The following is a 143,767-nucleotide window of genomic DNA, read 5'->3' as shown; positions in this document are numbered from 1 at the left end:
TGCTTTCTTCTGGAAAATGTGAGGTCCGAAATGGACAAAGGGGGCGTTGTTGGGGCTGTGTTCTAGACCTAAGGAAAGCCTTTGATACTGTTAACCATGAGATTCTCATTACAAAACTGTCGAAGTTCAACTTTTCCCCCGATGCCTTGAGATGGATGAAATCATACCTTGAAGGCAAAACCCTGTGTGTCAGAGTGAGCAATGAGATGTCTCCCACTCTTAGCTAAGATGTGGGCATGCCCCAAGGGTCAATACTGGGGCCCCTCCTGTTCAGCCTGTACATTAATGATCTGCCCTCTGTCTCTGTCTGTACTGGGTCTGAAGTTCAAATGTCTGTAGATGATTCAGTGATATATGTGCATGCAAAGAGCAAACAACAAGCTGCACAAGAACTCTACTGCATTGGTCCATGTTACAAAGTGGCTCAGTGACTCATGTTTGCGTCTCAATGTGTTCGTTATTCACTGTGTATTTATTCCCTGTGTCACTATTTCAAATGTATTTTTATGTTTTAATCTTTATCTTTAACTCTGCATTGTTGGAAAGGACCCGTAAGTAAGCATTTCACTGTTGGCCTACCATCTGTTGTTTACGAAGTGTGACAAATACAATTTGATTTGATTTGACTTCCTGTGACTCACTTCCTCTCTGCATGTTGGGCTCTGCTGAGATTAACACACGCATGCACACACACACGCACACAATGGGGAAAAACCCAACCCACACCTGGTATGAAGAGAAATCTTTATGACAGGAAATCTAATTTAATAACTGACTATTGCAAAATTAAAGTGAAGGCCACTGTGGCATTTCCACACACTATTCGACATATGCTGTGTAACCAGAAAGTATTCAATGCAATTTGGTCAAAGGTTAGAAATGTAGTAACATTTCATGTTAGTACTGCCAAAATCTCCAGTGTTCCACTCCTAATAAATACTGTACTCCCGACTCCCTCCCGCGTATAGCATGTAGAACAAGTTGTTCTTCGGTTTTATCAGGACAGGTTTTAATAAGTTGTCTTTCGGATGCCACACACACACACAATCATCTATCCCGCAGCGACCACAGAAACCAAGGCTACTGTCTTTGCCAAGGCTATTCAACATGTTGAAATCAACCTCTCCTGTCTTTATGACCTATATTTTATATGACCCTTCTCTCTCTCTAAATATCTCCTCTGCTTCGATACAGGCCTATGACATACAACCATACGAACTGTGGTATCTGACCACCTCCCATAACGTCCGTCCACCTGCTGGGAAGTTAACTAACATATACACACTAAAAACAAATGGTTATATATAGCGCCAAATTAGGGTTATTCGGCTTGTAACCATAGCGGAACCCTTTTTGGTGTTATATGGAACCTTTTTTTGAAGGTAAGATAAATGGAACCTGTATGGTGCTATAAAGAACCCTTAAAAAAAGGTTCTACATAGCACCTAAAAAGGGTTACGCTATCGTTACAACGCATTTTGGGGCTATATAGAACCCTTTTTTATGGTTCTTTATGTAACCTTAATGGAAAGTGGTTCTATAAAGAACCTTTCTCAATCTCAAAGGTTATTTATAGAATGGAAAGGGGGATACCTAGTCAGTTGAACACAATCAACTGAAATGTCTTCCACATTTAACTCAACCCCTCTGAATCAGAGGTGCGGGGGGCTGCCTTAATCAACATCCACGTCTTCAGCGCCCAGGGAACAGTGGGTTAACTGCCTTACTCAAGGGCAGAATTTCAGATTTTTACCTTGTCAGCTCAGGGATTCAATCCAGCAACCTTTCGGTTACTGGTCCAATGCTCTAACCACTAGGCTAGAAGGATACAGTTTGTTTTTATCCTGGTTTAATAGCCATATTATATTGTTAAAATTCCATAGGTGTTATTATTGTATTTATTAACAAGTTGAATTAGCTCTGGAACAGCTGGGGGTCCCTGAGGAGAGACTTGAAAACTATAGACTTAGTCAATCTTTCTCAATTGATGAAAGGCCATATGTGAGTCTTTCACAAGACACCGTCATTGACCACAGTCATATATAACATGACAACACAACAGATTAGACCAACTGGAATGACACTCTTACTCACGGTTGCACAAAAAGAGCTGTGCGCAAACCACGCCCCTAAATATTTGAATGAACTGCCGCCACTGTATTTGAATTTTCACTAAAAGAGGAAAGAACCCTTTTTTTGGACTGTAAATAACCATTGAAGGGCTCAAAGGGTTCTTTGGGTAAGTATGGTTCCACATAGAACCATCACCCTTGCCAATGAACCCTTGAGGAACCCAAATGTTTTAGCGTATGTTATGTATATTAGAACGTATCTTATGTTAACTGCCTGTGGTCTGAGCAAGAGGCTAAGTCATATACCCTATAGTCAGGTGTGTGTGCGTGTGGTAAGTGTGTGTGCGTGTTTTGTATGTTTGTATCTGGGGAGGTGGAGCCCTGAACACTTAAAGAACTATAAAAGGAGAGACAAAGGGGAGCATTGAAAGGCAGAGAGGTAGCACGGGGGGCAGAGATGGAGAGAAAAGGATAAGTACAGTGGGACGTTTATAGAGAAGGAAAGAGAGAGAGAGAGAGAGAGAGAGAGAGAGAAGGAGTGAAAAGAGTCATGAACAACAACAGAATCATGTGGGAGAAGGAGAAAGGGAGCAGAGTGGGGGGGCGATCAGAGAATTGAGGGAGAGAGACGGAGGGGGATGGTAAAAGAGAATGAGAGGAGGTAGAGAGTAAAGAATAGAGCAAGGGAATGGAGAGATGAAGAGAGTGGATGGGAGTAACAAGTGGACATCACTGATGCCTTCCAATCTTAGAACTAACCTGGACAGACCCTGCTTGGCTTCAGATGAGATCGGGTGGCCAAACTGTTGCCTAACCTCAAACACTGACCTTCATCATTTTAATCTATTGAATGTCCCTACTGGGACAATAAAGATTGAATTTAATTGATTTGCGTCACATGTAGCTCACATCGGAAAGTTAGCTATAACAGCGGTATTATAATTGCGTTACATTAGAAAAACTGTCCATTGGCCCCCTTCTCTCCGGACGACACGATAGGACGGCTGCCAGTCAGCACAAAGTCATTATCCAATCACAGCATGGAGTCTGGAGAGGGAGGAATAATCATAACAATAATCCAGCAGACACGTTTATTTCATTATAAAAGACAAATTAAAGTGTTTAAATGCAGAGCAGGCCACAGAGGAGTGCTGGTGGGAGGTATGTGTGTGTGTGTGTGTGTTTGTGTGTGTGTGACATGTGACTGAAGCACCGTTCTGGATCTTTCCCTCCGCTGTTTCTTCATTAACAGGAAGTCAGGGAGGACGCAGGCAGGCAATTAATGCAACATCACAGCACTGACGTTTAACCCAAGAACACGCGAACGAACACACACACACACGAACGAACACACACACACACGAACGAACACACACACACGAACGAAAACACACAAACACATACACACAACCACATGCACGCACACACACACACATTAAGGAGTGCACATATTTCCAGGTAGACACAACAGAGCACTGCTCATTACGTCTGTTTAGGGCTATGTTCTGATCTGGGTGCTGCTCATATTAAACACATCAATGGATCCTATTTTGATAATTCTGCTTTCTGGTCTGGTTTGTGGTCTGGTTTCTCTCTCTCTCTGTCTGTCTCTTTCTATAGAGTCGACATACAAAGCCCAACCCAAAAGTCTGGAGATATCACATACCAGTGGTGTCCTTGTAGCCTACCTCAGAGCCAAACCCGCGCGAACACACTATTCTCTCTTTCCTCTTATTCTTCCTTTCCGTTCAGCTGTAATTGTCAGTTACTGACCTTTGACGTGGATACTGTTTGTTAAAGACACACACACACATACATACACATACTCACAATTGAGGCTTTTCGGCAGTTGCAATAGATGGTAAAATAAGTGCTGAATTGTCTAATCTCCAGAATATGCAAAATGCTTCAGTCTTCAGTTAAACAGATGCTCAAACAGCCATGACAACAAACATGTTATGGAACTTCCATGGCAGTTGGAAAGAGGGTAAATATCCACTCAGTGTTTGCTGCTTCCAAATATGACACCAGTGATAGTTCCTATGAAATATGGACATGTGATATATTGCTTCAGTAACCGATCATATTTGTGCGAAAACAGTGATCTCTTTTTTTTGTGTCCACCTGGTGTGTGTCCATGGTAATTGGAACAGATAGTAAAATAGTTTAACTACACTGAACAAAAATATAAATGCAACATGCAAAAATGTCAAAGATTTTACTGAGTTACAGTTCATATATGGAAATCATATATGGCTCGTGAGTTGCGCAGCGGCCTAAGGCACTGCATCTCAGTGCAAGAGGTGTCACTACAGTCCCTGGTTCAAATCCAGGCTGTATCACATCCGGCAGTGATTGGGAGTCCTATAGGGCGGTGCACAATTGGCCCAGCGTCGTCCGGGTTTGGCTGGAGTAGGCCGTCATTGTAAATAAGAATTTGTTCTTAACTGACTTGCCTAGTTAAATAAAGGTTACATCAGTCAATTGAAATAAATTCATTAGGCCCTAATCTATGGATTTCACATGACTGGGAATATAGATATGCATCTGTTGGTCACAGATACTTAAAAAATTGTAGGATCACAAAATCAATCAGTATCTGGTGTTACCACCATTTGCCTCATGTGGTGTGACTCATCTCTATTGCATAGAGTTGATCAGGCTGTTGATTGTGGCCTGTGGAATGTTGTCCCACTCCTCTTCAAATGGCTATGTGAAGTTGCTGGATATTGGCGAGAACTGGAAAACACTGTCATACACATCAATCCAGAGCATCCCAAACATGCTCAATGGATGACATGTCTGGTGAGTATGTAGGCCATGGAAGAACTGGGACATTTTCAGCTTCCAGGAATTGTGTATAGATCCTTGTGACATGGGGCTGTGCATTATCATGCTGAAACATGAGGTGATGGTGGCAGATGAATGGCACGACAATGGGCCTCAGGATCTTGTCACGGTTTCTCTTTCCAATAAAATGCAATTGTGTTCGTTGTCGTAGCTTATATCTGCCCATACCATAACCACACCGCCACCATGGGGCACTCTGTTCACAATGTTGACATCAGCAAACCACTCGCCCACACGACGCCAACTGCCCGGTACAGTTGTAACCGGGATTCATCCGTGAAGAGCACACTTCTCCAACATGCCAGTGGCCATCGAAGGTGAGTATTTGCCCACTGAAGTTAATACGACACCGAACTGCAGTCAGGTCAAGACCCTGGTGAGGACGACGAGCAAGTAGATGAGCTTCCCTGAGACGGTTTCTGACAGTTTGTGTAGAAATTCTTTGGTTGTGCAATCCTACAGTTCAATCAGCTGTCCGGGTGGCTGGTCTCAGACGATCCCGCAGGTGAAGAAGCTGGAGGAGGAGGTCCTGGGCTGGAGTGGTTACACGTGTTCTGCGGTTGTGAGGCCGTTGGACTTCTCTAAAACGACCTTGGAGGCGGCTTATGGTAGAGAAATGAACATTAAATTCTCTGGCAACAGCTTCGGTGGACATTCCTGCAGTCAGATTGCCAATTGCACGCTCCCTCAAAACTTGAGACATCTGTGGCATTGTGCTCTGTGACAAAACTGCACATTTTAGAGTGGCCTTTTATTGTCCCCAGCACAAGGTGCACCTGTATAATGATAATGCTGTTTAATAAGCTTCTTGATATGCCACACCTGTCAGATGGATGGATTATCTTGGCAAAGAAGAAATGCTCACTAACAAATTTGTGCACATGTGTTTTCAGTTCATGAAACATGGGACCAGCACTTTACATGACAAGTTTATATTTTTATTCAGTATAATTTTATTGGCCTTCGCAATTGATAGTGAAATTGTATGGCTTGCTGCAAGAATGTTGCACACAGTCAAGCTAGTGTGTGAAAAAAGTGTGTGTGTGTGCATGACTATTGGCTCCGTCTATGAGGTGAGGACAGACAGGAGACAGTCAGGGACGTTACTCTGATCTGGTTGAGTGAGTTATGTTCAGCACATTTTTATTTTCTTACTCTTGTAACATTGTCTCATGCTCTGGGGCCTGGTGAGAGTGTGGGGAGAAGAGTTACGAAACATTTACAGAGTTCACCATTTCAGAGCGACAGTAAAACACTGATGTGATCCAATCTGAGATAGGAGCCACGGTGTTGCAAACTTGTTTCAAAATGAGAGTCCACAAATGGCTTTTTTTACTTGCAAAACACTCCTCTCTCAACCTAGAAAACACACACACACCAGTAGAAAAACATGCAATCTCTCAACAATCTCTCAACAATCTCTCAATGGAAGCGTGACTATGAATAATCCTAACTCAGTCCTGCTTAAACTAGCTATGCATGCTTGTTTCATCTTTCAGGCACCACGCACTTACATACACACTGTCTGCTTGTGTGTGTGTGTGTGTGTGTGTGTGTGTGTGTGTGTGTGTGTGTGTGTGTGTGCGTGCGTGCGTGCGTGCGTGCGTGCGTGTGTGTATGCATATGTGCATGTCTGTGCGTGCATGAGCATTTGTGTGTGTATCGGTTAAGACCTGGGTTTTCAATGGGGCAAGTGATTAATCTGTCTCGCGTGACTTCTGATTCCCCGCCTTAGCAACTGTCGCCGGGTCGGAATCTCCTGATTTTGATTTATCTATCGGCCAGCACTTAGGTTCTGTTTTGTTAACAGGATTGCAGCCATTTATAACAGTGTTTCATTACTGTACTAAGAGCCGATAAGATGATCACTCTCACACACACGTGCACGCAGTGACAAGCGCACGCACGCACACATACAAAGAGACACGCACACTGACACACAGAGACACACATGCACACACAAACACACATACATACAAAGAGACACGCACACTCACACACACACATACATACAAAGAGACACACACACTCACACACACAGGGACACACATGCACACACAGACAAGCTAGCGCTAATTCACTGTGCTGACAGGAAAGCACGGCAAACAACATCCATTATGGACACCCGGCTAATTGGTAGTGGGGAGGGGAGGAGGGGAGGAGGGAGGAGAGAGGGAGAAAAAGAGGGGTATAAGGAAGGAGAAGAAGGAGGAGGAGAAGAAATAACAATGTAAACACAGTAAGGGGAGAACAAGCCTCTGTTTTCTGATGTTTTAGAGCAGGAATGTACTTATTGTCCTCCTTGCTTCCTTTGTCCATCTCCCCCCCATTTCTCTCGCTCTTCCCCTTCTTTCTTGACAGGTGAGCAGATACCTTGAGGACTCTGTCCCTCGGCCCCCCCTCTCTTCTTCTCCCCCCACTCTCTCTGTGACAAAAAAAACCTTAGTTACAGTAACAGCGATCTCCAATACTTGAAATGTCACATGAATCAGAGCACAGAGACTAATAAACAGCTTCTATCTCCAGGCCATCAGACTGTTAAACAGTCACCACTAGCCAGCCTCTGCCCAGTACCCTGCCCTGAGCCTCATACACTGTTACTAGGCGAGTCCCACCTGGTACTCAACCCTGCACCTTAGAGACTGCTGCCCTATGTACATAGTCATCAATCACTGGTTACAATTATCATGTTTACATACTGTTTTACCCACTTTATATGTATACACTGTATTGTAGTCATGGATCATCCTATATAACTACTGCTGAACACACCATTCCCATATATACAGTATATATTTATACGTTTTGTACACTGCTGCTACTCGCTGTTTATTATCTATGCATAGTCACTTCACCCCCACCTACATGTACAAATTACCTCAACTAACCTGTACCCCCCACACTGACTCGGTACTGGTACCCCCTGTATATAGCCTTGTTATTGTTATGTTATTGTGTTACTTTTAATGATTTTTTTATTTTATTTTTTACATTAGTTTATTTGGTAAATATTTTCTTAACTCTTCTTGAACTGCATTGTTGGTTAAGGGCTTGTAAGTAAGCATTTCACGGTTAGTTCTACACTTGTTGTATTCGGCGCATGTGACAAATAAAGTTTGATTTGATTTGATTGGATTTATATTCCAGACTCTGGTCCGGAAGTTAATTTACATAGCTCATTCTAAGATTTCTACTACTGTACACTGCATGTTAGTGTATGTTGTGTAAGTTCATCTGGTGTAAATATGTATAGATTGCATTTGGATTACTGTTACAGTACTATTTGGGTTGTTAATTGGATTCATTCCGACATTTCTTGATTTGTTCTTGAATATTTTTTTTGTGTACTGTTTAACACTGCACTGCATTGTTAGGAGCTAGTAACATGAGCAATTTGCTGCACCCACTGTAACATCTGCTAAACTGTGTATGCAACCACTAAGCTTTGATTTGACACCCCCAATGAAGTGATAAACGGTGTACGACCATCTTACTGGCAGTGAACATTAAGGCCAAAGCCAAATAAAGATGGCGGCTGGGTTAGTGGCATTAAAAAAAACAGCTTTTCCCCTAGGTAGTCAGTTACACCTGGGAATAAATCTACTGGGTACTGATGAATGAAGCAGTGAGTGTATTGGAAAAATAAATATGTGTGTGTCGTGTGAGAAAATAAAACAAATGCGCTTGTTTGTGGATTGTGTTTAGGGTTCTCTGGAACTTGAAGGTTTTATAAATATGAGAAATGGGGAGCGAGAGAGAACAAGAACATGCTAAGGGAGAGCGAGAAAAGGTACCAGACAGAGACAGACAGACAGACAGACAGACAGACAGACAGACAGACAGACAGACAGACAGACAGACAGACAGACAGACAGACAGACAGACAGACAGACAGACAGACAGACAGACAGACAGACAGACAGACAGACAGACAGACAGACAGAGTTGAGATGGATGTGCAGAATTAGAGTGTGAGATAATAGGAGAGATAAAGAAGAAGAAAACAAAGTGAGGGAGGGGTGGAGAGGGCACAGCAGACATTGTTTACATTCTCTGATACATCATCCAACATGATGATGCTTATTTATGTCATTATCTCCAGCTACTGAGCAGACACAGATGGGCTACACACTCTCTCACACACACACACATTTTACCACATCAAAAGCACAGCAAAATATCCAGTGTTAAATCAACACTGAGAGTGTTAGATTTAACAATGAAAGTGTGGACCCATATAGACACTGAACAGTGTTGAATTAATACAATGCTTAGTGTAATGCTTCATTTGCATTTCCCAGAGTGCCTTGCCTTTCGAGTAAATTGTATTTGTTGTATTTGACTGTATTTGTTAGTGACAGAGACATGCCTGTTGCATTCATCCATTTTCAGTCCTGTGGACTTCACCAAGTGAGCGCCTAAGCAAATAATTAGCACAATACAATACATACAGTACCAGTCAAAAGTTTGGACACACCTACTCATTCAAGGGTTTTTGTTTATTTTAACTATTTTCTACATTGTAGAATAATAGTGAAGACATCAAAACTATATAAGAACACGTATGGAATCATGACGTAACCAAAAAAAGTGTTAAACAAATCAAAATATATTTTGGATTTTTGATTCTTCAAAGTAGCCACCCTTTGCCTTGACGACAGCTTTGCACACTCTTGTCATGCTCTCAACCAGCTTCATGAGGTAGTCACCTGGAATGCATATATTTCAATTTTTGTATCACTTTTTTGGTTACTACATGATTCCATGTGTTATTTCATAGTTTTGAAGTCTTCACTATTATGCTACAATGTAGAAAAAAGTAAAAATAAAGAAAAACCCTTGACTTGCATTTCATAAGGCCTTATTTTGAGGACCTAGTTTCACCCCAATACAGTGGCCAATATGCTGGCTTGCAAAGTTATGTGTAATTCCTATTGGAATCAAACCAGAGTGGGGAAATCCAAACTTTGGAATTTTTTATCACCCACAACTTGCATTTAGAATGACTGCCAGGGATTGGAGGTTTAAATGATGAGACTACCGAAAGTATCTAAACTGGAACAACCATTTCAGTAATGGGTTCAATAAGTCCAAGTAACATATTGCATTAGTTTAGAAAATGTATGTAACTTATATTTGAGTAGCAAAAGATGAATTGATCAATGTACATGCAAAAACATAGATATTGAAACAAACAATTAAAAAAATCGACCTGCAATAGAGCATGGTGGGAAATATGATAATGATGGGCGTGGTTTAGGTTAAACTATGGTATTAAAACCAACACTGTGGTTATTTTTACACCAATGAGTGTTAATTTAACACTGACAGTGTTAATTGTTATGTTATACTGAAAAATCAACACTGGATAACACTGGCCAATTTGCTGTGTGAGTGAAAAATCATTCAATTCATTCCCATTAGAAGCTCAGAAAGGTGCATTAGGTAATCCAAAATCTGCCATGGTAAATGAAAGAAATATATTTACCATTTTCCATAAGATAGAATATACATTAATAATCACATTTAATGTTAAAAATAAACAACAACAAAAAGTATTTAGTAATAATTAGCAATAGTAATTTCTATATACTTCAAGGCATATAATCTAAACCGCTTCAGCACATTGGATAAACAAAATCAATATAACATATAGATAAAAAGCAGAGCTGTTAGGTACATAGCTTTGGTTTGGTGCCATTACTGCTGTTCCCAATGGCCAGTCCATTTCTGTCCAAAAGTCCTCAGTCCAAGCTCTGTCGTGATTCTCTTCCCTGGATGGTCTCATACTCTGGGGACTCAGTGTCTCTCTCAGAGGCTAAGTCCCTCACACCTGCAACTGTGTCACACTCAGAGGACCAGGTCTTAATGTTCAGAGCTGTGTACATGTCACTGTTCTGGTCAGGACTGTTTGGGTCAGGTGTGTCCGCTGTGACATTACTTCCTGTGGATCTTCTCTTCAGTATAAGGACTAGAAGGCCTCCAAAAGCCAGGACAGCCACAACCCCCACAACAGGAGCCCAGAGATACACTGCTTCTCCGCTCGGTGTTGGTGGTGAGTCATTTACTTCTATGTTGAGGAACAAGAAAGTGGAGTTCTGAGCTCCCATCTCATTCCTTGGCTCACAGAAGTACCGGTCTTCAAGATTAATGCTGGGGATAGTGTAATTTTCTGTTCCAAGAGTGGTTGCCTCTTTTCACTGGGTCTAGGTTCAAGTGGTTGGTTAGAAACTTTGGGTTGGTTATTTGATATCCATTCTTGTACCAGATGCAGTATGGCGCCGACAGAGATGGTCGCCTCGCTTCGAGTTCTTAGGAAACTATGCAGTATTTTGTTTTTTATGTATTATTTCTTACATTGTTACTATAGGAAATCTTAAGTCTTATTATATACAGCCGGGAAGAACTATTGGATATAAGAGCAACGTCAACTTACCAACATTATGACCAGGAATACAACTTTCCCGGATCCTCTGTTCAGACCACCACCCAGGACAATGGAGCTAATTCCAGTAGGTGCTCCCGAGTATACTACTAGCCAATGTCCAGTCTCTTGACAACAAGGTAGCCGAAATTCGAGCAAGGGTTGCCTTCCAGAGAGACATCAGAGATTGTAACATTTTCTGTTTCATGGAAATATGTCTCTCTCGGGAAATGTTGTCGGAATCGGTTCAGCCACCGAGCTTCTCTATGCATTGCACCGACAGAGATAAACCTCTGGAAAAAGGAAGGGTGGGAGTGTATGCTTTATGATTAATGACTCATGGTGTAATCATAGCAACATACAGGAACTCAAGTCCTTCTGCTCACCCGATCTATAATTCCTTACAATCAAGTGCCGGACATTTAACCTACCAAGAGAATTCTCGTCAGTTATAGTCACAGCTGTGTACAGTCATGGCCAAAAGTTTTGAGAATGACACAAATATGAATTTTCACAAAGTCTGCTGCCTCAGTTTGTATGATGGCAATTTGCATATACTCCAGAATGTTATGAAGAGTGATCAGATGAATTGCAATTAATTGCAAAGTCCCTCTTTGCCATGCAAATGAACTGAATCCCCCAAAAACATTTCCACTGCATTTCAGCCCTGCCACAAAAGGACCAGCTGGCATCATGTCAGTGATTCTCTCGTTAACACTGGTGTGAGTGTTGACGAGGACAAGACTGGAGATCACTCTGTCATGCTGATGGAGTTCGAATAACAGACTGGAAGCTTCAAAAGGAGGGTGGTGCTTGGAATCATTGTTCTTCCTCTGTCATCCATGGTTACCTGCAAGGAAACACGTGCCGTCATCATTGCTTTGCACAAAAAGGGCTTCACAGGCAAGGATATTGCTGCCAGTAAGATTGCACCTAAATCAACCATTTATCGGATCATCAAGAACTTCAAGGAGAGCAGTTCAATTGTTGTGAAGAAGGATTCAGGGCGCCCAAGAAAGTCCAGCAAGCTCCAGGACCATCTCCTAAAGTTGATTCAGCTGCAGGATCGGGGCACCACCAGTACAGAGCTTGCTCAGGAATGGCAGCAGGCAGGTGTGAGTGCATCTGCACGCACAGTGAGGTGAAGACTTTTGGAGGATGACCTAGTGTCAAGAAGGGCAGCAAAGAAGCCACTTCTCTCCAGGAAAAACATCAGGGACAGACTGATATTCTGCAAAAGGTACAGGGATTGGACTGCTGAGGACTGGGGTAAAGTCATTTTCTCTGATGAATCCCCTTTCCGATTGTTTGGGGCATCCGGAAAAAAGCTTGTCCGGAGAAGACAAGGTGAGCGCTACCATCAGTCCTGTGTCATGCCAACAGTAAAGCATCCTGAGACCATTCATGTGTGGGGTTGCTTCTCAGCCAAGGGAGTGGGCTCACTCACAATTTTGCCTAAGAACACAGCCATGAATAAAGAATGGTACCAACACATCCCCCGTGAGCAACTTCTCCCAAACATCCAGGAACAGTTTGGTGACAAACAATGCCTTTTCCAGCATGTTGGAGCACCTTGCCATAAGGCAAAAGTGATAACTAAGTTGCTCGGTTAACAAAACATCGATATTTTGGGTCCATGGCCAGGAAACTCCCCAGACCTTAATCCCATTGAGAACTTGTGGTCAATCCTCAAGAGGCGGGTGGACAAACGAAAACCCACACATTCTGACAAACTCCAAGCATTGATTATGCAAGAATGGCCTGCCATCAGTCAGGATGTGGCCACGACTGTACATTCACCCTCAAGCAGACATCAAGACGGCCATCAAGGAACTTCACTGGACTATATGCAAACTGGAAACCATACATCCTGAGGCTGCATTTATTGTAGCTGGGGATTTTAACAAAGCAAATTTGAGAACAAGTGTACCTAAATTCTTCCAGCATATTGATTGTGCTAACACCCTCAACCACTGCTACTCTAACTTCCGCGATGCATACAAAGCCCTCCCCGCCCTCCCTTCGGCAAATCCGACCACGACGCCATCTTGCTTCTACAGGAAATCACGAACTACAAAAAGAAATCCAGCCACGACACGGACACCGACATCAAGCTTCCAGAAGAACTAAACACCTTCTTTGCCTGCTTTGAGGATAATACAGTGCCACCGTTGTGGCCCGCTAACAAGGACTGTGCCCCCCCCCCTTCTCCGTGGCTGACGTGAGTAAAACATTTAAATGTGTTAACCCTCGCAAGGCTGCTGGCCCAGACGGCATCTCTAGCCGCGTCCTCAAAGCATGCACAGACCAGCTGGCTGGTGTGTTAATGTACATATTCAATCGCTCTCTATCCCAGTCTGTTGTCCCCACATGCTTCAAGATGGCCACCATTGTACCTGTACCCAAGAAGGCAAAGATAACTGAACTAAATGACTACCGCCTCATAGCACTCACTTCTGTCATCATGAAGTGATTCGAAAGACTAGTCAAGGATCATATTACATCCACCTTACCGGCCACCCTAGACCCACTTCAGTTTGCATACCGCCCCAACAGGTCCACAGACGACGCAATCGCCAGCACACTGCACACTGCCCTATCCCATCTGGACAAAAGGAATACCTATGTAAGAATGCTGTTCATTGACTACAGCTCAGCATTCAACACCATAGTACCCTCCAAGTTCATCATCAAGCTGGAGGCCCTGGGTCTCAACCCCACCCTGTGCAATTGGGTCCTGGAATTTCTGACGGGCCGGCCCCAGGTGATGAGGTAGGAAACAACATCTCCACTTCGCTGACCCTCAACACTGGGGCCCCACAAGGGTGCGTGCTCAGCCCCTTCCTGTATTCCCTGTTCACCCACGACTGCGTGGCCATGCACGCCTCCAACTCAATCATCAAGTTTGCAGACGACACAACAGTAGTGGGCTTGATTAGCAACAACGACGAGACAGCCTACAGGGAGGAGGTGAGGGCACTTGGAGTTTGTTGTCAGGAAAACAACCTCTCACTCAACGTCAACAAAACAAAGGAGATGATCGTGGACTTCCGGTGTGTTCACATGTATATATACTGTATTTTATACCATCTATTGCATCTTGCCTATGCCGCTCGGCCATCGCTCATCCATATACTTACATGTACATATTCTCATTCACCCCTTTAGATTTGTGTGTATTAGGTAGTTGTTGGGGAATTGTTAGATTACTTGTTAGCTATTACTGCACTGTCGGAACTAAAAGCACAAGCATTTCGCTACACTCGCATTAACATCTGCTAACCATGTTTGTGTGACAAATACAATTTGATTTGATTTGATTTGAGGTGGGGCTTCCAGTCAGAATGCAGGTGGTGCTATAGGTCAGTGTTACTTTCTGTCCTCTTATTACTGTGGCAGGATTCACCTTCACCTGCAGACCTGTCACAGACAGGGAAGCTATGACCCCATTCTGTGGTATGTCTTAAATAGGAAGCGGTACTAGGGCTGTGGCAGTCACAAAATTTCTTCAGCCGGTGATTGTCAATCAACTAACTGTCGGCCTCACGGGTAATTGACTGTTAATTAACATGAACACATTTAGCATCTCCTGGCTTCCACACATAGCCTACAAGCCACTGATGGGAAAGGGAAAGGGGGATACCTCGTAAGTTGTACAACTGAATGCCTTCAACTGAAATATGTCTTCCGCATTTAACCCAACCCCTCTGAATCAGAAAGGTGCGGGGGGCTGCCTTAATCAACATCCACGTCTTCGGCGCCCAGGGAACAATGGGTTAACTGCCTTGCTCAGGGCAGAACGACAGATTTTTACAGTTTGAGGGTCTGTGCACATGTTGAGCAGTTAACAAAAAAATAGGTATTCCTATATGCTTAATTTAGAGTTATTAATGTAAGTTATTAATGAATGTTCTACAAAGGTTAGGCTATATGATTAGATGTTTAATACATTGTAAGGCTGCATGATGCGACTCTAATGATAATTTGAAAAAAGTAGCTTGAAAGGCATGAGCTCTGCTTAGTTTTTTTGCGCAGGCTGTACACACTACATCAGTCTTTCATTCACAATTTGACAAGCACTTGATAATGCCTAGGCATCCCCTTTGTGTGACCGTAATGCACCCAAAAAAATGTCTTTTGCAGCCAGTGGCCATTGTGCTCTTCTCGCTGAGTGCTGTGCGCTCCATCACATGATCAGGTCTTTCTCACAGGCTACAAGTGAAGACAGACACATCGGTGACGCAACTGTGCACTTCCTTATCCATTTATGAGGTGCATTTTGAAGATATTGGAAGAACAGTCCACATTTACTTTTCGTCAGCCAACAAAATGAGTAGGCCTAACAAACAGCGAAAGCAATAGCCTATGTCAATCTTCTATCCCCCATAGTACAAAGGTCAACCTATTCTATTCTGTGCGAGAAATAAATATTCCAAACATAGTCTGGGACAGTTGTGGGATGCGATAGATCCCAAGTGAATACAACCACTAGCATCAAAAAAACAGATCAGAACTTTTAGCTTAAAATGCTGATAAACTATTAGGCTATTTCTTCACATTATAAGTGCAGCAATGTGCACATGGTAGTAGGCTATAAGCGCGAATGTTCCATTAACGGAAAACAGAATTATCAAAAGAGACCGCAAATGCAATTATGCATGTAATGCTTTTATTTTAAAGGTGCATTTTTATGGTCAGAATATTCCTCCCCAAACTTGAAACTCATGCGCTGCTTATGTATGCCAGTTACGCTCTACACTCCTTGTAGAGCGGATTAATGTGCTTAATTTTAAGAAGTTATTTGGCCACTTTAGTTGTGATACAAACCTTATTAAAACATATAGACCTATGGGCTAGGCTACATGAGGTGTGTGACTATGATTAGAAAAAGTTGCAAACAAATGACATTGCTTCTTATGCTGGGCATTATTCACAAGTGATAACATATCATTTGCAAGTGATAGGCTAATATTGTCACCCATCAGACTATTCTTGATTTAATCTTGTCTTTACATCTACTAAATAAGTGAAATTTGTTTGGATTTAGAATGGACCATTATCATGCACCTGTATTGAAACAGGGGCAGTGGGAAAAAATACATGTCATCTATGCACTTAAATAGCGAATGGAGGATGCTTTCCCCCCGTGTTTAATTTTCATGCCAGCCAGGTAGGCTATACTCATTTTGTAAATATTACCAATGTGCTTAATATTAGGAAAGTTGTAAAATAAATACAGTAGGCCTAGCCTATAGAAAGCTGGTCCTCCTCTTTTCAGTAGAGGCCATCACTCTGGTTTCTCAAGCAATTGCATAGCCTATTGAAATGTTGCTCAACATGAGCTCATGGGTTCTCATGAAGTGTTTGATTAGATTTTTGAATACATTTGCATTGATGTCAGAATGATTAGAGGGCCAATAGAGTGCTGAGTACCAGGCAGTTAGCAAGTTTGGTAGACTACTAATGAGCATCAGCAGCATCAAAGTTTGGAAAAGCCGAATTACTGTGACTAAACGGTCACGTAGACTTTGACTGCTTTCATGACTCGTGACCGCCGGTGTGGCAGTGATACGGTCACCGCAACAGTCCTAATTCTCAGCTCTGTGATTCTTAGGGTGGAGTGACAGCTCTCTTTTTCAGGGTACTCCACATGACCTGCATATCCTGGGCCTCTGTTTAGTTCCTCAGGGATCGATTTATCTTTCCACATATAATTTTAAAAAATGTATTTCACCTTTATTTAACCAGGTAGGCCAGTTGAGAACAAGTTCTCATTTACAACTGTGACCTGGCCAAGAAAAAGCAAAGCAGTGCGACACAAACAACAACACAGAGTTACACATGGAATAAACAAATGTACAGTCAATAACACAATAGAAAACATCTATATACAGTGTGTGCAAATTAAGTAAGATTAGGGAGGTAAGGCAATAAATAGGCCGTAGCAGTGAAGTAATTACAATTTAGCTATTAAACACTGGAGTGATAGATGTGGAGAAGATGAATGTGCAAGTAGAGATACTAGGGTGCAAAGGAGCAAAAAATAAATAAAAAATATGGGGATGAGGTAGTTGGACGAGCTATTTACAGATGGGCTATGTACAGGTGCAATGATCTGTGAGCTGCTCTGACAGCTGATGCTTAAGTTAGTGAGGGAGATAAGAGTCTCCAGCTTCAGTGATTTTTGCAATTTGTTCCAGTCATTGGCAGCAGAGAACTGGAAGGAAAGGTGGCCAAATGAGGAATTGGCTTTGGGGGTGACTAGTGAAATATACCTGCTGGAGCGCGTGCTACAGGTGGGTGCTGCTATGGTGACCAGTGAGCTGAGATGAGGTGGGGCTTTACCTAGCAAAGACTTATAGATGACCTGGAGCAAGTGGGTGTGGCAACAAATATGAAGCGAGGGCCAGCCAACGAGAGCATACAGGTCGCAGTGGTGGGTAGTATATGGGGCTTTGGTGACAAAACGAATGGCACTGTGATCAATACATGTAGGACTAAACCAGAGAGTTGATGTGACAATATTAGAACCACTGCTATAAGTGCAGGATATGTCCACTGATGAGCGCTTTAAAGCACACATGTTGGCGTATGCCACTCTGTTACAGTTCTGACCCACGACACAAAATGCAGGAGAGCGAAGATCTTCATAGCTTTTTCACAGCACAGCAGTAGCTTTATACAGTATTAGACCAAACAGAGTATTCTCATGCAGTAGGCCACAGTTGAGTGTCTCTTATTGTACCAGATGGAGATGGAGTTGTCACTCAGAGTACAGGTGGTGCAGCAAGTCAGTACATCTCTCTGTCCTTCTGTCATTGTAGTACCTGTAGGTATCACCTTCACCTGAACACTTCAAGTAAAAGCTGTGACAGAGACTCTGGGAATTCCATTATATTTCCCTCCATTTAGATTTGTCCTGAATCTGAACCAGCACATAGCCAAGTCCCTCTCTCTCTCAGGTCTGTGATCCTCAGGGTGCAGTCCCTCTCTCTCTCAGGTCTGTGATCCTCAGGGTGCAGTCCCTCTCTCTCTCAGGTCTGTGATTCTCAGGGTGCAGTCCCTCTCTCTCTCAGGTCTGTGATTCTCAGGGTGCAGTCCCTCTCTCTCTCAGGTCTGTGATTCTCAGGGTGCAGTCCCTCTCTCTCTCAGGTCTGTGATTCTCAGGGTGCAGTCCCTCTCTCTCTCAGGTCTGTGATTCTCAGGGTGCAGTCCCTCTCTCTCTCAGGTCTGTGATCCTCAGGGTGCAGTCCCTCTCTCTCTCAGGTCTGTGATCCTCAGGGTGCAGTCCCTCTCTCTCTCAGGTCTGTGATTCTCAGGGTGCAGTCCCTCTCTCTCTCAGGTCTGTGATTCTCAGGGTGCAGTCCCTCTCTCGGGTCTGTGATTCTCAGGGTGCAGTCCCTCTCTCTCTTAGGTCTGTGATTCTCAGGGTGCAGTCCCTCTCTCTCTCAGGTCTGTGATTCTCAGGGTGCAGTCCCTCTCTCTCTCAGGTCTGTGATTCTCAGGGTGCAGTCCCTCTCTCGGGTCTGTGATTCTCAGGGTGCAGTCCTTCTCTCTCTCAGGTCTGTGATTCTCAGGGTGCAGTCACTCTCTCGGGTCTGTGATTCTCAGGGTGCAGTCCCTCTCTCTCTCAGGTCTGTGATTCTCAGGGTGCAGTCACTCTCTCTCTCAGGTCTGTGATTCTCAGGGTGCAGTCCCTCTCTCTCTCAGGTCTGTGATTCTCAGGGTGCAGTCCCTCTCTCTCTCAGGTCTGTGATTCTCAGGGTGCAGTCACTCTCTCTCTCAGGTCTGTGATTCTCAGGGTGCAGTCACTCTCTCTCTCAGGTCTGTGATTCTCAGGGTGCAGTCACTCTCTCTCTCAGGTCTGTGATTCTCAGGGTGCAGTCACTCTCTCTCTCTCAGGTCTGTGATTCTCAGGGTGCAGTCCCTCTCTCTCTCAGGTCTGTGATTCTCAGGGTGCAGTCACTCTCTCTCTCTCTCTCAGGTCTGTGATTCTCAGGGTGCAGTCACTCTCTCTCTCAGGTCTGTGATTCTCAGGGTGCAGTCACTCTCTCTCTCAGGTCTGTGATTCTCAGGGTGCAGTCACTCTCTCTCTCTCAGGTCTGTGATTCTCAGGGTGCAGTCACTCTCTCTCTCGGGTCTGTGATTCTCAGGGTGCAGTCACTCTCTCTCTCGGGTCTGTGATTCTCAGGGTGCAGTCACTCTCTCTCTCGGGTCTGTGATTCTCAGGGTGCAGTCACTCTCTCTCTCGGGTCTGCGATTCTCAGGGTGCAGTCACTCTCTCAGGTCTGTGATTCTCAGGGTGCAGTCACTCTCTCTCACAGGTCTGTGATTCTCAGGGTGCAGTCACTCTCTCTCTCGGGTCTGTGATTCTCAGGGTACAGTCACTCTCTCTCTCAGGTCTGTGATTCTCAGGGTGCAGTCACTCTCTCTCTCAGGTCTGTGATTCTCAGGGTGCAGTCACTCTCTCTCTCGGGTCTGTGATTCTCAGGGTGCAGTCACTCTCTCTCTCAGGTCTGTGATTCTCAGGGTGCAGTCACTCTCTCTCTCAGGTCTGTGATTCTCAGGGTGCAGTCACTCTCTCTCTCGGGTCTGTGATTCTCAGGGTGCAGTCACTCTCCTTATCACCATGGTCTCCCAACCCGCAGGCTTAGAAACATACAGATAGTCAACTAAACACAGTTTATAGCTGCTGAATAACTCAACCTGATCCTTACAAGAAAGGGTTAACAATCGCTACTTGAACAATATGTAGCACTCTATGAAATATGTTTCCCCATTGAGAATAACCAGTTTTATTCTAAGAACTAGCATTTCAAGTATACTTACAGAGTGAGGGGAGAAGTGGATCTGGTCAGTGTGCATACTGGCAGTGCATGACAACATAGCCCATAGTAAATGAGGTGTCTGTGGTTGGCACAAGCAGTCAGTGGACGACCTAGTAATGCAGACATAGCTTCCTTCTGACCTTCTGACCTTAATAATAGTTCCACACTTTGAATCTCTCTGGCCCTGTACGCATTTGACAGAATGGTTGTGATACAACGGACACTTTGTCCAAGATGTTTACACCACCATTCTGTGGTGTCTCCACAATACTTACTGTATTTTTGTACAAAGAAAACTCTCTGCTGTATCACAACCGCTGTGCCAAATGCATTGTACATTAGTTGTACAACCTGAATGTGTACAGGCCTGAGTCTCTCTCTTTCTCTCTGTCTTGCATTTTAACACACATTGACAATGATCTCCTTCCTCGGCGGTAGGAGTGTTATAGATTAATTCTCCGAGAATCCCAAAGATAAACTCATAAACAAACAGACAAGCCCAGAATGAACCGCTCAGTCTGGAAACACGGCTGGAAAACTCCCATGAAAACTAACCAAAACACAAACCATAATTCACAGAGCAGGATGCTCCATCTGTAGCTGGTTTATTCCTCAATAAGCATGTCATTTGTCCTCCACTAGATGCAGGAACAGTGTAAACACATTTGCATACGCCAATACGCATTTCAATAAGAATGAGAGATGACTTGAAGGTGTTGAGAAAGAAAAGAAAGAAAGAACATATCCTTCATCTTTCTATCTCTCTCTCCTCCGTTGTAGGACAGAGGCTGTGTGGTGGTGAGTGTCTAACAGAGCTGTGTACTGGGCTGAGAGGCCAGAGGCCTGGGGGAATAAGGGTTAGCAAGTTGAAAAATGTCCTCATCACAAAAAGCCTCAGACAGTAATAAATGAAATAGTTGTACTAAACACATTAATCCACGCTAGTGTGTGTGTGTGTGTGTGTGTGTGTGTGTGTGTGTGTGTGTGTGTGTGTGTGTGAGTGTGTGTGTGTGTGTGTGTGGATAGTTTTGGGGATGGGGGGCCTGAAAAGGTTGTGTGAGCGCTATAGCGGAAGAAAGTGAGAGCTAGCAACCCACCGTCAAAGCAAAAGTACCCTCTTGCTCACTCTTTCACACGCTCTCTCTACCTCGCCCACATTCTCGCCCCTCTCTTCTCTCTCCTCCCCCACCTCTCACTCTTCTCCCTCTCCACTCTCTATCCCCCATGTTTCCCTCTCTCTCCAAACTGTGTATATTTGGGGCTGTCTATAGGGAGGTAGGGGTCATTATTAATCTTGCTGCCACTCTTAGCTTCAGGCATAACAGCAGGGCAGAATCAGTGTGTGTGTGTGTGTGTGTGTGTGTGTGTGTGTGAGAGAGAGAGAGAGAGAGAGAGAGGGAGAGAGAGAGAGAGAGAGAGAGAGAGAGAGAGAGAGAGAGAGAGGGAGAGAGAGAGAGAGAGCGAGCGAGAGAGAGAGAGAAAGAGAGTGTACTTTGTCATGATGGATCACGAGAAACGCACATTCTTAACACACTCACACAAAACAGAAACCTGTGAAAAATGAAGAGCAGAGATAAAGAGGAGGGGAGGGAACAGCGGAGAAAGAGGAGACAGAGAATGAGAAAGAAATAAGGGGGGACAGAGAAAGGGAGTATGAGAAGAAGGAGAAAAATATTGAGGGACAGAGAGGCAAAAGAGAGGGGGGAGAGAGAGAGGGACAGACAGAGAGAGAGAGAGAATATGAGGGACAGAGAGAAAGAAGAGGGGAGAGTTTTTTGTTTCTCATGAACTCATTAAGCGTTGTCCTCTCTGTCTTCTCTCCTGCACTCCCACAATGTTGAACAGTGGCGTGCATCAATAACGCCTGTGACAGCATGAGGAGGACGGGTCAGACAAGCAACCACCATCACCATGGCAACCATCACCACTTCCATCGCCACGACAACAATCTCTGTGGCACACAGGGGAGTCCCCTTCCTTCCTGGGTCTTTGCCACTGCTGGCAGGCAGCTCTCTGGGTTGAGGGCTGATTCAGGTCTCCTAAACCAGTGGTTCTCAAAACTCTCCTCAGGGACCGCCATACATTTCACAATTTTGGTGTAGCCCTGAACTAAGTCACATGATTCACCTATTCAAGGGCTTACAGAGTAATTAACAAGTTAAATCAGGTGTGTTAGCTCTGGAATAGATCAAATGCATGGAACGGCTGGCGGTCCCCGAGGAGAGGTTTGAGAACCCCTGTCCTAAATCTCAGGTCCATGGTCAGACATACGTTTAGTCATCCTAATGGTAAAGGTTATGATTTGGGTAGGTTGGATCTGATCCTAGACCTGTGGCTATGGGAAACGCCTTCCTTGCTCTAACCGGGATCCAGGGACCGGAGGAGGAGAGCAACACGACAGAGTTTCACTAAAACTGGGCTCCGTCTGAGACCTGCATGACGCTTTTTGAAGTACTCACACAATGCATTGAATTAAGTTTACTCTCATGTTAATATTCATTCATTTAATTCATTCATTAAAGGTCGTTTAAATGTTAACAGTCCCTGTCGCAGCGTTTGTCAGATCTGTCACCGTAACGTTTCTTGCATCTCAACGAGGCCATGTGTCTGCCGCGCATGAACGTGTGTCATCCTATTGATGAAGGAAAGAAAATGTAGGCAATTTCTTGTCAGATAATAAAACTAAAATTGTTTTAAAAATACCTTTTGAATCCAATGTCATTGTTTGAATGGGCAAATTACAGCATATTATGGCCTTTAGGGAAGGCGCAGTCTCAGGTAAAATGGCTTGATATTATTGTCTGGTCGGGTTGGCTGCTGTGACAAACATTTGATTCCACTGTGAAAGTGGTTATTTGTGTAGCCCTAGTTGCGGGAGTGAGGGAGCTACTACTATTGGCTTTATAAAGAGAGAAAAGGGAAAGCGAAAAAGAGAGAGGGGAATATGTCCCAGGCAATTGGCAATACAACCAAATAATGGCCTCTAGAAGACATATTGTGAAGGTGGTGGCCGTTTGCATCGCGCAGACGATACGGAGTTAAATATCATATCTAATTATCATGTTTTTAAAAGAAATCATATTGCGGTTGTTAAGAGGACCATCGCGAAATGTCAGATCTGTGTTCGTTTCACGCGCCTCTTGATAGATGTGAAGTGACGAACCCGGGGCTCGGGCCCACGGAGCTCGCGAGAGGGATATTTCCTTTAGGGCTGAAAACAAGGAAAGGAGGAGCGGATCGCGGACGGTTAAACCAATCAAATGGTTGTAAGGGAATGGATGTGCGAATTCAACCAATGAAAATACAAGTAGTGGTCTTTACCCCCACGTGGGGTGTGAGTCCCAAACAACACCGACCTTGAGTTGAAGCTGGTCTGGCCAATCAGGGAAAAATAAGGTGTTAATCTCGGTACGGATTGGTTCACAATTTCATACAGTCCCTCAGTCATCTGGTTTGTACCATTTGTTAACCCCTTACTACCACAGGAACATGGCATAGTAAGCAAATGGTTTTACAGCCTAAACTGAGCTATTAGTAGACCAAATGAAATAATGTGGATTAATTATTTAGACCACAGATGTGGTTAGTTAGAAAAACTTAGACACAACAACATGTCAAAAAATAAAGACATATTCAATCTAGAAGAAAGAGTTTGGTCTTGCATAGCCCAAGTCAATCCAAGATGTTTTTCAGCTCACTAGAAAGGAAAGCAGGTGTTGAACAAGTAGCCTAAGCAAGTAGGCAAAGGCAAGACAGAAACCTGATAGCAGGTGATGGTGCAAGATAAGGACACTTAGTTAGTGTTAGTGTAAGAACTGGTTGCCTAATTTAGACTGTGTTTCTGCTTCCTATCAAAAGAAAGCCTACCTATTAGGTGGCATGGTTTCCATACAGTGTAATAGCTGTTCCTCTAGCCTATCGAAAACCATACAGGTTGCCATCCATGGGTGGCCTTATGTAGGCTTTTACTAATGGTGAATGCATGCTGAGCAATCATGCTATAGTGCCTTATTGGCTGACATATTATCAGCATCAGATTTAGCTTTGTAGGCTATTTCACTATGTCCCTCGCTGTAATCTTTCCACTTTTAAGGGAAGGGACACATTGATAGGTCGTTGTTCAGCTCTCTCTCTCTCTCGCCATTTAATTGCAGTGATGATTTAAGGCAGATAACGTCCACGTGTTAACATCTTTGAGTTCACTTCTTACGGTTCTGGAAGGCCCCCATTAACGAAGCTGAGGGCAATAAAACAGCGATTAAAAATAGTTTAGAGATTCCTGCCTTCCCCTCCTGCGCTGCTCAGTCACACAGGCACCAAGTCTGACAAACCAAGCATCAATCTTTTTATTTTCTTTAAAAACATATTCTGGTTCCTCCAAGGATCTGGCTGTATTGTAAGATAGCTTAATACTGCCTCTTAGTGGAGACATGTGGAACTACAGCTGTCAGACGTGGCCCTCATCTGGTCTGCTGATTAACAAACAGAGCTCTCATAGTGTGTTTGTGCCCGTGTGTTTGTGTGTGTGTGTGTGTGTGTGTGTGTGTGTGTGTGTGTGTGTGTGTGCGAGAGAGAGAGCGAGAGAGAAAACGGGCGAGAGAGAGAGCGCGCGAGAGAGAAAGAAAGAGACTATCGACAGTGTTAGACTGACAGACGAGAACAGAGATCAGCTTTCTTTCATCCGGCCCGTCCCAAAAGTGTGTCCCTATGGATAGGAGCAGGGTTTGGGAGAGGGGGTAGAGTGAAAGAGGAGAAAGAGGGGTCGCGGCAAATGAAAGAGAGATGGTTTGCTGTCAGTTATAAATGGGAAACGGAGAAAGAGATTGAGTGAGGATGAGAAAGAAGGGTGTGTGTGTGTGTGTGTGTGTGTGTGTGTGTGTGTGTGTGTGTGTGTGTGTGTGAGTCAAGGAGGGAGATATCAGAGTGTGAAAGGAAAGGAGGAGAAGAACATAATGATGGAGAGATGGTAGTAGGCCGAGAAAGGAGAGGAAAATACAGAATGACAGAAGAGTGGTTGTGGGAGAGGGAGAAAGGACAGGGGAGAAGGGATGAGGCTAGTAGAGGGATGGGGAACGGTAGAGAGGGTGAGGATGAGTGCGGGAGGGAGTAGAGGGTAAGGCTGACAGAGAGAGAAAATGAGTGAGGAGAAGGTCAGGCTGAGAATGGGAAAGAGGTGAGAGGGTTAGGATGAGGGAAGAGGGAAGAGGATGACACACACACAGAGAGAGAGAGAGAGAGAGAGAGAGAGAGAGAGAGAGAAAGAAATGAGGGAGGAGAAGGTGAGGCTGAGAATGGGAAAGAGGTAAGGGAGTGATGAGGTATGATAATGAGAGAGGGAGGTGGTGGGGTGAGAGAGGGAGGAGGAAATAGGAGTAGGGGTGTTGGCGAGCACCCTGCAGACCAGGGAAATGGCAGAAAAGCACTTTAATAGGCTAGAAAAGACTGGGGGCTGTTAACTGTAACATTTTATTTTTAAACTCTGTCTCTCTCCCCCTCTCTGTCTCTATCTGCACTGTGCTCTCCTTCCTCGTATTCTCTCATTCTCTCTCCTTTCTCATACTGGAACTCTCTCTCCCCTTTCTCCCTGTAAGTTCACATACCCTCTCTCTCTCCCTCCTTCAACCCCCTCCCCCCTTTTTCTCCATCTCTTCCTCTCCATCATCCTCCCTCCCCCCCTCCCTCGTTTCTCCTTGGAGGAGGTGTAATGGTAGCTATTTGAGTGTCATCAGAGGAGCGCAGTTATGGCTTCTAATGGCTTCTAAAGAACCATTCTACAGTTGCCACGGTGAAAGTGGCACAGCCGCCATCCCACAATAACATCTGGTTGGCCATCGACAGCCGTTGCTGTGCCAACGGCAGTGAAAGCGACGGAACATCAACAGACGATGACATCGCCCCCCCGGCCACAGAGAAGAGCTAATGGCGCGTGGGATAAGGTCCACACGAGGATGAAATATAATGGCGATGATAATAATAATAGAATAATATAGTAACTAGAAGAATACTTTTTATTAAATAATATTTATTGTTATTAAAGTGTGTGGGTGTGTGTGCTTCTACTCCTTGATGAGGGCTCAGGTATGCTAATGTGAGGTTCTGATTTCCAATTCATCTCTGTTATTTCCTAGGTAAAGAGTATTGTGTTCACCCTGTGTAGTCGCCTGTGTGCGCGCGCACGCACGCACGCACACAGACACACACACACACACACACACACACACACACACACACACACACACACACACACACACACACACACACACACACACACACACACACACACACACACACACACAACCAGATTGCCTTACCAAGAGTATCAATTGACTTAGAATGAAGAGACATTCCAAAGACATGTCAGTCTGCAGCAGCAGATGAAGCTAGTTACAGTCTAGTCTGGTGAATATCTCTCTGGGCTATCAGGTGGATGTCCACTTTTATTACAGTTTTTTACGATTGCTTACACACTAAAATGTAACTTTTCCCACAATTAGCATAACCTTACACTCAAGGAGCAAAACACAAGGCTAGATTTGCACAACTGTAAGCACATTGTCAGCTTCACACTATTTGCAAAACATTACACACAGTGATTTGCAAAACACTAAACACACTTGTATACATCAGACACAGAAGTATATCATGATGTCACTTCCTTGCAATTCCAAAGCACTGACTGTCAAATTACCACACCTATGAGCCAATCTGTTAAACACAGCCATCAGGTGCACAAACACATGATTGCTAAATTGTAGACACACCAATCAGGTTTAAGCACTATAAAAATGCAGCAGGTAGGTTCACCTGCCTTCAACCAAATGGAAGGAGTCAGAAGAAGAGTGAGGGTGAGAGGAGGAGTACACAGAGGAGGAGAAGGAGGTAGAGGAAGAGGCCGAGCCAGAGGTCGAGGAAGACCTGAAGCAGGAGGAGAACGTGCACAAAGAAGAAGAGGACCAAACTTATCAAATGACATTCGTGCAACACTAGTGGACCATGTTGTGAACCACGGATTGATGCTGAGGGAAGCTGGACTGAGAGTTCAGCCAAATCTTAGCAGATATACAGTGGCATCTGTCATAAGGACTTTTCAACAGGAAAATAGGTAAAAGAAGATCTGTCTACAGTTACAGTAATCAGCCGCTTATTGTATGCACCATATCAGCACTTGTGATACCCCTTCCTGTGACATTGTACAGAAAGTTACATGTATTATTCTCTACATAGGATTGAGGGTCGGGAACGACAAGGAGGAAGGGGGCCCATATTCACGCAAGAACAAGAGAGAGAGATAATAAACATGGTTTTGGCCAATAATGCTATCAGGCTCAGAGAACTACAAGCCAACATTATCGGTGACCATGCCATTTTCAATAATGTCCATCAGGTCTCTCAGTCAACACTGGCACGCATCCAGAAAAGACAGGTTCAAATGAAACAACTTTATCGAGTGCCTTTTGAGCGGAATTCAGAGAGGGTCAAACGGCTGTGGCATGAGTATGTGGAGGTTTGTATTGTTCACTTTAGCACTGTGATGTTGCATACTGCACACATTACTTTTTTACATTGACTGTATACTAGACCTATCCTGAACTACACAATGTTGTCTTTCACTGTATTTCAGGGAGTTTTGCAGATGGATGCTGAGGAAATCCTGCATGAATTCATATATATTGATGAGGCAGAGGAGAGGCAGAAATATCATTGGCCACAGGGCTATAATCAATTTACCAGGGCAACGTGGGGGTAACATCACCCTTTGTGCTGCTATTTCACAGCATGGGGTTCTCCTCCGTCATGCCAAAATGGGCCCTTACAACACACCTCACATTCTCGCATTTTTGGACCGATTGCACCACATCGTCACAGCAGGTAATGAAATGCACCAGATGCAATACACTGTCACCTGGGACAATGTGTCATTCCACCGCTCTGCTTTGGTCCAGAACTGGTTTCAACACCATCCACAGTTGACAGTACTATACTTTCCACCATACTCTCCGTTTCTAAACCCTATCGAAGAGTTTTTCTCTGCATGGCGGTGGAAGGTTTACGATCTCCAGCCCCAGGCTCAGGTACCCCTCATTCAGGCCATGGAGGACGCTTGTGACCAAGTCGACGCCGCAGCTGCGCAAGGATGGATTCGACATTCAAGACGGTTCTTCCCGCGTTGTCTTGCTAATGAGGATATTGCTTGTGATGTTGATGAATTTCTCTGGCCAGATCCAGCTAGGTGAAGAGATAATATATAGTATGTTTACTGTAGTATTTTCTGTACAATATTGTCAGTTTTCTTCAGATTATTTTTTATGGTTGTTGTTGTTATTTACTGTAATTGTAACCTGTACTGGATACAGTATTTTACGTTTGTCTGTTGTTTGCTGCGCTAACAGTTTTATGCACACTACTGTAGTAGCATGAAAACTGGGACATGTTTTGTTGCGATTCTCCATGTTGACATGTTGACATGTTGACTGATTTGGGTATATGGAGAGAAATAAATGATATTTTCCTCAGTCTGCAGCATTGGTCTTGTGTAGTGTTTGTATAGTTGCACTTTCTCTGTGTACTTCATTTACAGTACTCTAATCACTGACAATTATACTTGCTAAAAGTGTTTTAGGTTAGCAACAGCAGTGTGTAACTGGTTCCAAAAGATTGAAGTCATATGAAATGTGTTTCGTATGGTAACAAAATCTTGTTTTTATGAAGTGGTGTATAGTTTTGACAAGTGTTCCATTTTGCAAATGATCTGAAGTGTTGTGCTACTTTGGTGTAGGGTTGTGCTAATTGTGTGTAGTATTTTGACAAACCGGGCCCTGTTTCCAAAATTGTGCTTAAACAATTGAAAAAAACGAAAGTAATTTTTTATCCCAGGTTGATTTCATATTCTATATCATCTACCATAAGTAGGGCCATTCCTTAAGCTTCCAGTTGCCTGCTATGGTGAATAAAAAATACAGAAAATATCGAATTATATCTCAAGAAAACAACAGTTTTATCTAAATAGCTAAATAGCTGTAGACCTGCGCTACACTGAGATAAAAATGGAAAGGCAATGTTCCCGCTTTCGAGGAGACCGCATTCACTGTAAACACTGCATATGTCGGCTCAATCAGAAATGACCTATAAATGTCAATCGCGCTACAGCACTGATCTTCAGGTCTACAGATTGAATCAAGTCCTTCATCTGTCTGTGACATCCTCAAAATGGATTGTTGTCTTGTTCAAGCTTTCAGTGTGTGTAGGAAGAGTTCCCTCTGGTGGCCTTGTTGGGAGCTGACCGGTGTTTTATCTACTGTACCACAGGCCTTGAGTCTCAGTGACTGATCACACGGTTAAATGGGTAGGCATTCACCTGATCTATCCAAGACAAGGTTATGGTTTGTGTTTGTAGCTCCGTCATGTAGTGTGTGGTTGTATGTGTGTCCATACATCAGTGTTCGCATGTGGCCAGCAGGTCCAGTCTGGGTCGCAGAAAGAGTAAATAGATGGGGGAGTAGTTTATCATGAACTCTTGGACTGTTCTCTCACCCAAGTCTGTCATTCCTGTGTGTGTGTGTGTGTGTTTGTGTGTGTGTGTGCGTGCATTTGGTCAGTCACTAGCAGATGGACTCTGTGTGTGCGTGTATGTACAGTTGATGTCGGAAGTTTACATACACCTTAGCCATATACATTTAAACTCCGTTTTTTACAATTCCTGACATTTAATCCTAGTAAAAATTCCCTGTCTTAGGTCAGTTAGGATCACCACTTTATTTTAAGAATGTGAAATGTGAGAATAATAGAGAGAGAATGATTTATTTCAGCTTTTATTTATTTCATCACATTCCCAGTGGGTCAGAAGTTTACATACACTCAATTAGTATTTGGTAGCATTTCCTTTAAATTGTTTAACTTGGGTCAAACATTTCAGGTAGCCTTCCACAAGCTTCCCACAATAAGTTGGGTGAACGTTGACCCATTCCTCCTGACAGAGATGGTGTAACTGAGTCAGGTTTGTAGGGCTCCTTGCTCGCACACGCTTTTTCAGTTCTTCCCACAAATTTTCTATAGGATTGAGGTCAGGGCTTTGTGATGGCCCCTCCAATACCTTGACTTTGTTGTCCTTAAGCCATTTTGCCACAACTTTGGAAGTATGCTTGGGGTCATTGTCCATTTGGAAGGCCCATTTGCGACCAAGCTTCAACTTCCTGACTGATGTTTTGAGATGTTGCTTCAATATATCCACATCATTTTCCTTCCTCCTGATGATGCCATCTATTTTGTAAAGTGCACCAGTCCCTCCTGCAGCAAAGCACCCCCACAACATGATGCTGCCACCCCCGTGCTTCATGGTTGGGATGGTGTTCTTCAGCTTGCAAGCCTCCCCTTTTTCCTCCAAACATAATGATGGTCATTATGGCCAAACAGTTCTGTTTTTGTTTCATCAAACCAGAGGACATTTCTCCAAAAAGTACAATCTTTGTCCCCATGTACAGTTGCAAACCGTAGTCTGGATTTTTTATGGCGGTTTTGGAGCAGTGGCTTTTTCCTTGCTGAGCGGCCTTTCAGGTTATGTCAATGTAGGACTCGTTTTACTGTGGATATAGATACTTTTGTACCTGTTTCCTCCAGCATCTTCACAAGATCCTTTGCTGTTGTTCTGGGATTGATTTGCACTTTTCGCACCAAAGTACGTTCATCTCTAGCAGACAGAACGCGTCTCCTTCCTGAGCGGTATGACGGCTGTGTGGTCCCATGGTGTTTATACTTGCGTACTATTGTTTGTACAGATGAACGTGGTACCTTCAGGCGTTTGGAAATTGCTCCCAAGGATGTACCAGACTTGTGGAGGTCTAGAATTGTTTTTCTGAGGTCTTGGCTGATTTCTATGGATTTTCCCATGATGTCAAGCAAAGAGGCACTGAGTTTGAAGGTAGGCCTTGAAATACATCCAGAGGTACACCTCCAATTGACTCAAATGATGTCAATTAGCCTATCAGAAGCTTCTAAAGTCATGACATAATTTTCTGGAATTTTCCAAGCTGTTTAAAGGCACAGTCAATTTAGTGTATGTAAACTTCTGACCCACTGGAATTGTGATACAGTGAATTATAAGTGAAATAATCTGTCTGTAAACAATTGTTGGAAAAATTACTTGTGTCATGCACAAAGTAGTTGTCCTAACCGACTTGCCAAAACTATAGTTTGTTAACAAGACATTTGTGGAGTGGTTTGAAAACTAGTTTTAATGACTCCATCCTAAGTGTATGTAAACTTCCAACTTCAACTGTGTGTGTGTGTGTGTGTGTGTGTGTGTGTGTGTGTGTGTGTGTGTGTGTGTGTGTGTGTGTGTGTGTGTGTGTGTGTGTGTGTGTGTGTGTGTGCAACTCGTCAGGGGGAGGGGTAACTGGTGGTAGATTAGCCAGTTTGGGATCACTGGGAGAAGGATTAGAAGGGTTAAGGAATGGACACGTCTGTTTACCATCCAAATACGCTTCAACACACACAGGACCCTACTTTGATCAACAACTCTTTGTTGGTACACCAGGGGAGAAAAAATGACGTGATGATTAGTGCTCTCACTAAAATAGGAACAAGACACGTTATGTTGCTTTCTCTTTCCACTCTCCCCCTTCTTTCTTTCTCTCTGTCAAGTTTTCCCCTTTTCTCCCTCTCTCTGAAATGCACATTTATTTCAAATTCATCCCTTCTTCCCTTTCTCTCCCTCCCTTTTTCTCTCTCCTTCTCTCTATCTTTCTGTTTCCTTCTCTCACACACGTGTTCCATTAAAGCTGACCCACAGAACTTGGAATCAGAGATGGTGTGTAACCATACTCTGCCCAGGCAGGTAAGGAGAGCTGCACTCGGGCCACTGCCACAGAGGCACAGGGTGGGCTCTGGTTACCCGACGCTCACTGTATGTGTATGTGTGTGTGTGTATGTGTGTGTGTGTATGTGTGTGTGTGTGTCTACGCATTGTTTCTGGTTACCTTGGCTTTGTCACTCCACCTCTCTCGTCAAGGAAAGACGTAGAGAGCAGAATAAAGCGCAAAGCCAGATAAAGACAGGAGTACATACACAGCCGCCACGTCAGAGAGACACAGAGAGAAAGGAGGAGAGAGATACAAAGAAAGAGGAAAGACTAAAGAGTACTATAGCATGCGTTCCATCACCTTGCTGTAGCGTAAAGAGGAAGGGTTTATGTTTGGATGCTTAGGAGTTGGGGAAGGAAAAGGGTGTCGCGCCGCTCTAGGGCCTCACTGAGATCTCAGGGTGGAACCTTTTTAATCAAAAGATGTGCATATTTAAGGGACGTGTGGATCAAACCTGCTTCTGGTCAAGAAGGAAACTGGAATGTGAATAAAGGCAGAGGTGTGAAAGAAGAGGAGAAGAAAAACTAACGGAAGACAGAACGTGAGAGGCAGAAAGTGACAGAGTGGTAAAAAGAGAGGGAGAGAGATGAAGTGAATGAGAAGGTAAGGACCAACTACAATTCACACACAATCAAGGCTCTCCAACACATACTCTCTGATTACAACCTCATTGACGCCTGGCAAGCACATAATCCAAAAGCATACACTTTCTATTCAAACCGGCATAAAACTTTCTTCCGAATTGATTTTATATTATTATCTACACCTCTACTTTCTTAAAATTAAGAAAATAGAAATTAGACATATGAGATCACCATGCTTACTACTGCCAACTACAAATCTCAGAATCTCCTAAAAGAGCGATAAGATGGCGTTTCAACGTTTCATTACTACACAATCCTACATTCTGTGATAAATTAGAAATTTAACTAGATGAATTCATAATGATCAATAAAAATTCAGTTGATGACTTCTATGGGATGCTACCAAAGGTTTTAGTAAAAATAATGCAACTGCATTTGCATCTGGGTTGAATAAACCACAAGTAGAAAAGATATCAGAATAAGAAATGTTGTTAACTGCATTAGAGCATTCTCAATAAAGACTTTTTTTTAGCTAATACTCTTTCCAAAGTCAAGATAGAACTTCATTTATTGATAAGACAGAGAGAAGAATTTGCGATCCATTGAGTTAGACTCAACCATTAGTTCCATGGTAATCGTCCCAGTTGTTTATTGGCCAACAAGCTAAGCAGTAATGATCAATTAGCTGATATAGCCACTATTGAATCTGAAACAGTGGAATTACAGAACCCAAATTAAAGATTCTCCCTCTTCTATTAAGAACTGTACACCTCTGATTGTAAATCCACACCAAGCCAGACCAAGTCATTTCTAAAATAAGGAAGAACTCTTCTCTCAAAAGATGAAGCTGCCTCACTGGGAGCCCAAATCTCTCTCAATTAACTCAAATGGACATTGGTTAACATAAATAAAATCATCAGGATTGGACAGTATTCCTCCTGAGGTCTATTTGACATTTGTGAATCAATTAGGTCCACTATTGTTCGAAATGATTAACACAGCCGTTCACAAAGGTTCATTGGGGAGAGATGTGAATACAGAACTAATATGAAAAAAGGTAAGGATGCCACCCAGCGTTCTCACTATCACCCTCTATCTTTCATAAACGCAAATAACACAGATATTAAACTTTTTCCAAAATGTAATCCCGCCTTGACACTTACTTAGCCAAATTGGTCCACACGGACCAAAGCGGGTTTGTTAAAAACGGATAAGCTCCGTTGACTATTACATATCTTAAATGCTTAGTCAGAAACAACAGATCCTTGGGCTGTTTTATCTCTCGATGCAGAAAAAGCTTTTATTAGAGTAAAATGGTCATATCTCTGTTATGTCTTGGAACATGGGAATTGGCTCCAATTTTATTCATATGATTAAAATACTATATGCCAATCCCTCAACCATCGTTATAACAGGCAAATTCTGCTCAGCTCCGTTTATAATCACTAGAAGCAGCAGACAAGGCGATCCGATTTGTCCTTTGCTATTTTTATTATCCATGGAAACCCTGGCTCAAGAAATTCTTCAATCAAACGAAATAACATCAATTTCCCTCAAATCTACTGATCACTTCATCTTATTATACCCAGATTATATTTTACTACATCTAGACAATGTATTTCAATTGCTCCAAAACGCATTGAAGATCATAGATACATTCAGCTAATTAATCTAACCAAATCAGACCTATTGTCTCTCAACACCCCGATGGAGGACTCCATCTCTGCTTATGGAATCCCAATCATTTCCCATTTAAAATATTTGGGATTAGTTATATTTCCTTTCTTAGATAAAACCACTGACAAAGAAACTTTTACAGAATGCTCAAATCGATTCAACCTGACCTCAGTAGATGCACTAACATCCCAGTTGCTTTAACCAGCAGAATATCTATTGTCAAAATGAATACACTGCCAAGGCTGAATTTCTGTAGTTCAATGCTTCCCCTTCTTCTGGCTATTGGGATAAAACTCATAGTGCGGTTTCAAAATGTATATAACAAGGTAAGCGATCCCGGATCAAATTAACACCTTTACAAAGAGGGAAAGACATAGGAGGACTAAACCTACCAAACTTTTAATTATTTTTCCAGGAACTGGCATTTCACCACATCCTAAATTGGTTTAGACATGATTCGTCAGCCACCTGGATGAATATAGAGAGAAATATTGTTTCTCCTATTGCCCTGAAAGAGGTGGTCTTTACTGATATATCCCTTAAAGTCCCAATGCACTTGTTTTTATCAGTAGCGGTGCGTGGGTAAAATAACTGTGGAAGCCAAGCCAGAAAAAAATGCCATATTACAACAAAGGCTGAGACAATAAGTTGACACAGTGGCAGGATTAAATTCATATTGCATGTAACTAACAGCTACATGACCTGCAGCAAGATCTGCAGGTTAATGTTTATTTTCGGCTACTAAACAACTATTGATTTAGAACCACGGAGATTTACCACAAGTCACAGAGAAAACAGGGGCTGCCTCCACTAATCCATCACTATTTCAACTTCAACATTATCAAATCACCTCTGCTTAGTCTAATACAGTGACAACTGAAAGATACCAAAAACTATTTAATCCAATCAACATAAGCTAAATATGATGTGGTTGTCCATAGTTCTGATTTCTCTCTGTGTGTGTGTGTGTGTGTGCTTACATTCGTGCTAGTAGAAAAAACATGTTGACTCACCCTACTTGTATAGAAACGCTAATGCCATCCTCCTCTATTTCATGTTGACAAAACGGTCTATGACTCTGTTATACAGTACACACTTTTAGTTGTTGCTGTCCTAGGCTACCTGGCTAAAATTCTTGCTCGCAAGCCTAACTTCCATACATAGGCAAAGATGAGCCAGCTAGTTAACATTAGCATGCTATGTCAAGCTACGTTTTGAACTTCCATCCTCTCAGGCCAGGGGCACAATGTATGAATTTATGGTTGGATCAGAATTGTCCTTATAATCATTGCCCTGTACGGATAATTAAGTAAAACCACAATCCAAATCCCTATCTCCATCCATGGCTAATTTAGGAAAGGGCCAATTTTAGCTAGCTTGCTAGCCACCGGAGGACAACAACACGAGATGCAACAATTCAAGTTTTTCTGTCAATTATGTTTCACTCTCGATGTGATGTGATTGGTGTGAAGCCAAATCCAAACTGGCTTCCCTTAAAATGTATTTTTGGTGCGCCAGGCCCATTCACAGTTGAGCTCATTCAGTTTAGCTCAACGCTGATTGGCTATTATTTTATATTTTTTTATCAAGGGAGGCCAAATGCTCGCTGGCTTCCTTTGCATTCAATGCAATGGGCGGCAACAATGTCATACACTTTTTGACCTGACAGCATCAGATAGAAGGCTACACAGAGACAGAGGGGCACTGTTTCACTTGCTCAGATGCTTTCTCCTGTGAGATACTTTCAGCCACTTGCGAATTGAAGGAAAATTATGAAACACAGAGAGACAAAATATTATTAATTTAAAAAATCATTATCGGACAATTTGGGGGGGGAAGCCTAGCTTCCCTTGGCATCCATGAATACACAACACAGTTTTTTATGTCAATATAACAATTAAGTGCCTTACTGTAATAGATTTCCATTGAAATTGGCAAAATTAGCTTTTTAGCAAAAACTATTTCTCAAGCAACAATATTGCTAGGAATGTCTGGGAGTGGTCTGAGTCGGGAGGGGGCAACTATAAACTAGCTGTAATTGGCAGAGAGATTTGGAACTCTTTGTTATTGGTACATTAATCAGTTTACCCCATGGTGATGTCACCATAGAAAGCCGAATCTCCTGGAAAATTAGAAGTATTTTCAACCAGCAACTATCAAGAAATAACACCAAAAAGAATGTGTACACTTTACAGTGTTAGTTTCGTCAGCTGTCATACAATACGATATAAAACACAGGAAAAATGTCATTTTGACAGCACTGGACCTTAAAACAATGTAAACTATGGTTTGGTCCTTTTATTGCTCACACTATTAATATTTGTCTCAAAAGTCATTGTAACTGGGAATTAAAATGGTATGCCCATACTCCAATAATTCACAATAATGCCTAGAAATCTGGAGGCCGTCCTTTTGCACCCCCCCCGATATCATGGACTGTAATGGTTTGAGAATACTCCAAGATTTGAAAGACACATTTTTTTTCTATATTTCTAACTTTGGTCAGGTATGCTGGGGAAACCCAACTACCAAACCATCCAATGATGGGATTTATAAATAAATGACCTGGGCTCCCCTGAAAGGACTGACCTCTATAATATATAAACATTTGGAAAGCTCATACTCTAAGCTGGCCATTAAAAAAGTATGGTCCATAGATATAACTGGAAAAACATGGCCTTTGCTTCCTGTAATCCAAACCATCAATTTACACATTTTAAGTTTGTTCAGAGACTGTATTTAACACCAAGGAAAGATTTTTGTATTTTTTATTCTTTGCTTTCAGGCCTACAGGGAAGAAGTGGTATGGGGAGGGTTTTCTCTGGTCGCCGGGGGTATAATCATTTGAAGGGTGCTTATATTTTTCCTGTTACACCCAAATGTGGAATGTAAATGCGTTTCTTGCATATCGGAACTCCCCCTGAGACACAAGTGCCTTGCTCAAGGGCACAGCGACAGATTTGTTCACCTTTTCGGCTCTGGGATTCAACCCAGCGACCTTGAAGTTATTGGCCCAAAGCTCTAACCTCGAGGCTACCTGTCACCCCATCATTATTACAAAATCCTGTGTGATCAATATGATAATTTCTCTGTATGTATTTCTTCGTTTTTCTTTTGAGCGTCAGCCTACGGGTATGTGTGGTATAAACTGAGTGTGTGAATTGATATGAATATTGTACCTGTAACCCCCCCAACAATAAAAATGACAAAGCAAAAAAAAATTGGTAACTGACTGACTGGGTGACTGGCTGACTGACTGATTGACTGACAGACTGGCTAACTGGTTCGGTGACTGGGTGACTGACTTACTGACTGGCTTACTGACTGGTTGGGTGACTGGGCTACTGGCTGATTGACTGACAGACTGGCTAACTGGTTGGGTGACTGGGTGACTGACTGACTGACTGACTGACTGGCTTACTGACTGGTTGGGTGACTGGGTTACTGACTGGTCACTAAGGCCAAGGTTGGAGACTGGTCAGGAGATCATTGGCTCAGTAATCTCAGAGAAAGAACTGGGAGAGAAAGAACAGGGAATTGGAAAAAGAGAGAGAACGGCTGAGGGAAAGAAAGAGAGAGAGGGAGAGAAAGAAACAGGGGGAAGCATAGAGGAAGAGTGTTAGAGTGAGACAGAGCCAAAGGTAACAATTGAGTGAGAGGAAGACTTTAAGAGAGGGAGAGAGAGAAGGGGGGAAATATCAATTGAGGGAGAAGGGGAGAGGTAGTCTGAAAGAAATTGTGAGAGGAGAGGTGGAGAGGGTGACGTCACTTGTTGGATTGCAGTATTGAGCCCTGCTGATTACTATAATCCTGATTAGGAAACCGAAGGGAAAAAAACCAGGAGCCCTGAATGACAGAAAGAGAAAAGACGAGAAAGTCCTTCACTACCACCAGAGAGAGACGGAGGTGGAGAGGAGACGGAGAAGGGAGGAGAAACAGAATAAGAAGAGGAGTAATTTGAAAGGAAATGTTTTAATCTGGGAATTAGGAGCACAGGAATCACAGAAACTACAGAAAGGAACCACATAACCACAGTAAGTAGATTATAAATCTGTGTAAAAAAAATGTATTTTTTTTTTTTAAGACAAAGTCCCTGGATTATAGCTACCTTTCTTTAGTCCCTGCATTATAGCTAACTTCCTCATTGATTTCTTCTCATATTTTATTGGATTATAGCTACCTTTCTTTAGTCCCTGCATTATAGCTAACTTCCTCATTGATTTCTTCTCATATTTTATTGCCTAATTCTGCCCACCCTTTTAACCTCACCTCATACTTGTCATTCATACCCCCATGCCCTCCCCTCCCCACATTCTTCTTCCTCCTATTCCTTCTCCTCTTCCTCCCCCCAGGCCAGGATGCCCACTAACGGTACAAACTGTCCACTGAAGCTGCAGTTTGGTCTGATCAACCACGAGAGTCGCTACCTCACCGCAGAGGCCTTTGGCTTCAAGGTGAGATACCTCATCTGACACAGCTTAGTCTTACTGTGTTCCTGTCTAGACTGGTGCCAGTCTGGTCCTGCTTTAGCCAACTCCTTTGTCGTTTTCATGCCAGAGTAGAGTAGATGCCAAAGAAGTTTATCTAAAGCAGGAAAGAGTTAGAAAGGGTGAAGACAGGGGAAGAGGGAAGGCGTTTTAGGTAGACAAGTGGAAACTGTCTATTCCCAGTGCTCTTGACAGTGATCTCTCCTCCATCAGGTGAATGCGTCGGCCCCCAGTCTGAAGAGGAAGCAGGTGTGGACATTAGAGCAGGACTCCCAGGACCCCCAGGTGGTTTACCTCCGCAGCCATCTGGGCCGCTACCTGGCCTCCGACAAGGATGGCAAGGTCACTTGCGAGGCCGAGGGCCGGAACACAGACTGCCGCTTCCTAATCGCTGCCCAGTCAGACGGCCGCTGGGCACTTCAGTCGGAACCCTACCTGAGGTTATTCGGAGGTTCCCGGGACTACCTGTCCTGCTTCGCCCAAGTGATCACAGAGGCAGAGTTATGGGCAGTACACCTGGCGCTCCACCCACAGGCCAACCTGCTCAGTGTCGCCCGCAAGCGCTACGCCCACCTGTCACCCGACGACGGCGAGATCGCCGTGGACCGGAACATTCCATGGGGCGTGGCGGCGCTCCTGACGCTCGTCTACCTGGATGGGAAGTACCGGCTCAAGACCTGCGACAGCCGTTACCTTGGCAACGATGGGAAGCTGTCAGCGGAGAGCGGGCGGGGCACGGGGTACACGCTGGAGCTGAAGTGTGGGAAGCTGGCGTTTAAGGACTGTGAGGGGAAGTACCTGAGTCCGATGGGGCCCACGGGGACACTGAGGTCTGGCAGGTGCAGCAAGCCGGGGAAGGATGAGCTGTTTGACCTGGAGGAGAGCCACCCTCAGGTGGTGCTGATGGCAGCCAATGGGAAATACGTGTCTATACGGCAACGTAAGACACACACAGTATACACAGTAGACAAAACACATTATGAACATAGATGTCACACACGCATAAATATTCAGTATACACCTCTTTCGTTCTCTTTTTTTTGTTTTCTCTCCCTCTCCTCATGTGTCACTTCTAAAACTACTCAACTACTACTACTACTACTACCACCTCATATTCTCGTACCACTTGATACCTACTGTGGTAACTGAGCTTTCAGATGTACAGAAAATACATTAGCAGCCGTGTTGAATATGCATGGACCTTCACCACTGCCATTCGATGTGGATGATTGACAGCAGATAAAGACTTGTCAATAATTATGGGTAATGTAGTCTTCAGGTTCCTTATCATATTGTCTGAGGTTGGGTGTTTCCTCGAAGACGAGATGAACACAGTTGATATGTTGTCATGTTTGTGCGTGCGTTGATCGATTGTTCTATTTCTAACATATCATTATTGTATTGTTAAAGGGAAGTTCTAGTGGTGTAGAGTCATTCCACTGCCTCCTTACAGTAGTGTAAATCCCTCCACAGCATAGTAGTCTTTTTGTATTTCAGGCTCAGAAAACATGTCACCAGGTCAGTGGGAATGAGATTTGCAAATTAAAATGGCTGATTATTCCAGTGCAGCTTATGTACAGTGTAGACTTCATCTCTGGCATACCCTGCGTGCATGACCACTGTGAAAAGTGTGTTACTGATTAATATTGTCAGCATCACTGTGTAATATGATAATGTAGTAAGTTGTGCCTCTTTCCCATTGCCCGAGCCACAAACAATTCTGGAATCAGTTACCGGGTCGATGATAATGTCATAGACTCGGTAACTGATTCCAGAATCTACAGTGTTATTAGAATCTCATCTAGACTTGAATCTAGAGGGAATCTATTCCTAGAATCTCTAGAGTGTTCTGTGTATCGTCCGTGTGTTTGATGCTGTGGTCTTTGGTGAATATTCTTGTCTGAGGAGTAGTGTTACTCTAACCTGAGGGTTGTAACTGTAGCTGTGGCTCATTGTTCCTGGTTAGCACTACGATCTGCAATAACCAAATGACTGAGTGAGACGAGCAGAAAGTGATTACCTCGAGGCCTGAGGGGTATAGGAAACCTCATGAGGGCAGGGAAGAAAGGGCGGTGACGCACCTCTATGCTAGTGCTGAAAGACACTCAAACAGGATACACAAAACATTTCCTTACACTTACTTTTTCCACTCTCATTCTCTCTCTCTCTCTCTCACACACACACACACACACACACACACACACACACACACACACACACACACACACACACATACACGCACACACACACACACACACACACACACTCAGACGACAAGTGCACAGACACATATGCACTCACGCACTTTCTCTCCCTCTCCATCTTGTACCTACAAACATGCATTACACACACTCTCTCTTTCACAAACACAAGCTTTGTCTCTCTCTTTCTCTCTCTCTTTTACAAACACTCCTGTATTGGTGAGTGATGAGGTGCAGAGTGTGTTAAATAATTGATAGTGCCAGGGCGGTTGTTCATTGAAGGCGGGGAGTCTGTTTTCAGAAACCCAAGACCTACTCTAACTCTATGGCTCTCTGGCCAACAGCACACCAGGGGCATAGCCCATAGCAACTCAGCCCACCAATCAGAAAGACAACTGGGTCAGTCAGTCAGCCACAGACCCCAGCCCAGGGATGGAGATAAAGGAGGTAGAGAGGGCGACCCAGGGAGAGAGCTGCGAAGAGAATAAAGGAGGAGAGGGAAGGGCAAGTGAGGAAAAAAGAGTTAATGGAGGAGAGGAAAGGGAAAGGGTGAGGGTTAGAAAGGAAAAGACTGTAGGGAACAGCCAGGGGAGAGGGTGGGGAGAGAGGGTTAGTGAGGTAGACAGGAGGAGAAGGGTGGAAGGGGAAAGCGTATATAGGGAGAGTGATGGGAAAGGAGGAAATAGAGAAAAGAGAAGAAAGTGAGCAGAGAGTGGTTGTGAAAGTACATGAGGAGGAGGAGGAGGAGGAGGAGGAGGAGGAGAGAGAGAGAGCGGAGAGCATAGTCAGATATAGAAGACGTCACCTTCTCTATGTGTTCGCACATAAATCAACAGGACTGCCAGTCCTCCCTGAAGAGCAGACGTGTCACCGTCAGATCGTTCACAAACACAACTAGGCTCAGAAACTGACTTGATACTTCTCTCTCTTTCTCTCTACTGCCTTCCCACTCTCTTTCTATTAAAGCGCCCATGTTTTATTTATTTTACCTTTATTTAACTAGGCAAGTCAGTTAAGAACAAATTCTTATTTTCAATGACGGCCTAGGAACAGTGGGTTAACTGCCTTGTTTAGGGGCAGAACGACAGATTTGTACCTTGTCAGCTCGGGGATTCGAGCACCACATGTGGTGTGTGAGTTTCCATGCGCATGTGTGTGTGTGTGTGTGTGTGTGTGTGTGTGTGTGTGTGTGTGTGTGTGTGTGTGTGTGTGTGTGTGTGTGTGTGTGTGTGTGTGTGTGTGTGTGTGTGTGTGTGTGTGTGTGTGGGTCAGATCTGTTATCATGTCTGTCGTCACCTCTCTCTACTCCCTCGGGTACATCGATCTGGTCTGGGAAGAAATTGAAAGAGAGACGAAGGCTCAAATACACACACACACACACACACACACACACACACACACACACACACACACACACACACACACACGACACACACATCATCCCGCTACAGTCTGATAGACAGATAAAGGATGCAGTGAAATAAACAAAGAGAAAGAGAAAAAAATTAGAATAGCAATGGAGGAGAGCAAGTGAGAAAGATACAAAGGGGAGAGAGAGAGGGATAGAGAGAGGAAGAGAGGGACAGTGGGCTGTGGCATCATTAATAATGGATGGCAGAGCGACTCTCTGATGTATTAGTCGTGCCTGATCCAGTTTTGGGTGGGCGGGCTTCCAGGTAGGCCAACACCAGGAATTGGAGATGGGTCTGTGGTCTGTTTTAAACCTTACACTACACTCTTAGAAGAAAGGGTTCCAAAAGGGTTCTTCGGCTGTCCCCATAGGAGAACTCTTTTCGGTTCCAGGTAGAACCCTTTTCGGTTCTACCTGGAACAAAAAGGTTCTACCTGGAACCAAAAATAGTTATTCAAAGGGTTCTCCTATGGGTACAGCCAAAGAACCCTTTTAGGTTCTAGATATAACCTTTTTTTCTAAGAGTGTAGACTAGCACACTCTACACTAGACAAGTGATTTTTGAACCTCTCGTTGGGGTCCCCCAAACGTTTAATGTTTTTCAACTATCCACAGCTAGCCCTTAAGTGAATCAATTCAGCTAGTTCAGTGTTACAACTAAACTGCTAACCGTCTGGGGATCCCCGAGGAGAGCTTAGAAAACCACTGCCCTAGGCTATGTAGCAGTCAGTGTGCATCATTTGGTATGATTGACCAACTGTAGTGTCAGCAATGCCTTTCAAGATATCAGATAGATGCAGTATCAGATAGTTACAAAACCTTCTATTGGTACCCCCTGAGTTATAAAGCCTTCTATTAATACCCCCTGAGTTATAAAACCTTCTATTGGTACCCCCTGAGGTATAAAACCTTCTATTGGTACCCCCTGAGGTATAAAACCTTCTATTGGTACCCCCTGAGTTATAAAACCTTCTATTGGTACCCCCTGAGTTATAAAGCCTTCTATTGATACCCCCTGAGGTATAAAACCTTCTATTGGTACCCCCTGAGGTATAAAACCTTCTATTGGTACCCCCTGAGTTATAAAACCTTCTATTGGTACCCCCTGAGTTATAAAGCCTTCTATTAATACCCCCTGAGGTATAAAACCTTCTATTGGTACCCCTGAGGTATAAAATCTTCTATTGGTACCCTCTGAGTTATAAAACCTTCTATTGGTACCCCCTGAGTTATAAGGCCTTCTATTGGTACCCCCTGAGGTATAAAGCCTTCTATTAATACCCCCTGAGGTATAAAACCTTCTATTGATACCCCCTGAGGTATAAAACCTTCTATTGGTACCCCCTGAGTAATAAAGCCTTCTATTAATACCCCCTGAGGTATAAAACCTTCTATTGATACCCCCTGAGGTATAAAACCTTCTATTGGTACCCCCTGAGTTATAAAACCTTCTATTGGTACCTCCTGAGGTATAAAACCTTCTATTGGTACCCCCTGAGTTATAAAACCTTCTATTGGTACCCCCTGAGGTATAAAACCTTCTATTGGTACCCCCTGAGTTATAAAACCTTCTATTGGTACCCCTGAGGTATAAAACCTTCTATTGGTACCCTCTGAGTTATAAAACCTTCTATTGGTACCCCCTGAGGTATAAAACCTTCTATTGGTACCCCCTGAGTTATAAAACCTTCTATTGGTACCCCCTGAGGTATAAAACCTTCTATTGGTACCCCCTGAGTTATAAAACCTTCTATTGATACCCCCTGAGGTATAAAACCTTCTATTGGTACCCCCTGAGTTATAAAACCTTCTATTGGTACCCCCTGAGTTATAAAACCTTCTATTGGTACCCCCTGAGGTATAAAACCTTCTATTGGTACCCCCTGATGTATAACACTTTGTATTGGTACCCCTGAGTTATAAAACCTTCTATTGGTACCCCCTGAGTTATAAAACCTTCTATTGGTACCCCCTGAGTTATAAAACCTTCTATTGGTACCCCCTGAGTTATAAAACCTTCTATTGGTACCCCCTGAGTTATAAAACCTTCTATTGGTACCCCCTGATGTATAACACTTTGTATTGGTACCCCCTGAGTTATAAAACCTTCTATTGGTACACCCTGAGTTATAAAGCCTTCTATTGATACCCTCTGAGTTATAAGGCCTTCTATTGGTACCCCCTGAGTTATAAAGCCTTCTATTGATACCCCCCGAGTTATAAAGCCTTTTATTGGTACCCCCTGAGTTATAAAGCCTTCTATTGATACCCCCTGAGTTATAAAATATTCTATTGATACCCCTTGAGGTATTAAACATTCTATTGATACCCCCTGAGTTATAAATTATTCTATTGATACCCCTTGAGGTATTAAACATTCTATTGATACCCCCTGAGTTATAAAATATTCTATTGATACCCCTTGAGGTATTAAACCTTCTATTGATACCCCCTGAGGTATAAAACCTTCTGTTGATACCACCTGAGGTATAAAATCTTCTATTGATACCCCCTGAGGTATAAAAGCTTCTATTGATACCCCCTGATTTCCTGTCTTCTTCCTCTCTCTCATTCTCTCCTCCTTTCTCTCCTCTTTCTCTCTTAGCTGGGCTGTAGTCTGATCACAGCTGAGCTCAGGAGACTGTTATGGTGATGGTGTGGTGTGAAATGGACACACACACACACACACACACACACACACACACACACACACACACACACACACACACACACACACACACACACACACACACACACACACACACACACATGAAATTGGACAATAAAGTGTGAAGCAGTGCTGAGATGAGAGGGGAATCTGATCAAACAGAAACACAAGCCCTGGTGATAAGATAGAGAATAGTTTTTAGACTAAGCCAATAGTTGCTTTAGAAAGCTGGGTTGAATGTAACTAAGGAGGACCCTAGTGCAGAAGACTGTTAGAACGTAAAGGGGTTGGTAGAATCTGCCTGCCTGTCTGCGTGCATGCCTGTGTCTTTAATTAATGTTAATGCTATTAGTATTCTGCATAATGGAGAGAGGTCTTTGACAGTATGGTGGGTTATGGGCCATCCACATGCGTGTATAAGGGCATGCATGTGTGAGTGTGTAAGCGTGTGTGCCCATGGATTTCAGACAGCCTGTATTGACAGTTATGAGTATCAATAAAACTTGGATTGAACATACCATGAACTGAGTTTGACTGACCTCACACCTCTGGCCCCTCCCAGGTGTGAGTATCTCGGCCAACCAGGAGGACGAGACGGACCTGGAGACGTTCCAGATGGAGATTGACAAGGAGAGCAGGAAGTGTCTGTTCCGGACCAACGAGGGGAAATACTGGGCCCTGGTGGCCCACGGAGGCATCCAGACTACGACCACAGAAAGGTAACCCTAACTCTAAACCATGGATGTCAAACTCTAGTGTCTGCCGGTTTTTGTTTTTTTCTTTCAATTACGACCTAGACAACCAGGTATGGAGAGTTCTTTACTAATCAGTGGCCTTAATTCATTAATCAAGTACAAGGGAGGAGAGGAAACCCTCAGACACTCGTCCCTCCGTGGAATGAGTTTGACACGTGCTCTAAACCTAAGACTAACCCCTACCACTAACCCTAGCTCCAGTCACAACCCTAACTATTTATCATCCAGGTCTGCCAACACCATGTTTGCAGTGGAGTGGATGGGCCGCAGGGTGGCACTAAGAGCCAGTAACGGGAAATACATCTGCACCAAGAAGAACGGCCAGCTAGCAGCCGTCAGCGACTCCGTAGGTAAGTGTTTGTGTCATTAAGTGGGTGAGTGGCTTCCATGGTTCTTATGCTTTTTAAACCAAAAATCCCTTCTTCTCTCCTTAATTTCTACCTCTACCTCTCTTCCTCCCCTTTCCCTCTCTTTCCCCTCCCTCTCTTCCCTGATCAGGTGAGGATGAGAAGTTGATTCTGAAGCTGATAAACCGTCCCATGCTGATCCTGCGAGGGTTGAACGGCTTCATCTGCCACCATAAGAACTCCAACACGCTGGATGCCAACAGATCAGTCTATGACATCTTCACACTGCATTTCAGTGATGGGGCGTACCACATCAAAGGTGAGGATATGATATGCACACTCTAGCTTATTGCATAGAATTCAATGCATTTTTTCATGAAGAATTTAAGAAGTTTCGTGCAACTGCTTTTATTAATCTATTGCTTTCTGCTTCAATCTGTCTTGACGTGTAAAGGCCTTTCATATAGTGCTGCCGGTCCATGTTGTCTCTCTCTAACTAACCCCTTGTAGGTGAGGGGGGGAGGTTCTGGTATGTGAACAGCAGTGGTCTGGTGTGTTCAGACGGAGAGACACCAGATGACTTCTCCTTTGAGTTCCTGGAGCACGGACGCATCGCCATCCGAGGCAAGAACGGCAGATACCTGCGAGGCCAGGGGGGCATGCTGAAGGGCGACGGGGTTACCCCCGACAGCTCTGCCCTCTGGGAGTACTGACCTATATGGGGGACACTCTTCTACCCTGCTTGAGTTTACCCCTAACCACAGATCTAGGATCAGATTGGGGCAGATTACCAGATTACCCTAAACCCCATGTCCTAAAAATGAATGAACAGATTGGTAAAGAATATCTGACCCTAGACTAGTAGTTAGTGGCAATTTCTGCCCTTTCCCATAGGTCCCTTTCTGCCCCTGTCACTCCCCTCAACCTACTCCTGGCACGCCAGCCAATGAAGAAGGCACAAAGAGAAAACAGACTCTTATTACAGGGGAGGTCGAGGGAAGACATATGTTTAAATGGATGCACTAATTGTAAGTCGCTCTGGATAAGAGTGTCTGCTTAATGACTAAAATCTTCATTTAAAATAAGGCAGAGGTCCCATGTTTTCAGCTCAGAAGAGCCTGGTCAGAAGAAATGAATCATGTTTGCTGGAGTCAACACTGTTCAGTGAGTCAAACAACACTATGCTTAATAGGTTTATGAGAATTTTTGTATGTTTTTTAAAATTAGCATGTTACCAGTAAAAGTCAAGGTTCAGAGTAAGTATCATACTCACACATAGAGGACTAGTCATGGCTTGGGTTTTCATTTTGCAACATTGTTTTAGCTACAACAACACTATTCATGATACAACAGTAATACAGCTACTAATATTTCCATTATTTCTATTCCAGCTGCAAGGACTGACCATCCATGATATCAAAACGATAGTTTAACCATGTTTTCAGGCTATATAGTGTTTGTTTACATTTACTTTGTTTACAAACAAACAATTTACTTTGGAGTAAAATAAGCTTACATTTTGGGTTCTGATAGTTAGACTAAGCTCATGAGACATTTATAAGTTATTTCTTTTGATTTTACCTTTATTTAATTAGCCAAGTCAGTTAAGAACAAATTCTTATTTACAATGACGGCCTACCCGAGCTAAACCCTAACGACACTGGGCGCCACCCTATGGGACTCCCAATCACTGCCGGTTATGATACAGCTTGGAATCTAACCAGGGTCTGTAGTGACGCCTCTAGCGCTGATATGCAGTGCCTTTGACCACTGCACCACTCAGGAGTTCTTCAAGAATCAATGGGTACATATCCTTAATTTAGAAGTCCAAAAATGGATGTAGCAACTGCTGATTGCCCCTTTAAAATAAATAAATATTATTTTGAAAGAATAGCTGTCAAATAATTAGCATACAGGGAGGGACCAGGAAATGTAGTCACAGTAGATGGATAAGAGACACATTTTAATACCACATGTAGACATATTTCTGAAAATGTGGGCACAATCAGAATGTGGAAAAGATCAGGAAAGAGGATGCATGTTAGCACCAGGTATAAATGAGGCTAGAGGAGTTGACATGGCCTGGGTTTTCAGTTCTGAAGTGTCTACTGGTCATCTGTAGCTCAGTTGGTAGAGCATGGCAATGAATGTAGTGTTTGCTATGCCAGGATAGTGGGTTTGATTCCTGGTACCACCCATATGTAAAATATATGCATGACTATAAGTCCCTTTGGATAAATATGTCTGCTAAATGGTATACATTATTACTACAGCAGCTCCAAATACTCCAGAACTACTATACACACAATGCTACAAATACCTATAGAGACACTCTGGTGTAAAACCAATGTGCCTTAAACCAATTGTCTATTACACTCTCTTCCACCCCTCTCTCTCACTCGATTCTCTGGTTTCCCCAATTGTTCCTTTCCATTCTTCCCTGTCGTTTTGCCAATTCTGACATTGTAAGCGAGTGACAGTGTGGAGAGGTGTGTAATAATAAACTCAGAAAGTCACCAACTCATCGTAGCTGAGTCATCATTAGTGGACAGCTTCCTTAGCATCGTAGCATCGTAACATTAACAAGCATGACAGGCAGCTGCATCTCAAACGTTACCCTCTTCCCCATGTAGGGCAGTAGGTCCACTTCTAAACACAGACACATAGAGTAATGGCTTCAGGTGATAAGTAGGGGCCCTCTATATGGGATATAGGAGTGTAATGGGTGTCGTTTGAGATTTGTACAGGCTTTTCCCTACAATCAAAACAGTAACACGTCAGGTGTAACAAAAGTACATGATCATCCTAGAAAGAGTATAGTGCTAGTGATTTACAGCCTGTCACTTGACTATGATACTTCATTTGTCTTTTTATTCTTTTCAAATAATCCATTCTTCTGAAAAGTTTTGAAAAACTATAATAAAAATCATCTCTGAGATGTGTAAAAGTTGTGTTTCGTGTGTGGATAATGTTGTCAGTGAAGTGACTCTTCAAATCCGTTGTTTTAATTTTACAGGTACATTTTAATCCACACACACACACACACACACACACACTACCTGCAATGTACTACTTTACAAACATTCACAGAAAGAAAGAAATGCTGTTTGTGTACTAAAACAGCAGAGGGAGACAAACAGTCATTCATTTCTCCTTTGCAGGACAAGTATTGGATAGTGGAGTGTGGGGCTGAGAATGAAGATGAGGAGAGGATTGTAAATGTGTGGATGAGGATGTTGTGGATGAGGAGCGTATGTGGGATGGTAACGGGGTCAGAGGATGAGGAGGGGGTTCTCTCTGAGTTGCCTGTAAACGCTGAACAGTTTCTTGGTGGTCTGTTCCGTGGTCATCCCCAGTCCAATGGCTTCTGGGATACGAGCCTCCTGGAGAAGCTCAGATAGGACCTGGCAGGGGGGAGGAGGAGGAAGAGGAAGAAGATAAAGAAGAGGAAAGAGAGGTAAGGCTATAGACACAGAGAAAAGTTTAGAAAATACTACAGATTGTCTGTTTCTTGTGTGTTTGAGGATTTGTGTGTTTGAGGACTTCTTTCAACCTTTATGTTACAAGGTAGTTTGTTGTTAGTCTGGTCTCACCTGTGCCCGCTGTAGGGCCTGTCTCAAGCCCAGTCCCTGGACTCCCATAGAGGACTCCTGTGTGCCAGCAGTACCCTGGAGCAGAGCCTTTCAACACACACAACACACAGGGTGTTAGGGAGGAGAGGATGATGTAGCAAACAGGCACAAATGTTTAGGATTCCCTACCTGTACACGGCTTAACACAGCATGGTGTAGTCCACACACGGCTGCCATGGAAGAGCACTGCACCTGCACCTCCACAGCCTCCCTCACACTGGTGTCCCCTACAGTTACCTGGCCAACAACATACAGGTACAGTCATTCTCAACACATGTACCTCATACTATAGTCTCCCAGGAAAGTTAAACATGAGTGAGTCTAAAAGGATACAACCGATACAACATGATACACGTGGTCCCGTGTGGCTCAGTTGGTAGAGCATGGTGTTTGCAACGCCAGGCTTGTGGGCTCGATTCCCTACTGTAAGTCGCTCTGGATAAGAGCGTCTGCTAAATGACTAAAATGTACAACTATAATAATACAATAAATGCAGATGCTTTTTTTAAATATTATCCAACGAGACTTAGTCATGCATGCATACATTTTATGTATGGGTGGTCGCGGGAATCGAACCCACTACCCTTGCGTTACAAGCGCCATTCTCTACCAACTGAGCTAAAGTACCACAACTGATAGACCCAGTATCAATACAATCATGTTTTCATGATATGTACAAATATTAACTATAAAAAAATACACACCTCTTTGGCTGTGAGTTTGACGGTGTGTCGCCCTAGACACCGGGCGTAGACCACAGAGCTTTCCTGTCCTTCCTTGTCCCCTCTGCCCCTCCAGTCCTCTCCTCCTGTCCCCTGTGACAGCAGCCAGCCCAGCACAGAGCCACACACACCCTGAGAAGGGCCAGCAGAGCCTGGTGGCTCCAGTCCTAGTGTCCCTCTCAGTAGTTCTGTTGAGACCTTGATGCTTGCTGAAAACAGCCCCCTATCAGACGCCACCATCCTCTCTCCTCCTCCTTCTCCATCACCCCTCCCAGAACCCCTGATCTTACGGGTGCTCAGGAAGGCCTCAACGACATCCATCGAGACGGTATGCGGGGAAATGGAGGGTCTGTTCGGGTCCCTGTGAGGGGGCGTGGTCCCGGTCACCTGCAGAGCGTCCAGCCAATCCACTGTCAGCGTGTCAAGGGGCAGACTGATCCATCCACCCTCCAATCCCAGACAAGATGCCGGATCCCCATTTGCCAGGAGGCGGGACAATTCCTCAGACCCCAGCAGGCTTTGCAGGGAATAGGTGAGCGAGCAGCTAACCGTCACAGGGAAAGATGTGTCCCCCGCCGCTGTTAGGGGCAACGACACTTCCATTCTCCCACCCGGCTCTAGTTTCTGGAATGGGAATGAGAATGTTTGAGAGGTGTTCTCCCCCCCTGCAGGAAGAGGGTAGGATAATGGTAGAACTCGCACACAGAACGTCCAGTTCCGTTCTAGAACGTAAGGACTAGAATTGTCCAGAACACAGGTCAGATTCAGGGAGTCTCTCTGTAGCAGGCGGCTCCACTTGGCAACAACGTGACACCTGATTGGCTTCTTGCTGACCGGGAGCTGCTCTCCACTGTTCTGATTTGCTAGCAGTAGGCAGCAGACATTGAGCACCTGATTCAGGTGTCTGAGGGAGTGGTTTTTGGACTGGATGGTGCTTTTCAACACAGATGCTCTGTGGGTCACGCAAGAGCACATACAAGTAAATTAACATGCACTATTCATCTGAATAAAACATGTTAGATCTACCATTAAATCTACTGCATGCCTCCTCACCTCTCACACACATCTCCAATGGCTGCAAGGAGGTCCCTGACTCTCTGTCCCACCTGTGATAAGGGGAGCCTGGGTATGCCCCCTGCCTCTGTCCCCTTAGGCAGGGTCAAACGCTGGAGCCTCCCCCGGAGAGACAATGCCACCAACTGCACTATGCCTGTAACACACACACAAACACGATCCGTAAGACAATAAACTTGATAACAAAGATTGATTGCAGAAAATATTGGTTGAGCTGAACACACACCTTACCTGAGGCATTGTGTGAGGGCCCAGCCAGGGCGATGACCCTGCAGACATTAAGGCTGACAGGACTCTGTAGGGTAGCAGACTCCCTGGGTCTCATCATGGCCTGTCCCTGGCCTTGCCTCTCCCTGTGGCTGACCACCAGGCTCTCTTCTGGATTTGGAGCTGCCGCTCGCACCCCTGGGAGATCCAGGGCTAGAAGATCTGACCCTGTGCTGTAGTACAGGCCCACCCTGCCTGCACACACACACACCACAGGCCCAGACACACACCCCTCTGTTAATGCTGCTACCTTGCCCCCCTCCTCCGGCCCCCCTTCACAGGTTCTGACCAGCACCACCCTCCCCCATTGGCCTACTGCCACCAAACACTGTGGACCATCATTTGTCCCGGTCGTGGTTCCGATAAACGTGATTGGCTGCTCCATGCTGTGTAGAACTCTAACGCAGGGGCCTGGTCGTCCTGGGGGAAGTAAGGGGAGGGAGCAGAGACGCCCATCAGGCAGGCCGCAAAGGATCATGGGGGAGTTGATGAGGGCAGCGTCGACGCCGAAGAGGAGCTTGAAGAGGAGAGGCTCCAGGAGAAAATGTTTGACGCCTAGTGAGGATGATGATGATGACAAAGGTGGTAGTTTTGTTGTTGTTGAGGATGATGAAGATGATGACAAGGGTGGTGCATCACTGCTGTAAACGCAAGCTAACACAGGTCGCATGACTAGTCCTGCGGCAGCATTTTCCTCGGATTCGACATGGTGACCAACTGAAATGACAGGTAGACTAAACTGAGTCAGTTTCTGGTGGTCAGCTGCTTTATAGAGAGTAAACCACCAGGCTGAGTCTCTCAGGGAGACGGTCACCAAGGTCCCTCCGGACCCTCCCACCTCAATCAGAGAACACACCCCCTCGTCTCTGGCTGCCAGTGAATTAGACGACACCTTGAACAGAGCAGGGCCAGGGGATTGGTCAGCTGGGGGAGTGGGAGACCTGGTGAGATGGGACAAGGGGGAGAGAGTAATCAAATATACATGTCAATTTTGCATGGTCAGTCTCTGTAGTTCAAATGAAGAGGGTCATACCTAGGGTGCAGAGTTGGTAGACTGACACAGTACACCCCATCACTCTCACAGACAGCATAGACAGACTGCTTGTCCTCACTCAGCACCATGTGACACACTGGACTCAGGAACTGAAGGACAGCCTGGAATAACAGACAAGATGAGTGTTTCCTGTCCATGAAGAATATCACATATAGTTGACAGCCAGGTTCAAATAGACCCCCTGTTACTGCAACTTCAGTGTTAATCAGTTAATCAGTAATCAGTTCACCTGCTATTTACCTGTTCACAAATAATCTGTTTCTTGTAATTGTATCACCTGTTGCTATTCATCTCAGTGTTTATCAATAATCAGTTCCTTGTCATTGTATTACCTGCTACTCACCTGAGTGTTCATCAATAATCAGTTCCCCTGTGTCACCTGTTGTTATTTAATTGAAGCGGGCGAAGTGTATGGTTTGAGATTCAGCCTTACCGTCAGTTTCAGCTCTTTTGTGTTGAAGACCGACACCTCTTTGCTCCCAGTACAAATCAACACATCTTCCCCAGACCAGATCACTTTAGCAGCTGTACCCGGTGAAGGACATCCGAACTCTGCCCAAGTCTCAACAACACATCTCGTCTCCATAGCCGAGAGAACTGGAAAAATAACAGGTCAGAAAATTTTTTCAAGTTATCTTTATTGTCCCAATTGGGAAATGTATTGTGCAGTCAAAGTTCTGATCGCAGCAACTTATTTACTAACTAGTTATGTCCATAATACCTATTTGTAGGTCGTTTCAGTGCTGTAGCTTGATTGAAAATGCATCAACTGGTTGTTGACGGATGCAGAACTCCGTGGGTGTTGTTTCTGACCAATCAGCGTTCCAAACCACTTTTTTTTACCCAAACACCAAGACCGACGTAAAACGTAATGAGCCTCCCACCAATCACAACATCGCAGGCAAACATCCGCCAAAATCTCAACGTTTTAGTGCGGTGCCATCGTAAGCTTTTAGCTATTGTAAACTCTTGGTTGATAGCGTTATGTACGGAGCCAGATGCCATGCGTGAAACATGACACGTAAACGTGACATTTCAGCTGTGAACATACAAACACCAGGTTACGATTACGGACTAACATTTTAAGCTTGACCAAATCTTGTTGCAATTCTGACATACAAGAATACCTTTCAGAGTTTTGGCAGTTTCATCTCACCCCCCCCCCAAAAAAAATTATAAACCGTACACCAAACCACTTGTGAGGAGTGCTACACGAACAAGCCTAACCCAGTATAAAAAAAACGGAAGTCAGGGAAACCGGAAAAATAGGTATCCTGCACGTTTTCAAGTTAAGTCTCCATTCTCTATTACTCGTCAGTTGAGTTTACTTCATATTTAGGTAGCTAATGTAATGGATTTGTTTGCCAGCGCAAGTCTAGATAGAACTAGCTGTATTATGCCTACAACAGTGAAGTTTCAGTCTGCTAGGTGTATCTCTACAGCATGGGCATATCTCTGGGTGATGTGGACATCCCCATGTATGCACCTTCTCAAAATGTGACTAATTCAATATTGTACCATCCAATTCTGTCTGCAATCATAACCAGTAGTGTGTGTGTATATACTAGGAATAATGAAACAGACTATATGTTTGGTGAATCTATGAATTCTATATGACCACTGGAGTCTTTGCCACTCAATATTTGTTTATAGAATATTTTGATATTTATATAATCACTCATAATCTTGCCAAAGCATATTCTGTAGGCGGGGTAATTTACATTTAAAATAATTTGACATGATTTATATGAACCAGGTCATGAACATATGGACTTTGAAATTAACAAGGGAGAGGTTACATTTAGGCTAAATCTGGCATAAACTTATTCCCACACTTTACAATAACTGTTCAGTGGTCTTAGGTAGTCTCTGTATAGGCTAATCCCTCAATTGTGACACTGCTGCCCAGTTGAAGAGCTTGTGATCTCCATGCAGCACCACAAGCCTTCAGAAAAGCCCCCCTCAGCCTCAGAAGATGCCCTTCTGAAGGCATGCAGCTATAGTCATTATACTCTAATGTAGGCCCATTTGCCTGCTAGCCAAATAAAGTGCAGAGCATGCTTGATGTGGGCAACTCATCATCATTCTTTGAACATTTAATTCATCCTTCATTCACTTCAGTCAGTCTGACATCCATTCTGTCATTTGTCTGAGTGGCAATAGGAACTAAATCAAAGAGAATGGAACAGTCTTATTCATTTGTTTATTGAAATCCATGTGTGTATTCAAAATTATCCTAATTATCCAAAGGTCTTTAGCCTAGCACTTTAATAATTCAATGTTTCATTTAGGCCTATCCAAATAAAAAAAATGCCTAAATTGCAGTGCCTACAAGTTGAAGGCCTATCACACAACGTAAATATTTTACAACTCTATTTGTGTTTTATAAAGTTTTTTTTATTACAGGCCTCCCCTTAAAGAGACCCTAGCTCACAGGCCTCTAAATTAATTTTAAATGCTGCTGTGTGTTATTTAAGGACCATATAGTGATGGCTATTTAACAGTCTGATGACCTTGAGATAGATGTTTTTCAGTCTCTCGGTCCCTGCTTTGATTCACCTTTACTGACCTCACCTTCTGGATGATAGAGGGGTGAACATGCCGTGGCTTGGGTGGTTGATGTTCTTGATGATCTTTTTGGCCTTCCTGTGACATCGGTTATAGGTGTGCTGGTGGACAGGCAGTGTGCCACCTGTGATGCGTTGGGCAGACCGCATCACCCTTTGGAGAGCCCTGCGGTTGAGGGCAGTGCAGTTGCTGTACCAGGGGGTAATACAGCCCGACAGGATGCTCTCAATGGTGAATCTGTAAAAGTTTGTGAGGGTCTTAGGGGCAAAGCCGAATTTCTTCAGCCTCCTGAAGTTAGAGGCGCTGTTGCGCCTTCACCACACTGTGTGGGTGGACCATTTTAAGATTGTCAGTGATGTGTACACCGAGGAACTTTAAGCTTGTCACCATCTCCTCTGCGGTCCCATCAATGTAGATGGGAGTGTGCTCCTTCTGCTGCCTGAAGTCCACGATCAGCTCCTTCATTTTGTTGACTTTGAGGAAGAGGTTATTTTCAGCCAGGGCCCTCACTTCCTCCTCCCTGTAGGCTGTCTCTTGTTGGTAATCAGGCCTAGTACAGTTGTGTTGTCTGCAAACTTGATGATTGGGCTGAGCATGCACCCTTGTGGAGCCCCTTTGTTTGAGGATCAGCCTAGTGGAGGTGTTGTTTCATGCCTTCACCACCTAGGGGTGGCCCGTCAGGAAGTCCAGGACCCAGTTGCACAGGGCGGGGTTCAGACCCTGGCCCCAAGCTTAATAATGAGCTTGGAGGGTACTATGGTGTTGAAGGCTGAGCTGTAGTCAATGAACAGCATTCTTACATAGCTATTCCTCTTGTCCATATGGGATAGGGCAGCGTTCATTGCGATGGCGATTGCATCGTCTGTGGATCTATTGGGATGGTATGGAAATTGAAGTGGGTCTAGGGCCAGGTTCTCCAACTAGCGGCACCCGGGCTGAATTTGGCTGTTGGTGGTTTTATTTGACCCCCCAAGTATTCTGAGCAACAACAAAAAAAAACATTTGTGGAATTTTCATTGTTGGACATAAGACTAGAAAAACACCAGGAAGGTGCTCAGTGATTTTAATTTAAGAAATCTGTTTCCAAGTATTCCCACGCATAATAGATCGTATACAAATGTAAGCAAGGCTTAAAATGATTATATTTTAGTCAAACATGATATATGTTTGTGCTTCTTGTGGTCAATTTGCAGTCTACAAATGATTTGACCATCCACTCCAGAAAAAAACATCCTGAATCTAGTTGATAATCCCTGGTCTTGGGTGTCAGGTAAGGTGGAGGTGATATGATCCTTAACTAGCATTAAACAGTATATAAACACTCTAAATAGGTCAGGAGCCAGACAGGGAGCCTAAGAAGGAAGGAAAATGAATTATTATTAGCCTACAAAGAAATATATTGTGAAGCATTTGCGTGTGTGACACACTAGGCTGGTATGGAGTCAGGGACATTAAGCGCTCAGCATTTAAACAGCATTTCATTGTATTAAATCATTATAGGCCATAAATTGCGCAGGCTTTGATTTACTTAGAATTAAATACAAATGAAACAAAAAATGCCTTATTAGGCTCAATCTACAGTGCCTTTGAATTCATTTTTTGAAACATGAGTTTGGACAGAGTCTGTGGCCTCAGGCTCATGCGATGGCGCCTGGAGAGCATACCAGCAGCTGATAATATTATCTCCGGGCTTGCCAGGCTGGGGATGGATGCAGAGTTTCTTCTGTGGGTAGGCCAAAAGGTTTTTAGGCAAAATAACCCAGTCATAACGGAATGCTCCTTGAATGTTGGAATATGCCAGGCCTATTGGGCCAAAATCAAATATGGCCTATTTGTATAGATAGTAGAACAAAAATGAATGAAACTTTTAAGCGATCTTATTTTTAGTTTTTAAATACTTTGCTACAATGACACTTAATTAGCTACCCACGTAGTTCCTTTCTTTTATCATGTGCACGTAGTAAATAGCCTTCCATATCACGCTTTCGGGATATGTCTTTTCAGATTCCACAATGATTATTTAGTTGTGGACACTACATCACCGCACTCCCTTTCTTGCTCTCGGTCCTCATCTTTGTAAGTCACCTTGATTTTGCATTGGAGGGCTGGGAGCCAGAGGATGACCCAGAGTGAGTTGTTGGACAATTTTCATTGCTAAAGAACCCTAAATTGGTTCTTTGTGTCCTTTATTTCTATGTGTGTAACGTGAACGGAAGAATGCTGCCAGAAACATGTAACTAGTAATGTTGTGCAGTGTTGCCAACTTAGCGACTTTGTCGCTATATTTAGCGAGTATTCAGACCCCTCTAGCGACACACTTTTAAAAAATCGACTAGCGACAAATATAGCGACTTTTTCTGGTGTTATTGGAGATTTTTGGAGACTGACGTGAAAGCGCGTATCGTTCTTACTCTTCTCAATGAGCAGCAGGTGCTACCGTGGGCCCCACCCCCGTCCCAAAGCACTCACAGGCGACCCAGTCCTCGCGCAGCAGTCCCTCCCAGCTTCAGTCAGAGCAGGAGATGTTCACCCCTCCGCATCCAGACTGCAAATGAATCGCGCATGCGGGAAGCCGCCGCTGGCTGATCCCGCCCGATGTAAATGTAAAATGTTCTTTCTCTAAAATAAATCACTGCATTTGACTCACACAGCCTCAGTCACTTACTCACCTTGTCCACTGTGTGTGACTCTTTGTGACATAAGCTAAACATCTAGCTGGCTAGCTCATCATGTCTCAGTCTAAACTGTACACTCAAAATTACAGAAAGGAGTGGGAATCAAACCCTGAATTCAAAGGCTGGTTGAAGCCGTTTATTGGAGATGATACACGGGCATACTGCCTGTATTGTAAGGTTGATTTCTACACCAAACTTAGTGATGTAAAAAAACACATGACAACTCAAAAACATACTCAAAAGGCAAAGCCTTATAACAGTTCCCCCCCAAAACAGGCTGCCATTTATGGTTAAAAAAATTGACTCTGCCAAAAAGGCCGAGGCCACCATGGCATTAGCTATTGCTGAACACTGTTCCATGCTGGCATGTGATCACATTGGAGAAGCATGTAGAGCTGCTTTCTCAGACTCTGCTGCTGCTACCCACTTAAATGCACAGGACAAAGTGCACAGAAATGATTAATGGTGTTCTAGCACCATACTTCCTGAAAAAGTTGGTCGCAGATGTGGGTGACCAGCGTTTCAGCCTCCTCCTCGATGAGTCCACGGATGTAAGTGTTTCTAAGTACCTGGGGGTTGTGATAAGGTACTTTAGTGACACCAAGCAGACAATTGTATCAACATTTCTGGGGCTTGTTGAGTTGGAGGGAGGAGATGCCAAATCTATAGCCCGAGCTGTTGTGGCTTTCCTCGAAGTGTTGTCTTAAAAAAGAGAAACTCCTGGGGATGGGGACTGACAATGCCTCTGTTATGACGGGGATTAACAATGGGGTCCATAAAGTGCTGAAGGAGGAGTATGGCCTCAAATATCTGGTTCTTATTTGCTGTGTGTGCCACTCTGCAGTCATGCTTCCAATGACACCATCCCCCGTCGTGTGTAGTACTTGGTACGAGAGACTTATAACTGGTTTTCAGTGTCTCCAAAGCGCAGGGAGGCCTACAAAGCCATATATGAGACCATCAACTGTGGGGAGAAACCTTTACAGATAACCAAGGTGTGTGCCACACGTTGGCTCTCCATTGAACCCGCGGTTTCATGCATTTTGGACCAGTGGGAGGAGCTTAGGCTGCATTTCACAGTCACTAAGTCCAGTGAACACTGCTACATGGCTGAGGTTTTATACTCCATGTACAGTGATCCTCAAAACATATTGTATCTTACTTTTTTGAAGTCGGTGCTGGGTGAGGTACAGTTGGCCATCAAGGCTTTTGAGGGAGAGCAAGTAGATCCTCTTAAGCTACTTGACAGCTTGGTTAGCCTGATCAAGTCTGTGAGCAGCAGGGTGCTGAATCCACTGGCAAATGTTGATGTACTCAAAGGGCCAATAGATGGATACATCAGTCCCAAACCGTACCTTGGTTACCCTTTTGAGTCAAAGGCAGCTGAGCTCCACCTGGCGCCTGAGGATGAAAACAATGACCGAAAGCGGTGTGTAGCCTTCACCATCTCCCTCACTAATGAGTTGAGGGTGAGACTGCCGGATAACATCGAAGCATTGCAGTACATGTCAGTTTTCAATGTGGAGGAAACTCTAAAGCACAATAAGAGCTCTGGAGAAATAGAAAAATAGCCAAGCTCCTTGGCTACTCCCCTGCAGAGATGGACAAGATTGTCCAGCAATGGTGTGCCATCCATCTTAGTAAATGGAATGAGACAAACACACTAGGCTTCTGGAGTGAGATTTGGAAGTTCAGGGATGCAGCTGATATCAACCCGTTTTCAAGAACTTGCCATGGCTGCTGTTTCCGGTGTTGTCCTTGCCACACTCAAATGCTGAAGTCGAGAGAGTATTCAGCCAGATGAGTGTGGTAAAAAGCAAGCTTACAAATCGCATGTCCTTGCAGACCCTTAACTCCATCCTGTACATTCGATATGGACTGAAGCTGTCTGGTGAGGCTTGCTATGAGCACCAGCTGCCCGATAATGTTTTGCAGCTTTTTGGCACATCAGCTGCCAAACCAAAACAAATTAAGAAAACTAAACAAAAAAATTAAATTAAATACTAAGTAACTCCGCCAGAGTGCCTCTTTTGGGTCACTTTTGCCGGTCCCAAGCCCGGATAAAGGAGGGTTGGAATTGTGACATTAAAAAAAACAAGAATCAACAGAAGAAAGTTCATTTGTAGTTCTAAACATATTTAGGGTGTTTTTTACTCACTTTTTTGTCTCTCCCACAACGTTATTTCTCTCTCCTACAGCTCCATCACAATTACATGACCAATTATGCAAATTAGGCGATGATGTCATCTAGCGACTTTTAGAACAGCCAATAGCTACTTTCCTTACTGAGGACTTGGCAACACTGATGTTGTGCCAAAAGAACTGGGAACTTGGAAATCTCTGACTTTGTTTGTTGAAGACAACTGGGAACTCTGGGGAGGGGGAAAGCGAGGTCAGACTCGGAAAATCGTTTTGAATGGTCATCCAAGTCGGAAACTCTGCCATCTTTTGCCATGTTCAAAACAAGTTGGAACTGGGAAATCTCAGACTTCTGACTTCATGGATGTTTCCTGGATACTTTGAATGTTCAAAATCATAGTGTAAGAACACTTTTAAAGCCTAAAAGGATAAGATGATCCAACTTGGCTAACCACAGCAGTCAGCTGGGTAGCTGTTTAGCTTTCTAGCAAATTCACTCATTTGTAAGTTATTAATAAGCTAGTTAGCTTCCACATGTTCTTGTCAAACTGTCAAAAAATTAGCTAGCAAGCAACAAGATATGCCAAATAAATCTAAAAACCATTTCAGGGCAAATAAAGACAAGTTGCATGGCCAGGAATCAGATTTGTATATGACATCAAACAACCTACCAAGGCGGGTTGAAATGTGGCTTGAAATATCTGATTCCATGGGCTTTTTGGCTGTTCAGACTGAAGGAAAAAGAAGAGCTTCTAATCTGATAAGTAAACCAAAAAAAACGGAATTTTAGTCACTTCAAACTGCTAATGTGAACAAGGCTTTAGATCATGTATTTGCAGGTAGAGATACTTTTGGTCATGTAGTGTATGTTGACACCTGCTTGTTGAACATCTCATTCCAAAATCATATCCATTAATATGGTTTTGGTCCCCCCTTTGCTGCAATAACAGCTTCCACTCTTCTGGGAAGGTTTCCCACTAGATGTTGGAACATTGCTGCGGGGACTTGCCTCCATTCAGCCATGAGCATTAGTGAGGTCGGGCACTGATGTTGGGCGATTAGGCCTGGCTCGCAGTCGGCATTCCAATTCAACCCAAAGTTGTTCAATGGGGTTGCGGTCAGGGCTCTGTGCAGGCCAGTCAAGTTCTTCCACACAGATCTCAACAAACCATTTCTGTATGGACCTCGCTTTGTGCATTGGGGGCATTGTCATGCTGTAACAGGAGAGGGCCTTCCCCAAACTGTTGCCACAAAGTTGCAAGCACATAATTGTCTAGAATGTCATTGTATGCTGTAGCATTGAGAATTTCCTTCACTGGTAAGGAGTCTAGTCTGAACCATGAAAAACAGTCCCAGACCATTATTCTGCTTCCACCAAACTGTACAGTTGGCACTATGCATTGGTTGCAGGTAGCGTTCTCTGGGCATCCGCCAAACCCAGGCTTTCCAAGAACAGGGTTAGCAATCTCTGCTCTAAAGAAACTGCGATATGCACATTAAGCTCATAGAAAAAAAATCTACTAAATGGAATGATGTCGGTCAATTAGTTGTTTAATTAAAAACCGAAAAATAACCAACATTTTGGTAAATCACTCAGCACACAACCAAAAGGCAAATGTTTTCATGAATTTGTACGATTTTGGCTTTGTGGCTGTAGTAACAATTGGAACCCGTTTTGCCTGTTGTGCCGATGTTGGCCAGCTAATGGGGCAGGGTTCTGGTCTGGAAGCAGGCTTTTGACTGCACTTACAGTAGTACTTAGGTACTGCAGTTTAACTGAATCATGACTGAGAAAGACAATTCCCATGACGGCCACATAGAGAAGTCACATTTGAAAATTCCTAATAAGTCACTTTAGTCATCAACTTTGTGGACAAAACGAAGACACTCCTTTGATATAAAGTTGTTTTTAACATGTCAGTTTGTCACTTTCACAAGGTTGGAGTAATAACATGTTCAACTACTTAACACAGTGTCTCGAATCGGTGGATCGGAGTGGAGTTGGAGTGGATCGAGTTTGGCTGGAGCGTGGAGCGGCCTGGTATGTTTGGTCTGTTTCGCAAGCGTTCCCGGAAGTCTCGCGATGTTGCAACTCTGGGTTTAGAAACTGAATCTATAATAATTTGACTGCTCTAAATTCTTTTGACCAGCAGCAGCCACTATTGTGTACACTGTGTTGATCAGTGTCTAATTAACCTATTTTCGACACGTTTGGCTCGAAGGCCTCAATGCTTCAGGAAGCTTTGTTTCCCCATCACTAGAGCTTGTAACTGAAAAATACTGTCGGCTGCAACTGTGATGAAGCCAGTTAAAACAGTGTAGCTACAATATGTAACTTTTTGGGCGACCTGACCAAATTGCCATAGAAACGTGAGTTATAAATGTAATTCTCATTGAAAGCAAATCTAAGAAGGGGTAGATCTGTTCTATGTGTGCTATTTTCATGCTTCCCGTTCTTAAGTTTTGGTTTTACTTTGTTTTGTACACTAGCTGAAAATACTATATTTTGGGTTACTGAACAGAAGCCAGCCGCACCAATGTGTCAGAGGAAACACCGTCCACCGTCAGCTTGCAGGCACCCGGCCCGCCACAAGGAGTCACTAGAGCGCGATGAGACAAGGAAATCCCAGCCGGCGAACCCCTCCCTTAACCCAGACGACGCTGGCACAATTATGCGGCGCCTCGTGGGTCTCCCGGTCATGGCCGGCTGTGACATAGCCTGGGATCAAACCCGGGTCTGTAGTGATACTGCGATGGAGTGCCTTAAAACGCTGCGCCACTTGGGTTTTGCTGGTACAATGATTTTCTACACTTTACATTTGCTTGTTTTGTCACAAACTGAAATTAGGTGAACTATTCAAGTTTTAGCAACCAGGAGATAGCCTAGCGATTTCTGCATGTTAGTATATATATATTTTGAACCGTATTGTAGTTTAGTTTATTGGTGTTTCAGTATTATTACAAGGTCTTAAAAACAGTTATTAAAAACACAAATACTTTTACATTACAATAAAAATAACAAATGTTAGAGCATTGGGCCAGTAACCGAAAGGTCACTGGTTCAAAAATAGGTCTCTACTAGTGCAGAGAATGTTATTTCTCAACAGCTTGTAACTTGTGCTAGAAAAATCACAATGCAGAAGAACATGCATCAGGTGACGTTGAGGTCAAACGTCTCATATAATGTCCATTTGGAAAGTATTCAGAGCCCTTGACTTGTTCCACATTTTGTTACGTTACAGCCTTATTGTAAAATGTACTAAATCGTTTTTTTCCCTCATCAATGTACACACAATACCCCATAATGGCAAAGCAAAAACAGGTTTAGAATTTTTTGCAAATGATAAAACAAAACTGACATTTACATAAGTATTCAGACCCTTTACTCAGTACTTTGTTGAAGCACCTTTGGCAGCAATTACAGCCTTGAGTCTTCTTGGGTATGACGCTACAAGTTTGACACACCATTCTTCTCTGCAGATTACCTCAAGCTCTGTCAGGTTGGATGGGGAACGTCGCTGCACATCTATTTCCAGGTCTCTCCAGAGATGTTTGATCGGGTTCAAGTCCGGGCTCTGGCTGGGCCACTCAAGTACATTCGTAGACTTGTCCCGAAACCACTCCTGCGTTGTCTTGGCTGTGTGCTTAGGGTCGTTGTCCTGTTGGAAGGTAAACCTTCGCCCCAGTCTGAGGTCCTGAGCACTCTGGAGCAGGTTTTTAATTGAGGATCTGTACTTTGCTCCATTATTTTTTCCCTCGATCCTGACCAGTCTCCCAGTCCCTGCCTCTGAAAAACATCCCCACAACATGATGCTGCCACCACCATGCTTCACCGTAGGGATGGTGCCAGGTTTCCTCCAGATATGATGCTTGGCATTTAGGTCAAATAATTAAATCTGGGTTTCCTCAGACCAGAGAATCTTGTTTCTCAGTGTCTGATAGTCTTTAGGTGCCTTTTGGAAAACTCCAAGTGGGCTGTCATGTGCCTTTTACTGAGGAGTGGCTTCCATCTGCCCACTACCATAAAGGCCTGATTGGTGGAGTGCTGCAAAAATGGTTGTCCTTCTGGAAGGTTCCCCCATCTCCACAGAGAAACTCTGGAGCTCTGTCAGAGTGATCATCGGGTTCTTGGTCACCTCTCTGATTGCTCAGTTTGGATGGGTCGCCAGCTCTAGGAAGAGTCTTGGTGGTTCCAAACTTCTTCCACACTGCAGAATTGTTTGGTACCCTTCCCCAGATCTGTGCCTCGACACAATCCTGTCTCGATGCTCTACAGACAATTCCTTTGACCGCATGGCTTGGTTTTTGATCTGGCATGCACAGCCAACTGTGGGATCTTATATAAACAGGTGTGTGTGCCTTTTCAAATCATGTACATTCAATTTAATTTGCCACAGGTGGACTTCAATCAAGTTGTATAAACATCTCAAGGTTGATCAATGGAAACAGGATGCACCTGAGCTCAATTTCGAGTCTCATAGCAAAGGGTCTGAATATTTATGTAATTATGAGAAAATTGATGAAAACATTTATGAAAAACCTTGTCATTGTGGGGTATTGTGTGTAGATTGATGAGGAAAACAATGTATTTAATATGTTTTAGAATAAAGCTGTAAGGTAACAAAATGTGGAAAAAGTCAAGGGGTGTTAATACTTTACCAATGCACTGTAAATACAGGCATATTTTTTTTGTTAAAAAATGTATTATCTGAAGATGCGTTTGTGTGGACAATTATGATGAGACCACCAGATTTGAATTTTTTTTTTATTTTCCACTCACAGAAAAAGCACAATGATGTCATCACTAAATTTGAGGTGGAGGCAAAAAGCATTAGGGGAGAGATTATCAAGACTGCCATGGATGAGAGAGGGGAGAGACTGGACCTGTTTGAGTACTTTACAAATGTTTTTCGGCTCTCTTTGACGTAATCACTGGTAGCGCAGTAGCCTATTGTCAATATTGTCTGTCAATATGTTGGTATGTTTTTATCAATACATATAATTTTTCCCAATTTGACTATCTCGTGTTCTATTTCTCATATTGTGTTAATTTGTTGGAACTGATTATATAAACTGGGAATGTGAGGATCTACTGTTAAACCTGCTGACAAATTGTAGTGAATGGTGGGGTAGAGAAGCTAACCCGGGTCGCTGGAGTGAAAGGCAAACACCCTACGCATTGCGGCTCGCTACAATATGTTGGTGTTTTGCACTAGTTGATGTGCGTAATAGCCATGCGTAAAAGGGAGAGCGAGAGACTTGTGCGCCTGGCGCACATAAAATATCAGGACCCGCCTGCTTGTACTCTGCTGCTGCTCAGAAAAAAATATTTTATCCCTCAGCGTAGTGGTCAAACCTTATCAGTAATGCTTCACGCCTCAACCTCGTAACCTCGTTGTTTAATCTCTATTGGGCGGTGAATTTGCAGGATATACCGTGAAAGAGCGCCATCGAGAAGATATGGAAATAAAGATTACCAGTGGAGATGATTTTGATTAGTTGTGATAATTTACTTCACTATAATCTGAAGTACTTTCGCCTTTTACTGGCATTTACCCCTCTAGTCAACCACAGAAATACTGCGTACAAATGGGGCATGTTACCAGTCCCTATACCGTTTGGGAGTTGAATCGAAGCACACGTTTTTTTTTTCTCTGAGGAAATACTGTAATTTACATCAATCAGACGAGATGAAGCTGTCCTTTAGTTCTCTGGTGATCACCGCTGGCATCTCCGGTATCCTCAGTTTCGCGTTTCTGGCTACGGCGATCGGGAGCGACTACTGGTACATTATTGCGGTGAACAGAACCAACCGGACCGATACAGACGTTTCGGATTCCCATTCCGGACTGTGGCTAACTTATGAAGGTATTCATTTTGATTAAGTAATTTGAAACCAATGTCTTTCTTAGATGGATGCCTTTCATAGTATCAGGTAGGATTATTTATTGTCATTTTTCCTGTAGCAAAACACTGTTTAATTGTCACAATGAAAACGGAATAAAATCCGTGAATAATCCATATGGTCCTCTGAATGTGTTTATCCATCTTTTCAGGTCAGAAGGTGTATTCTTACACATTTAACTCCCCCAACTACTCTGAACCTGAGATGCACATGTTGAGTGAGTTACCTGTCTATTATCACCTTATTAAACAAGACATTATAGAATAAAACATTTACAGCTATTGCTATTTTGAATAGATTCCCTTATTGATGAAGCCTCTATCTGTGTCTCAAGTGTTGGTGATAGGAGCACTTCTATGGTTGGAATATTGTGTGTTTCCCCAGACATGCACAGTGCGATTGTGGTCCTATTGCCTCTAAGCCTGGTCCTGCTGGTGTTCGGAGGCATCTGTGGATTGATCAGTTCCCTGGCCCGGAGCCCCGCACTCCTCACTGGCACCGCTTCCTATCTCATCCTCTGCAGTAAGTGTGTCCTCCATCATCACTCATCCTTAGGGCCCTAACTCCTAGTCTTAGTGCTAGTCTGTTTGTGCTACCATGCCAACGCCTTGTTACTCATTGTCATGTTTGGCATGACACGAAGTTGACATGATAGCACAAGGAGATCTGGGACAAGGGCAAGGCTACCTGACACCTACATGTCCAAATGCACTCCTATGCAACATACTCCCATCCATAAAGTCTTTAGAACAGGGGTGGGCAATTCCTTGAGGGCCTGATTGGTGTCACAGTTTTGCCCCAGCTAACACACCTGATCACCTAATCATGATCTTCAGTTTAGAATGCAATTTCATTAATCAGGTGTGTTTGCTAGGGATGGAGAAAAGGTGACACCAATCAGGCCCCCGAGGACTGGAGTTGCCCACCCCTGCTCTAGAGCAATGTTTCCCAACTCCAGGACCAAGTAACCCCAACAGCACACATGTTTGATGGAGCCCTGGACAAGCACACCTGACTCAACTTGTCAATTAATCATCAAGCCCTCAATGAGTTGATTTAGGTGAGTTTGTCTCGGGCTACAACAGAAATATGTGCTGTTGGGGTTACTTGGTACTGGAGTTGGGAAACATTGCTTTAGAGCCAGCCCATTCACTTAGAGTTGTGTGCATCTCAATTGTACAAAGGAGGACAAGAGGAGGCATCAAGGTCATTTTAGATAATTGAGATTCACCCCTCTAGTTTCACAGTTGAAGTGAGATGGTGGTGGAGTGGTTAATTGGAGCACAGATACAGAAGGTCTCACACCATCTGGCTCTGCATCACAGAACGACTTGGAAAGGTCTTATTGTCGGTAATGTTATTTACCACAATGTCAGTCTCCACACACACTAAACTATCTCCATGTGGTTGGAGCTAGGCTGATAATAATGGGTTTGATTTGACCACAGAGGAAGGGAGAATATTTTAAGATTGATGTTCTCTCCACTGCCCGCCAGTCCATCTCTCTCCTGTACTTAGTGGAAATGTTGGTTTGCTTGCCTCCCAGATAGTAGATGGATTACCGGTATTAGTATATCTGTTACTGATCTTTGGGGATGGCCAACACTGCAATATCCCTCTGGTTTCAAACACTTTCACTGCCTAATTTCATTTTGATGAAAGGGGACTGCTGAGGAGAGCAATGATTTGGTTATATCCACTGAAATAAGTCATTTGCGTAATAGATTGAGGGGGGGGTGGAGAGAATAGAAGAGGGAAGGTACTGGAGAGCAAGATATGGATGGGAATGACTTAAGCCAGCTTTAGAGGAGGAGAAAGAGGTGGAGGTTATTGGACTTAAGGATGGAGAGAGGTGGGGTTATGGGCTTTACATTTGAGGGAGATGAAGAGATTAGTGTTTGGGATTTAAACGAGAAATGAGGGTATGGAGAGATTGTAAATATAAAGGTTTGTAGATAGAGAGAGAGAACTAGGTTGAGAGAGATGGATGATGATGGACTTACACTGTACACAGATCCCCCATTACAAGGCCATATCACTGGGAAGGAACGGACCACAGATGGCTTGATGGCACCCCTGCCTAGCCTGTTGATTACCAATCCAGTTATGAGGATTACCTTCTCAACTGTACAGTATATCCTTTATTATCTTTATGGAGAGTCACTTGGTGCAGAGTTGTAACGACCTTCTCTACGGAAAGTGCAAGTACACAGTACTGTATGTCCTCTGAGAAGAACATCAATTAATTGGACAGCACACTGGAAAGTGTTTTCCTTTTCATTGATGGACAACATTACCAGGATTTAGCACCTTATTCTTCAGGGGCCCGATTCTGACTTAGGAAATTACTCTTGCACACGCCTTTCCTACGCACTTCTCAGTAGTTGGTATTCAGACTTACCTTATGAAGGTGCATAACGAGATTTGCAGGTGTGGTTCCCTTGCGCGCGCTGAATAAATGTAAAACAATTTTTAAGTACATGTATCTTAAGCCATCCCCTTAAATATTGTATACATTTTTTATTATAATTTTATCGAAAGACTAGAATACATCGAGAGAACGGGTTCAGAAAAGAGGGATCAATGAAAGAATGCCATCTATGTGTCTCCATTTCAGCACCAACTGGTAGATACAAAACTACTCTGATCTTGTAGATTAATAAGGTATATTTTAGGGTTAGGAAAGTATCTATGAATCATAAAAAAACAGGTTTAGAGAACCTTTACGCACTACATATCTTGATGAATAAAAAAGTGGTTTGATTCATCCTGAAAGTTGTCATATTCAAGTATAATCTATAAAATATTCGAAGGTGGAAAAAAGTGTACAATAGGGTTTGAACAATAGTCCTATGAATTTACCCTAATTCTCACTAATCATGAAACTGTATGATAACGGTCCACTTGTCGTGAACCGTGCGCCAGGCTCCAGGTTTAACCTGCTACATGTGGTCTGATTTCCTCAATGATTCAAAAAGGCTACATGACCCAAATTATTGCACAACGTTAGCCTAATATGAGCCACAAATGCTAGCGACCATCAGGCACAATTTACACGAACGTGACAGAGGAAAGAAAGGGAAATGGAAGGATGCTAAATATAAGCTATAAATGTATGTGGGTATTACTGATGGTGGCTCCCGATAGTGCTAATATTTAACATTACACAAATTGTAAAATAAAACCTGAGAAAAGCCCGGGCATAGGCTATAATTAAGACATTCTAATGCGCATGCATTAACTCGGCAGGTTCAGCCCTACAGAAGCCTATAGTTAGGGGGTCCAAATTTCATCCACGCAAATGGAGGGCACACAATTAAAATTCGTAACAACGGCACAGCTATTTGTAGCCTCTTTCACTGTGGAAAAGGGGCCGCAATTCATGTCATGTTGATTTTCAGTTTGCTTCCATATAGCTGGTTTCACATTCGTCTCCAATCAAAAAATAAAGTATATGCTTTTTCCTCTTGGAACAGGCAGGTTCGCTCGACCTTATTCATGGAGTCCTCGTGCGTAAAAGTGGAATTATGAGGCGACTAAACCAAGGTCAGAATAAGGTTTATCTGTAGACACAACTCCGCTACACCTTCATTTCTTAGATCTCCACCCCGAACAAATAGCGGGTGAATAGCATGCTGCTATCCTGCTTAAGTTCAAGGTCAGAATACGCATAGCGAGAAGTGCATAAAATGGGAATTACGTACGTTTTACGTGCGCTTAACTCTGGTCGGAAAAGGGGCCTAATAGAAAAGGAACTTGAGGGTAGAGCGTTGTTTACTGTTTTACTTACTGTTTTACTTAATCAAGAGTGACCAATGCAGCAGCTTCAGCCAACGCTCAGCTCTTGACCGATGGGCGTCCCCACACAATTTGAATGAGTGGAACGGACATTCTAGATTTTACTAATTCTAACTCAACTGGTGCCCTTTCTCTCCCCGTGACACTGCCAGTTAGGCCTAGAATAACCCTGATAAAGAAAGCCTTGTGATGCAGGAGAACTGAGTTAACGAACAAGACTCTTCATGCCTCCAGACCTAATCAACAGCACATGGTAATGTGTGAAATGGAATCAAGGCTGGAATTACACTGAACAAAAATATAAACGCAGCATGCAACAATTTCAACTGATTACAGTTCACATAAGGAAATCAGTCGATTGAAATACCTTCATTAGAGACTAATCTATGGATTTCACTTCACTGGGAATACTGATTTTCATCTATTGGTCATATACCTTTTTTTTAAGTAGGGGTGTGGATCAGAAAACTGGTGAGTATCTGGTGTGACCACCATTTGCCTCATGCAGTATGACACATCTCCTTCGTATTTATTATGGATCCCCATTAGCTGCTGCCTTGGCAGAAGCTACTCTTCCTGGGGTCCAGCGAAATTAAGGCAGTAATACATTACAATGCAGTCATAACAGATTATACAGCATTTTAAATGTGTGCCCTCAGGCCTCTACTACCACATCTATAACACAAAATCCATGTGTACATACGTGTGTGTATAGTGCGTGTGTTTGTGTGCATCTGACGACGTTTGTGTTGCTTCACAGTCCCTGCTGTTCTGTAAGGTGTATTTTTATCTGTTTTGTAAATCAAATTTTACTGCTAGCAACTTGGTGTGGAATAGAATTCCATGTTGTCATGGCTCTATGTAGTACTGTGCGCCTCCCATAGTCTGTTTGTCACGCCCTGACCTGAGAGAGACGTTTTTCTCTGTTTGGTTAGGTCAGGGTGTGACATGGGGTGGGCATTCTATTTCTTTGTGTTTAGCCGAGTATGGTTCCTAATCAGAGGCAGCTGTCTATCGTTGTCTCTGATTGGGAATCATACTTAGGCAGCCCTTTTTCCCTCCTTCAGTTGTGGGATCTTGTTTTTGTACAGCTCAGTAAAGCCTGCAGAACGTGACGTTCGTTTTCCTTTGTTTGTTGTTTTAATTTAGTGTTCTGAGTTATAATAAATCTTGATCATGAGCACTTACCACGCTGCACCTTGGTCTCCTCTCTACGACGATCGTCACAGTTCTGGACTTGGGGACTGTGAAGAGACCTCTGGTGGCATGTCTTGTGGGGTATGCATGGGTGTCCGAGCTGTGTGCCAGTAGTTCAAACAGACCACTCGGTGCATTCAACATGTCAATACCTCTCACAAATACAAGTAGTGATGAAGTCAATCTCTCCTCCACTTTGAGCCAGGCGAGATTGACATGCATATTATTAATGTTAGCCGTGCTGCCCTGTTCTGAGACAATTGCAAGTCCCTCTTTGTGGCACCTGAACACACGACTGAACAGTAGTCCAGGTGCAAGAAAACTAGGGCCTGTAGGACTTGCCTTGTGGATAGTGCTGTTAAGAAAGCAGAGCAGCGCTTTATTATAGACCAACTTCTCCCCATCCTAGCTACTGTTGTATAAATTTGTTTTGACCATAGCAGTTTACAATCCAGGGTTACTCCAAGCAGTTTGGTCTCCTCAACTTGCTGACGTGTATAGTGTTGCGTCATCAGCATACATAGACACACTGGCTTCACTGAAAGCCAGTGGCATGCTGTTAGTAAAGATTTTAAAAAGTAAGGGGCCTAGACAGCTGCCCTGGGGAATTCCTGATTCTACCTGGATTTTGTTGGAGAGGCTTCCATTAAAGAACACCCTCTGTAGTCTGTTAGACAGGTCACTCTTTATCCACCATACATCATTAGGTGTAAAGCCATAACACATACGTTTTTACAGCAACAGACTTTGATTGATAATGTCAAAAGCTGCACTGAAGTCTAACAAAACAGCTCCCCCCATCAATTTCTCTCAGCCAGTCGTCAGTCATTTGTGTAAGTGCTGTGCTTGTTGAATGGCCTTCCCTATAAGCGTGCTGAAAGTCTTGTCAATTTGTTTACTGGAAAATAGCATTGTATCTGGTCAAACAACATTTTTTCCCCCAAAAGTTTATTAAGGCTTGGTAACAGGCTGATTGGTCGGCTATTTGAGCCAGTTAACTGCTTATGGATCAGTGGGCGTCCCACCTCGACAGCTTCCGGTGAAATTGCAGAGCTCCAAATTCAAATTAAATTACTCTAAATATTTAATTTTCATGAAATCACAAGTGCAATACATCAAAATAAACGTTAACTTGTTGTTAATCCTGCCGCCGTGTCAGATTTCAAAAAGGCTTTACGGCGAAAGCAAACAATACGATTATCTGAGGACAGCGCTCAGCACACAAAACATTACAAACAGTAGATTCGTCACGAAAGTTGATCTCTGTATGGTTACACTCACAAGACTCCCGGTTACACAATAAATGTTCGTTTTGTTTGATAAAGTCCCTCTTTATATCCAAAAACCTCAATTTTGTTGGCGTGTTTTGTTTAGTAATCCAATGGCTCAAATTGCGGTCACAACGGGCAGACGAAAATTCCAAATAGTATCTGAAAAGTTCGTAGAAACATGTCAAACGATGTTTATAATCAATCCTCAGGTTGTTTTTAGCCTAAATAATCGATAATATTTCAACCGGACAATATTTCAACCAGACAATAGCGTCGTCAATATAAAAGAAAAACAATAAAGGTGCGCTCTCGGTCGCGCACAGCAACCAGCTCTGGGGACATCCCAAGGTCCACTCACTCAATGTGGTCATTCTCCCTAATTTTTCAGAATAAAAGCCTGAAACAATGTCTAAAAACTGTTCACAACTAGTGGAAGCCATAGGGAATGCAATCTGGGTCATAACCATTTATATGGTCGATAGGCTTTCAATGGAAAAACACCCATTTCAAAATAATGGCACTTCCTGGATGGATTTCTCAGGTTTTCGCCTGCCATATCAGTTATGTTATACTCACAGACATTATTTTAACAGTTTTTGAAACTTTAGAGTGTGCATATCCTAGCTTCTGGGCCTGAGTAGCAGGCAGTTTACTTTGGGCACGCTTTACATCCAAAATTCCAAATGCTGCCTCCTATCCTAAAAAAGTTAAGGGTTTTTTACTATTCTTAGGTAGGGGAATAACTTGTGTTCCCTCCAGGTAGGAGGGCACACACTTTCTAGTAGGCTTACATTTAATATATGGCAAATAAGAGTGGCAATTTCATCTGCTATTATCCTCAGTAATGTTCCATCCAAGTTGCCAGACCCCGGTGGCTTGTCATTGTTGATAAACAATATATTTTACTTTACGGAATTCAAAATTACAATGCTTGTCTTTTCATAATTTGGTCAGATATACTTGGATGTGTAGTGTCAGCATTTGTTGCTGGCATGTCATGCCTAAATTTGCTAATCTGCCAATTAGAAAAATTATTAAAGGAGTTGGCAATATCAGTGGGTTTTGTGATGAATGAACCATCTGATTCAATGAATGATGATATAGAGGTGATCCGGCTGTTGATTGTGGAATGTTGTCCCACTCCTCTTCAAAGGCTGTGTGAAGTTGCTGGACATTGGTGAGAACTGGAACACGCTGTTGATCCAGAGCATCCCAAACATGCTCAATGGGTGACATGTCTGGTGAGACATGTCAGAACTGGGACATTTTCAGCTTCCAGGAATTGTGTAAAGATCCTTGCGACATGGGGCCATGCATTATCATGCTGAAACATGAGGTGATGGTGGGGATGAATAGCACGACAATGGGCCTCAGGATCTCTTCACGGTGTCTCTGTGCATTCAAACTGCCATCAATAAAATGCAGTTGTGTTCATTGTCCATAGCTTATGCCTGTCCATACCTTAACCCCACCGCCACCATGGGTGACATCAGAAAACCGCTTGCTTGCACGACGCCATACATGTGGTCTGCGGTTTTGAGGCCTGTTGGGCGTACTGACAAATTCTCTAAAACGAAGTTGGAGGTAGCTTATAGTAGAGAAATGAACATGCCTGCAGTCAGCATGTCAATTGCACGCTGCCTCAAACTTCACATCTGTGGTGTTATGTTGTGTGACAAAACTTCACATTTTAGTGGCCTTTTATTGTCCCTGGCACAAGGTGCACCTGTGTAATGATCATGATGTTTAATCAGCTTCTTGATATGCCACCTGTCAGGTGGATGGATTATCTTGGCAAAGGAGAAGTGCTCACTGACAGGTATGTTAAACAAATTTGTGCACAAAATTTGAGTGAAATTAGCTTTTTGTGCATATGGAAAATTTCTTGGATCTTTTATTTCAGCTCATGAAACATGAGACCAACACTTTACATGTTGCGTTTATATTTTTGTTCAGTGATTTGACTTTCTACTGACACCTTGTGAATTTGGTCTGTGTATGTGTGCCTTGTGTCTTCCTCTCTCTGTTGTGGTCACTCTACGTGTGGCGCTCTTGTTTGTGCATTCTCTCCATCCTTCTATCGCTCTTCTGTCTTCTCCCTGTCATTCTCATCTTTGATTTTATCTTCTTCAATTCCTCCATCAAGCATGTTTTCTTGTAAACGTCTCCAATTTACTGGAAAACTTGTCTCTATGTTTATGTGAGGGTCTTGTATCATCTGCCAAATGCTCAATTTAACAAATAAATAAACACAACCATCAGTGAGCTTTAGGGCTAAGGAGGCCCTAAAGCCTCACAACACAAAGGTCCTTTCAATCCCCTCAGGAAGAGGGACTCAGGGTCAGACTGAGCCAAAGTGCTTCTGCAGCAGTAAGTAGCCTTGCACGAGCATTGGCTTGTCTGAGCCAGAACAGCTCATAGGGCAGGAGTCTGTTTTTTTTCTGTAGCTTGAGGCAGATTAATGTATACGTTTTTTTGTTTGTTTTTTACACCTGTAATTAGACAGCGGGGGGAGATTACAGGTGTAAAAAAAAAAAAACGATGAAAGAAATGCATACAAGGATAACTCCCACCCATTCCCCCCGTTAGTACCCATACACCCGACAACATCCCCCCACCCACTGGTTAAATGGGAGAGAGTGAGATGGTTGCCATTTTGCAGAACTAATCTTCTCTAGTTTACACTGTTTAAGGGATATCTCAGTGAAGACCACCTCTTCCAGGGCAATGGGAAGTATTGAACTACAGAAATTCAGCCGTGTCAATATATTCATTTTGACAATAGATATTCTGCCAGTTAAAACAACTGAAAATATGTTTTCATTTACCGAGGTCGGATTGAATTGATTTGAGCGTTCTGTTAAAGTTTCTGGCAAGGGTTTAATCTAAGGAAAGAACTATATTTACTCCCAATTATTTAAATTGGGAAACAATTGGTATTCCATAAGTAGAGATGGAGTCTACCATCGGCGTCTTGAGGCAGTAGGGCTGATTTGGTTAGATACCTTTTATAGCTTGAGATAAAGCATTGAATATCATAGATGAATTCAGTGTTTGGGAGCGATAGAGATACTTTGTCTAGATATGGTAAAATATAATCGAGCGTGTAATGAGATTAAGTGATCAGTAGATTTTAGGGAAATTTGTGTTATTTCCTTCGATTGATGAATTGCCTGGGCCAGGGGTTCCATGAGTAAGAATTGCAAAGGTGAAATTGGATTTCCTTGTCTGCTGCTTCTAGTGATTCTGAATGGAGCAGAGCAGATATTACCTGTTATAACTATGGCTAGATGAGAATGCAGTTAAATAAAGGAATAGCTTGAGTGGAGATGGCGTTGATGGTACAGCCAAGTAGGGAGAAACACCTGGGTGATGCTTGGAAGCTATCAGTGTCTGAGAGACCCACACCTCTAGCCTCGTACGAACCACAAGACTACCACACCTCTAGCCTCGTATGAACCACAAGGCTACCACAACTCTAGCCTCGTACGAACCACAAGGCTACCACACCTATAGCCTCGTACGAACCACAAGGCTACCACAGCTCGGAAGTAATCAGGAGCAGTCTCTTACGAGGTGAGCCTCTGTCATCTGAGTTCAGTGTCAATAGGGAATTTCCAGAACTTGTTAATTTCAACTTCCTGTTCAGTTTTGCTAACAAACGTTGTCTCTGTCGTAGCCAGCAATCATATCCACCAATCATTGAGCAGGCTGATAGGTAGTTGATTATACTCCCTGTGGTGCTGTCTCTGGTTTTCTCATTGTAAGTCATTCGGATCACTTTTAATATTTCAGTCCTGTGTGAATAAGCCCTCTGTGTAATTGCCTCTGATGTTCTTTCTAATGTTCCTGGCATGATGGGTCTATGGTTTTCTGGAATTTTATGAGTATCTTTGTATTAGTCGCCAGTCAGTCCAGTGTAGATGGAGTCTGAGGGAAAAGTAAGGGTCTCTGATGGTCCATTTGAGGATTGTAGGTCAACTCAATAATAACTGACTCACTCACTCACACTCCTTCCTCCCTCTCAGCTCTTGACACCCTTGGGTGACATAGGGATAAATTAAAATTATGCCCACCTAGCCCTCCTGCCAGCAATATGTGGTGATTTGGGCTGCTGGGCGCAGGGAGCTGGATACAAAGACGTTCTAGTTTATTGACTTTTCCTAAGCCGCCGGAACCAAAGACAGGAGTTTCCTCCATGGCAACATAACAGGACTCTGATGGCTCTTAAACTCCAATATCATCAGATGGTGCATGCTTCAGTCTACTTCTTGTTTCTCTCATTGTGATATGTGGGTTGTAAAGATAAAACAAAATACAACATTCAAGTGTTCCTCTCTTTCGCTGACTGTCCTTTTGATCCTACGCTTTTATGTGTAAGAAGCTGTCCAAGTGACTGTGGTGTCATTGTCCTCCATTGCTACCGCCTTTCAGGTGATCCTTCTCTCCAAGCCAAGTGTACTGTGTAAGCACTTGTGCTTACGTGAAAATAATGTTTATTCTCCCTCTCCAACTGCTTGTGTGCGCATTTGGTATATTAGCAATGACTTCCTGTTATTGTCTCCCCAGGTTTGCTGACACGCTTCAAAGTGAGCCCCAGCTACATCAATCGTGTGTGTGTGTGTGTGTTTCCTCAGGTGTTCTGACCCTCTCTGGTGTCAGCCTGTACATCAGTTACTCCCAACAGGCGCTGGCTGAGACTGAGAGGCTGGTGGGGGCTGAGCGTTTGGCCCAGGTGGTCAGCACCTCTTTCGGCTGGTCCCTTGCCCTGGCCTGGCTCTCCTTCTGCCTGGAGGTCCTCACTGGCCTGCTGCTGCTGCTAGCTGCACACCTAGCCACCCTGCAGCAAGGACAACAAGGCCACGGCTGGCCTCTCCATGTTGTAACCTAACCCAAGAGGCAGATGTCACAAGAACTGGATAACCAACTGGCCCAGAACTGTACCTTCAATTTTCTAATTATTTGTATGTGCTCGTATCTGGCACCACAAATTAAGTTCGCTCTGGAAAAATTGTTCTTTAAGTATTTCTCTTTTCATCCAAAATGCCATATGTGGTTTAGTCTATGGGCAAAACAGTTGAGATTTAGTGCCATCTTTTGGTGTGATAAGTCACTACATTTCAATTGACAAATGCCCCCAAATACCAAATTGTATTATTGTGGTCCTATAGGATGAGAAATTAAATGAAATGTACTAGAACTACGGGCCTCAACCACAAGTCACTCTGAATGGCTGTTAGCGGTCAAGGGGTTTCATTTTAGAACATTGGCAAGTGAAGGGTTATAGGAAAGAAGTATGTATCATGAGTGGATGTACTCAAAGCAAAAGCCATAGTAGAAATACTCAGAGCAGACTGAGGGTGCATCTCAAGTGAAGCCTTACCACTGCTACACCTGGCTATCAGCGGAGCCTTGTCTGGCAGCAAAACAGTTAATTCAGCCTCATTTACTGCCTGTTTAAAAAAACATAGCTGATATGGCTGACTTGCCTAAACAAATGTGGTTTCTACTGACAATTGAGATGTACAAACTATGGCATTAGGGAGTGATGAATGGATAAGAGGCCATCTGTAATTTTGATTAAGAAATTAGGAGACTAAATGACTTGGCGTTACCTTAGATTGTAAACTGTCATGGTCAAAACATATAGATTCAATGGTTGTAAAGATGGGGAGAGGTCTGTCTGTAATAAAGAGATGCTCTGCTTTTTTGACACCACACTCCAAAAAGCAAGTTCTGCAGGCTCTAGTTTTGTCTAATCTTGATTATTGTCCAGTCGTGTGGTCCAGTGCTGCAAGGAAAGACCTCCTCTTCATTGTAATCAGAGGCCTGATATAAATACTATGCATGCCAGTCTCTCTTAGCTAAGAGTTGAGGAGAGACTGACTGCATCACTTCTTTTCATAAGAAACATTAATGTGTTGAAAATCCCCAATTGTTTGCATAGTCAACATACACACAGCTCTGACACACACTTACCCCACCAGACATGCCACCAGGGGTCTTTTCACAGTCCCCAAATCCAGAACAAATTCAAGAAAGCGTACAGTATTATATAGAGCCATTATTGCATGGAACTCCGTTCCATCTCATATTGCTTAAATAAACAGCAAACCTGGTTTTAAAAAAAACAGATAAAGCAACACCTCACAACACAACGCCTCTCCCCTATTTGACCTAGATAGTTTGTGTGTATGCATTGATATGTAGGCTACATGTACCTTTTTAAGAAATGTATGTACAGTTGAAGTCGGAAGTTTACATACACTTAGGTTGGAATCATTAAAACTTGTTTTTCAACCACTCCACAAATTTCTTGTTAACAAACTATAGTTTTGGCAAGTCGGTTAGGACATCTACTTTGTGCATGACACAAGTCATTTTACCAACAATTGTTTACAGACAGAGAGATTATTTCACTCATAATTCACTGTATCACAATTCCAGTGGGTCAGAAGTTTACATACATTAAGTTGGCTGTGCCTTTACACAGCTTGGAAAATTCCAGAAAATGATGTCATGGCTTTAGAAGCTTCTGATAGGCTAATTGACAATTTGAGTCAATTGGAGGTGTACCTGTGGATGTATTTCAAGGCCTACTTTCAAACTCAGTGCCTCTTTGCTTGACATCATGGGAAAATCAAAAGAAATCAGCCAAGACCTCAGAAAAGAATTGTAGACCTCCACAAGTCTGGTTCATCCTTGGGAGCAATTTCCAAATGCCTGAAGGTACCACGTTCATCTGTACAAACAATAGTATGCAAGTATAAACACCATGGGACCACGCAGCTGTCATACCGCTCAGGAAGGAGACGCGTTCTGTCTCCTAGAGATGAACGTACTTCGGTGCGAAAAGTGCAAATCAATCCCAGAACAACAGCAAAGGATCTTGTGAAGATGCTGGAGGAAACAGGTACAAAAGTATCTATATCCACAGTAAAACGAGTCCTATATCAACATAACCTGCTCAACAAGGAAGAAGCCACTGCTCCAAAACCGCCATAAAAAAGCCATACTATGGTTTGCAACTGCACATAGGAACAAAGATTGTACTTTTTGGAGAAATGTCCTCTGGTCTGATAAAACAAAAATAGAACTGTTTGGCCATAATGACCATTGTTATATTTGGAGGAAAAAGGAGGAGGCTTGCAAGCCGAAGAATACCATCCCAACCGTGAAGCACAGGGGTGGCAGCATCATGTTGTGGGTGTGCTTTGTTGCAGGAGGGACTGGTGCACTAAACAAAATAGATGGCATCATGAGGGAGGAAAATTATGTGGATATATTGAAGCAATATCTCAAGACATCAGTCAGGAAGTTGAAGTTTGGTCGCAAATGGGTCTTCCAAATGGAAAATGACCCCAAGCATACTTCCAAAGTTGTGGCAAAATGGCTTAAGGACAACAAAGTCAAGGTATTGGAGTGGCCACAAAGCCCTGACCTCAATCGAATAGAACATTTGTGGGCCGAACTAAAAAAGCATGTGCGAGCAAGGAGGCCTACAAACCTGACTCAGTTATACCAACTCTGTCAGGAGGAATGGGCCAAAATTCACCCAACTTATTGTGGGAAACTTGTGGAAGGCTACCTGCAACGTTTGACCCAAGTTAAACAATTTAAAGGCAATGCTACCAAATACTAATGACGTAAATGTAAATGTACTAATTGAATGTATGTAAACTTCTGACCCACTTTGAATGTGATGAAAGAAATAAAAGCTGAAATAAATAATTCTCTCTACTATTCTGACATTTCACATTCTTAAAAGAAAGTGGTGATCCTAACTGACCTAAGACAGAGAATTTTTACTAGGATTAAATGTCAAGAATTGTGAAAAACTGAGTTTAAATGTATTTGGCTAAGGCGTATGTAAACTTCCGACTTCAACTGTAGTTCTGTCTTTGAGCTGTTCTTGTCTATTAATGTTCTGTATTATGTTTTGTGTGGACCCCAGGAAGAGTAGCAGGTGCTTTTGCAACAGCTAATGGGGATCATAATAAAATACCAAATGAGCATGCTAAAATGGACGTAGTCAATATAACAATTTGTTCAGCACTTTTGAAATGTACAGTGACAGAATTCAGAACATGGGCCGTTCTTACAGTATTCTCCCTGTACACCAAGTCAGAACTGTAGGATAAATAAATGGAATAAAGGGGGCATATAAGCAGAAACTGAAAACTCTTACAATATTCTATGATGGAATTTCTCTAGAACAGGCTATAGGCTACATGTGCACCACCAAGTCAGAACAGTAGTCTAAGTTATTAGAGGGAAAGGGACCAAATTATTAGGGTGAGGCACATGGGCTACTAACAGTTTACTACACAACATACACTTAGTATTACTTTCTTTGCTACAGTGTACATATCTTCCTGGCATCTTACATAATTTATTCAGCAGCATACAATACATTTTTGGACTTTTTTGTTGTGCTGTGCTTACTTGAACAGGAAGGTGGCCTTGGCGGTCTTTCTTGTGGGCAAATTTTGTCATCCAAACCTGTCATTCTCTGGATTTATGGGGTTTTCAAGACAACTGGGAACTCGGAGAAAAAAAACAAAGTTGAATCATGACATCAGTGATCTTCAGGTTGGAGCTCTAGAAAGAGGCCAGAGTTCCTGACTTGGAATTCCGAGTTGGATTACCGTTCAAAACGCATCTTCCCAGTTGTTTTGAATGTGGCAGAAGTCATGCTGGATTAACAGCATGGTCAATGTATTCAACCTTTTCTGGCCCATGGTGTTGCATGTGAATGTTTATCATTTTAAGCTTGTAAAAGAGACCCTTAAACCCAGACATGGACCACATACCCTCTCCACTGAATAGCAGGCTAGTGATTGCTTTGCAACACTTGCAGTTAGCCACTGATTCCTTCTAAACCACTCAATGTTGAATTTGTGATTTCCAACTTGTTGAGTAATGTTTATGTCCAATGGCCGATGAGCACCGATACGTTTTATCTATAATTTCTCTTCATAATTGTTCTTCATATGACAAGGATTGAAAAGGATTTGCCAGTAGATGTTCGATGTGATTCATGCTTGTTCGTCGCTTGCTAGCTAAGATTTTGAAAGTATGATGTTGATATGATCAGTCCAATCAAAGCTACGGTAGATATAACGTTATTTGACGTAATTTTATCTGTGGCCAATGACCTTGAGCCTTCTTGGATGGGCACTTGTAATTTAACTCCATGGCAGCACCCAAGGGACTTGAATTTTCGAGCTCTCCTATTCAGATTTTACGGCGACGTAGTGTTCCCATGAGTGACAGAACACTGAGCCAATCACGGCGCAACTAGCAAACATTACAAACCCCTACTCTCTTTATTTTCCGCTGGCTGCCCCACCACCACAGGAAAAACTGAGCTAGGCTGAAACACCTGCATTTTGGAGCTGCCTTACTCAAGAAAACAATAAAGAGACCATGTGTGTATGTGGCGTTATTAACTCCCAAAAAATTGTACATTGCAAACTGATATGTGACACGTATTAATGGCAAAATAACATGCAAAACAGGCAACAGCAAAAATGGTTACTAAACAGGTGGGGCTCAAATCAGAAGTGGCCCTGCCACAAGCAAAGAAAAAGACAAGGGCCTGGATTCAATCCAATCAGCAGTTTATCTGCGTTTTAGCACGCTTTACATTTTAAAGGTCATTTCTGATTGAGCAGACCTATGCCGTGCTTACTGTGAATGTGATCTCTGTGGACTCTGAAATAAATAAGCTTTTAAAAGGTGCATAGCTGGCAAAACGCAAATGGAATTAATCCCAGGCAAGGACACAGCAGCCTACATACAGTACACAACAAAAATAATAATCCAAGATTTAAGTGTTCCGCAGGGCTGATAATAGCAGTGGTTGTGGTGCGCTGTGCGTGGAGGGAAGGTCAGAGCAGAAAGGCTTTTGAATGACTGCTGCTTGACCTTTATCAACAATGGGCCAGTGGGAGAGAGAGGTAACCTCAGCAGCCCAACCGTGTCCATGCTTGCCAGTAGCTGGCTCTGAGCTGTGCTTTGCTGCTCTATAACCAACCTGGTCTCAGAGCATTTTGTATTGTTCTTTACGTAAATCCGAGACACTCATTTTAGTATGATGTGTCAAGAACCAATTTGACAGAGCTTAAAGAATTTTTGAAAGAATAATGGGAAAATGTTGCACGATCCAGGTGTGGCAAGCTCTTAGAGACTTACCCAGAAAGACTCACAGCTGCCAAAGGTGCTTCCAGAAAGTATTGACTCAGGTGTGTGAATACTTCTGTAAAATATGTATTTCTGTATGACATTTTCTATGAATTTGAAAAAAAATCTAAAAACATGTTTTCACTTCGTCATTATGGGCTATTGTGTGTATCCATTTTGAATTCAGGCTGTATGTAACAACAAAATATGGAATAAATCAAGGGGTATGAATACTTTCTGAAGGCATACATCTACGCTCTAACTAAACATTAAAAAAATATATTTGTAGTGTGTTTTAAATTAAAATACATTGGTTTTCTCAGAAAATCCCAATTTTTGTCACATCCTGATCTGTTTCACCTGTCTTGTGCTTGTCTCCACCCCCCTCCAGGTGTCGCCCATCTTCCCCATTATCCCCTGTGCATTTATACCTGTGTTTTCTGTTTGTCTGTTGCCAGTGCGTCTTGTCTGGTCAAGCCTACCAGCGTGTTTTTCCCATACTCCTGTTTCTCTCTCTACCCCGTTTTTCTTGTTTTTCCAGTTTTGACCTCTCTGCCTGCCCTGACCCTGAGCCTGCCTGCCGTTCTGTACCTTACTGGCTCTGCCCTGGATTACTGACCTCTGCCTGCCCTTGACCTGTCGTCTGCCTGCCCCGTTTTGTTAATAGACATCTGTGATTCGAACTGTGCATCTGGGTCTTATCCTGAGTTGTGATAATTTTGGCATGTCCCATGTCATGTTTGTCCGACTTAAAGATTTTAACCCACTTAACATCCCCAACTTTCCCCAAGTGTTCACAACCAATGTAAAGCCCTAATAACATTTGTTGCTTTGACAAAGTGATTTCTGAAGATGTATTATTTATTTCATTTGATTAGTGATTCATGTCCCTCAGGTTAAAGGTCAACCCTGTTACGTCAACTGAACTCTCGTTTAAATATGGTGAAATTATTCCTTTTTAAATGATTTTTTTCAAAAGGAGTTGGAAAAACATGTTTGTTATGACGTTAAAACGTGCTTTTTATGACAAAATGTTACAATTAGGTGAAATAAAAAGTTAACACTACCCGAAAAGGCACTCTATTCCTGGAACAAAACTTCTGTGTTCACTGATCTGTGTCCATTCCTCCCATATCTATGACCACAGACAGGCTAGTGCCTACTACCTGTCCTATAGGACCAGGGCTAGGGGCTGTAGAGAACACCTGTCATCCAAAGGTGCATCAGAGAGTTCCACAAACACAGAGAAAGTGTGTTTCTCACAGTTCCTCTTTTTCCCTTCCAGGCATCCATTTTCAAACGTCAGGTCTAGCAAATACCTCCGAAGGCGTTTCTCTTAGTGTAAAGGATGTCACGCTGCTTGCTTAGCCAGTACCACTTCCTCCCGATTCGGCCCATACCTGGCGTGAACTCAGGACGTCTGACTTACAAACACACGTAGCGCCCTCCTCAAGCGTCTTAGCCGATCGCGCCACCTCAAAAGCTAGCTAATGAGGCGACGCAAGCGGGACACTTAAGTGTCCAATATGTCACCCAGGCAAGCAGACCTTTCCTGCAAACAGAAGTCCCACTATAGTGAAAAATATAGATAGAACAAAGAGTACATATGAGGACCCCACCACAGTGTTGTTGGGTAGTTTATAAGGTTGACCCCCGACCTCATCGATGTAAAATCCTATAGGAAATATCAGAGCCGCCATACAAAACAGGATCACTGTGGAGGAGAGAGAAAACATTTTACAAACACAGTCGTCTTAAAAACACTATTCACAGTGCATAGAATTTAAGGAGCAATATCTCTTACAACATTGAAAAAATAGGCAGCATCAGTGTACACAACGTCAGGCTAAATTCTATATTGCGTTTTCATGGGCACTGAAGCCTGATCTAAGTGACATACTGTATATCAGGTTATCATGTAGTGTGAATAGTCTGAATACCTAAAATCACACAGTTATGTCTAGTCATTATGATCAATAACTCCCAGAATAAACTAATTCAGACATTACTCACCACTCTGATATCAAAATATAACATATATATATATATTTAAAATCTATCTTTACACCTGAGCGCTCAACAAAATCAATTTACATTGTCATATTACATTGTCATTACTTAATTATTATACCTCAAGGTCATTTTTGCCCAATAATGATTCAGCTAAAATAACCTCTCGAAGTATAATAATAACAAAGAATGTTATTTCGTCATATCCCTTGGACCACTAAAATCCCTCCTACTGGTTTTAGGTCTGCTAATAGCAGCCCCATGGTCTCTTTCCCTCTTAAAATAGCAACAGACCCATTTACTGTAGCCTACGTGTTCAAGGAGCCACTCAGCACAGCCACAGTTACCACACAAAAGCTTTTCCTAAAATGAAACCCAAGTGACATTAATCTCAAATCAATTCGCTAACATCCATTAGTGATATAACAACAATCTTAAGGTGCTTTGAAGCTGTAGGCCAACTAATGGTTATGCCTCAAATGACCCTGGCCTATTCCCTAGTCTGTACGACTTTAACCAGAGCCCACATAGGGGATAATGGGGGATTATGTCTGGCCCCACTCATGAATGAAAGGGTGACTTAGTGTTGGCTATGTTTCTGTATTTATCATATTGTGGTTTTTGTCTCTTTGCCGTCACTGTAAACAAGAACTGGTTCTCCATTGACCTGCCTGGTTGAATAACCGTTAAATAAGTCAAAATGAAACATACTCCCAGTGAAGGCAATCCAGCGGGCGTAACGAGTGGCTTCACGGTACCAGTGTGATAACACTAGCAGGCCGCAGGTCACCGTGAGGGAGATGATGCCCAGGATGATGAAGAAGAGGGTGGTGACCCACTCTGGGGGCAGCCGCGGGGGGATACAGGTCCGGTCACGTCCGTGGATGGTCTGGCACTGCCGCACCAGGCCTACCGTCAGGGAACCTAGAGACAGAGAGAGAGAGAGAGAGACAGATCAGTCAGGGTTAGATCACACACGACCAGCAGTCCCGCTGTCAGAGCACCTACAGAGAGAGTGCTTAATCACATAGACACACAGAGGGAGAGTATCTTTCATCACACACAGAGCATACTCTCGCTGGTCAACTGTGCTGTCCCACCACAAGATGTACACATTGTTTTATTAGAAGAAGCATAACCCATAGCAGCAGATTGCATCAGTTATGAAATATCCCTCATCTGGTGATGGTGTCCCCATTAGATAAGCTAAGATCTGTATGAGGCATGACGGCATTACATCACGTCTGGACTAATGACCTCCCTGGTGACACCGGTTTCCACTTCCAGTCCCCTGTGACCACACAAAGTAGAGCTCAAGGAGGGTTGGTATAATAACAAGGCTGAAGAGTAGGACTCCTAGGCCCTGAACCAATGCCAGGGGTCCCTGAGGAATCAATCAATGGCCTAAGACTCAGATGGCTCAGGACCAGAGCCCCTGACACCACAGAGAGAGATGAGATAAAGGAGAGAGAGAAAAGAGAGAGTGAAGAGAGGCCTTACATCAGAAAGTAACTCACTGCCAAACTGCCTCTCCTCTCCTGCCCCAAAGCCTGGTGGGTCCAATTATGTCAGTTAGTTAGGCCTGCTGAAGACATAACGCTTTCGACAACAACAAGATCATATACGAACTCCACCCTTCCTGTCTGTCCTTGACCCAACACAGAATACAGCGGCAAGAAAAAGTATGCGAACCCTTTGGAATTACCTGGATTTCTGAATAAATTGGTCATAAAATTTGATCTAATCTTCATCTTAGTCCCAAAAATAGACAAACACAGTGTGTTAAACTAATAACACACATATTATTGTATTTTTCTGGTCGATATTGAATACGTCATTTAAACATTCACAGTGTAGGTTGGGAAAGTATGTGAACCCCTAGGCTAATGACTTCTTCAAAAGCTAATTGGAGTCAGGAGTCAGATAACCTGGAGTCCAATCAATGAGACGAGATTGGTTCATCACACACAGAGCATATACAGCCCTATAAAAAACACTCACAAAATTTGAGTTTGCTATTCACAAGAAGCATTGTCTGATGTGAACCATGCCTCGAACAAAAGAGATCTCAGAAGACCTAAGATTAAGAATTGTTGGCTTGCATAAAGCTGGAAAGGGTTACAAAAGTATCTCTAAAAGCCTGGATGTTCATCTGTCCACTGTTGCTCCTCTCCCTAGGAGTGACCGTCCTGCAAAGATGACTGCAAGAGCACAGCGCATAATGCTCAATGAGGTTAAGAAGAATCCTAAAGACTTACAGAAATCTATAAAACATGCTAGCATCTCTGTTGACGAGACTACGATACCTAAAACCCTAAACAAGAATGGTGTTCATGGGAGGTCACCACGGAAGAAGCCACTGCTGTCCAAAAAAAACATTGCTGCACGTCTGAAGTTCGCAAAAGAGCACCTGGATGTTCCACAGCGCTTCTGGCAAAAATATTCTGTGGACAGATGAAACAACTTGAGTTATTTGGAAGGAGCACACATCACTATGTGTTGGGATAAAATGGCACAGCACACTACCATCAAAACCTCATCCCAACTGTAAAGTATGGTGGAGTGAGCATCATGGTTTAGGGCTGCTTTGCTGCTTCAGGGCCTGGACAGCTTGCTATCATCGTCGGAAAAATGAATGAAATTCATTTTGCAGGAGAATGTAAGGCTATCTGTCCGCCAATTGAAGCTCAACAGAAGTTAGGTGATGCAACAGGGCAACGACGCAAAACACAGTCAGTAAAATCAACAACAGAATGGCTTCAACAGAAGAAAATACGCCTTCTGGAGTGGCCCAGTCAGAGTCCTGACCTCAACCCGATTTATAATGCTGTGGCATGACCTTGAGAGCGGTTCACACCAGACATCCTAAGAATATTGCTGAACTGAAACAGTTTTGTAAAGATGAACGGTCCAAAATTCCTCCTGACCGTTGTACAGGTCTGATCCACAACTACAGAAAACGTTTGGTTGAGGTTATTGCTGCCAAAGTAGGATCAACCAGTTATTAAATCCAAGGGTTCACATACTTTTCCCACCCTGCACTGTGAATGTTTACACGGTGTGTTCAATAAAGACATGAAAACGTATGATTGATTGTGTGTTATTAGTTTAAGCAAACTGTGTTAATCTATTGTTGTGACTTAAAGATCAGATCAAATGTATTGACCAATTTATGCAGAAATCCAGGTAATTACAAATGGTTCACATACTTTTTCTTGCCACTGTATGTCAACTCAGCAACACTCAACCCCCTCGTCAGCGATTAAGGACAATTCACCAGTATAGATTTTCATGAGAGAAATGTAAAATGAAATAATTTTTTCTCGCTGTAAGTCTCTCATGAGGCGAGCAGTTTGCCAGCACCTTGTGACTTCCAGAGGCTCGGGACGGAGCGTAGAGAGGAACAGAGGCTCGGGACGGAGCGGAGAGAGGAACAGAGGCTCGGGACGGAGCGGAGAGAGGAACAGAGGATCGGGACGGAGCGGAGAGAGGCACAGAGGCTAGGGGCAGAGCGGAGAGAGGAACAGAGGCTCGTGACGGAGCGGAGAGAGGAACAGAGGCTCGGGACGGAGCGGAGAGAGGAACAGAGGCTCGGGACGGAGCGGAGAGAGGAACAGAGGATGGAGACGGAGCGGAGAGAGGAACAGAGGCTCGGGACGGAGCGGAGAGAGGAACAGAGGATGGAGACGGAGCGGAGAGAGGAACAGAGGCTCGGGACGGAGCGGAGAGAGGAACAGAGGCTCGGGACAGAGCGGAGACAAGAACAGAGGCTCGGGACGGAGCGGAGAGAGGAACAGAGGCTCGGGACGGAGCGGAGAGAGGAACAGAGGCTCGGGACGGAGCGGAGAGAGGAACAGAGGCTCGGGACGGAGCGGAGAGAGGAACAGAGGCTCGGGACGGAGCGGAGAGAGGAACAGAGGCTCGGGACGGAGCGGAGAGAGGAACAGAGGCTCGGGACGGAGCGGAGAGAGGAACAGAGGCTCGGGACGGAGCGGAGAGAGAAACAGAGGCTCGGGACGGATCGGAGAGAGGAACAGAGGATCGGGACGGAGCGGAGAGAGGAACAGAGGCTCGGGACGGAGCGGAGAGAGGAACAGAGGCTCGGGACGGAGCGGAGAGAGGAACAGAGGCTCGGGACGGAGCGGAGAGAGGAACAGAGGCTCGGGACGGATCGGAGAGTGGAACAGAGGCTCGGGACGGAGCGGAGAGAGGAACAGAGGCTCGGGACGGAGCGGAGAGAGGAACAGAGGCTCGGGACGGAGCGGAGAGAGAAACAGAGGCTCGGGACGGAGCGGAGAGAGGAACAGAGGCTCGGGACGGAGCGGAGAGAGGAACAGAGTCTCGGGACGGAGCGGAGAGAGGAACAGAGGCTCTGGACGGAGCGGAGAGAGGAACAGAGGCTCGGGCAGAGCGGAGAGAGGAACAGAGGCTCAGGACGGAGCGGAGAGAGGAACAGAGGCTCGGGCAGAGCGGAGAGAGGAACAGAGGCTCAGGACGGAGCGGAGAGTGGAACAGAGGCTCGGGAAGGAGCGGAGAGAGGAACAGAGGCTCGGGACGGAGCGGAGAGAGGAACAGAGGCTCGGGACGGAGCGGAGAGAGGAACAGAGGCTCGGGACGGAGCGGAGAGAGGAACAGAGGCTCGGGACGGATCGGAGAGTGGAACAGAGGCTCGGGACGGAGCGGAGAGAGGAACAGAGGCTCGGGACGGAGCGGAGAGAGGAACAGAGGCTCGGGACGGAGCGGAGAGAGGAACAGAGGCTCGGGACGGAGCGGAGAGAGGAACAGAGGCTCGGGACAGAGCGGAGAGAGGAACAGAGGCTCGGGACGGAGCGGAGAGAGGAACAGAGGCTCTGGACGGAGCGGAGAGAGGAACAGAGGCTCGGGCAGAGCGGAGAGAGGAACAGAGGCTCAGGACGGAGCGGAGAGAGGAACAGAGGCTCGGGCAGAGCGGAGAGAGGAACAGAGGCTCAGGACGGAGCGGAGAGTGGAACAGAGGCTCGGGAAGGAGCGGAGAGAGGAACAGAGGCTCGGGACGGAGCGGAGAGAGGAACAGAGGCTCGGGACGGAGTGGAGAGAGGAACAGAGGATGGAGAAAGAGAGATTAGAGGAGAGAGGAACTAAGGCTGGAGAAATAGCAGAGAGAGGAACAGTGGTCTTGGCACAACCATTTTTTATCTATTGGATTAAAGAGATGGATGGAGATGAATTTAGTAATTGGACAGATCGGTCCAGTCCTGCTGAGACTAACAAATACCCCATTATGGCTCTGAAACAAGAACATACTGTACATCACTAAAGAGGGGAGGGGAGGGGAGGGAGAAAATGAGTATGGACCAATATGATGAGCATCCCTCAAAGGTTTAAGGACATAGTATACTGCCCTTGATGTGAGTATGCTGCCAAGGATTGGAACTTTGTCCTTAGATGCCAGCACTGAGGCTTAGTAATAGCAATTTAGTGATTTGCCATTCGGTGTTCAGTATGTAAAGCACAGGAGGCTTCTGAGGGGAGGACGGCTCATAATAATGGCTTAAATGGAGTGAATGGAATGTTATCAAACACAGAAACCATCTGTTTGATGTATTCTATATTCCATTTATTCAGTTCCAGCCATTACTATAAGAACATCCTCCCTAATTAAGGTGCCACCAGCCACCTGTGATGTCGAGACACACACGTAGGCCTACTGTAAATGTATGTAATGTTGACCACAGCTGTTATGCCATGGCTATTGACACGGCATCCTAATGTATATAATTAATCATTACTAAACCAAACTAATGTGTCATGTTTCCTCATTCATTATAGTGGTCCAGTTTGCTTCCCAATGACCAGAATCACAAATGAATGGAAGACTAATGATATATGAACAACCCTGATACAGATCATGTTATAGGAGAGATCATGAGATCATACAGATCATGTTGTAGTACAGAGATCATGAGATCATACAGATCATGTTGTAGTACAGAGATCATGTTATAGGAGAGATCATGTTATAGTACCGGTCAGAGATCATGTTATAGTACAGAGATCATGTTATAGTACCGGTCAGAGATCATGTTATAGTACAGAGATCATGTTATAGTACAGAGATCATGTTATAGTACCGGTCAGAGATCATGTTATAGTACAGAGATCATGTTATAGTACCGGTCAGAGATCATGTTATAGTACAGAGATCATGTTATAGTACCGGTCAGAGATCATGTTATAGTACAGAGATCATGTTATAGTACCGGTCAGAGATCATGTTATAGTACAGAGATCATGTTATAGTACCGGTCAGAGATCATGTTATAGTACAGAGATCATGTTATAGTACAGAGATCATGTTATAGTACAGAGATCATGTTATAGTACAGAGATCATGTTATAGTACCGGTCAGAGATCATGTTATAGTACAGAGATCATGTTATAGTACCGGTCAGAGATCATGTTATAGTACAGAGATCATGTTATAGTACAGAGATCATGTTATAGTACAGAGATCATGTTATAGTACCGGTCAGAGATCTGAGTGGAAAACTTCCCATCAATGGTGTTTTTGTTTACTTTAGCTGATTTGTTTTGAAGATAAACCCTTTCATTAGTTTAGATACAGTTGAAGTCGGAAGTTTACATATGCTTAGGTTGGAGTCATTAAAACTCTTTTTTTAAACCACTCCACAAATTTCTTGATAACAAACTATAGTTTTGGCAAGTCGGTTAATTTTTCCAACAATTGTTTCAACAATTGTAATTTTTCCAACAATTGTTTACAGACAGATTATTCCACTTAGAATTCACTGTATCACAATTCCAGTGGGTCAGAAGTTCACATACACTAAGTTGACTGTGTCTTTAAACAGCTTGGAAAATTCCAGAAAATGATGTCATGGCTTTAGAAGCTTCTGATACGCTAATTGACATCATTTGAGTCAATGTGGATGTATTTCAAGGCCTACCTTCAAACTCACTGCCTCTTTGCTTGACATCATGGGAAAATCAAAAGAAATCAGCCAAGACCTCACCAAAAATCTTGTAGACCTCCACAAGTCTGGTTCATCCTTGGGAGCAATTTCCAAACGCCTGAAGGTACCACGTTCATCTGTACAAACAATAGTATGCAAGTATAAACACCATGGGACCATGCAGCCGTCATATCCGCTCAGGAAGGAGACGAGTTCTGTCTCCTAGAGATGAACGTACCTTGGTGTGAAAAGTGCAAATAAATCCCAGAACAGCAAAGGACCTTGTAAAGATGCTGGAGGAAACAGGTACAAAAGTATCTATATCCACAGTAAAACGAGTCCTATATCGACATAACTTAAAAGGCCGCTCAGCAAGGAAGAAGCCACTGCTCCAAAACCATCATAAAAAAGACAGACTATGGTTTGCAACTGCACGTGGGGACAAAGATTGTACTTTTTGGTCCTCTGGTCTGATAAAAAATAGAACAAAAATAGAACTGTTTGGCCATAATGACCATCAATATGGGAGGCTTGCAAGCTGAAGAACACCATCCAAATCGTGAAGTACGGGGGTGGCAGCATCATATTGTGGCATCATGAGGAAGGAAAATGATGTGGATATATTGAAGCAACATCTCAAGACATCAGTCAGGAAGTTAAAGCTTGGTCACAAATGGGTCTTCCAAATGGACAATGACCCCAGGCATACTTCCAAAGTTGTAGCAAAATGGCTTAAGGACAACAAAGTCAAGGTATTGGAGTGGCCATCACAAAGCCCTGACCTCAATCCTATAGAAAATTTGAGGGCAGAACTGAAAAAGTGTGTGCGAACAAGGAAGCTACAAACCTGACTCAGTTACACCAGCTCTGTCAAGAGGAATGGGCCAAAATTCACCCAACTTATTGTGGGAAGCTTGTGGAAGGCTACCCGAAACGTTTGACCCAAGTTAAACAATTTAAAGGTAATGCTACCAAATACTAATTGAGTGTACGTAAAATTCTGACCCACTGGGAATGTGATGAAATAAATAAAAGCTGAAATAAATCATTCTCTCTACTATTATTGTAACTATATCCTGTCATGACACAATATTTTCCTCTCTTTAGCAAACTTACACACCCATTCCATAGCTTGTCAATGATCTAAATGCTACTTTTTGTTCCTTGGCACCCTTGGAGGCCATTTCTAATTGTTGGGACTGTTTTAGATGCGTAACACATCAGGCTGGTCTGATAGCCAGGGCTTTGAGACACAGGGAGGTGTGTGTGACTGCGTGTGATTGTGGGCCAATGTCTGTACTTAGTAAAGACTTCCCCATGCAGCCCCAGTCAGTCCCCTGCTGCTACAGACTTCAATACAGAATACCTGCATAACAACCAGGAGGCACGTCAGTATAACTCACACACCTCTATAAACTTGTTCAAAGCTTCACCTCCTGGATAACTACTTAGAGAGGACAGAGGTTTGCTGTAAACAAATAAACCATAATGCTAACTTTCCAGAATAAAGTTCAGGTGATGAGAGACTTTTGGGTTTCTAATAACATTTTCCAATCTGATGATGTCATTGTCAACATCTGTTTATCTGTGAGGAATGAGCATCAACATCTGGGTGCTGCCAAAATACTAGACTGGCAAATGAACTTAATTGTCAGGAACAACTAGGTCTATGCATTTATCCATTTCACATGAACAAAACAATATGTTTGGACCTCAGATACACAAACAGGGCCTTCCAGTCAAGGCAATTTCCTTGATAATTGAGTTGTGAGTGCTTCATCTGAAAGAATTCTACCTCCCAGCGGACCTCATCAGGAAAGACTCCACACATCTCCATTTACAAACAATGCTTCTCTCCACCTGGTAATTACTAGCAGGCAAATTAGGCTGGAACAAAAGGCTTTTAACCCTGCTTGATTTCATACCTTCTCTGTTGTGTGGGATGAAAGGAGGAAGTATCACAAGGGAAGTCAAGTCAAGCCTGTTTCTGTTCCTTCTTTGCATTGTATGTTCTACCTGAATGCTAATGGCCTGTTGTAACAGTGTAATGTAGGCTATAAATTGAACATTTTCAGGTTTGTATAAATTCTCAATGTGCTGAGCACATAAGACAGTTATAACATTGTTATAACCATGTTTTAAAACCTCAGATTCATTATGTGATGTTGGTGGTCTTGTGGGAGGGAAGTGGGATATTATATCTAGTTTGGTCCTTCCTATGTTTGAATTCTTTGTCCCGGTGTACATGATGTACAAAAAATAAAAAGTATGATCACAAATGATACCGTTAAAATCTAAACACAGGACTCAATAAGTTACATCTCTGTCCTGGTTCCTACCGCACAACAACAAGGGGGAAATGTCACCTATCCCCGTCGTTTATGCAGTAGGCCACAGCATGGAACTACAATCTGCTGACTACAGCTGTAGCTAAAGGTCACCAGCTCATTCCAAGTAGCCTGTTTTGTAGCTGTACAACAACAACAAAGCAGTAGCCTACCTTTACTCCTGCACTTCACTTTACCATGTCCTCAGACTGGTAACTGTTGATTAAATACAAATGCCTCAGTCTGTGTCAGATGCATATAACAGACAGAGAGTGAGTGGAGAGCTGAACAGACCTCCAAGGGCATAGCTGGATAAGTGGCACTCACTTCACATCGCTCAGTCTGACACACTATTTGTCAACGGAGGTGAGTTGGTAGCTGGTACAGGAAGGCGTATATGCCTTGAAGGGACATGGGGTATAGGAGCATGTTGGGGTGGAAAAGTAGAGGGCAGATCATTTATCAGCAGCTGTATTTTGGAGAGTGATGATGTGGATGTAGGGAGAAAGAGAGCAGGAATGCTATAAGTGTAACACAACATTTAGAAGGTCTTAGACGAGGCCTCAGTACATTCTGAAGCTCCCTTGACCTGTCAAGAGAAAGGACACCACAATGCCAAAGTGCTACACTTGGAAAAGTATGACTGACGCAGTAGAGCGGAAAGAGAATGATTCAAAAGGTTTGGCCAATGTGAAGTGAATATCTAGAAGAATAGTGTGTCAATGCACATTATTGACAGTCAGCTGTAGCAGCCTAGACACCAATGGTAGACAGATGGCGGGTGCGTGGCTGTCAAGTAAATACGTCAATTAAGTTAAATGAGCTCACCTAACTTACCAGCTGCATCTCCTGTGTTGATCCAGTCCGGATTGGCAATACTGGCGATAGCAAAGATATCTGCTGCTAGGAAGAGACATCCTGATATGACGGTGAGTTTATCCATTTCTCAGACGTGGATGCTCTCTTCTCCTTTATATTGAGTCGAAGAGGAAAGTCTCCTCTATCTCGCCCCCTCCAAGGGCAGATAGGACAAAAGAGATTCAGGCATGGATTTCAACGTCCCATATCAATGTTTTGGTTATGCCCAGTGGATGTATTGTCATCGTCCTCTTGGTTGAAGGGCAAGCCTCTCATCTTTACGCGGCAGTCCTGGTGTAGGATTTATGCAAAGCCGTTTCCGTTCATTGCCTTATAACTATCGACTATGGCCCTGGCTATGAACGCCCACTGTTTCACCCATTACCATAGCTCAGTATTGCAACAGGGTAGCTGATGGTGTCCCGAAAATATATTTGAAAGATGAGTTGAAGGAAAACTCAAAAGTTCCGCGACAATTTTCGCCGAAATGATGTTATTTAAGAGATGCTTGCAAGAGTGCATATTATACCGCTTCTTTCCTGTGTCCGTTTATCTTCTCCATCTGAGATGTCTTCATTGAAAACAAATGAAAATTCCATAAAATACAAATCTTGTATGCAATGGTCAGATTTCATAATCTGCCAATACTCCCTTCAATAGAAATACCGTTGTTTGTCCCTCCTGTAATGCCCGTCAGATGTATCCATTCGAGGTTATAATGTAGCCTGTAATGCCCGTCCGATGTATCCATTCGAGGTTATAATGTAGCCTAGCAATGTAGTGAAGGGGAATCAGCTCAATGGAATCAGCAGTAACAAAACTCGCTGTTCTCTGGCAATGTGAAACAAGCGACATTAAGATCACGTGATCATTCGGCAAAATGTCTAAATAAAAGTCCCCCTGAAAAAAATGTAACACGACTGTTTGTCACGGTCGTCGTATGAATGAGACCAAAGCGCAGCGTGTGTATTGTTCCACATCTTTATTTAACTGTGAAACTATGCAAGACATACAATAAACTAATAAACAAAAACAACAAACCGTGACGAAGAGGTGCAACATACACTAACTCAAAATAATCTCCCACAAACACTAGTGGGAAAAACAACAACTTAAATATGATCCCCAATTAGAGACAATGATGACCCGCTGCCTCTAATTGGGAATCATACGCAAACCCCAACCTAGAAAAAAGAACCTAGAACACAACATAGAAAATGTAAACTAGACAAAAACACCAACATTGAAAAAAGAACCTAGAACACAACATAGAACATTTTAACTAGACAAAAACCCAACATAGAAAAAAGAAACTAGAACCAACATAGAAATAAATAAACTAGACCAAACTCCCCAGTCACGCCCTGACCTACTCTACCATAGAAAAATACAAGCTCTCTATGGTCAGGACGTGACAAGCTCCCCCCCCAAAGGTGCGGACTCCGGCCGCAAAACCTGAAACCAAAAGGGAGGGTTAGGGGGGGTTTCTAATGTTGGTGGCAGCTTTGGTGCAGGACGAAGAACCCTCTCATCCTGTGAACTCACCAGCATTGGTGGAGGCTCTGGGCTGCCGACCGTCGCTGGAGGCCCCGGACCACGGACTGTGGGCCCTCTCCGGAGGCTCCGGACTGTGGGCCCTCTCAGGAGGCTCCGGATTGTGGGCCCTCTCAGGAGGCTCTGGACTGTGGGCCCTCTCAGAGGCCTCTGGAGGCCTAGTGAGTGGAGCCGGGACAGGTGGCACCAGACTGGTGACACAAACTTCAGGGCAAGTGCGAGGAGCATGCACAGGACGTACTAGACTGGGAAGGCGCCCTGGAGGCCTGATGCGTGGGACCGGTACAGGTGGCACCGGATTAGTGACACGCACCTCAGGGAGAGTGCGAGGAGGAGGCACAGGACATACCTGACTGGGAACACGCACTTCAGGGAGAGTGCGGGGAGCAGGCACAGGACATACTGAGCTGTGGAGGCGCACTGGAGACCTGGTGCGTAGAACCGGTGCAGGATATACTGGACCGTGAAGGCGCTCTGGAGGTCTGGAGCGTAGAGCTGGCACAACCCGTCCTGGCTGGATACTCACTTTAGCCGGGCAAGTGCAGGGCGCTGGCACAGGACACATTGGGCTGTGAAGGCGCACTGGCGACACAGTGCGTAGAGCTGGTGCAGGATATCCTGGACCGAGGAGACGCACCGGAGACCAGGAGCGCTGAGCTGGCACAACCCGTCCTGGCTGAATGCTCACTTTAGCCCGGCAAATGCGGGGAGCCGGCAACGAGCGCGGGCTGTGAATGCGCACTGGAGATACGGTGTGCATCACCGCTTAACATGGTGCCTGTCTGGTCACACGCTCCCCACGGTAAGCATGGGGAGTTGGCTCAGGTCTCAACCCTGACTCTGCCAATCTCCCCATGTGCTGCCCCCCCAAAAAACATTTTTGGAGCTGCCCCTCGGGCTTCCGTCGTTGCCGTGCTAGTTCCTCGTATTGTCGCCGTTCCTCTCTCACTGTCTCCGCCTGCTTCCATGGCAGGGTCTTGTCCCCTGCCATTACCTCCTCCCATGTCCAGGATGTCCTCCACTCTCTTCTCTCCCGGGCCCAGAATCCCTGCTCCTCCTGGGCACGCTGCTTGGTCCTTTGGTGGTAGGAGAGTCATATGTGGTCCCGTGTGGCTCAGTTGGTAGAGCTGGTAGAGCATGGTGTTTGCAACGCCAGGGTTGTGGGTTCGATTCCCACGGGGGACCAGTACAGAAAAAAAATATATATTAAATTTATGCATTCACTACTGTAAGTCGCTCTGGATAAGAGCATCTGCTAAATGACTAAAATGTATGAATGAGACCAAAGCACAGCGTGTGTATTGTTCCACATCTTTATTTAACTGTGAAACTATGCAAGGCATACAATAAACTAATAAACAAAAACAACAAACCGTGACGAAGAGGTGCAACATACACTAACTCAAAATAATCTCCCACAAACACTAGTTGTCACGTCCTGACCATACAAAGCTTTTATTTTCTATGGTAGAGTAGGTCAGGGCGTGACAGGGGGTTTTGTCTAGTTGAAATTTTCTATGTTGGGTGGTTCTAGTTTCTGTATTTCTATGTTGTTGTTTTTTGGGATGATCTCCAATTAGAGGCAGCTGGTCATCGTTGTCTCAAATTGGGGATTATATTTAAATTGTTGTTTTTCCCAACTGGTTTTGTGGGAGATTATTTTGAGTTAGTGTATGTTGCACCTCTTCGTCACGGTTTGTTGTTTTGTTTATTAGTTTATTTGTATGTCTTGCATAGTTTCACAGTTATAATAAAATGTGGAACGATACACACACACTGCGTCTTGGTCTCCTTCATCATATGACAAACGTGACACTAGTAGGAAAAACAACAACTTAAATATGATCCCCCAATTAGAGACAACGATGACCCGCTGCCTCTAATTGGGAATCATACGCAAACCCCAACCTAGAAAATAGAAACTAGAACTAACATATAAATAAACTAGACCAAACCCCCCAGTCACGCCCTGACCTACTCTACCATAGAAAAATACAAGCTCTCTATGGTCAGGACGTGACACTGTTACAGGATGTTTTTCTGATTTATAGTTTAAAGTGACTTAAACATGTATTTATTAATAAAAACAACTAACAATTTATTAACGAAATAAATAAACAAATATGTATTTTCTGTCTATATTTTTTACTATAATGATACAACAATAACATCACTGTTGCTGGAAGTTTTAATCGTTTTAAACTATTTATTTTTTATTTTATTTCACCTTTATTTAACCAGAACAAGTTCTCATTTACAACTGCGACCTGGCCAAGATAAAGCAAAGCAGTGCGACACAAACAACAACACAGAGTTACACATGGAATAAACAAGCGTACAGTCAATAACACAATAAAAAAAATCTATATACAGTGTGTGCAAATGAGGTAAGATTAGGGAGGTAAGGCAATAAATAGGCCATATTGGCGAAGTAATTACAATTTAGCAACTAAACACTGGAGTGATAGACGTGCAGAAGATGAATGTGCAAGTAGAGATACTAGGGTGCAAAGCAGCAAAAAAACAAACAATATGGGGATGAGGTAGTTGGATGGGCTATTTACAGATGGGCTGTGTACAGGTGCAATGATCTGTGAGCTGCTCTGACAGCTGATGCTTAAAGTTAGTAAGGGAGATATAAGTCTCCAGCTTCAGTGATTTTTGCGATCTGTTCCAGGCATTGGCAGCAGAGAACTGGAAGGAAAGATGGCCAAAGAGTAATAGGCTTTGGGGGTGACTAGTGAAATATACCTGCTGGAGCGCGTGCTACGGGTGGGTGCTGCTATGGTGACCAGTGAGCTGAGATAAGGCGGGGCTTTACCTAGCAAAGACTTATAGATGACCTGGAGCCAGTGGGTTTGGTGACAAATATGAAGCGAGGGCCAGCCAACGAGAGCATACAGGTCACAGTGGTGGGTAGCATATGAGGCTTTGGTGACAAAACGGATGGCACTGTGATAGACTGCATCCAATTTGCTGAGTAGAGTGTTGGAGACTATTTTGAAAATGACATCGCCAACGAATTCTCACAAGGGACCCTGATCTGCGCCCCCTGTTTTTCCTTATTTTCTTCATGCGAATGACAGGGATTTGGGCCAAGTCCGTGAGCAACATTATGTCATTTGCGTCAGACTTATAAAATAAAAAATCTTTGTCCAGTTCGAGGTGAGTAATCGCAGTTCTCCCTTCCAGTCTGAAATGATGCGCTCACTATCCAGCATGCGGCCCACAGTCAAGACAGAGGACTTGTTCAAGGTCTGGAAGTTTTGGACAGAGGGCTGAGAGGTCCTGGTCAGCAGGGGCTTCACTACTCCCAGTCTCTCCTCTCAAGCCCCATTCGTACAACCTCCTGTCAAATAGTACAGTATTACAACACTAGAACCTTGGACTTTTTCGACTAACCTGTAATGGCAAGAATGAAGTAGCATTTTAACTTCATGCATGTACTTTCCCTGTGATCAGACACTATTTTTCTTTCTTTGCCATCCTGCACTTTTACAGTGAGTACATAGCTCATTATTGAGTGGGAGAGGTGTTTCAATTTCCGTATTTCCCCGTACAAGAGCCCTTTTCTATTTCTGGATTTGAACATTGAAAATAACGACAGACACTATCATATTGTTCCTATACTGTTAATATTGCTGCCTCTCTGTGTAGTTGGGTATATAATAGTTGGTATATCGGTTCAGTAATATTGAAGTCAGTTCTGGTCACAGAGGGGTTCTCAATGCTGTTACACATAGCCATGATAACCAAGTTACCATGAATAAATGAATTCTGTATACATGAATTCTTAATTAAATTAATAGAATAAATTAATTATTCTCTGAATAAAACCTGAATAAAAAAATAACAAGATGTGCTTGTCATGATTTTACTTTAACTTTACATTATACCTACCCTGTATTATACAGTAGCAGATCACTCGTTAATACAGTGCATTTGGAAAGTATTCAGACCCCTTGACCTTTTCCACATTTTGCTATGTTACAACCTTATTCTAAAATTGATTAAATCATTTTTTCCCCTCATTAATCTACACACAATATCCCATAATGACAAAGCAAAAATGGGTGTTTAGAAATATCACATTTACATGAGTATTTAGACCCTTTATTTAGTACTTTGTTGAAGCATCTTTGGCAGCGATTACAGCCTCTGGTCTTCTCGGGTATGACACTACAAGCTTGGCACACCTGTATTTGTGGAGTTTCTCCCATTCTTCTCTGCAGATCCTCTCAAGCTCTGTCAGTTTGGATGGGGAGTGTCGCTGCATGGCAATTTTCAGGTCTCTCCAGAGATGGCTGGGCCACTCAAAGACATTCATTCCCGAAGCCACTCCTGCGTTGTCTTGGCTGTGTGCTTAGGGTCGTTGTCCTGTTGGAAGGTGAACTTTCGCCCCAGTCTGAGGTCCTGAGCGGTCTGGAGCAGGTTTTCATCAAGGATCACTCTGTACCTTGATCTGTTCATCTTTCCCTTGATCCTGACTGGTCTCCCAGTCCCTGCTGCTGAAAAACATCCCCACAGTATGATGCTGCCACCACCATGCTTCACTGTAGGGATTGTGCCAGGTTTCCTCCAGACGTGACAATTGGCATTTAGGCCAAAGAGTTCAATCTTGGTTTCATCAGACCAGAGAATCTTGTTTCTCATGGTCTGAGAATCCTTTAGGTGCCTTTTGGCAAACTCCAAGCGGGCTGTCATGTGCCTTTTACTGAAGAGTGGCTTCCGTCTGGCCACTAGCATAAAGGCCTGATTGGTGGAGTACTGCAGAGATGGTTGTCCTTCTGGAAGGTTCTCCCATCTCCACATTGGAACTCGAGCTGTTAGAGTGACCATCAGGTTCTTGGTCCCCTCCCTGACCAAGGCCCTTCTCCCCTGATTGTTCAGTTTAGCCAGGCAGCCAGCTCTAGGAATAGTTTTGGTGGTTCCAAACTTCTTCCATTTAAGAATTATGGAGACCACTGTGTTCTTGGGGACCTTCAATGCTGCAGAATGTTTTGGTACCCTTTCTCATATCTGTGCCTGGACACAATCCTGTCTCAGAGCTCTACAGACCTCATGGCTTAGTTTTTGCTCTGACATGCACTGTCAACTGTAAGACCTTATATAGATAGGTGCCTTTCCAAATCATGTCCAATCAATCGAATTTACCACAGGTAGACTCCAATCAAGTTGTAGAAACATCTCAAGGATGATCAACGGAAACAAGATGCACCTGATCTCAATTTCAAGTCTCATAGCAAAGGGTCTGAATACTTATGTAAATAAGGTATTTTTGTTTTTAATTTTTAATACATTTGCTAAAATTTAAAAAAACATGTTTTTGCTTTGTTATTACAGGGTAATGGGCGTAGAATTATGAGGGAAAAAATAATTTAATAAATTTTAGAATAAGGCTGTAATGTAACGAAATGTGGAAAAAGGGAAGGGGTCTGAATACTTTCCGAATGCACTGTACAGACTACACCCTTCCCTTATTTCAACCAACATTTCTGTCCACAACTTTTGAATCAGGTAATAATTAAACAGATACATGTGCTGCCTGTCCAATTGATGTAAACTTTCCACCCAAATATACATTTGAAAAAGATAACAGTATGTCTGTTGTTTTAGCAACATAATAACAGTATAATGTTATTCGTGTCTATAATAGTCAACAACAGCGATAATAACAGTTTATAGCAGTGTAACATAACTGTTTATAACAATGTACAGCACATCTACCAATGCAAGGATGCATTTCAAGATCATAAACTATTTTGTTTCTGAATCTTCAGACCCCGGACTTGGATCAGCATGGGGACATTGCCATCTACTGGAATGAAAATTAAACTATTATTCCAGATATGATTTAATATATAGAATATTGAACTTTCAATCATTAATTCCTTTTCAACTCATCAATATTTAACATTGTTGTATAATTAACATTTTGATGTCCGCTTATTAATATAACGCTGATTACGTTTTTGAACATGTACTGATTGCATATTTTATTTCATTTACCCAACTTGGCAGAGTACCTATATAACCACTAGAACGCAAAAATATGCCTCAATACCTCCTAAAATAGCATGAACATGAGAGGGTAGGATCAGAGAAACAGAACGCATCTTGAAACATACAAAATACACAACTTTTTGTGATCTTGTGTTCAAGTAAACGAATGACTTTTATTTTTGCGCGATTTGGACCTGTTAGTGATGCTAAATGCTGCTGATTTCACGGAGCTTTGTTCTCAAATGTTTAGCAAACCTCAGCTCTCGCTAGATTCTGTTCAACTCCGTCACACAAAGGTCAGAGGTTGCATCCATCACCCAATGGTTGCGTGCGACGTCATCGACTGTGTAATAAACTGACAGATTCAATGAGCACATTCCTATGCATATGCCGCGTTCAAAACAACTGGGAACTCGGAAATCTCCGACTTCCAACTTCAGTTTATTCAAGACAACTGGGAACTAAGGAAAAAATGAGCTCCGACTGGAAAAAAACAGTTTTGAACTGTCATTCAACTCGGAATACCAAATAGGAAACTCTGGCATTGTTCTAGAGCTCAGACTTTCAAACTTTTCAAAGATCACTGACTTCATTATTTGACTCCCAAAAGAATCGTAGTTCCCAGCTGCCTTGAAAGAACCATTAGAACTTACAACGCCTGGATAGGTATTTTAAGTATCAGCTAATCACATCCTGTGTTATAGCAAGTTGTCACGTCTGTGGAACGCGCCCAATGGCAGTGTCAAGAGCATCAAAACCGTGATGTATCATGGGTCAATTGTGACTGACTGATCTACAAATCATAATGAGTCATTATTTATGATGCAAGGTGATTTGTAAATCCCTCAAGGTGATAAGTAGATCACTCAAGGTGATTTGTAGATCACTCAGTCTGGCAGTTGCCTGCACTGTGGGCTGCAATGACGAACAAGCCTGTTGAATGTATGAATGGGCAAAGCCATCGATCACCGTGACACCATTCATTCCTACATTACGTGACCAAAAGTATGTGGATACCTGCTCGTCAAACATCTCATTCCAAAAACCATGGGAATTAAAACCTCTTGAGGATCGTACCCATTTTTCTCTCACATTTTTGTCTAAAATGACATACCCAAATCTAACTGCCTGTAACTCAGGACCTGAAGCAAGGATATGCATATTGTTGATACCATTTGAAAGAAAACACTTTGAAGTTTGTGGAAATGTGAACTGAATGTAGGAGAATATAGACAGAGACACCAGGGGTTCAAACTATAGAACCCAGTTCCTACATTTTAATATAAAAATGTAATCCTTTTTTAAATGTATTTATTTATTTCATTTTATTTCACCTTTATTTAACCAGGTAGGCCAGTTGAGACCAAGTTCTCATTTACAACTGCGACCTGGTGAAGATAAAGCAAAGCAGTGCGACAAAAACGACAACACAGAGTTACACATGGAATAAACAAACATACAGTCAATAACACAATAGAAAAATCTATGTACAGTGTGTGCAAATGTAGAAGAGTAGGGAGGTAAGGCAATAAATAGGCCATAGAGGCGAAATAATTACAATTTAGCATTAACACTGGAGTGATAGATGTGCAGACGATGATGTGCAAGTAGAGATACTGGGGTGCAAAAGAGCAAGAGGATAATTAACAATATGGGGATGAGGTAGTTGGGTGTGCTATTTACAGATCAGCTGCTCTGACAGCTGATGCTTAAAGTTAGAACAAACAAACAAAACTATGCTACCTTTTATCTCTGGGACCCTCAGGATGACAAATCAGAGCAATATTTCTGAATGTAAGAACATTATTTTCCTTCAGAGGTGAATCTATCAAACCAGTTGCCGTGATAAAAGTGTTTTGTTCTTGTGCACTCTCCTCAAACAATAACATGGTATTTTTTCACGGTAATAGCTACTGTAAATTGGAAAATGCAGTTAGTTTAACAAGCATTTAAGCTTTCTGCCCATAAATCAAATCAAATCAAATTTCAAAATAATATTGAAGCATATAAGACATGGCTTTGTCCTGGAAAGTTGGCTGTTACTTGCAACGTCATTCTAGTCACATTAGCACACGTTAGCAATAGAAGTCGACCGATTCATCGGAATGGCCGATTAATTAGGGCCGATTTCAAGTTTTCATAACAATCGGTAATCAGTATTTTTGGCCAGGAATTTGCCGATTACATTTTTTTATTAAATTTTTAAATTTTATTATTATTTATTTTTTTACACCTTTATTTATCTAGGCAAGTCAGATTAACAACAAATTCTTATTTTCAATGACGGCCTAGGAACGGGGGTTAACTGCCTTGTTCAGGGGGGATTCGTTTTTTCAACCTTCGGTTACTAGTCCAACGCTCTAACCACCTGCCTTACATTGCACTCCACGAGGAGCCTGCATGGCAGGCTGACTACCTGTTACGCGAGGGCAGGAAGAAGCCAAGGTAAGTTGCTAGCTAGCATTAAACTTATCTTATAAAAAAACTATCAATCTTAACATAATCACTAGTTAACTACACATGGTTGATGATATTACTAGTTTATCTAACGTGTCCTGCGTTGCATATAATCGATGCGGTGCCTGTTAATTTCCCATTGAATCACAGCCTACTCCGACAAACAGGTGTTGATTTAACAAGCGCATTTGCGAAAAAAGCACTGTCGTTGCACCAATGTACCTAACCATAAACATCAATGCCTTTCTTTAAAATCAATACACAAGTATATATTTTTAAACCTGCAAATTTAGTTAATATTGCCTGCTAACATGAAATTGTGTCACATCTCTAGCGTTCATTTGCCAGAATTTTACGTAATTATGACATAACATTGAAGGTTGTGCAATGTAACAGGAATATTTAGACTTAGGGATGCCACCCGTTAGATAAAATACGGAACGGTTCCGTATTTCACTGAAAGAAAAAACTTGTTTTCGAGATGATAGTTTCCGGATTCGACCATATTAATGACCTAAAGCTCGTATTTCTGTGTGTTTATTATATTATAATTAAGTCTATGATTTGATATTTGATAGAGCAGTCTGACTGTGCGGTGGTAGGCAGCAGCAGGCTCGTAAGCATTCATTCAAACAGCACCTTCGTGCGTTTTGCCAGCAGCTCTTTGCTGTGCTTCAAGCATTGCGCTGTTTATGACTTCAAGCCGGGTGGGTATAATTTGTGGAACGTTCCAACAGGAATCTATTCCAAAAACTTCGTAAATAACAAGGTTGCCAAAAAACAACGCATACAAAGTTGTATAGCGGCAGAATAAGATACCGGGTAGGGAGGGGTCTATTTCATTGCGTTTTTCACTCGTCATGTTTATTCCGAAAAATGTCTGTCCTCACTCTGGTTGCCTATGGACAAACATTAAGAATAAACTATGTGGTGAGTCGATGCCTATTCTGCAGCTAGTTAGCTAGGTTTGTACGCGTTGGTGGTTGGCAACCTTTTACTTTACGTTTTTTGGAACAGATTCCTGTTGGAACGTTCCACAAGTTATACCCACCCCTTCAAGCCTATCAACTCCCAAGATTAGGCTGGTGTAACCGATGTGAAATGGCTAGCTAGTTAGCGGGTGCGCGCTAATAGCGTTTCAAATGTCACTCGCTCTGAGACTTGGAGTAGTTGTTCCCCTTGCTCTACATGGGTAACGCTGCTTCGAGGGTGGCTGTTGTCGATGTGTTCCTAGTTCGAGCCCAGGTAGGAGCGAGGAGAGGGACGGAAGCTATACTGTTACACTGGCAATACTAAAGTGCCTATAAGAACATCCAATAGTCAAAGGTATATGAAATACAAATGGTATAGAGAGAAATAGTCCTATAATTCCTATAATAACTACAACCTAAAACTTCTTACCTGGGAATATTGAAGACTCATGTTAAAAGGAACCACCAGCTTTCATATGTTTCTCATATGTTATGTTCTCATGTTCTGAGCAAGGAACTTAAACGTTAGCTTTCTTACGTGGCACATATTGCACTTTTACTTTCTTCTCCAACACTTTGTTTTTGCATTATTTAAACCAAATTGAACATGTTTTATTATTTATTTGAGGCTAAATAGATTTTATTGATGTATTATATTAAGTTAGTTGCTGCGAAAACAGCCTCCACTCTTCTGGGAAGGCTTTTCACTAGATGCTGGAACATTGCTGCGGGGACTTGCTTCCATTCACCTCACAAGAGCATTAGTGAGGTCTGGCGCTGATGTTGGGCGATTAGGCCTGGCTCACAGTTGGCGTTCCAATTCATCCCAAAGGTGTTTGATGGGGTTGAGGTCAGTGCTCTGTGCAGGTCAGTCAAGTTCTTCTACACAGATCTCAACACACCATTTCTGTATGGACCTTGCTTTGTGCATGGGGCATTGTCAAGCTGAAACAGGAAAGGGCCTTTCTCAAACTGTTGCCACAAAGTTGGAAACACAGAATTGTCTAGAATATCACTGTATACTGTAGCGTTAAGATTTCCCTTAACTGGAACTAAGGGTCCTAGCCCGAACCATGAAAAACAGCCCCAGATCATTATTCCTCCTCCACCAAACTTTACAGTTTGCACTATGCATTGGGGCCTTTCAGAACAGGTGTATATATATATATATATATATATATATATATATATATATATATATATATACTGAGATCATGTGACAGATCATGTGACACTTAGATTGCACACAGGTGGACTTTATTTAACTAATTATGTGACTTCTGAAGGTAATTGGTTGTACCAGATCTTATTTAGGGGCTTCATAGCAAAGGGGGTGAATACATATGCACGCACCACTTTTCCGTAAAAAGTTACATATTGCAGCTTCAAGTCCTTATTGATTTGGACACTGAGGAACTTGAAGCTCTGGACCCGCTCCACTGCAACCTCGTCGATGTGGATGGGGGCGTGCCCCCCCCCCCCTCATTTCCTGTAGTCCACGATCAGGTCCTTGGTCTTACTGACATTGAGGGAGAGGTTGTTGTCCTGGCACCACACTTCCAGGTCACTGGCCTCCTCCCTGTAGGCTGTCTTCGTGACCCGGGATCAGGACGACCAGGTTGTCGTCAGCAAACGTGATGATGGTGTCTGAATCGTGCGTGGCCATGCAGTCATTGGTGAACAGGGAGTACAGGCGGGGACTAAGCACACACCCCTGTGGGGCCCCTGTGTTGAGGGTCAGCGTGGCGGAGGTGATGTTGCCTACCCTCACCACCTGGGATGATGAAGTTGATGTGTGCCATAACCAGCCTTTTCAAAGCACTTCATGATAAAAGATGTGAGTGCAACAGGGCGGTAGTCATTGTGACAGGTAGCATTAGAGTTCTTGGGAACAGGATTGATGGTGGTCAGCTTGAGATGTAGGGATTACAGACTGGGACAAGAAGAGGTTGAAAATTACAGTGAATATGCCTGCCAGCTGTTCTGCGCATGCTCAAAGAACACGCTCTGGAATTCCGTCTGGCTCAGCTGCTTTGCAAGTGTTGACCTAATTAAAGTCCTTACTCACGTTGGCCCCGGAAAGCGAGACCACCCAGTCCCCTGGATCGGTGGGGAACCTCATGCATGGCTTGGTGTTGTTTTTTTCAAAGTGTTCATAAAATGCATTGAGTTTGTCTGGTAAAGAAGCATCATTAGGCATATTACGGCTGGGCCATCCTTTGTAATCTGTAATGGACTGTAGCTCCTGCCACATGCGACGGGTGTCTGAGCCTGTGTAATAGGATTCCACCATGTTCCTATATTCAACTTTTGCTTGTTTGATGGCTCTGCGGAGGTCGTAGCAGGACTTCTTGTACTTGTTCGTGTTCTCAGCCGTAGCCTCTGGGTTGGCTGCGATAGCCCTGTGTGCGGTAGCCCTGTCCTTTAGTTTAGCGCCAACCTTAGTGTTAATCCAGGGCTTTTGATTGGGGAAGCAGCAAACCTTCACTGTGGGGACAACGTCAGCGATGCATTTCCTATCGAAGCCAGTGACAGAGGTGGTTAGCTCATCGATGCTATCGGCGGAGTCCCAGAACATAGTCCATTCAGCACTAGCTAAGCAGTCCTGTAGCATAGCCGCCAATTCCTTAGAATTTGTCCTTGTCATAAAGAGTTTAATTTTGAAGATAACATATTCACTTAGACACTCACTTGGCGAAGGCTGCAGGACTGAAAACCATTGAATACAACAACCATGTGTCTGTTGCTAACAAATAAGTCATGGGTGGTAACTACAATTCACTCGAAAGGCAAGGCACATTGGGTGAAAAGAATTTGAAAAAGTAGGCTGTTTTATTTTCAGCCACAATTGTGACCGATGAGAATAAGCAGTGCTCTGCCTATAATTAACAATAATTTATGCCTATTCCCCAGCCAAAACATGTACAGTTGAAGTCAGAAGTTTACATACACCATAGCCAAATACATTTTACATTTTAGTCATTTAGCAGACGCTCTTATCCAGAGCGACTTACAGTAGTGAATGCATACATTTCATGCATTTTTTTTTTTTTGTACTTAAACTCAGTTTTTCACAATTCCTGACATTTAATCCTAGTAAAAAACTGTCTTAGGTCAGTTAGGATCACCACTTTATTTTAAGAATATGAAATGTCAGAATAATAGTAGAGAGAATTATTTATTTCAGCTTTAATTTCTTTCATCACATTCCCAGTGGGTCAGAAGTTTACATACACTCAATTAGTATTTGGTAGCATTGCCTTTAAATTGTTTAACTTGGGTCAAACGTTGCGGGTAGCCTTCCACAAGCTTCCCACAATAAGTTGGGTGAATTTTGGCCCATTCCTCCTGACAGAGCTGGTGTAACTGAGTCAGGTTTGTATGCCTCCTTGCTCGCACACACTTTTTCAGTTCTGCCCACATATTTTCTATAGGATTGAGGTCAGGGTTTGTGATGGCCACTCCAACACCTTGACTTTGTTGTCCTTAAGCCATTTTGCCACAACTTTGGAAGTATGCTTGGGGTTACCTATGACATCTATTTTGTGAAGTGCACCAGTCCCTCCTGCAGTAAAGCACCCCCACAACATGATGCTGCCACCCCCGTGCTTCACGGTTGGGACGGTGTTCTTCAGCTTGCAAGCGTCCCCCTTTTTCCTCCAAACATAACGATGGTCATTATGGCCAAACAGTTCTATTTTTGTTTCATCAGACCATAGGACATTTCTCCAAAAAGTACGATCTTTGTCCCCACGTGCAGTTGCAAACCGTAGTCTGGCTTTTTTATGGCGGTTTTGGAGCAGTGGCTTCTTCCTTGCTGAGCGGCCTTTCAGGTTATGTCGATATAGGACTTGTTTTACTGTGGATATAGATACTTTTGTACCTGTTTCCTCCAACATCTTCACAAGGTCCTTTGCTGTTGTTCTGAGATTGATTTGCACTTTTTGCACCAAGGTATGTTCATCTCTGGGAGACAGAATGCGTCTCCTTCCTGAGCGGTATGACGGCTGTGTGGGCCCATGGTGTTTATACTTGCACACTATTGTTTGTACAGATGAACGTGGTACCTTCAGGCGTTTGGAAATTGCTCCCAAGGATGAACCAGACTTGTGGAGGTCTACAATTTATTTTCTGAGGTCTTGGCTGATTTCTTTTGATTTTCCCATGATGTCAAGCAAAGAGGCACTGAGTTTGAAGGTAGGCCTTGAAATACATCCACAGGTACACCTCCAATTGACTCAAATTATGTCAATTAGCCTCTCAGAAGCTTCTAAAGCCATGACATCATTTTTTGGAATTTTCCAAGCTGTTTAAAGGCACAGTCAACTTAGTGTATGTAAACTTCTGACCCACTGTAATTATGATACAGTGAATTATAAGTGAAATAATCTGTCTGTAAACAATTGTTGGAAATATTACTTGTGTCATGCACAAAGTAGATGTCTTAACCGACTTGCCAAAACTATAGTTTGTTAACAAGAAATTTGTGGAGTGGTTGAAAAACGAGTTTTAAGTACTTCATTAAGGTCGGACATGTGGGTACCATACTTACGAACTCTTGCTTAAACCTCAACTGTAAACCTTTTGGAACAAAAATGCTAGGTGTTTTTCTCACTAGAAAACATGTCACAATAAACCACCTGGCTACGAGTCCCTTTAATTTCTGGGAACAAATAACGAATCAACCAAGGAACGATGTAGACATAGTTGTTCCACATGGTAGGATGTAATGGAACACTTTTTCATGAAAGCGTCATGTAGACATTTCCGATCCGAACAGATTAGAATAAATATAATTTAACACTAACAATGTATTAAAACTTTTACTTTATTATCACCTGGTCTATTTAGAGGAAATACTTGTCTTATTCCACCTTAAAAGGAAAAACCCAACCAAAACCACTCATTCCTATAATTTACAGTCCTACATTTGACTAATATGTGTGAACAAAATGTTTTTGTTTACAACTGTTTAATTTTGTCGTTATAATGTTGGTAACAACATGTGAAAATCGTTGTGGAAATCTGTTGCAGCTCAAATCGACTACAAAACCGACAATGCAGTGCTCTCTCTATGGGCTGGCTGGCTGGCTAGCTAAGTAGCTAGCAAACGTAGCTACACACAATCATTCCAAGTCAATATAAGCATGTGATGTAGCTGTAAAATGTCCTAAACAAACTACACTATCAATTTAGTCACAATGTTCAACATGCCGTCTGACATTCACAACGGCACCATGCATGCAACCTGAGCTGAAGAGGCAAACAAATAGGAGAAATGTGTTGGAGACCCTCCAGGAATATTGCAAAAATATGATAAATGGCTCATTCGAGAGAAGACAACCTCCCGCGTCATGACATCTGACATGTACTATATGATAGACGTTTTCGCGATCTAAAAGTCGTTAACCTCCATTTTTTTCTTGTAACGATTTTGATTTATGACTGTTTTTTCAACCTAACAGAAGAAAGATTAATCAAGGAGTCCGAATCCCGCAGCAGCAGCTGCAACAGACCCAGCTGCAACAGGATCCGCCACAGCACCACCTCCTGATGTATTTTCCATTCAATTCATTGCCAACCTTGCCGAGGCGCGCATCTTCGGCCTCAATTCTTTTTACGCTCCCCAAAATGGTATTTATGTCCTTGGAGGAGGGTCTGGTGTTACCACTGAGTGTAACAGTGTTGGCTCCGTCCCTCTCTTCGCCCCAACCAGGGACCCTTGCACACATCAACAACTGACACCCCACGAAGCATCGTTACCCATCGTGCCACAGAAGCCACAGCCCTTGCAGAGCAAGGGGAACAACCACTTCAGGTCTCAGAGCGAATTACGTCACTGATTGAAACGCTATTAGCGTGCACCACTGCTAACTAACTAGCCATTTCACATCGGTTACACGAGCACAGCCAGGAAGTAAGCGGACACAACGCATTTTTAAGTCAAAACAGGAACAAAACGTCTGTCACGCTGAATTTTCCGTAAGGTATCCAGTGTAGTGATAGGCTTTATCGCAATGCTACGTTATCCCGGCCGAATTGCTGTATAAAGGGCCATAGCGCAGCTACACATGAAAACATGAAATGACCCAGGGAATCGATAGAACATCACTCAGATGTACAAAAACAATATAACATCCAAAATGGGTGAATCTTTACTTGAAGGTAGATATACTTTATTCATTAATTTATATAATCTATACAGTTCAAGAAGTGAACAAATGTGGATCTTATTTCCTTATGCACAATCAAGATCCACTTAAAAATAGCAACAACTATAAATATTGAGGGTTGGTGTGATGACAACATTATTATTCCTCAGAAGAACAATGGCGGTGAAAAAAAGTTGGAAGGGTTTAGATCTCGTCTACGAAGGGCGTCTTGATGAGGTTTCCACTTGAAGCCATGGACTTCTTGCCCGACACAAACTTATTTGCAGCCTGAGAGAAGAAGGAAAACACATCTAAGCACAAAAATAAACAAACAAACTAGGAAACACTCAGAATATACTGTGCACGTCGAGAGTTGCAGCAAAGACGGTAATATAGAAATATATTCACTTCCACTCAAATTTTCACTTCCTGACCAATTGACATCAATGCCTGACTAAATCAAAAGTAAATCTAAGTGGAAATTAATATTCGCCTAAATCTGAATAAACGTACGTTGGCGACATCCGTTGCTGAGACCGAGTCGATCTTCTGTGCGATGGCCTCGGGGGAGTGGTAGGCCCCTCTGGCCAGAGCCTGTGAACCCATGGCATCTAACAAACCCTCTGAGCTCTCCAACGCCATCAGGTACTCAGCCTTCAGCTGGGTCCTACAGGGGTAAAGAAACAGGCACAACTTAAGTCAACATGTAGAAATTCCCTTCTATTGCAATACTTTTCTCGATTATATGTACTCAAATTCTATACTGAAGTCAGTGTGCATGTTAGCTTACTTGGCGCGGGTCAGGTCAGCTTCTGAGACCCCCCTTGCAACAGCCTTCACCTGGCCAATAGCTGCCTTGATCACCTGTAGAGAGGAGGACAGGGATAGGTCAATAAATTAATCAATGGGAGGTCAAAGTTAAATCTTCATTATGCTCTTTCCTCATCCTAAATGAATGATCTTACATTACATTCTATGTAAAAGCAACTACCACTCACTCTACTTAGCAACTGATTCAGAAAGCTGTTGTGAAGAGTTTGAATTAAGCTTTATGAATTCTCATAACATGTACCTTATTAGAAAGCAGTGGAAATTTAAGAGACATAATACTCACGTCACCAGCTGCTGCAGACTGGGAGATGGTGTAGACTCCAAACAGGCCAGAGTCAGAGTAGTTGACATTGAAAGCAGAGGCCTAAAAGGAGGGGACATCAGAGGAGAATGACATTCATTTTGCCACTCTAATACAACAATATGAAATTCTGCATGATAGAATACAATATCTATTCTGCACAAAACACTTCTATCAAAAGATTCCTCCACATATTACATTCCCCTCTTGTATAAAGCCCAGCTATGAAAACAAACACAATCCGATCTGGTGATTATGCCACTCACGTCGAAGGGGTCTGCAGTAGCCTTAGCGACGCCCTGGATGAGTTTGGAGGTGGAATTGGAGCCTCTCTTGATGTGTGGCCCCGCCCCCAGGACGTGCTGAAGTACAGAGAAGGCCATGACCTCATCTGTGCCCACCGCCGCCCCCTCAGACACCACTGCAGAGTGCACCAGGCTGGACCCATTCTGCACCCTCACCTCACCTAGAGAGAGAAAGGGAGAGAGACGCAGAGAGAGAGAGGAGAGAAAGGCAGCAAGAAACTTAGAATTCAGGGAATTTTCCATGCCAGAGGAAAATGAGGTTTCATGCTTTTAGCAGATAGTGGAATAAGAGTCTTACCGCCTCGGTACTGAGCCTTTGTCCCAGCGGTGCCCATCCCACTGCGGATGTTGAGGAACTGCTCTCCCACCTGCTTCAGAACGTCGTGGTCCACACCTGAACACATAGAATGCATGTAAGAATACAATAATATATATATTTTTTAATATTCCCTTAACGCACAGCTACCTGGAGAAAAATAATTTGATAAAAGATATGTTTTATTAAATATACATGTTTAACACTTACCAAGCCCAACCAGAGCCATTCTTGCACTTGTGAAATTGTTCTGGATAAAATTGTGCATCTGGAGAGACAAACATCAGAGGGTTAATCAAAAACATAACCGTAATGCTGTACTTCGTGAAGTAGAGCATGCTGGGTTGTGCGTCAGGAGAGGAAGATGAACGTCCATAACATTAGTCCCAACTCAATAATGCAGGGACCAGGATGTTGAGTGTCTTACATGGTCAGCGTCGACGTGGCCAACCATGTAGTCTGGGCAGTAGAGGGAGTTGGACAGCGTGTTCTTGTAAGCAGCTCCATGTAGACCCTCAATCACACCTGAGGAAAAGAACCGCAAGGCACTTCAGCCACAGTGTGATGACAATATGCAATCTTTTGGCATTCAGCATAATGTAATCTAGAGCCGTTAACAGAAAGTACATTCAAATAAAGAAACAAAACCACATGACTGAGCGTGTGTGTGTGTGTGTGTGTGTGTGTGTGTGTGTGCGTGCTAACCCATCTGGGGGGTCTGTGCGGCCAGGGCCTTGTCCATCTTGACCCTGGAGGTGAGGTCAGACACCTCCCACGGCCTGAACTCTGGGGCTGTGGTCACATTGATCAGGTACTCCATCACTGTGTCACTGCATTGGACAACACACAGAAATGAGAATAACAATGATTTATTCACCATATATTTTAGATCTATGTTTGTGTACACATATGTATACGTGAGGCAAGCAACACTTACATGTGGTCTCTGAGACAGTCAACCGAGTAGATCATGTTCTCTCTGGATGACGTCACGCTGCATAGAAAATACACACACACAGATACACTACGTGACCAAAAGTATATGGACACCTGCTTGTCGAACATCTCATTCCAAAATCATGGGCATTAATATGGAGTTGGTCCCCCCTTTGCTGCTACAACAGCCTCCTCTCTTCACGGAAGGTTTTCTACTAGATGTTGGAACATTGCTGCGGGGACTTGCTTTCCATTCAGCCACAAGAGCATTAGTGAGGTCGGGTACTGATGTTGAGCGATTAGCCCTATCTCGCAGTCGGCGTTCCAATTCATCCCAAAGGTGTTTGATGGGGTTGAGGTCAGGGCTCTGTGCAGGCCAGTCAAGTTCTTCCACACAGATCTCAACAAACCATTTCTATATGGACCTCGCTTTGTGCACAGGGGCATTGTCCTGCTGAAACAGGAAATTACCTTCCTCAAACTTTTGCCACAAAGTTGGAGGCAAAGAATTGTCTAGAATGCTATGGTATGCTTCAGTGTTTAGATTTCCCTTCACTGGAACTATGGGCCTAGCCCGAACCATGAAAAACAGCCCCAGACCATTATTACTCCTCCACAAAACTTTACAGTTGGCACTATGCATTGGGGTAGTTAGCATTCTCCTGGCATTCGCTAAAGTCAGATTCGTCCGCCGAACTGCCACCACGCAAGAGAATGTGTTTCCACTGCTCCAGAGTCCAATGGCGGCGAGCTTTATACCACTCTTAGAATTGCGCATGGTGATCTTAAGCTTGTATGTGGCTGCTCTGCCATGGAAACCCATTTCATGAAGCTCCAGACGAACAGTTATTGTGCCGATGTTGCTTCCAGAGGCAGTTTGGATTTTGGTGGTGAGTGTTGCAACCAAGGACAGACGATTTTTTCAGCACTCCCATTCTGTGAGCTTGTGTGGCCTACCACTTCGTGGCTGAGCCGTTGTTGCTCCTAGACATTTCCACTTGACAATAACAGCACTTACAGTTGACTAGGGCAGCTCTAGCAGGGCAGAAATTTTACGAACTGACTTGTTGGAAAGGTGGCATCCTATGACGGTGCCACGTTGAAAGTCACTGAGCTCTTCAGTAAGGCCATTCTACTGCCAATGTTTGTCTATGGAGATCGCATGGCTGTGTGCTTGATTTTATACAACTGTCAGCAACAGGTATGGCTGAAATATCCGAACCCACTAATTTGAAGGGATGTCCACATACTTTTGTATATATAGTGTAAGTATGTAATCCATGGCAGTGGTACAGTTAGTCAGAAAATATGCTAAAGAGATTGTCTGGTACTTTTGTATACTTTTTAGCCAGTAGTTGTGAAAGTTGCACTCATGAACCAAAAGTCACATACGTATGTGCACCACGGCATTGTTCTCGCTCTCTCTGCTGTGTCCACGGAACTATCGGGCCCGTCCTGCAACCTCATTGGATAATGCTGGGCAGGCCCCTTGTTAGCTGCCACTCAAATGCGAGGGGCTGAAGATCATTGGCTAGAACTCAAACTGCTAGGGAGCTGGCCCACTTGAGGGAAAATGGCACGGCACAGCTTCAAGAAAACAGTCACTTTCAAACTAGGGATTTCGAGGCAAATTGAGGTAAAACAGTAATTCTTCTCAGATGATGATGCATGAACTACACATTGACACATCCAGACCAAAACTGGAGGTTTAAAAAAATATATGTTGTTAGTCGCCAAAGTAACGGAACATGTCTTTAAGTATCCCAAACAATATAAATCAAAGATATGTCTTGTTCTCTTCATGTTTGTATGAGGATGTACACTAAATCACAGGCACTGACCCTAGACTGCCTCCAACTGCTTCCACACCACGACAGATCCTGAAGGCTGAAGCACCTTTGGTAGTCTGGAAAAGAGCAGCAGAGATTGGGATGAACCACATCACTAGTTCCTAAGCAGTATTGAGTACATTGAATAATCACTCAAGCTCCTGGATACATCATGTTGATGGAGGGTTAATGAACCAGAACCAGGCGTACCAGGTTGGCAGCCAGACGGAGCAGGTGGGTGACCCCCTGGTTCTCTGGGGACTCATATCGACAGCCAGCTTTCACAAACACACCGATCCTGGAAGCCGGGGAGTAGTTGTCCAACGAGGCTATCACCAGACCGCTGGGCAGTTTAGTCACCTGGAGGAGAAATATCTGTTAGCATCACACCTACAGTGCCTTCAGGAAGTATTCATATCCCTTGACTTATTCCACATTTTGCTGTGTTAAAGCCTGAATAATAAAATCTCACCCATCTACACACAATACTCCATAATGACAAAGTGAAAACCTTTTTTTGGTGAAAAGGAAATACAGAAATACCTAATTTAAATAAGTATTCACACCCCTGAGTCAATACATGTTAGAATGACCTTTGGCAGTGATTACAGCTGTGAGTCTTTCTGGGTAAGTCTAAGAGCTTTGCAAACCTGGATTGCACATTATTATTTTTTATATTTATTTTTCTTCAAGCTCTGTCAAGTTGGTTATTGATCATTGTTAGACAGCCATTCAAGTCTTGCCATAGCTTTTCAAGACGATTTATGTCAAAACTGTAACTAGGCCACTCAGGAACATTCAATCATCTTGGTAAGCAACTGTTTTGAACTACACACTCTCCCATTAATGTACCCAACTCCCTTTTCAGTCTGTAAGGAATACAGATATTCGCAAATAAACAAATTAACTAGGTTTGTTATTTTCTGGTGCCTCTATGAAATTGCCTCTGAGTTGTTCTATGAACTATTATTGTATGAGGTATTATTGGTGGGGTTACCCCTGTGCTGTGACTTGTGGTCATATGGTGTGTCTTGTCCTCTCTCTCCGCTGATCATCTGGAAAACAGGCTACGCTCTAGGCAGTCTCTTCTGTTGATGTGTGTCTGGTAGCGGTACCGCTCTCTATCCTGCCTATTATTGCACACAGAGTGAGTCCTTGCAACTGAAGTGGCTTCTTAAGCAAATGTTTTCTCCTGAACTGATTTAGGTTTGCCATAACAAAGGGGTTGAATACTTAGACTCAAGACATTTCAACTTTTCATTTATTGGTAAAAATGTCTTAACATAATTCCACTTTGACATTATGGAGTGTTATGTGCAGGCCAGTGACATCTCAATTGAATCCATTTTTAATTCAGGCTGTAACAAAACAAAATGTGGAAAAAGTCAAGGGGAGTGAATACTTTCTGAAGGCCCTGTACATGTGTTTTATGCAGCTAACATGTCAAAATGTTAACAGAGCAGTGTAACACGTGTTAGCTCTAGGTTCTGTTACAGCATGCTCACATAAAAGGCAACAAATGGGTGGAAAGCATCACATTATAAATCTGAAATGCCTTTGCTAGTTTTACTTCAACTATTACAAATGTAATCAGCACAATATTTCACTGGGAGTTTGTAGCAGCACATAGAGATTCTATGTGGTATAATAAAAGCAGACCAATATCTCAGAGGAAAAAAGGCCCGTGTAAATACACTGGAGTTAGAGTAGGACAGATCTCCACCTCCTAAGTAGCTCCCTCAGACCACCACATACATGAACATCCTGGTATGAGGGCAGCCCCTGTGGAGGATTTGAGGCCTGACAGAGGCTGGGCCCGGTTTCCCGATAGCGATGGAATTTAGGCTTATGAGTGTTTAAACAATGCATCTTTCCTACAACATCCGAAGATAAAACTTGCGTTTCCCAAAACACCACGCCGAGAGAACAGTTGCTAAGTGCGCCATTGGTACGTGTTTCGATACTGATAGGATTTAAATAAATGGAGTGCTGCTCTCGGATCAGCTTTCTCCATTCAAATCTTACCTTAACATTATAATTATTTCACAATACTGATGACGAAGCAGCTCCTATATTAGGCCTACCACCTACGGCTGCATATAGTGAGGCGGCTTATTCTAAGGCTTGACCAATAAAAATGCTCTAAATCACAGATTTGGCATATCATATCATATATCATGGAATATATTGAGACAAATTACAGACAGCAGCGCACAAGTACCAAAATATAACTAAATTGATTGAAAATGAAATGTAGCCTATTTCAATATGATTTAATGCATTCATCTCGGTTTTCATTTGAAGCATCTTTTTATACGTTGCTTGTTTGTATCAATTGCAAAGACATTGAGCGTTGGACTAGTAAACGAAAGGTTGCAAGACCGAATCCCCGAGCTGACAACCCACTGTTCCTAGGCCGTCATTGAAAATAATAATTTGTTCTTAACTGACTTGCTTAGTTAAATAAAGGTAAAATAAAAAATAAAAGTAAACATTGGCAACTTTGTATTTGTAGTGAACTTTGTTCTGAAGTTATCAGCGGTCAGAGAGACTCTGATAAACCATGTGATTCTATGTTTAGCTGAGATCTTCTGTTTCTTCTGTGCATAAAGTGACAGGGGAGGGCAAAAAAGCATCTAATTAGGCACTTAGCTGTGGTCTGAGGCAGGCGGTAGATTACGAGTGGTCTGAGGCAGGCGGTAGACTACGAGTGGTCTGAGGCAGGCGGTAGATTACGAGTGGTCTGAGGCAGGCGGTAGACTACCAGTGGTCTGAGGCAGGCGGTAGATTACCAGTGGTCTGAGGCAGGCGGTAGATTACCAGTGGTCTGAGGCAGGCGGTAGATTACGAGTGGTCTGAGGCAGGCGGTAGATTACGAGTGGTCTGAGGCAGGCGGTAGATTACGAGTGGTCTGAGGCAGGCGGTAGACTACCAGTGGTCTGAGGCAGGCGGTAGACTACCAGTGGTCTGAGGCAGGCGGTAGATTACCAGTGGTCTGAGGCAGGCGGTAGATTACCAGTGGTCTGAGGCAGGCGGTAGATTACGAGTGGTCTGAGGCAGGCGGTAGATTACGAGTGGTCTGAGGCAGGCGGTAGATTACGAGTGGTCTGAGGCAGGCGGTAGATTACGAGTGGTCTGAGGCAGGCGTTAGATTAAGAGCGTTTTCAAGTGCAACATTAATAACGATGGTTTTGGGAAACAGCTCAGAGATTTATTGATACTCCTTCAATGGTTCTAACAATGAACTTAGCCTTAAGATGCTTTTGGGAAACTGGGCCTTGGTCTGTTCGGGTGGCCACAAAGAAATGTCTTTGTGAGGAGAGAGAAACATGTAAACACCCACTGACCTGCACATCCTGAGGCTGAAACTTGACATGCTCCACAGCGACATCCAACTTACGGGCAGCCTGGGCTGCGTAAAGCCTTGTCTGTAATAGAGAAAAGATACAAGGTGACTTAATATCCTACAAGGGTTTTATGGTGGGTCTGGACTCTGGATAGAGAGAGACAATTAGATGATTGAGAATCAGAAACAGAATGATGGTTGAATGCAGACTGGATAGATGTGGATGGACCTTATGGTGGCACAGTGGTATAAAAATATACAAATGTTTCATGTTTAATAAAAAGGCACATTCTGTATTTTCTGTTTCCATTCAACAGTGCAGCCCGGTCATTTGTTTGTTTTGGAGGACTGGGGAGGAGGATCATGGAAAGTGCAAAATCAAAGAATAGGTATATTCACCATGTTGGACCAGGATGAAGCTTGAGCCGGAATAAACTTGGCTGTAAGGGGGAAATTAGCTTCCTAGAAAGTCTGCCTCCAGTTCAACCCATTCATAGACGCTAACTACCTTTAGCGCCTATTGACGATAGTATCTTCTGGCCGAGGTAATTTTTTTAAGAGAAATAATTTTCATAAAACAAAATGTTAAATTACAGGGTTAGTGTTCCCACATAGCCATATCTCCATGTTACAGCGCTTGTTTACGGAAGCCCATAAAACCTAGTGGTCAAACAAGGAAATGGTTCAAATCATTTTTCCACCATTCATTTTGGAAACACTTAAAATAAGGCCTGTTTCATGTAGGCTTACCCTGGCGTGATGTTTTGATAACCGTGTAAATCTATCTAGGGCAAGGTGACTTATCAATATATTCACCTCTATTTACCCCCTAAAAATGTAATGATAAAGTCGCTCTGGATAAGAGCGTCTGCTAAATGACGTAAATGTAGCTGCAAATGTGGCTATCATAAAGACCTACAAATGCAATGATGATCTGGACGAGGCTGCTGAATCGAGGCAAAGGTAAGAATCTCTGGATGAACTAATGTTAATGTGGTGGAAAAAGTACCCAATTGTTATACTTGAGTAAAAGTAAAGATACCTTAATAGAAAATGGCTTAAGTAAAAGTCACCCAGTAAAGACCTACTTAAAATTATATATATATATATATATATATATATATATATATATATATATACTTAAGTATCAAAAGTAAATGTAATTGCTCAAATATACTTAAGTATCAAAAGTAAAAGTATAAACAATTTCAAATTCCTTATATTAAGCAAACCAGACGGCACCATTTTCTTATTTACAGATAGCCAGGGGCACACTCCAACACTAATTTACAAATGAAGCATGTGTTTAGTGTGTCTGCCAGATCAGAGGCAGTAGGGATGACCAGGAACGTTCTCTTGATAAGTATGTGAATTAGACCATTTCCTGTCCTGCTAAGCATTCAAAATGTACCATGTACTTTTGGGTGTCAGGGAAAATGTATGGAGTAGAAAGTACATAAAAGTTGCCCGATATAAATAGTAAAGTACAGATAAATGTAGTTATGAATAAATTGGCTAAATGTAATTTAAATGAAAAATTCAAATGTCTTGTGCAAGTTTTAAAATGACAATAGTTGTTAGCAATGGTGTCAGCTAGAGATAACATACAGGAGCTTTCAGGGATTTGTAGTTTTGCATGATGTCTACTTTGATGATAATTAGCATTTTTTAATCTGAGAGTAAATAGAGACCAATATAAGTCACCTTTTATGAGAGAGATTTAAATGGTTATCAAAACAACATCCAGCTAGGGTAAGCTAACACAAAACACAGCCCTTAAGTGTTTCTAAAATCCCCTAAGGGAAAAATGAATGGTGGAAAAACTATTTGAACCATTTCCCTGTTTGACCACTAGGTTTTATGGGTATTATGACACCTCCACTGTGGGGCTCTATTGGTGGCCACCTGTGCTAATTAGCTATCTCGCATTATCCAAACACCCGTGAGTAAGCATAATTGGGGATGAAGTGTAGTTCTGCAGGTTTTTTCCCCTTCTCTCTCCTCGATATGAAAGATAATGGGAATATCAGCACATTTTGCAAGCGATTATTGATGTTTCTAAATGTTAACACAGCCAACGGTGGGCAAAGCTAACTGCTGAAATCCCAATGGATAAGAAGGGGTTTTCGAGAGCTACCTCCAGTTGAACTTAGCTGATATCACAGCTATAGAGTGGCCTACATATGGGGGTATTATGTTACCCAGTTAATGTATGTGAGAGCAAAGTTTACTTATGCATTAGCTAGCTAGGAAAGCAAACTTTTGAGAATGTTATGGTATTCATTGATATTGGAACTTTTAAAACATCAAGTTGTAGCCAACTGAATGTAACGTTATGTCCTGATTAATTGAATTACACGACAATGTGTACCAGCTATTTGCATCAGTGCACAGTCCAGAGTCCAGGACACATGACCACCTGCTATGAACTACATTTGAAGGCTTGATGTCAAACCAACAGCTGCTAAACAGGTGGTAAATCCTATAGCTACCCCGGGTGAGACTGAAACAACAACTGTTATCCTCTGCATGATCTGATCTTTTGATTGGACAGACCGCGAGGGACAAATTTGACAACACATTGACAGCAGGTAAAGAGTAGATATTTTGTGGAATATTTTAACGTAACATTAGCTTAATAACCACAGTTTTCGACCCACTATCAAACGTTTAGGCTGGGTTTATCATCATTGTGTTAACGTTCGCTTCCTCGCTAGTATGTTTACGTTAGCTACCAAGTGACATATCAACTTGTGGTGAAAGGGGATACCTAGTCAGTTGTACAAATGAATGCATTCAACTGAAATGTGCCTTCCGCATTTAACCCAACCCCTCTGAGGCAGAAAGGTGCAGGTGGCTCCAATAATCGACATCCACGTCTTCGGCGCCCGGGGAACAGTGGGTTAACTGCCTTGCTCAGGGGCAGAACGACAGATTTGTACCTTGTCAACTCGGGGATTTGTTCCAGCAACCTTTCAGTTACTTGCCCGAGCGCTATTCTCGCCAACCAAGCCCTACAATCTATAATTGGGTGTCAAAAACGTCTCCTGAATAATCAACCATTCAATTTATGAAAATGGCAAAGGAGTTCTTACCGATAACTGAGTGATTCCGCGGATCCCCTTCATCTCCCCTCTATCCTTAAACCAGGACGATGAAACAATATGGCTGACACGGGAATGTCTTACCCAGAATACCTAGCGCACCAACTTCTTCCTCGGGGGGTTTAAAACGTGCACTAACAACTGTATTTGCCACCACTGTTTTAAATGTGCTAAACAATTTTTTTTATCAAAAATTGTCCACATTTTGTGAAAATTCACAACATGCGTCAATGGGAAATAACTGGTAACAAAACAAAGCAAAAAGAAGAACATGGGCGGGTCAAACAATTCACTTCCTGCCCAGTTTAGCAACCAAACCCCTATGCATTCCACGCTCAGTCCTAAACACGTGTTGTTAGAGTAGCTGCGTGTTGAAGTTCCTCTAGCTTTTGAGAATCTAAACAAGCTGTTTTAGCTACATAACCATTTATTTTGGAATTTCCCTAAACCTCAATCGTAGACGTATAGTCCTCCGTGAAGCATTCGCCGAGAGGAGAAATATCAGAAATAAACGGAAGCAAGCATGGTGAGTGTTTCAATGAACCGCTTCCGTTAGCATTTCTAGCTACCGTTAGCTAACTACCTGAATACCGGTAATAACGTAGCAAGCTAACGTTAACTAATTGATAAGGTTATTTCGTTCTCATCTAGTCTCTACATCTTCTAAAAAAATGTGTGTTTGTTCTCAGACTGAAGCCGAAGTGAATCCCAAGGCCTACCCCCTGGCCGACGCCACACTTTCCAAAACCATCCTGGACCTTGTGCAGCAAGCCTCCAACTACAAACAGTTGAGGAAAGGGGCCAATGAGGGTGAGAGAATCTGACATTGATGAATACCCAATTGATAATATCAGTAATGTACTGGAAATATACTCCTTCCTGCAAGCATCATTATACCAGCTTCTAAGACATCTGGCCCAATTGCACAGTACATGAGGTTGAGTGTGCTTGGTCTCTGATCACAGATTAGCTGCTTCAAATCCTTCTCAGATTACCACTTGAAACACTACAAAAGTTATCTATGGAGTTCTAATCTATCAAAGACATATGTCACTAACCCTTAAATCTTGTCGGCCCTCTTCCAGCCACCAAGACATTGAACCGTGGTATCTCTGAGTTCATTGTGATGGCTGCTGATGCTGAGCCACTGGAGATCATCCTCCACCTGCCGCTGCTCTGCGAGGACAAGAACGTCCCCTACGTGTTCGTGCGCTCTAAGCAGGCCCTGGGGCGTGCCTGTGGGGTCTCCCGCCCCGTCATCGCCACCTCAATCACCATCAAGGAGGGCTCTCAGCTGAAGCCCCAGATCCAGTCTACCCAGATGGCCATTGAGAGACTGCTGGTCTGATCTGATTGCTGCTCTGCTCTCTATAGTATTGGATAGTCTGATGGACTATATCAGGCAATTGAATTATGTCTTCTTTTGGATAGTTGAATTGTCTTTGGAAGATACATTGTATTTTGTCAGGGACATGCAAAGAAAATGATTCATTTCTATGTACTATGTTATGTAATTTACTCTTTTGTTTTGTGATAATAAAACATTTCTTTTTACTAATGTGTGATATGTAATTGTGTTCTATTTTGTAAGTGCCATAAGACGATTACAGTATAAAATAATACTGTATACAAGAGAAATTGGTTTAGTACTTTGGTGAACTAGAAAATTGTTAGTTCGTTATAAACAGGACCTAATCATTGATAAACTTAGATTTTTCTAGTTGGTTCATCCCTCAAGTTCTCAACCAATTTATCTTGCATATAGTATTGTGTTGGATGATGAATAATTACCACATCTATGTTGCGGAACAGCAAGGGTAAAAAAATCTTTTATGAAGGGCCCCTCAAACTGCCTTGGCAGAATCAGTATGTGCCCATTTGATCTTCTGTAGGGCGTTTTTAGAACATATCCGAGCGTTCACGCAACCATTTGGTGTCTTGAACGCAGCGTCGGGGGCTGGAATAATTGACCCAATACCGAGTTCACATTTCAACAAAGTTGAACTTTTGGAATCGTATCACTGATCCTAAACTCTGCACGCTTGAGTTGAGCAAAAGCTTTAGCCACCATGGCTGAGCCACCCGTTCTTATACGACAAGATGAGGTTGAAGATTTGTTGCATTATAAAGATTTGATCCCGCGACTTGAAGTAGCACTGCGGAAGTTTTCCAAACTGGACAGCGCAGAAGTGATCCAGCCCGTTCGTACTACGGTCCCGTTACAAAAATACAATGGGTATGTTTATTCCTTCCCCTATTTATCATTGGTCGGTAATTTAGTAACAATACTGTTACAAACATGTTCCGGACAGATTCCTGGGGCTGATGCCTGCGTATTTGGTGCATGAAGACATCCTGTGCACAAAATTGGTGTGTTTCTATAAGAGGGAGAGTGGGTCAACTCTGCCATCAACTCAAGCCACGGTGTTGCTGTTTGATCCTGAGTATGGGAACGTCAAAGCTGTGAGTATGCCTATGATCATTGAACAGTGGCTATTAGATGTTATTTATCATTTGTGATCAGCAAATACTTCAAGGATTTAGCACAGCTGATTATAATAGAGGTCAATTCAGTAATAACATCTGCCTCAGTGTGGTTGACATCTGCAGGTCATGGATGGGGAGGTTATCACAGCCAAAAGGACAGCAGCAGTGTCTGCTATTTCTGCCAAGGTAAGGCCCTCTCTATGTGGCCTAGGCGGGCATGCATACACTCTTTATTGGTGATTCCTCACTACCTGTCAATAACATTGTGCTGTTCTAACGTTGGAATGTTTGGAACCCTGCTTGGAACTGTCCAGCTGTTGATGCCAACCAAGTCGGACGTGTTGACCATACTGGGAGCTGGCCATCAGGCCCTCAGCCACTACCACGTCTTCACAGAAACCTTCTCCTTTAAAGAGGTACCAGAGTGATTCCGTGTTTCTGAATGGGTGATTAGAGAGATCCACTGGTGTGTTGTGGCTATATCCTCCAGACATAAGACTGTGTTCTGGTTAGAAATATCTTGTGGGTCATGAGAAAATATGAAAGGCCATTGAGCGATCACGTCATCACAGGTCCGCGTGTGGAGCAGGAGGAAAGAGACGGCGGAGAGGTTTGCCCAGTCCACCCAGGGTCACGTAACAGTATGGGAGTCAGTGGAGGAGGCAGTGAACGGTGCAGACGTCATAGTCACTGTGACTGGGGCCAGTGAACCAGTGCTCTTTGGCCAGTGGGTCAAGCCAGGTGCCCATGTAGCAGGTGAGGAGACTCCTGACTGAAGATGATAGTGCCATGCCTTAAGACTTTGATGTGTGAAGATAACATACTGTATATTACATTTTTTATTTAACCTTTATTTAACCAGGAAAAGACAATTGAGACCCTTTTTCAAGGGAGACCTGGCCAAAAAGGCAGCAACAATCAAAACATTACAGAATTAAAACATACAACAATACAACAACATGATCCAGCCTAAAAAAAGCATTTACACTCCTCCGTAACGGTGTCTCCCATCAATATTTTAAATTCATTCAGTGGTACTAACATATCTAGATATAGCATGGATTGTAGATTATTCCATGTGTCTAGTGCACAAGAAGAGAAGGCAGTCTTGCCTAATACTGTGAATGTCCTGGGGACTTTAAGTAGCAACCAGCTAGCAGACCAGGTATGGTAACTGCTGGTGGTGAAGGAGACCAGACTACAGGAGGTAAAGAGGGAGTTTACCCAAAAGGGCTTTGTAGATGAACACACAAATGTATCTTTCTGCGCATATAAAGTGAGGTTCAACCTACCATTTGGTACAAGGTGCAATGGTGGGTGAGTGACTTGGCATTTGTAATAAAGTGCAAGGATGCATGCTAAGCAAAGTCCACTCTCTGTAAGACGGAAGAGGTTGCATGCATATACAACAAGTCACCATAATCAATTACAGAGAGAAAAGTGGCCTGAACAAGCTTCTTTCTAGCCATAAGCAGGAAGCAAGCCTTATTACGAAAATAAAAACCTAATTTCAATATAAGCTTTGTCATAAGATTATCCACATGAACTTTGAAGGACAACTTGTCATCCAACCAAATACCTAGGTATTTGTAGGATGACACTTTTTCAATGGATAAGCCACCAGCTGTGACAATGCTAACGTTCTCTGGCAGAGTTCTAGCTCTGGTAAAGGTCATGAATTCAATTTTCTTTATATTCAAGACCCGTTTGAGCCCATAAAGGGAGGCCTGCAGTGACTGAAAAGCAGTCTGGGGCTCTTCAACAGCCTGAACCAGAGAAGGAGCACATGAATATATGACTGTATCATCTGCATATAGATGTCATTTTGCTAGTTGCATCCCATTTCCCAAATCATTAATACAAATTGAGAACAACACAGGAGCTAAAATGGAACCCTGGGGCACACCTCTATTAATCTGAAGAAAGCTAGACTTGGGATTGTCAGTATATACACACCGTGTTCTGTCAGAAAGATAGTTCCTAAACCAATTTACTGCCCCTTCACTGAGACCAGTGTTTCTGAGTCTAGCTAGCAACAATTCATGGTCAACTGAATCAAAGGCCTTTGATAAATCCACAAACAGAGCAGCACAATGTTGCTTTTTATCAAGTGCATTAATGATGTTGTTTGCTACTGCCATAGCTGCAGTTGTGGTGCTGTGCCCCAATCTAAAGCCAGACTGAACCCTGCTTAGTATGTTCTTTTCAATTAAGACGATTGGAGATAGGACGATTGTTATTGGCATCTGAGGGATCTCCACCCTTTAGCAGTGGGAGGACATAAGCTGATTTCCAAATGCTGGTATGGAATTGGTCAAGAGACTCAAGTTGAAAATGTGAGCCACAGGTTCAGTAATAATTCCAGCTGCTATCTTTAAGAGGTAGGGGTCAAGGTTGTCTGGACCTGCAGACTTTTTAGTGTCTATTGTCTTTAGTGCTTTATAGACCTCAGTATAAGAAACAAGCTCAACGTTAAAATGGTTCACGAGGGCCTATATCATAGTTGACTGTAACAGAGCTTACATTAGAGGCCTGGGCCCCACCATTATCAAAACTGAACCAGCAGATATGAAGTGCTTGTTAAAACCCCCTACAATAACAGCTAGTCAGGAAGGCCAGAGGCTACACTAGAACCTGACACTGATTTGATTAGCTTCCAGAACTTGGTAGGGTTGTTTAGCTTCTCTGTGACTGCATTTAAATAGTCATCTGATTTGGACTTCCTGATCAATCCTGTGCATTTGTTTCTTTGAGCTCTGAAGGAGGCCCAGTCAACAGGAGCATTTGTATGTCTAGCTTGAGCCCAAAAGACATTTCTCTTTCTAATTAATTCTGCCAAGTTTTCTGAAAACCAGGGATTGTCCCTTCCACCGATTCAGAATTTCTTCACAGGGGCATGCTTATCGCAAATCAACACAAATTTCATATAAAAATAGTCCCAGGCAGTGTCAACATCGGGAATCAAACTTACTCGGTCAATATTATGGTACAGATCATGTAAGAACACTTGCTCATCAAACTGTCTAAAATGTCTTTTAAAAATGTAACAGGATTTGGCTTCGTTCATTTTTGTATTTCTAACACAAGCAATTGCACAGTGATCACTGACATCATTACAGAATATCCCAGTCGATGTGTATTTGTGAGGGGTATTCGTTAGAATAATGTCCAATAGCGTTAATTTGTTAGGTGCTCTGGGATTCGGTCTTGTAGGTGCATTATTTAATTGAGCGAGATTCAGATAGTTATTTAAAAGAGTCCGATACAGATATAAGCACGTCCCAGTTCAAATCTCCTAAAATAATGAATTCAGAGTCATGTCGCTTGTGCAGGACATCAGAAAGACAGGACATCTCTCTTTGGTCTTAATGTAATGTATCATTGCTGTGTGTGTGCATCAGCTGTGGGAGCCTGCAGGCCAGACTGGAGGGAGCTGGATGATGTGTTGATGAGGCAGGCGGAGGTGTATGTGGACAGCAGAGAGGGAGCTGTAGCAGAGTCGGGAGACATCATCCTGTCTGGGGTAGGTTGTGAGACTATTGCTATTCTGTATATAGGTTTCTTCTGGCTGTGTCTACTGAATGCAATCTGGTTTATGGAAGTTATACAAGTGGGTAATCCCAATTAAAGGATAAATATGCTTTGGTGTGCTAATGAATACTTAATCTCCAGGCCAAAGTGTTTGCAGAGCTTGGAGAGGTTCTCAATGGAACAAGACCTGCCCTTAGAGAGAAGACCACTGTGTTCAAATCCCTTGGTAGACTGTCTTTATCCTCTCGTCAAATCCTGTAACATGTTCCTCTATTGTACTTTTTCCATAGTTTTATTGACCCTGTTTGTATACAACAGGAATGGGGATTCAAGATGCAGTCTCTGCCAAGCTTGTGTTTGAACAGTGGAAGAACAAACACTGAAGACCTGAGGATAATGGGATGTGATTCCTTACATTCCCACCAGTTCTATATTAAAAGGGAGTAGGTGGAAAGATAGTGGGAGTTTAAGCATATTCCTACATCTGCCAACAGAAAGTTTAAAAAAACTGACAGGCAGAGATTTAAAATGAATTTATTGGCTTTTTAAAAAAATTATGCAGATTAACTACCATTATCATGTCAAAATAAAACCACATTTAACCAAATAAAAATCAAGTGTATCATGTCTTTCATTGTGCTGTTAACACTGGTAATAGCTCAAAACAGCCTCAGTTCAAATTAAAAAGAGTACTTTGAAAAGTCACTGGTAGGTATATCACTGAACTACTGTATATTTTAAATACAGCAATTAGAAGCTACAGTATAACAGACAAAGACAACATGGTCAGTTACAACTTCTTCTGAATGATTATAAATTGCTCATAGTTTTTAGTGATACAGTAATAGGTTAGCCTGGATGTAGTCCCTGTTCAGCTATTACATTCCAGTCATTGCCATTGGCCAAATGAAAGGAGTGGAATGTTAGCTAGAAAGACTGGTACCCAGACTAGTAATAGGTAGCTCTGATGACAAAACACAGTAACATTTACATAGCATCATGATGTTAGTGATGACAAAGCTTAATGTTAAAATGAGTTCACAACTATGTTTCGAGTAGCAAACAAACTCCAGATTCTTCACACTAGAACTAGACCTTTATAAAGGACTGGATAGATGACAACTGCTGACAGAATACATTCTTAAAGGGAATGAGGTTGAATTCCACCTTATAACAAAGAAGGCCAAAAACAAAAAGGTTGACACACGCAGGTGTTTGGAGTGTAAATCTGGCAGACTACACAGTACAGTTCCATTACAGACAATACTCGTACAATGGATGTATTTTGTGTTTATGTACAGAAAACACAGTTTGTGAAACCGTTGTTTAATCCAACAAGAGGGATCCATCTAAATTGGTCTGATAAAGAACCATTCTCCATCCACTTTCTGACTAACAGGTTCTCCTATTCACCTGTTCAGGTGCATCCGTATAGACACCTGTAGACTGTAAAATACTATTTTATCAGACCAAGTACTGTAAGTGGATATTTAGATTGATCTAATAAGCATTTAATCCACCTAGGTATAAAGTGATCGCTATTCTCCATTATTTTGACGATGTATTTGATGGATAGATAAAATCTACCTGACGAGAAACAATTGATCTAAATTCACTTGATCTACATAGAGTATGATAATAGAAGATACTACTGCAACACTTTTTTTCTTATTTTTTTTAGAATTTACTTCAATTTCTCTTGAACCATTTAAAGGATATTTTAAGATTTTGCTAATTATGGTCATACATATGGTACAAAAGAAAAAAGCAAGAAAAAAATCATTACATTTAGTGTACATGGAGCTACAAGAAAGTGATGACCGTTATATGCGGTAGGAATTTTGGCAACACCTCAATTCTACACAATTGAAGTCTGTAAACAAACAATATGGACTCTTGAGAAGAGTGGAAAGAGACTGAAATTGAAAAGAGCAATTAGTATCATCTTCCAGGAACATTAAAAAAAGTAATTATTTTTTAGAAGGCAGCAGGAATTTCACAAAACTCTAATTCTAGGATTTGTATAATAAAAATCATATTTAAGTACTATGTACTAATTACAATCCGAGAGAAAAAAAATGACATCTGGATACATATGCTTTTTGTAGAATCCTCCCTCTTAAGACACTCTCCCACCCTCTTCTTCCTCCTCCCAACCAATAGGTGAGCTCAGACTGCAGTGTGACTTCCTACTTCCTGTCTGCGGCATTTAGAGTAGTGAACACTTTCTCTTCCTCTTCTTGACGGGCGGGGGACACAAGACCGCCCGGATGGCTTCGTCAAACACTGTCTTAAGGCCACGCTGTGTCAAGGCTGAGCATTCCAGGTACTTTACTGCTCCTGTAAAGAGGAGACAGGCCGGCATTCAATGTCACAGCAAATGGGGATTTCATTCATTAAAATTCTGAATTGAATAATAGCTAAGACTACCCCATCCGGATTCAAATGAAGCTATGGAGAAACTCCATTGACATTACTGTGTAGTCCAGTAAAAAGTTTGCTCTACGTCTGGGGTACTGGGCCCTCAAGTACTACTAAGAAGTGAGCCTTGTCTGAGCCAGAACAGCTCATATCTGTTATTTGTCATCTGTTGTTTCTGTAGCATGAGGCAGCTTGATGTACAAGTACACCCCCTGGACAGGACACTAAAGTACACTAACCAATCTCTTTTGCCATGGCCAGGCCCTGAGGGTAGGTGATGGGGGTGAGTTTCTTCTCCTTCAGCTTCTCGATGGTGTCCTTGTCATCTCTCAGATCCAGCTTGGTGCCCACCAGGATGATTGGGGTGTTGGGGCAGTGGTGTCTCACCTCTGGGTACCACTATGGGGGACAGGGCCAAGACAGTCAGGATAGGATCAGGATGTTACTGTAGACTAGAGGCCTATCTATCAAGTCCATACATCAGTTGTTTTGAGAATGTGGATAAAATCCACCCTGTCAAGCAATGACCATGTTGATAACTTAATACTTAACAGAAAAACTAAACAGAAACAAAGCGGAGACTGACTCACCTTGGCACGGACGTTTTCAAATGAGGCAGGACTCACGAGAGAGAAACAGATCAAAAACACATCCTGTTGGGGAGGAAACAACCAGCATTATTTATTTGGTCATACGAGTACAGCATTACAAGATCAACCATGAAAAATTGACGGGTACAATTTATGGAGATTAATGTTTTGTAGCTATGAATGGTACAAAAAAAAAACATACATGACACAGACAGAGTTCATGAACGTCCTCAATTCACTGCGATACAACGTTACTGTTATCTAGGAGGACAAAGTTTCCCTGAACACTCAATTGCCAGGAGGAGTCAGTTCCCAGAATGTGGGGCAAACAGAGCACTCTTTCACTTCCTTAATGTCTACTCCAGACATTGTTTTAGTACTGTGGAAAGCAGGCTGTACTCTCCTCCTCATACAGACCTCTGAGCCATAAGAAACACTCAATGTTGGCAACACAATACGCCGAATATAAAATTCTCAATGTTTGCAACACAAATATAAATGCTCAATGTTGGAAACAATGCAATACGCCTTTCCCTAACGCCCTGAATAACATGTTATATTATTCACAATGTTGTAGGGATTGATTCTTTATGCAGAGCTGACAGCAATTTTAAAATACGGAAACAACTTCCTCTGTGCTCACCTATTATGATAATCCATATGCGCGCCACTAGAAATCCCTGCATTAGCATGTTTCTGTTAGTCGATACATCCTGACAAAATACACCATATTACTGGCCTGCTAATGTGCCTGGACCTTGTAGGCTAAACTGCAGAAAAAAGACCCATAACTGATCCAAATGATTGCCCAATAAGGCAGACTAGATGCAGTCATTTTTCTAAATGAATATGCATGCAAAACGCTAGGCGTTTGAGCGGTTATTGAAATAACAATGGCAATTCACAGAGGTTTACAGTCTAGAGTTTTATACTCACTTGAAAACAAGAAAATTATTCATTACATTGTTGTAGCCTAGGTTGGATACATTTCTGGTCCCTAAAAAAACAGAATCCATAGGGTAGGTTTTCGAGCTGCGTGCCCGGGGAGCGCAGCTTAGGGACCGCACAGTGTAGGCTACCTACACTGTGCACAGTGTAGGCTACCTATGATTTCCTTATCTGATAACTATGTTTTCTTTCACTGTGTAAATTGGCTGGATATATTCACTGCAGTATGAAGCCTAACATTGAGCTGATGAATTAAGGGCTTCTAACTTAGACTATAGGCTGGGCTACATCCTGCCAAAATACACCATATGAGTCGCCTGCTAATGTACCTTTCTAGCCATTCTAAATTGTCGAGAATAGACCCCAACTGATCCAAATGGTTGCATAATCAGGCCTAGGCTGTATGCAGTTATTTCAGCATGAAACAAAACAGGACGTTTGAGCGTTTATTCAAATTAGCCTATATCACTGTAGTTTACAGCCTATAGACAATAATTGTGTACTGACTTGATAACAAAAAGTAATTCCTCATTGCACTGTTGTAGCACATGTAGAATAATTGTCTTGTCTAAAAACGTAGCCCTAATCAATAGTGGAGCTTTGCATTCGCGGGGAACAGAGCGTAGCCTGGAGGAACCCACAGATCTGACATTTCATAATCTGTTAACTTATTTTTCTTGCACTTTGACTGGTAATTATTTAGCCTACAGCCGTAATATTTAGCTAATGAATGGCCAGACATCACTAGCCTCTTTTCCAGCTGTTTAGGCTTTAGGCTACGCAAGCCTCTCCACGATAGCCATTCCTCTTCTCGTGAAATCCCAGGAAAAAAAAGCTATCGATTATTTATCTTTATATTTTTTTTATACTAGGCCAAACAGCCTATACCATTCAATTGCTGAATGTAAAAACAGGCCTACAGTTGAGGTGAGAAAGTGCGTTGGAGTGATCACATTTGGCCGGTTATGATAACATTGTTACACTGACGCATTGCAAATAGTTTTATAGGACAGACAGATGAGCACAGTGAAAAAGACAACCGAAAGGAATTGGCAACCATTAGAAAATCATAAATCCCTTGCAAACCACTTGAGGAACATGCCAATGACATACTGCAGGCTCAACAGCGTTTGTTGATGAATTGCTACATTTAAATATGAGTTACTATATAATTTTTTATTAGGCCTACATGTACATTGAAGTATTATTTGCAGTTGTCACTATGACAATGAACACACCCTGAAATTACTGAATGGTCGAGTTACCATTTTTTTTTAATAGGCAGCACGATGCATTGATCAGTTGATTGACATTGGTAGGACTGTAGAACGATAAACCTTCCCCTAGTGTGGATGCTCACCAAGGTTTTATAGTTATGTAGCCTATAGTTTATCGTTATTGGCTTTGTGGATGGCCCTTAACTGACACAACTAACATTATCACAACAGTACTACTAGTAGGTCTAGCTAACGTTAGCGAACTTGAAAGAAATAAATATAAAATGATTTGTTTACTTTACTTTTATGCTCTATAAATTGACTCCTTCAAATAATTTACCCCACCAAGTTTGCAACCGGCGAACTGGCACACTGCAGTAAGGAAGTAAAGCGGAAGTCGAATCCCATCACTTCCGTTGTTTGGCTGTGCCCATAGAAACGTCTGAAAATTTGGTTGATACTTTGAGACGCAATAAAGTCGATTGACAATCTTCATTGCTGACACTAGTGACCTAGAGGACACAGTACATTTATCCTGTTGTTTTACCGTCTGTGGATAGGACAGTGGTCTGAGTCTGTCGTAGTCTTCCTGTCCTGCTGTATCCCATAGACCCAGATTCACTGGTTTCCCATCTACCATCACATTGGCAGAGTAGTTGTCAAAGCTAGAGAGAGATACACCACATTGACATCAATGGATGTGATCAGCACACCACCAAGAAATAAAGGCAACGAGTTAATTTCAATGATTCGACAGGCCAAATATAGAATTTCCTGATCATCAGGAAAAAAAAAACAAAAAAAAACAACATCTGACTATAAAAAACAACAGTGCTGAATGTTAATGTTGACATTCTATGTTTCTAGTGTGGGGCACCTGCTAGATGAGGGAGTGGGGGGGAGATAGAGTGAGAGAGTACTTACACTGTGGGGATGTATTCCCCGGGGAACGCGTTGGTGGTGTAGCTGATGAGCAGGCATGTTTTACCCACAGCTCTGGAGGAGAGAAGCATAGAGAGATGGAGGATTTGTCAATTTCAAAACTGAAAGGAGAACTTGAATGGGGTCTAACTGGCAAACTTGAGACAATGAGTTAAACTGAATAATGTTTGCAGAATGACACATTTGAGTCCCAATCACAATGCCCTAAATAAGGTTGGATGGTATTGCTCAATAAGAACATGCAGCAGACATTTAGGTTGGGTTGCACCATCATGGATACTCTTAAACTGGGTTAAATCAAGGTTAATCTATAAATCTTGTTGCACCAAACTTGAAACCTAGTTTTAAATTAATCCCTATTTCCCCCCAATTTTGTGTTATCCAATTGGTTGTTACAGTCTTGTCTCATCACTGAAACTCCCGTACGGACTTGGGAGAGGCGAAGGCAGAGAGCCGCGCGTCCTCAGAAACACAACCCAACCAAGCCGCACTGCTTCTTGACACTATACCCACTTAACCCGGAAGCCAGCCGCACCAGTGTGTCGAAGGAAACACTAACACCTGGCGACCGTGTCAGCGTCCACTGCGCCACTCAGTAGGCTTAAATGAATCCTAGTTAAATGTAATCCTTCTTATAAACAAAGATCAAATGTAATCTTGTTGCTCCACTGTTTTAAAGTCGAATGTAAAAGTAGGTTAGGGATTAAATCTAAACTGCCACTGGAGGATGTTTAAGTTTATCATGTCAGTGTATGTGCTGTATTTTCAGTGTGATTAACAATTTCAGCTCCTGTGGCTTATCATGTTTGTACAACTCAACTAGCTAGGTAACTCATTTCACAAAAAATGCAATTAATTGCATAATTTAGCCCGAAAACTCACTTTGCTATCTAGTAATGACCAGTGCTGGTTTGTTTTTCCATTTAAATAAAATTAGAACATATTGCTATGTTGAATGTATTATGACACGTGTCACTAATCATAGTTTAGTTATTTAATGAAGTGATAATGCCCGAGAAGCCGGTGTTTGGAGGATATTGGCAAACCGTGCGAATGACGGATGTACAACTTACATATCTACGTACATTTGGTCAGGTCTCCCAAAAGGTTAAAGCTGCAGTATGTAACTTTTTGGGCGACCTGACCAAATGTACATATATGTGAGTTATAGATGTCATTCTCATTGTAAGCAAGTATAAAAATCTGTTTTATGTGCACTATTTGTATGCTGCCAATTCTTAAATTACATTTGTCTTTTACTTTCTATTTTGTTCACCAGCTTCAACCAGCTGAAAATACAATATTCTTGGTTATGGAAAATATATTTCACAGCTGTTAATATGGTACAATGATTCTCTACACTATACTTGCTTGCTTGTTTTGTAACAAACTGAAATTAGGCAAAGTTGCTAGCTATAAACCTAGATATACAAAATCGAAATTAGGTCTAATCTAAGATTCATTTAAACCATGTTTGGGCAACCCACCCTAAAGGATTGCTAGCTAAGCACAATTTAATAGCTAATAATAATAATAACAATAATATGGTGGGTGCGTATTGATACGGATGTGTGAATTGGAAATGTGTTTTTTTGCATATCCCTGTCTGAGAAAATAGTGCATACAGCTGCTTTAACTAACCATAAACAGTAAACGAGAATGCTGAACACAGTTAGCAGTAGGTAACAATTACGCTAGCTAAGCTAAATTACAACATGCCACAAGTTTACAGACAAATGTGTTGTTAGCAAGCTGGAAACAGTGACAACAGTTGTCACCAGTTAGCTAGCAAAACAGCAAGCAAACTATGGGCTTCTAGAAACTATTTTGATATTATAATTTATATTCTATAATCATAACTTGTATTGTAAGACATTTTATAAACATAGCTAACTAAACAAATGTAGGTTAAACTTACCCGTCCCCCACTACAACACACTTGATGGCCTGCATCTGACGCCTCTCTCAGCTAGCTAGCTAGCTACAATTTGAGCTTATCGGTTAGCTGGTAAACCACTCGTTTGTTGTCCCAACGGGGAAAAACAAAGTTTGAAGCCTCGATTGGAGGGCCCAAGTTACGATAGTTTGTAAATTAGGATAATTCCTTCAAATCAGTGTCCTCAACAATAACTTGGTGGAATTCTAAACTTGTAAAACAAGCAGCCACCACCCAAAAAATCTCTGGTGCTAAACTTGAAAAAACGCCCTCAGACAACGGAAGCTGTAACTCCCATTCCATGCAAGTCATTTCCGTTTACTGTAGATTGGATAGAGGAATTCTCAAAGGGCTGTCAAGAGAAGCCACCCAGCGGTAAGTATAATATTTCTACAGCCACTTTGAGGTTCTAAACGTTAGAGGGCAGTATTCCCTCATAATTTAATATTGTAAAGGTTTCAGACAGGTCCAGATGCAATACTTTGGGCGTTATGATTTCATCACTCCGGAACTTTGTCATAGTTGTCCTGTGTTTTATCCTAAGAAAAATGATGTGTTTATCCACATCTATATAGATGACGAATTGCATCTTATCTAAATTGTCAATGGCACCATACAGATCTAAAGGGAGTTTATCCCCTGCTGACTGTGGATCCATGTTGTAAGACATCTGAGCAAGACAGTATAAAACCAGTTAAGCTGTAATTTTGAGCTCTCTCTCTCTCGCTCTCCCCCCCCTCCCCCCTCCCCCATTATCCCCTTCACAACAAAACTATTAAAGTGGCTTGAGTTCATCTTTAATTAATCAGTGTCTCCGTGATAACTCAAACCCTGTCCCCCATCCCCATGTACACAGAACAAAAACCTAAAATATAAAGGAAATATGCAACAATTTCAAAGATTTTACTGAGTTATCAGTCAATTGAAATAAATTCATTAGGCGACACATTTCCTTCGCATAGAATTGATCAGGCTGTTGATTGTGGCCTGTGTAATGTTGTCTCACTCCTCTTCAAGGGCTGTGCAAAGTTGCTGGATATTGGTGGGAACTGGAACACGCTGTCGTACACATCAATCCAGAGCATCACAAACATGCTCAATGGGTCTCGTGAGTATGCAGAACTGTGGAGGTCCTGGGCTGGCGTGGCTACACTTGGTCTGCAGTTGTGAGGCTGGTTGGACATACTGCCAAATTCTCTAAAATGAATGAACATTCAATTCTCTGGTAACAGCTCTGGTGGGCATTCCTGCAGTCAGCATATCAATTGCGCATTCCCTCAAAACTTGAAACATCTGTGGTATTGTGCTGTGTGACAAAACTTCATATTTTAGAGTGGCCTTTTATTGTCCCCAGCACAAGGTGCACCTGTGTAATGATCATGCTGTTTAATCAGCTTTTTATTATGCCACACTTGTCAAGTGGATGGATTATCATGGAAAATTAGAAATACTCACTAACAGGGATGTATACAAATTTGTGCAAATAAATTGAGAGAAATAAGCTTTTTGTGTGTATGGAAAATGTATGGGAACTTTTATTTCAGCTCACTTTACATGTTGTGTTTATATTTTTGTTCAGTATATTTATACCCAGAGAGATCTTATTATATTACTAGAGGGGCTATGTCATGAACCCTCAAAGTTCCGTAATGGGGCCAAAATTGCAGCAATCTTGGTCAGGGAGAAATTCAAAACCAGTCTAATTGGAATGAATGTCAATAGCTTCATAGGTGATGCATTTCCTGCTTTTAATTATGTAGGAAAATAAAGAAAGGCATGTGATGTATCAGAAATTGTGTAATGAAATTATAGTCAATCTAAAATATTGTCATATAATTATAAATACAGTTTATACGGTTTTATACATATTTTCTGCATAAATAGCCTCTAAAATATATGTAAACAGACCATGAATGTCTCAGAGTGTTATTATATGATATAATATCAGTACTTGTTGCATTTACAACTTTCTAAATTCAATCGTCAACTGATTTGAGCCAGGCTATGGCTGTAGATTGACTGCATTGTTTGAATGGAATGTTGGCATATTGGCAGTTAATTTAAAAAATGAATGGAATTATTCCTCTAAAACAGTCTGGCTAGCTAAAAACACACACCGTGCAGATAAATTCTTCACATTCATTGTTTTACACAATATGTTATCACAGCTCTGTCAAACCATGGTTGACCAACTCCCTGACTAACATGGCTGACCTCTGGACCGTCATAAGAAGGTTCATGTCCATTTTATATTCTAATTCCTAAATCTGTTTATACCCCTCATCAGAATCGTGCAGGAAGGATTATGTTATTGGAGGATTTTGAAGCGATTGACACATTAATAGGATAGACAACAACATTAAGTGGTGGGTTAAAGCAGAGGAAAGGGATTAATGCAGGATAAACATGCTTGTCACAGAGACTAGGGGCCAGCACTAGCACTAACACACAGATGTGTCCCAATGGAAATGTGGAGCATTGGAGACATGTAAGATGCTCAAAGAGGAATTGTGTGGGGTTTGTGTAGAATCAGTGGGTGTTAGTAACTTTTTTAATGAAGACCTGTTAGATGCACTACCTTAAATGCACTACGTCACAGAGCATCCCTACCTCTGCATATATATGTGTGTATATATACACACTGCTCAAAAAAATAAAGGGAACACTTAAACAACACATCCTAGATCTGAATAAAATAAATAATCTTATTAAATACTTTTTTCTTTACATAGTTGAATGTGCTGACAACAAAATCACACAAAAATAATCAATGGAAATCCAATTTCTCAACCCATGGAGGTCTGGATTTGGAGTCACTCAAAATTAAAGTGGAAAACCACACTACAGGCCGATCCAACTTTGATGTAATGTCCTTAAAACAAGTCAAAATGAGGCTCAGTAGTGTGTGTGGCCTCCACATGCCTGTATGACCTCCCTACAATGCCTGGGCATGCTCCTGATGAGGTGGCGGATGGTCTCCTGAGGGATCTCCTCCCAGACCTGGACTAAAGCATCCGCCAACTCCTGGACAGTCTGTGGTGCAACGTGGCGTTGGTGGATGGAGCGAGACATGATGTCCCAGATGTGCTCAATTGGATTCAGGTCTGGGGAACGGGCGGGCCAGTCCATAGCATCAATGCCTTCCTCTTGCAGGAACTGCTGACACACTCCAGCCACATGAGGTCTAGCATTGTCTTGCATTAGGAGGAACCCAGGGCCAACCGCACCAGCATATGGTCTCACAAGGGATCTGAGGATCTCATCTCAGTACCTAATGGCAGTCAGGCTACCTCTGGCGAGCACATGGAGGGGCTGTGCGGCCCCCCAAAGAAATGCCACCCCACACCATGACTGACCCACCCCCAAACCGGTCATGCTGGAGGATGTTGCAGGCAGCAGAACGTTCTCCACGGCGTCTCCAGACTCTGTCACGTCTGTCACATGCTCAGTGTGAACCTGCTTTCATCTGTGAAGAGCACAGGGCGCCAGTGGCGAATTTGCCAATCTTGGTGTTCTCTGGCAAATGCCAAACGTCCTGCACGGTGTTGGGCTGTAAGCACAACCCCCACTTGGGGACGTTGGGCCCTCATACCACCCTCATGGAGTCTGTTTCTGACCGTTTGAGCAGACACATGCACATTTGTGGCCTGCTGGAGGTCATTTTGCAGGGCTCTGGCAGTGCTCCTCCTGCTCCTCCTTGCACAAAGGCGGAGGTAGCGGTCCTGCTGCTGGGTTGTTGCCCTCCTACGGCCTCCTCCACATCTCCTGATGTACTGGCCTGTCTCCTGGTAGCGCCTCCACGCTCTGGACACTACGCTGACAGACACAGCAAACCTTCTTGCCACAGCTTGCATTGATGTGCCATCCTGGATGAGCTGCACTACCTGAGCCACTTGTGTGGGTTGTAGACTCCGTCTCATGCTACCACTAGAGTGAAAGCACCGCCAGCATTCAAAAGTGACCAAAACATCAGCCAGGAAGCATAGGAACTGAGAAGTGGTCTGTGGTCCCCACCTGCAGAACCACTCCTTTATTGGGGGTGTCTTGCTAATTGCCAATAATTTCCACCTGTTGTCTATTCCATTTGCACAACAGCATGTGAAATGTATTGTCAATCAGTGTTGCTTCCTAAGTGGACAGTTTTATTTCACAGAAGTGTGATTGACTTTGAGTTACATTGTGTTGTTTAAGTGTTCCCTTTATTTTTTTGAGCAGTATATATATATATATTTTTATATATATGTGTGTATATATATATATATGTATTTTTATATATATGTGTGTATATATATATATATATATCCAGGTGTGCAGGTCAGAACACAGGTTTATTCCTAAACTGGGCTATTGTTGTGGCCACAGCCCACGCCGCTAAATACCGAACGTACACAATTACACCATGTCGGGTTAAGGGTCACCCCCATAAGAACAGATCAAGGCCCGAACAGAAAAGAGAGCGAGAGATGAGACAGCAATCCCTATTTATGCATTTCCAAATCCCGCGGGATTACCCATCATACCCCCCACCCTTTCCCTCTGTCCTGACACATTCAACCCCTGCTAGTAGCCATGAGAACCATAACACACCCACGAACACAGAACACAATACCGGGTCGTTACATAGCCCCCCCCTTTCTAAACCCTAGCCCCTAGGGTTACACAACAAAATCCTTAAAACGACCCGGAGGTCGCATCAGTCTCTTGGGCCTCCCCGTGGCTCTCCCCGGTGAACCCCCAGAACACTCATCTGCCCCAATGTCATTTCCAGCGCCCTCTGAAGAAGCAGCCCCCATCCCAGGCTCAGGTTGCGCTAGAGTCTCCTCATTAGACTGTTCCCGTGGGCTCACATCAGAGACCTCACTCCCATTTCCTACCGTTTTCCTCCCTCTGTAGGGTGCCAATCGGTCCCGGTGGACCATCACCTTCCTGCTCCGTGGGGGGACCTCCACCCGGTACGTCACCTCCCCCACTCTCTCTATCACCAGACACGGCCCCACCCATGCACTGTCCAGCTTTGGGCACCGCCCCTTCTTGCGCGTGGGGTTGTGAAGCCACACACATTCTCCCGCTCCAAAGTGCCTCCCCCTAGCGCGTGAGTCGTAGTGGACCTTTTTGTTGGACCCCTGCGTTCTCGAGTTGCTCTCTTGCGAAGGTGTGAGCCGCTTCTAACCGGTTCTGCAGACGACACACATAGTTCGGGCCAGGCAAAACCCCGTCGTCATTATCAGGAGGGTGACCAAACGTCAGTTCGGCTGGGGTGCGCAACTCACGACCAAACATTAGTAGCGCTGGGGAGCACGCAGTCGATTCTTGAACAGCCGACCTACATGCCATAAGAATAAACGGTAAGTGGGTGTCCCAATCTCTCTGGTGTTTTGAGGTAACGATGGCCAGCTGCTGTGCTAACGTTCTGTTAAATCTTTCCACCAGCCCATCACTCTGGGGGTGAAGTGGCGTAGTGCGCGTCTTCTCCGCGCCTAACCGTCTACACAACTGAGAACACCCGTGACTCGAAGTTTCTCCCCTGGTCGCTGTGAATAGACTGTGGCACCCCAAACCGACTGATTATTCCCCCCACCAACGCATCAGCTACTGTCGCTGCCTCCTGGTCTGGGAGAGCGTAAGCCTCCGGCCACTTGGTGAAGTAGTCCATAGCGGTTAGAATCCACCTGTTACCGCTGTCTGTGGTTGGAACAGTAACATCCCTATCTTTAAAGCTATCTTTAAAGTCCAACAGCAGCTGCTTTAACTGTCTCTGTTGTCCCTCATCCAGACCCTGACAGTTCTTCAGCCACACAGCCTCAACGGCGTCTTTAGCTTCCTCCTTCCCCCCATCGGGCTGATGGGGTGAAGGAGCCAGTGTGTTTTGGGCTACTGAGCTGCCTGTGCTTGCACCATGATGGGGAGCGAAGGCCGTCGCCGCCGGAGACAGCTGCTGGAATGGCACAACGACCAAGGGAGCAGCCGGGATGACCGGTGGAGTTTCTGCAAGCTTGGAGGAAGACGGAGGGACAGCCCTGCCCCCTGCTGGCCCTCCCGAAGTCGACATTCCCACTGTGGGCCCCCCCGACAGCCTCAAAGTGCCCGACGCTAAGTCCAACTGAGCCCCACAGTTTTTCAAAAAGTCCATTCCCAGTATACAGGGGTCCTGCACCGCTGCTACCCATGCCGGACACCCCACAGTTCTCCCCCCCACAGTCACAGATAGCTGACACTTCCCTAACATGGGGGCTAGCTCCCCCGTGACAGTCCGTAGCTGGACAAGGGTCGGCTCCACCCGCACCCCAACAGGTAGTATGTCCGGTCTCACCAGGGTTACTGTAGAGCCCGTGTCGACCAGGGCCAAACATTCCACCCCCTCCACCTTGACGATGACATTACAGAAGTCCCCAACGGTGGTACGTCCCACCACAACTACCGGACTAGGAAACACGGCGGCAGCTACACCCTGGGGGAGCAGGTCCCCACCCTCTTGTCTGCGCTGCTGGGTACCTCTTTTGCTTACAGTGGGTTTGGGGGCGGGGGGGTGGGTCCGCGCTGCCCCCTGCGCGAGAACCCGCCGTCGTTTCCCTGGTGACGGGGTAATCTGCCACACTCCCGCTGAATGTGGCCAGGCTGGCCACAACCCCAGCATACAATAGGAGTTGAGCTGACACTGCGACGCTGCCTGGAGCCCCTCTCCATGACAAGCGAAGCAGTCTTGACTAGCCCGCACAACTCGTCGGCCCACTCTGGTTTCATGACCCCTGGCACCCCAGCCACCGCTGCTCTCACCTCTGGTTGACTGGCGACTTC

The 143,767-nt window shown here is 43.2% G+C and overlaps 8 protein-coding genes and 1 long non-coding RNA gene across 10 annotated transcripts in view; 5 read left to right on the top strand and 4 right to left on the bottom strand.

Annotated features, from left to right (window-relative positions):
* LOC115201426 (uncharacterized) overlaps positions 1-626 on the top strand; it is a 3,365-nt gene extending 2,739 nt beyond the window's left edge. The window contains exon 2 of the long non-coding RNA XR_003879741.1: positions 1-626. This exon is cut by the window's left edge and continues 1,453 nt beyond it. This is a non-coding gene — a long non-coding RNA (uncharacterized LOC115201426).
* A 37,657-nt stretch (positions 627-38,283) lies between these two features.
* On the top strand, positions 38,284-46,872 carry LOC115201404 (fascin-2-like). Its single transcript, XM_029765002.1, has 7 exons — positions 38,284-38,324; positions 38,643-38,744; positions 38,991-39,717; positions 45,620-45,776; positions 46,041-46,162; positions 46,311-46,478; positions 46,670-46,872. The coding sequence occupies exons 2-7, from the start codon at positions 38,649-38,651 to the stop codon at positions 46,870-46,872; spliced, it is 1,473 nt and encodes a 490-aa protein (XP_029620862.1). The 5' UTR covers positions 38,284-38,324; positions 38,643-38,648.
* Positions 46,873-49,142: 2,270 nt separating this feature from the next.
* Positions 49,143-57,971, bottom strand: faap100 (FA core complex associated protein 100). Its single transcript, XM_029764988.1, has 9 exons — positions 57,946-57,971; positions 53,342-53,505; positions 52,888-53,009; positions 51,819-52,795; positions 51,567-51,723; positions 50,496-51,465; positions 49,921-50,028; positions 49,753-49,839; positions 49,143-49,563 (listed from the first exon to the last, which is right to left on the bottom strand). The coding sequence occupies exons 2-9, from the start codon at positions 53,492-53,494 to the stop codon at positions 49,432-49,434; spliced, it is 2,706 nt and encodes a 901-aa protein (XP_029620848.1). The 5' UTR covers positions 53,495-53,505; positions 57,946-57,971; the 3' UTR covers positions 49,143-49,431.
* A 4,942-nt stretch (positions 57,972-62,913) lies between these two features.
* LOC115201415 (transmembrane protein 235) lies at positions 62,914-78,112 on the top strand. Its single transcript, XM_029765019.1, has 5 exons — positions 62,914-63,083; positions 65,073-66,158; positions 66,347-66,412; positions 66,580-66,717; positions 77,099-78,112. The coding sequence occupies exons 2-5, from the start codon at positions 65,981-65,983 to the stop codon at positions 77,350-77,352; spliced, it is 636 nt and encodes a 211-aa protein (XP_029620879.1). The 5' UTR covers positions 62,914-63,083; positions 65,073-65,980; the 3' UTR covers positions 77,353-78,112.
* A 5,377-nt stretch (positions 78,113-83,489) lies between these two features.
* LOC115201418 (uncharacterized protein C16orf52 homolog B) lies at positions 83,490-95,639 on the bottom strand. Of its 2 annotated transcripts, none has more exons than XM_029765024.1 (3): positions 94,766-95,639; positions 85,368-85,580; positions 83,490-84,360 (listed from the first exon to the last, which is right to left on the bottom strand). In XM_029765024.1, the coding sequence occupies exons 1-3, from the start codon at positions 94,878-94,880 to the stop codon at positions 84,176-84,178; spliced, it is 513 nt and encodes a 170-aa protein (XP_029620884.1). In that variant the 5' UTR covers positions 94,881-95,639; the 3' UTR covers positions 83,490-84,175. The 2 variants fall into 2 exon arrangements, with proteins under 2 accessions (XP_029620884.1, XP_029620885.1); XM_029765025.1 differs by having other exon boundaries at positions 94,775-95,639.
* Positions 95,640-111,928: 16,289 nt separating this feature from the next.
* On the bottom strand, positions 111,929-122,997 carry uqcrc2b (ubiquinol-cytochrome c reductase core protein 2b). Its single transcript, XM_029765009.1, has 14 exons — positions 122,892-122,997; positions 119,798-119,878; positions 116,661-116,810; positions 116,463-116,527; positions 114,623-114,679; positions 114,391-114,515; positions 114,113-114,210; positions 113,896-113,953; positions 113,668-113,763; positions 113,331-113,530; positions 113,047-113,127; positions 112,723-112,796; positions 112,446-112,599; positions 111,929-112,220 (listed from the first exon to the last, which is right to left on the bottom strand). Exons 1-14 carry the CDS (start codon positions 122,922-122,924, stop codon positions 112,137-112,139), a joined length of 1,356 nt encoding a protein of 451 aa, XP_029620869.1. The 5' UTR covers positions 122,925-122,997; the 3' UTR covers positions 111,929-112,136.
* Positions 122,998-123,204: 207 nt separating this feature from the next.
* Positions 123,205-124,458, top strand: LOC115201420 (NHP2-like protein 1). Its single transcript, XM_029765028.1, has 3 exons — positions 123,205-123,426; positions 123,590-123,710; positions 123,986-124,458. Exons 1-3 carry the CDS (start codon positions 123,424-123,426, stop codon positions 124,246-124,248), a joined length of 387 nt encoding a protein of 128 aa, XP_029620888.1. The 5' UTR covers positions 123,205-123,423; the 3' UTR covers positions 124,249-124,458.
* A 402-nt stretch (positions 124,459-124,860) lies between these two features.
* crym (crystallin, mu) lies at positions 124,861-129,531 on the top strand. The gene is made up of 8 exons (XM_029765017.1): positions 124,861-125,136; positions 125,213-125,363; positions 125,511-125,573; positions 125,702-125,803; positions 125,960-126,143; positions 128,789-128,910; positions 129,060-129,144; positions 129,237-129,531. Exons 1-8 carry the CDS (start codon positions 124,970-124,972, stop codon positions 129,299-129,301), a joined length of 939 nt encoding a protein of 312 aa, XP_029620877.1. The 5' UTR covers positions 124,861-124,969; the 3' UTR covers positions 129,302-129,531.
* On the bottom strand, positions 129,437-137,267 carry LOC115201416 (ras-related C3 botulinum toxin substrate 1). Its single transcript, XM_029765020.1, has 6 exons — positions 136,955-137,267; positions 135,019-135,090; positions 134,642-134,759; positions 131,930-131,992; positions 131,579-131,738; positions 129,437-131,258 (listed from the first exon to the last, which is right to left on the bottom strand). The coding sequence occupies exons 1-6, from the start codon at positions 136,987-136,989 to the stop codon at positions 131,128-131,130; spliced, it is 579 nt and encodes a 192-aa protein (XP_029620880.1). The 5' UTR covers positions 136,990-137,267; the 3' UTR covers positions 129,437-131,127.
* Between the last annotated feature and the right edge of the window lie 6,500 nt (positions 137,268-143,767).

Source organism: Salmo trutta, chromosome 10, assembly GCF_901001165.1.
Source record: "Salmo trutta chromosome 10, fSalTru1.1, whole genome shotgun sequence".
NCBI classification, from domain to species: domain Eukaryota; kingdom Metazoa; phylum Chordata; class Actinopteri; order Salmoniformes; family Salmonidae; genus Salmo; species Salmo trutta.
This window is presented reverse-complemented; position numbering and strand designations above follow the sequence as displayed.

Bases quoted from the DNA above. Each gene is read 5' to 3' on its own strand.
- uqcrc2b (XM_029765009.1), bottom strand. From the start codon at position 122,924: ATGAAGGGGATCCGCGGAATCACTCAGTTATCG. The intron at 113,531-113,667 runs GTAAGACTCTTA...TTCTCTCTCTAG, and splicing joins AAAGGCTCAGTACCGAGGCG to GTGAGGTGAGGGTGCAGAAT. The intron at 112,600-112,722 runs GTAAGCTAACAT...TTACCCCTGTAG, and splicing joins GCTGACCTGACCCGCGCCAA to GACCCAGCTGAAGGCTGAGT.
- crym (XM_029765017.1), top strand. From the start codon at position 124,970: ATGGCTGAGCCACCCGTTCTTATACGACAAGATGAGGTTGAAGATTTG. The intron at 125,137-125,212 runs GTATGTTTATTC...TGTTCCGGACAG, and splicing joins CCGTTACAAAAATACAATGG to ATTCCTGGGGCTGATGCCTG. The intron at 125,804-125,959 runs GTACCAGAGTGA...ACGTCATCACAG, and splicing joins AAACCTTCTCCTTTAAAGAG to GTCCGCGTGTGGAGCAGGAG.
- LOC115201416 (XM_029765020.1), bottom strand. From the start codon at position 136,989: ATGCAGGCCATCAAGTGTGTTGTAGTGGGGGACGG. The intron at 131,993-134,641 runs GTAAAACAACAG...CCTCCCCAACAG, and splicing joins CACTGTCCTATCCACAGACG to GATGTGTTTTTGATCTGTTT. The intron at 131,259-131,578 runs GTTAGTGTACTT...TCCTCTTTACAG, and splicing joins GGCCATGGCAAAAGAGATTG to GAGCAGTAAAGTACCTGGAA.
- LOC115201415 (XM_029765019.1), top strand. From the start codon at position 65,981: ATGAAGCTGTCCTTTAGTTCTCTGGTGATCACCGCTGGCATCTCCGGT. The intron at 66,159-66,346 runs GTATTCATTTTG...CCATCTTTTCAG, and splicing joins ACTGTGGCTAACTTATGAAG to GTCAGAAGGTGTATTCTTAC. The intron at 66,413-66,579 runs GTGAGTTACCTG...GTGTTTCCCCAG, and splicing joins ACCTGAGATGCACATGTTGA to ACATGCACAGTGCGATTGTG.
- faap100 (XM_029764988.1), bottom strand. From the start codon at position 53,494: ATGGAGACGAGATGTGTTGTTGAGACTTGGGCAGAGTTCGGATGTCCT. The intron at 52,796-52,887 runs GTATGACCCTCT...CCATCTCACCAG, and splicing joins CTACCAACTCTGCACCCTAG to GTCTCCCACTCCCCCAGCTG. The intron at 50,029-50,495 runs GTGTGTATTTTT...GTTGTTGGCCAG, and splicing joins TCAAACTCACAGCCAAAGAG to GTAACTGTAGGGGACACCAG.
- LOC115201420 (XM_029765028.1), top strand. The intron at 123,711-123,985 runs GTGAGAGAATCT...GCCCTCTTCCAG, and splicing joins GAGGAAAGGGGCCAATGAGG to CCACCAAGACATTGAACCGT.
- LOC115201404 (XM_029765002.1), top strand. From the start codon at position 38,649: ATGCCCACTAACGGTACAAACTGTCCACTGAAGCTGCAGTTTGGTCTG. The intron at 38,745-38,990 runs GTGAGATACCTC...CTCCTCCATCAG, and splicing joins CAGAGGCCTTTGGCTTCAAG to GTGAATGCGTCGGCCCCCAG. The intron at 46,163-46,310 runs GTAAGTGTTTGT...TTCCCTGATCAG, and splicing joins AGCCGTCAGCGACTCCGTAG to GTGAGGATGAGAAGTTGATT.
- LOC115201418 (XM_029765024.1), bottom strand. From the start codon at position 94,880: ATGGATAAACTCACCGTCATATCAGGATGTCTCTTCCTAGCAGCAGAT. The intron at 85,581-94,765 runs GTGAGCTCATTT...CTCTGTCTCTAG, and splicing joins AGATGCAGCTGGTAAGTTAG to GTTCCCTGACGGTAGGCCTG. The intron at 84,361-85,367 runs GTATGTTTCATT...TCTCCTCCACAG, and splicing joins CTGGATTGCCTTCACTGGGA to TGATCCTGTTTTGTATGGCG.